Raw genomic sequence first — 144,179 nt, forward strand, 5'->3', positions numbered from 1 at the left:
CTCTGCGACCTTACTGTCGCCCTACCGGGCTGTTGTGGCGCGCTAGGTGCTCGCAAACAAACGACTGTCGGCGCTGACATCTATACTGGCGCGCCGGTGGCGACGGTATGACGGCGGCGCCGCGCCAGCCGGGAAAAAAAGGCGTACGGTGCCGAGCAGACGGCAGCCATTGTTCCGAGGCGCGGATATTTGATATACTGATCGCTCCCGTACATCTCGGGAGCCGCGGCGTGCTAGCTACAGGCTGTAAGTCACCCGCGGAGGCGGCGCAAGAAGTTGTTACGACTGCACCTGGGCGGCGGCCGCGCCGGCCGTCGGCGGTGCCGGGCGCCCGCTGCGCGCCTACAAGCACGCTCTTGCTCCAGCCTGCTGCGTCTGTCCAGCGGCCAGGTCCTTTGCGTTTCTGTTCACACATCTCTATCACGTACTGCCGTACTCTTCCTCACTACTTCTGTGCCTGTGGTTACTGTACACACAGGACACGATGGCTGGTGCACAGTGACCAGTTTTCGTCCAAAGCGCTGGGAGTTCATTTGTTTATTCGGAAGGGGAGGCGAATGTTCTTTACCCGTTTTCAGCTAGTCAGCGAGGCAGAATGAAAAAGCACGCCCTGTAGTCTTCCTGAAACGATTTTTCAGAAATTTTGAGCATAATATTACGTTTTTTCTTTACTTATAGTTTTATATGACATCTTGATTATGAAGTGCCCAACATTTCGTTAATGGTCACTGCTATTGTGATATTTACATTTAAGTAAGACATTGTGCGAAAGGCGAAATGGTTTGCAATGAAAAATAGTGATTGGTGTGCTTTTGTGTTTGATGCTTATTAGATAATATATTTTTGCATATGAAATTTCGCTAACAGAAAAATGGTTCAAATGGCTCTGAGCACTATGGGACTTAACTTCTGAGGTCATCAGTCCCATAGAACTTAGAACTACTTAAACCTAACTAACCTAAGGACATCACACTCATCCATGCCCGAGGCAGGATGCGAACCTGCGACCGTAGTAGTAGCGCGGTTCCAGACTGTAGCGCCTAGAACCGCTCGGCCACTCCGGCCGGCTTAGCTAACAAATTAAAGTTTTCTTCAGACTTGGGTGCAAATATCTATCTGCGCCAATTTCGAGAAAATTGATACGGTCCAGCACACTCATTTGCGAACGCGCACGCCGGCGATGAAGCCAGAACGAACACTTGATAAATCGTTTGAGATATCCAAAGGAGATTTTGGCAAATGATGGCACGTGAAGAGGAAAGTATTTTCCCATAAGGTTATTACGCAAAACTTTATTTCCTGCCGTGTTATGCTGCTGACTGCGGACTTCTTCGGTGAAAAAATGTATGTTCCATTATAGGTAAGTAAATTGCGACCGCAGGCTATGGTGGGCCCTTCGGTCCCGGAAGATCTCCGTGTCATCATCTGTCAGTGGCATCATTGGACCCGGTGTGGATGGGCGTGGCGTCAGCACGCCCGCTTTCCAGACCGTTGTCACCTTTTGTGACCTGGAGCCACAACTACTTGGTCAAAAAGCCTTTGATCTGGTCTCACGAAGCTGAGGGCAGCCTATTCCAGTCCGTCAACCAAGGAAAAATCCCTGGCTGCATCGGAAATGTAACGCAGTTCCTCCATATGGCGGCCAGATTACGGTGGCGGACATTTTGTAAAACATACCATGCTCGAATTCGACAATGCCAAATTTCGTCGTTCTAAAACAAAATCTGTATGTGGCATATGTTGCATGGACTTCGACCACGTGGTACAAGTTTTTTTTTATTTGACGCCACCTTAGCGACTTGGCCGTCGATGATGGTGATATGATGATGAAAACAAAACACACATTCAGTAATGGCCAGAGAGAAATCCCCGATCCAGCCAGGAATCGAACTAGCGGCCCCGTGGTCGAGAGTCGGAAACACCATCCTCAAAACCACCAGCTGCTGACAAATTGTAACATGTGCGGCAGTGAAACGGGAGATTTTGAAACCTCCACCAGCGATACAAATTTACTCACAGCGATATATCAATAAATACAGCCTCTGTTTACAAAGCCTGCAATTTAAAGTGCCCGCCACTTGAAAGTGACACGTATTACAAGTTTTCTACGGAAGCTGGACATCACATCCTGCAGGACTGGCACCGGAATTCGATTAACATCTTCCAGAATTTGATATTTCACTTCCTGGATCTTGTGTGGTGGGTCACAGTGGAAGATCTGCGATTTCAAATGACCCCAATAGCAGAAATCATACGCTGAAGAGTCAGGGGTCTTCGAGGCTAGGAAATGTTCCCATTAGATAACCAGTAAAGATGCTCTGTGGCATGTTAAGGGTATGCCGCAAGGCATGGCATGTGGTTCCGTCTTATTGGATGAATGTGTTTACAGTTACGGGAAGATCAGAAAGCTGCCACACTAGGAAATAGTACAACATTCACAGTAACAGCATTCTCGTGTTCGTCTTCAAAAAAGTAAAGCCCTAGGATTCCAAAAGGTGGTACGCCGTGCCGTGCTACCACGTCCAGACTCTGAAGAACTTCAGGATTTTCGAGTGACAAGTGTGTAACTGCCTGTTAACAAAGAATAAACATAAAAATTCTCCTCGTCACTCATTACAACATTGTCGCACAGGGTTGCGTTGACGTTCACGAGTCCCTACTCCCGCCAAAAGCATAGTCCGTTTTGGATGTCAACTACATTCAGTTTTTGCACTATCTGAATTTTTTAAGAGTGGTATTGCAGTTCCTTGCGTGATTATCACCGTACACTGCAATCCAATACGTGAAGTTGCAGCGCATTCGTGCGAGCTGAACGCCTGGGGCTTCGGCTGAAGGCGTCTTCGATTCCTGCAACGTTCTCGGGTGTGTACACGCGTTTAGCACTGTCCCCGCTCTTTCGCCTCGTATCACCCGTTTCCTCAAAGTTCTGTAGCCACACTCGTGCATGACGTACAAGATCGTAATAAACGCGAAATACACTATGCGTGGGCACTTTGCTGTCGCTGTTTTAGTAAAACACCTTCACTGCAGCAGTGCCCTGTTCGCCGGTCCACGACGCCATCTCGACTGACATCGATATCAGGGTCAATGGGAAAGAGTTGTTGTCCAGATGGCACCACCTCCGTTTTCTGATTCCTAACGCAACGTGCTATATCCATGGTTGGCAAATCACCGTTTTCACTGCCACATCTGCTACAAAATTTCGCGTCACTATTGCTTGTAATTATTGACCTACACTGAAGTCACTAAAATCGTGGGATAGCTCCCAATATGGCGTCGAATCTCCTTTTGCCTGGCTTAGTGCAGCAATTCGACATGGTATTCGACTTCAATCGTTGGAAGTCCCATCTAGACATACTGAACAATTGCTGCCTCTATAGCTGTCCATAATTGGGAAAGCGTTGCCGGTGTAGGATTTTGCGGACGAAATGACCTCTCGATTATGCCGGTATATATATTGGATGGGATTCATGTTGGACGATCTGGATGGAAAAAGCATTAGCTTGAAACGTCCCGAATGTTCTTCAAATCAGTCGCGAACAACTGTGGGTTGGTGAAATGTCGCGTTGTCATCCATAAAAATTCCATTGTCGTCTGGGAACATAAAGTCCATGAATGGTAGCAAATGGTCTAAAAGTAACCCAACAGAAACATTTCCAGTCGACGGTCGGTTCAGTTGGACCAGAGGACCCAGTCAGTTCCATACAAACACAGCGCACACCATTATGGAGCCACCAACAGCTTGCACAGTGCCTTGTTGACAATTTAGATCCATGGCTTCGTGGGGTGTAAGCCACATTGGAACCCAACCATCAGCTGTTACCAACTGAAATCGGGACTGTCAATCTAGTTGCCATAGCCCAGTAACGTCAAATTTCGCCGCAGTGGCCTGACGCATATGTTCCTCGTATGTCCCGCTCTGATTTCTACGATTATTTCACGTATTGTTCCTTGTCTGTTAGCAGTGACAATTCTGTGCAAACTTCGCTGGTCTCGGTGTTCAGTGAAGGCCGTCGGCCACCGTGGTGAGAGGTAATGCCTGAAATTTGCTATTCTCGGCACAGTCTTTACACTGTGGATCTCGGAATATTGAATTCCTAACGATATCCGAAATGGAACGTCCTATGCGTATAGCTCCATATACCATTCCGCGTTCAGAGTCTGTTAATTCCCTTCGCGCGGCTATAAAGTAGTCGATAGCCTCTTCACATCAATCGCAGCTTCGCCAATGCACTGCTCTTTTAGACCCAGTGTAGACGATACCACCGCCATCTGTATACGTGCGTACAGCTATCCCTGTGCGGCAGTTAGGAGCACGAAGCAGTGGTGCTGCGCTTCCGCTCGCCGTTGGTGGCGGACGGTGGCACGAATAGCCTGCTGAGGGCGTCAAGTGGTCACAAGGAGGCACGGGTGGCGGAGCCCCGCGGCGGCCACTTCAAAGGCGTGGCGACCGCAGCTGCGGGACCCGGTGACCTGCGGCGCGGTGCTGCACGGCGCAGCCTTGCCTATTGAATGCCGGCATAAATCTCCGGCCGCAGGTGTTCGCGGTTGCGTTTCCTAGGCCAATTATTTGAGCTGTTCCGGGCCGGGGATGCCCGCCGGCAGCCGCCAGCAGCGGCGGCAGGTCAAGGGCGGCGGTTCCCGGGGCACGGTTTTCGAGTCCCGTTGTGTGTCTTGCGTCACGCAATACTTGCCCATAACCGTCGCAGTGCTAAAATGTTCCAGAAAATAGTCGACCTCGGTTTAGTCAACATTTCTCCAGTTCGAATCAGCTTGTTTCCCGTTCCGTAAGTGTTCCACAGAATTGTTGTACATGAAATTTAAGATCAAAAGTATCTCGATACCCTTATATAATACGCAGTTGACAACAAGGTCAAAAGAGGCGGACCCGCAATTACAAAATAAGTGGGGAGTACTGTGTTCTCAGTGAAGGAGCAGTAACAGCAAAATTGGTCGTTTAGGAGGGCTCCGTGACTTCGAACGTTGACTAGTCATTGGATGTCACCTGAGTAACAAATCCATCAGGGATATTTCAATCCTTCCGAAGCTTTCTAAGTCGACCGTTGATAATGCGACTGTGAAGTGAAAATGCGAAGAAGCGACCACAGGTAAATAAACATTAGACAGACCTCAAGTGCTGACAGACAGGAACAGTCAAGCATTTCGGTGTGTGGTTGTAAACCATCGTATGAGACAGGCGTAGAAGATCACTCGTGCGTTCCAAAGTGCTACCAGAAGTCTAGCTAGCAGGCTGTGTGCAGGGAGCTAAGAAGAGTGAGCCACAACGGTAGAGCAGCTGCTCATAAGCACATATTTCTGTGGGCCGTGATAAGCGACGGTGGAGGTGGTGCAACGGGCAACGCCAATGAGCAGTGGATGAATGCAAACGTGTGATTTGGAATGATGAATCATGCCATACTCTGTGGCAAAACGATAGATACAGTTTGGGTTTGGCGAGTGCCTGCCACAAGGTGCAGTGTCGACAAGGAAGTGCAGAGGAGGGGTTGCTACTGTATGAGGGTGGCTTTCATGGTTAGGGTGCGGTCGCCCAATTGCGCATAAGGTTCGGAAGGAATTTTGCCACTCTGTGTACAGCGTAAGTAAAGGAACAGTTGGAGATGAAGACTGTATCGGGATAACAACGCACCCTGCTATAAGGTAGTGTCTTTGAGGCAATTGTTCGTGGTCAATAACATTCCTGAAAGGGGCTGTCCTGCTCAGAGTCCCAACATAAATGCAATGGAACCCATCTGAGGTGAGTTAGAACGTCGATTTTATTCCATACCCGAGCGTCCAGCGTCACTATGGTTTCGGCTCTTGAGGATGATGTCCCCAACAGAGTCAAGCCACCCTGAAGGCGAAGAGTGGACTCACTCTATTACGCGTCCACTAATTGCTACCCGCATACTCCTGATCAGGTAGTGTACACGTAAGACATTATCACATCATGCACGACATAGTCCATAAAAGTATATAAGATAAATTGATGGACTGACACAAACACCTCTGCAGAAATAATAAGGAATACAGTACACGACGAAAACAGATATTCTCAAAAAGGGCGGCTCAGATTAGGTCTCACGATATTAGCGCGAACATATGCAGTTACTCTGCTAAAACTTCGGACAATACGACACAATCAAACAAACACACATACCTGCAGTAGTTACTGGCTATTATTGCCGTTCAGGATTAGTAAAAATAATGTAGTTATGGATCGTGATGTCTCATTGTAACCTACGATCAAATAAAAATGTGCAAATAGTATTTGCTAATATAGTAACACGACTGACCATTTAATATTAATTAGCAATAACGCAAAACTTGCACACAATTAATAGCAGCATGGGTCCTAGCAGGATGGAGGAGATTCCAAGCCATACGGAAAATGACTATCACTGCAAAAAATCATAAACTTTTCTTTAATGAAGACTATTCTCATAATTTTTACACTCCACTCTGTTGAGTTATTTGAGTTTTGTTTATTTGCTATCGACTCCGAAATAACTGCAGCTTTCTTGTCAGAGAGTAGACCCCAGTTTGATGTCGATAGCAAAAGAACGAAAAGGAAGAAACTTAGCTGAGTGTGGACTAAATGGTATGAGAACGGTCTTTATGCTCCATAATAAAACACTTAACAGCTGACATCCCTGATTTATGATACTATCAAACGAACAACACCCTAAACTTGAAACAGGAATCTGTAAAACGTAACAGCTAGAACTCGATATTTAATTCCGAGGTCTCGAACCACGCTTGGAATTAGTGGTGGGACTATCCAACCTTATTCCATAGCATCCACCCTGTTTTTTTTCCTTACTAAAACAATACTCCCTTCTAAACATACCTGTGTACATAACTTCTATATTGGGTTACCAATTGCAGTGCAGAAAAAAAGATCAAACAAAGCTTAAAACAATTAAACTTAGGCTAGCCCATCTTCACGTGCTGGTAAACGGTCAACGGGTCATCCCGCAGCAAACTCTAATCCGCTAGATGCAACAACAGCTACTAAACCAACATATGCGCACCCAAAATTTGTATCATTCTACCCTACTTACTGACTCTTGTTCATGTACTACATCAGTTGTTGGTATGACTCTGTTTGTTGTACAAAATGAAAACTGTCTTTTTTTAATTAAGGGAGAGTCCATTTTCAGGGAACCACTTAATAAGTCTTTGAAAAAATCATTAATTATCTCTTCTGTAGCTTTCTCTCCAATGTTATTTATCATAATACAAACATCATCTACAAAATATACCAGTCCTGCTTGTTGAATGTTAAGTGGAAGGTCATTCGCTTGTACGACGGACAGGAGTGGAACGAAAATTGAATCCTGCGTGACTCCCTTTGTGATTACTCCCCAGTCACAAAAATTTTCTACCTTTCCAACGTTGTCTGAACTATTCGACACAACATTCTGCGTTATGTTTGTCAAGTATGATTCAAACAAGTTGGGTGTAATGCCATCAGTTCCATAAAGCTTAGATAAATTTAAGAGTCTAGCATGATCTACACAATCAAATGCCTTGTAGATCACAAAAATATATCAGCTGGCAGTATTTTATTGTTTAAGGCTTTTAATATTTGGTGGGTGAGTGTGTAAATAGCTTTTTCAGTCGCATAATCCTTCTAGTATCCTACCTGTGATACGCTAAGTAAATTCTTTCTACTTGCAAGTGAGACTACTTTTGAGTACATAACTTTTTCGGATATTTTGGAAAAAGACGTCAGTAAGAATACTGGGTGATAACTAATTAAATATTTCTTGTCACCTCGCTTATATAGAGGCTTAAAAATTGTAAATTATAATCGATCTGGATAATTTCCCTGTGATAAAACGTATGTCACAAAGGACCTTACTTACCTAGTGAAAACGACTTTCTGGAGTTCTGTTTGAAATGCCAACGTCACATGAGCTTTCGTTTCATAGAGTTTTTATAATTTTGTTAATTTCAGTGAAAGATGTTGGTGCTTCTTTTAGTTACTGAAAGTTCTTTGGAATGGAATTTTTAATATGTTCTCTTGCTTTTTCAGCTGAACCATTTAACTCTGTTTTTGCTTCTGCATTTAGAAAGGGATTGTTTGAAGTATACGCGGCTTATGAGTTATCAGTCACAGCCTTGTCATTTAGTTCTATTGTTATGATATCTTGTACAGGCTGTCCTATCTTCCATTTGACAATATCGCTCATAGATTTTATCTTATTATTGGCATTATAAATTTATGACAGGAAGTTCATACTTCTTGAAGTTTTGATTTTCCTTAAAATATTACAATATTTTTTGTAGTACGCAAGCAGTCCTGGATCTTGACTTATTCTGCTTTTGTAGAAATTCCCTCTTCCTCTTATATGAGTTTTTAATTCCTTTTCTCGTCCATGGATTACTTGTTTTTAATGTATTTTCTGGATAACTTTTTAGGAAAGCTACTTTCAGAACTGACTCAAATTTACTATGGATTAAACTGAATCTGAAATTAGCAACCCTTTCTACATACTCGTCTACCTCACCCTTACCACCTCCCTTAGCTTACTCTTACAACATTAAATACTGTTCACATTAATAATCCTCACTGCTTCGTATAAACCTGCCTCATTGTTATAGTGTGCTAAATTCCTAATTTAAATACACAATTGATTTCAGTTAATTGTGCATCATGATCAGACCGCCCATTAACATTTGGGTGCACATGAATTGTTCGAGCCTGAGCACCATCTATGAAAATGCTAGAAGTGAAGTGTTCTACTACCTTACGGCGCATCGGTTGGGGAACTAACTACTGAAATTAAATTGTTAAACCCAATAATGATTCCAGTTCATTTTCCATGTCCGTATCTTTTAAGAAATCTGCAATGAAATCTCCAAAAACGAGAAACTGTTTCTCTTTATGTGACAGGTAGCTCAGTATAACAGCTATATTTCTCACAAATACCTGAAAGTTTCCTATAGTGAATCTGTAAATTATTACAATGACCAGGAACATATTCTGCAGTAGTAACTCACAAGCACTTGCTTCTAGGTTAAGATTCACACAAAAACTATTTGTTTCAATTTTTTGATTTTGTGTCCCACTTTTACATATGTTGCAACTCTTTCTTTTTCCGTATTAACTGTACCCATAAATGAATAACTATAATAAATTTTTTCGTTTAACGAGGAACTTTCCACATATTTCCGTTTCCAATGAACGCTTGGTTCTACATCTATCGTATGCGGCAACGGTGATGTCCAGCGAAGTCCATTTCGAAGAGCTGCACATAGCCACTGCTTTGGAAAGCGTTATGTTTTCAATAACATTCAAGTGCGTGAAACTTGAAAATCGATCCATTGTTCCAATCTGAACTTCTCGATAACCTTACGACGAAACATGATGACCATGACGAGAAAATTAAACTTTTCGTCAGTCACTATCTGCTGGCATTCTAGCATTGTGGAACTGTGAAGCAAACAATAGGTAATTGCGAGTTCAGGTCCTTCTTGCTTATGTCTGCTTTTGCCTCATGGTCATTTCAGATTAACACCTCGTATCTGATGCGCAATTACAATTCGAAGCTTTGAATATTAAAGCGCAGTTAATGAAGAGATAATCTCGTCCAGAAGACGTAACGTAAGCTGAGACAACAAGCACCCATTTAAAGATCAAAAGGCCGTTTCTCCGATGAACCTTTAACGGCCACAAGATTGGTTAATTACTAGAAATTTAATTTTGTACGTTTGGCTGAATTAGAGAGAAACGTGCTAGATCTATCTCGGCAGGATTTACATTAAAGAAAGGAAAAACGAAACATTGATGACTCAGTTCAGAGGCACTCTGATGCGAGAGATTTTTCGCTATTTGCGTTTTAATTCTTCGATGAAACCAAACGAGATGTTTTGTCTGTTTCCTGTGATTTACCTTCTAAAACTCCATTCAGAAAAATGATACATGGAAAAAGTGTGAAATTTTGAAATGTCATCCCACTGAGAACAACTGTAATTGAAAAGTAACGTACCTTGTCCGGATCGGAAGGAGCCATTGTGAGAGGAAATTTCCTGTAAGAGGTGCCCGTTAGCTAAGAATGGTTCCGTGGAAGGATATGTAGTGTTTTCCCTGTTATTCAGCGATATCCCTCTGAGGTAAACGATGGAATTTTAAGCACTCGACACCTGGATAACAACCTGGTACATATGTGGGATACTCTCTTCTTGGAGTCATTGGTGAGTTGAAATACGTGAAGAATATAGATTAAAAATCTAACCTAAGGTTGCAATGATGATGTGAATAATACAGAAAATTTCAGATAGACTACTGTCATCAGTTAGATTGTATTAAAGAAACTGAGGAGTCTTTAAGGTATTTGATAATTTCAACTGAAAAACGAAAGTACGTCTCTCTGGAATCAAACACTACTTTATGGTCCCATTTAGGAGATAATTTTCGTGTCATCTATTTTGTAATCGGAAGAAAGGAAATTATCCATCTAGCTTGCTTGACGTATTTTTACACTTGTGTGGTCACGAATTTTGTATTTCTTGGTCACATCATGGCGCATCTGTCATCCCTAAGAAAATAACCAGACCATACAGGGGACATCCTGGTCGGAAACGTATGTCTTTGATACCAGAACGTCTGACAATGGTCAGGACCACGTCTGGTTCAGTAAAGAGTAAAGACACGTGGATCATGAATTTTTAACAGGCATAGAAGGTAAGACACATGGGTTAGTGAAGATCAAGTTGTTCATTAATTCACGAAAGTATACTCTTGCCGCACTGTGCGTGCCACTACATAAGATGGCTTACATAGCAAGGTATAAACTTCCGCGTCCACTTATTCTATCCTCCGGTTAGCTTCGGCGCAAACAAAGCGGTTTACTGACTGCTGACGTAAAATCGACGGCGTCATACTGTCGAACACTGTTGACCTCAGCAGTCGGGTCATCAGGCTTTTTGCTGCTTGTGATGTACGGCCACGTATTCACAGCCATGTTTACTGCCCTGCTAACAGCAACCTGATATTCTAGGCTAAGAGGTCTCCTGCGGAACACCTGTTGTTATGAAGGAGAATTACAACGCTTCCTTCGCACGTACTCACACGGCGCTGTATCATTTGCATGCGTCTCAAGAACCATGCGGCTGTAGAAATAAAACAAGTTAACTATAGAATAAGGACGTGTTTCTTGACCACATTCCCGTGCGTAGCCAGCACAAAGACGCGCACTTACGCATGTTGTATCGTAAGCGTGGAGAAATGAGCGTATGGTGCTTTGCGATTAAACCTGTTTAGTGGAAAAAAGCGTTTCCTTTTATCCCATTCTCCTTCTCATAACTACACCAAGATTAATTAACTTCTGTTCACTCTAATATGCTTTCCGCACTGCTAAAATGTGAATTACTGCGGACTGTTCTTGCGTATCTACTGTTCCTTATCTCAGTATTAAGATAATATGTGACAACAACGTACGGCAAAGAATCCAGACCACACAAAATTCTGGCAGCTCTAAGTGATGAATTCGGTTTGAAGGTGTTAATTCTTACTGCATTTCTTTGAGATTTGATGTATGAGAAACTCGGAGGGCTCGACTTGTGCAGCAAGAAAATAAAATGATGAATCAGTAATCGTGTTTGATAAATGATGTTTGAAATTCAACCTGATAAAATGTTATGTGCACTATATGAGGCACTTCTAAAGCTTAGATGTCTTAGATTCACGTTCTTTCGGAATTCCGAAGAACATACAGTGTCTCTGGAATTGAAAACCTCGTATTCTGAAAACATTAATCTGTTATTCCCTATTTCATGATTCCTGGCTATGGATGAGTTTACCAGGGGGCAGCCGTTTCGAATTTAGGTAGTTTTCGACGCATTATGTGGCCAATAATGGAAGTATGGGTAGTGGCACGGAGTTCATATCTCACCAGACAATGCTCGACCAACATATTATGATGCCAAACCATCCCGTGGTGCCTTATGGCGTGAGAGTGCGAGAAAACGTTCATGATAATCCGTTGGGACGTTAGTCTCAGAGGCATACTTCGTCATGTTCACCGAGAGAAAGCTGGATGTCGATAGCTCTTACCTTGTCCCTTCTCCTTCTCATGCCCGTTAACAACAGCAATGAAACTCTCCTCTACAAGCAGCCACCACAGTCACGTGCACTGAATAACTACAGATCAGACACGACACTCACATTTAACGAAGGCCAAGTGCTAAAGTAGGTGAAGTATAACCATTTCGATTAACTGCAACGTGGACAATGTAAAACAGACTACGGAACTATTTGTTGCCCCTTAAAGTTGGCAACCAAACTTACATCATCTGCAACCAGAGTAGATGTAAGTTGACTTGTCTACCGTAAGTTGTATGAAATACATGGTGATTCTGTGATGATGTTATAGGCTTTCGGGCAATGGAGAAGGGTGAAAGTATCAATTTGAGTTTCTGATATGTTCTGGGACCTCTGACAGAGGACGTCTTCTACCGCAAGCTCTTTGCTTTCCTTATTTTGAGATGTGGTTGTATGGACCAAAACAAGGAAATAATTGGCTCTAAAATACATACCTGAAGAGCTATGAGTACTGTTTCACCTTTGCTACTGTGAAGAACATCTGTTGTACTGAACAACTTCAGATATGCATTTTAGAGCCCGCGTTTGCCAGGCAATTAGTTGTTGTTTTGGTCCATACTATCTCCTCCTGAGATTTCGAAAGCAAACAGCCTGCAGAGGTCAACTGCCAGAGGTATCAAAACGATTTTCGCTTATAACTTTCGACTCCGTCGTTTCCAAATCATTGTCCCTTATCTCAAATGATAGGTTTCACCATCATCCCTGAAAGTTTGTAACATCAACATGGAATAACCCAGTATTTTCCAGGCCAATCCTATTTTACCCACAATCTATATCGGCTACATACAGAGTGGACCAAAAGTCACAGAGTTATAACTGTGAATAGCTTTTTTTATTTGTACTTTCTTCTTTCTTTTGTTTCAGATTCTGACAGAGGAAGAACAGGAGATTGACTATTCTTTGTTTTAAGTCTTTGAAATATCGATGGAAAGTAATGATAAATAGAAAATTTATTGACAGTTATAGCCCTTCTTTACTTTTGGTCCACCCTGGATTATGTAAGTCAGTATACACTTCAAAGGTAGCTAGAATACAGTGTTAGTGATTTTCTGTGCTGTTCCATTTGCCTACGAACTGAGCGAAAAAGTTTACATTTCTCTTCAAAATGACTTTATCTCACGCTTATCCTCGTTTAAAGACAGCTGATATTCATTATAGAAAGAGGAATTCGTTCTACATTTCCTCACGCTCATCACAGACGATAATTTACTGTTTACAATAGCACCCTTCACAATCTGATGGTGTTGCCGACTCTCTGATAAATCCACCTCGTATGTTAAGAATGTCAGCCATTCTATTACGCTACTTCCGTTTCTGTTGATCAGTCCACTATAACGTCCTGCTTTTACATGTTACTTAATAAGCTCTTATATATTCATCAGTCGGGATCATAGTACTTTACTGAGAGCCGTAAAGGAATCTAAGGAGACAAAATCTACTTCGTGTACGAACAAATAAGGTAGTTTCACACGAGTGGTTTTTATCCTCCACTGATGATACACTGAGAGAGACTTCTTCTCTCCCATTAATGTGAATGTTCGATCCGAGAATACGCTATCGATCTGCAACAGATTGACTGTAGGTGTTAGATTAACGTAAAATTCATCTCTCTGAAATGGAATAATATCGTTGTAACTATGTACTGGCATTAACAACCTATCTTCTATTAGAACATTTCTGGAACGTCAACCGTTGTATGGTTTTAAAGTTATGACTGATGGCCCCGCATCCGTAGAAAAAGCTGCTTGGTTACTGTTAGGCCACTGTGCGGAATGTAAATAACACGAAGTCGAAAACAGACGGGAGCAGAAAGACATGAGGCACGATGCATAGCTGCAGATGCCACGTATTACGGTACACACAGCAATTACCATAGATGAACCTGAGGCTCCATCTTCGACGCCGGCGGCTGTTTGACAGATGTAAGACTCCGACGGCCTGCAATCTCTCCTACAGCCAGTAATCTCCAGTTTCTCTAGTGCAACCGAGTAGAATCTTCAGGACCGCTTAAAGGGAAACGAGGATAAGAAAATTTTCCGCCCGAGCCTGTAATCTAATACGGAACTCGCCTCATCGGTGGAACGCTCTACAAGTGCCGCCGGCGAGGGATTCCCCAGCCCGGTGCGCAGGTGTGGTGGCGGCAGTGGCTGCTTCAGGGCTGCCACACCTGCCGCTGGAACTAGCGCCGGAGCAGCACCTCTGACCCGCGGATGCTCCCATCCTCTCCTCTCCGCCCGCGATACCATCGCCGCCAGCCAGGCGGTCGGTGATTTATCTGCCTCCCGCCGTCCTGCTTAATTTTTATCCGAGCCTACAGCCCTCCAGGGGGGCTGGCGAAAACGCCTGATTACCATCTACGAGAGCGCGGAGCGAATGGGGTTGTAGAGCTCTGACCAACACGCTGCACGGGAGTCGCTTAAGCACGAATTTTCTCGTCCGGGGGAACCTTGTACAGCCAGCCAGAACAAGGAACCTTCTTCACGCTCTTCTCCTCGGTTCTACAGTGTGTAGAGCTCGATTACTCTACAGACTTGTACCGCTCCTCGTTATAGGCACTTACTTTCAATATAAATGTTTGTGCACATGGCTCTGCTGTGATGCTCGTCATTGTATATTCTGTTGAATATTATGCCCAGACGAGCTGTAATGCAAACTAGATGCAATAATCGTCATTTAAAACTTCCGGGCTGATAGGCCGCAGTCGATGTATAAAACTCTCCTTGACGTTTCGTCTTCGACTGTGGGTGACATCGTCCGCTTTACTTCGGAGGATGTCTCCCACAGTCGGAGACGAAACGTCAGGGAGAGTTTTATACATCGACCACGACCTATCAGCCCGGTGGTTTTAAGTGACGACAAAACCAGCCGTGAAAGCATACATTGTTGCAGTTATCTTCCTGCCACGTTAAAGGCGCTTTTTGTTTTTCATATGCTGCAGAGACAACTTCAGCAAACTAGTTGTAACTTTGTAGGAATCTCCCAAGGCTACAATGGGCAAAGTATTCTAAACGCTCTGTAGCACCTGGTACGAGTACCCAATGTAAACGTGATGCCGTCGACAGTGATATCAAAATACTGAGTGAGTGACGACTGTAATAATGCTGTCCCAACACGAAGATTTGTTCGAGCATTTCTGTGCTTTACCAGGCGTATTACTAGTGTGGATGATATCCTTGCTGCGTTGACACCGGTGAACTGGTCCACCTTGTTAGCTGTATAAGAACATTACAGTTTTACATGAACTGTAAACCCTGCCATACAGAACACTGCCAGAAGTTCAGAAAGAGACAGAAAATCAGACGAGGATCGAATCTCGAGCCTCTCAGGCGTACAAACTATGGAAACAGTTGATTCGGAATTCAGTCATTCGTACATTTTGACTTAGGTGGTTCACTTAACCCCATCAGGCGAACAGAAGCTTGGTAGACAGAATCCTCAAATCAGATTGCGGAGCCAGTGGCTAGCTAGAGGTGTTATTGGTTAAAAGAAATGGTATTGCCAAGGTTTGAGCGAATACAGTACACTTGACGTACGGCATATCTTCTGAACAACTGACTTTGAACTGCATTTCTATTTTGTTGCTGGAGAAATCTTTGTCGGAAGTTGCTTCAATCCACTTGGAGGCGTCAGCGGTTTACAGTTTACATTCCGTTGACAACATCTCCGAATCTTTATGAAAGCAGTCAGATTACTGCAGGGAATTCACTGACGGTATAGGAGTAGTGATAATTTTAACCCTACCTCGCGGACCAAATAGAGGCTTGTAACAGACCGGCTTAATAGTGTAGTACTGCGTAGTATTAATCCAGGTTCACCAATAAATGCTGTCGACTACATTTGCAGCCCAATACGTCGTAGAATCTGTCGCGGGCGCCACTTATCTCGGATTCCACTCAATGCCACAGAAGCTCCGACGACGGACGAAAGGAATGTAGCGGATTGTATCTAAGCCTGCACTTGTTCTGCCTCAAGCAGTGGCGCTCAGAAAAGACTAGTGAGGAAGATGGTCAACAGACGACAGTACATGTTGTACCGGGGACCGATCCTGGAAGTGCGAGCATTCATTGGAAACTGTAGCATCCTGCGGTCTCACCCACGTCCCGAGGACCGGTTCGCGAGAGTCGAAAGAAAGCTGCGGCAGGTTGCGCAACGCAGGCGCTCCTTCCTGCGTGGCTTTCCAATACTCCTCCGGAAGCGCCGAAACAGCCCAATTCCGACCGGTAATTGTCGCGCTGAATCGCCCGCCCTCCAGCGATTCTTGCCGCTTGTGGAAAACTTCTCATCGCTTTCTATGACAGTGGGTAATCATTTATTTTGACAAATTCATGTTATGGATCAGTTACATTTTACTTTACCTCTCCAGAGAGTTAATGTGTCACAGACTTTAGACAGGCATGGATTGACTTGCAGTAGACGTATTATTTTTATACTTTGGTCGGCCTTTAGATCTCCATCCTTACATTTATCTATGTACAACTTATAATCTTTATTTCTAAATTCCTAAAATGTCTTCGCATTTATTTTTAGCTCTTTTAAATGGACCGGATACACCATTCTTCGTTTGGCTATGTGGGAAGATAGAGCTGGATAGAAAAAAAGATTCAGAATTAGACATTGTGTTATATCTCTTTAGAGCACTCGCATTCGGGAGTTCAATCCCGTGTCCGGCCATCCTGATTTAGGTTTTCCGTGATTTCCCTAAATCGCTCCAGGTAAATACCGGGATGGTTCCTTTGAAAGGGCACGGCCGACTTCCTTTCCCGTCCTTCCCTAATCCTATGAGACCGTAGACCTCGCTGTCTGATCTCCTTCCCAAAACAACCCAACCCTCTTTAGAGCAGTTAGTAAATTGCAGAACAAAACAGAGAGAGAGATGATCGGGTGGGGGTGGGGGGACGAGAGAGAGAGAGAGAGAAAGAGAGACAGACAGACAGAGACAGAGACTGCGATAAAACCGTAAAGTACAGCAGAAGTGTTGATGTATAATGTGGACAGAGCTATTGCCGAATACTCGAAATAATAGTGGTTATGAAACAAGTACAAATTCGTTAGTTAAGAGCATACTGTTAACCTTCATACATAAATGTGCAAAGCACGAGTAAAAGCAATCTCTGAAATCAGACCTACCTTACAGGAAACGACGTGTAATGAAATACTTCAGCATAGCGAATAAATTTCTTCGAAATATGTTCTCCGTACAGGTGGGAAATAATCATTGCGTAGCTTGAATGTCAGCATTTAGGTAATTGCATGTCATTATTTCCTAGGAATCCAATTGTAGACACTCTACGGGACTGTTATCTTGCGTCTTTCCAGTCAGGGCCGACGGGATCTCCCAGCCAATAATGTCATACGATCATTTCATTTCATTCATTTAGGAGGCAATAAGCAGAGAAGTGTACACTGAAGCAAACTGCCGTTCTTCCTTTGGGGTCTACAACGACCTCCAGTGTGTTTCTTCCCACATTCTTTCTACAGTTCTGCCGTATTTTTACAAAATTTCAGTCAAATATTAATACTATGAGAAACGTACTTTCAGTGTACATGTACTATAATCATGGCGTCTTTTTTAAGAAGGCATTTCTGTCGGACTTGCAGGTGTATCGTGCTAGCGCTGACAACGAACGGATAATTCAGATCCTACTGTCGGCGCTTATAGGGTATCCATGCAAAAGAACCTTGCCACTGGACAAGTGAAGGCAACAGAATACATGTAATATCCAGACTGCACGTCAAGGTGCGCTATCGCTTTGTCAAGTAGACATCAGAGCAAAATCTCGCCCGTCGGACTGTCACCGTACACATGCCCATTTAAGAGAAAGCTTCTGCAGTGTTCTGATGAACTAGTGAGCTACACACAGTGAGTTATTTCCGAATCTGGATATGTACTCACGGTATTTTTGCCAATTTCGACGAAATTCTATTACTAATACTCGGTGTGTCATGAGCAGTACGAGGACCAACACTCAGACACCAGTAGACTGCAGGGAAGACAGGATAACACATATCCCGAGAACGCGACTTCCTTTACAATGAAAGGAAAAAATTAGTCAGCTGAGACATGAGTCAGTCTTCGCCTGGAACCAAACTTCTTCGACAGATAGGTGTCGAAGGACATCTTCCTGCCTCTTCATTCTCCAACCATATTGATTTTATCCTCCCCTTACAGCAGTACGAGACTGCCGATCTGAAAATTTTGTTAATGTATGTTCTTTGTACGATTATAATGTACCAATTATCACTCCTTCTTTAACGTGAATAATGATCTTTATTCCGTACAGTGATTCTATAACTCTGAAAAATACAGAATTTTACTCTGCCTAAATGTCGCCTAACAACATACACTCCACTAAAGGGTAAAAGCATAAAATTACTTTCTTTTCCTGATGACAAATGTTACTTAGTAGGCTCTAAAACCTGTGTGCCTCCTGAGAATTTATCAGCAGGTACTAAAATTAAACTTTAACTTCTTTCATTTCTGTTTGTGAGTATCAGTACATGACACAAATCCTTCTAGTATATACGTAAAATTATAAGGACGCCAGTGATGGATACACTGTTACTTGCCCATATATAAGCTTTTATGTCCAAAACGGCTGCTAGTGTCACTAGCATTACTAAATTTTGTATCCATAATAGTGTTAATTCTAACATAAGGATCTGGATGAAGAGCATTTAACATTGTTATTTGAATGACGAAACACTTGTAGCTTGGTCATGTCGATTTGATAGATGACGAACTTGAAGGAAAATCGTATCCGAATGGATAGCCGTGGACATTAAAACCCCGCTTTCGGAACTGGAAAGTGGAGTGCCACAAGATCGAATCAGCCCGGCGCATTATCGAAGAGGGCCGAGGTGGTTTTTAAGATGTTTCCCACATCCCACTCGGTGAATGCCGGGCTGTTACCCAAGTCCCGCCTCGTTTACGAGTTTTGCAGATATTTCGAAAACCTCCCTCACTCCCACATTAATAACAGCACTACATGCCGTTGGGATACGCATATTCCGTCTCGGAGGCGGGGGGGGGGGGGGGGGGGGGGGTGACGGGATGGCTATAGGAAAGGCATCCAGCCTTCCGTCCTTACCATACCTTCCCTCCCTCACTGTCGGGCAAAAGCAAACAAAAAAAAGTTAAATGAAAATCGTCTTTTGGCAAAACATTATAGTAGAGAATACTGTACACCATTCTAGGAGTAATTCCATTATATGGCCTTTATTTACTTTAACATCAGTACTGCTTTCACAAACTCTAGGACAATCCTAATTGTCTGCCACCAAATAGCTCCAGCGTGCAGCCTGCGCATTGTTATACTCTAAAAAGAGAAACTATGGTCATCAGCAGTGACTTATTTCGCTCAAGCGATGCTGTTCTAGCACACTTCGCCTGCACCACTTAAGAGGCCTACAGTAGTAAAGAAAACAACAAAAGAGGCAATCAATGCTACTGTGAACATCGCATGCTCACAATGTGTGGCTATAGTACTGGAAGCTGTCCAAGATAGGAGAATTAACTTAAAACTTTTTGTACATGTTAAACTAGTCATTTTTACATTTTCTTGCGTCAGAGTCAAGAAAGGCAATGTTGTAGTTACGAAAGAAAAATGACAAAAGTTTTCTAGAATATCTACATCGACATCGACGCTTTCCTTCCTGCGTCTTGATCGACGGACTTCCGGTGGCCAGACTTCACACGATCAGTTTCTCCACGCAAGAGAGCCAGCAGAGCAGTCCCTGCGTTTTAGCCATTTCGTGCTTCGGTGCGTACTCTGGTTATGCGACACTGCAACAAAATAAACGGTCACAAACCGACTGAGTCAGGACGGTGTGCATACTTAAGGAACAGCAGGCAATGAACAAGGGCAGTCGTCCCCGCTGCAATAATGCAGGAAAGTAACGAGGATCGAACTCGGTGACTCCGAGGTGAAAGCCATTTCCATGTGGAACCGCCTGGCACAAAGCAGAGCCCTTCCGGCTCCACCGGTGCTGGCCAGCTCCTGCTTCTTCGCGCGGGGAAAGTGGCCCCGATCACGGAAAATAAAAGCTATTGACGACAGTGCAACACACTGACTTGTAGGAAAGCGATCCGGCGCGGAAAGAGGTGTGTGAATGGATCTCGGCTCTTTTTGCCGTGGAGCTCCACAAAAGACGTGCCGACACTCTTGAAAGGAGGTGACTTGACAGGTTTCCTGAATGGTTCCTGGCGGACAATTACGCCGCTAGCTATATCGACGCGGAGCAAGTAAAAACAGTTGCGTTCGCCAATTTTTGCTGCCTGACACTTGCTGTACCCTAGCCTCCCTTCCAGGAGAGAAGAGTGCCAGACGAGGTCCTAATGGTAATGGCTACTTGCTAGCGTCTTGAGTAACCACTGCACGCAGTACGTACACAGAAAGTCGAACTCAGCGAAGTATTGCCAGATCTCCACGGGTATCTGAAGTTGTATTGTCTACAATATTTCCCACTGTTGTTGAAGGGTGCTTGGCAAAGAATTCACGTGACGGAGAGTCATGGGTCTTAGGGGGCTTGGATAAATCCCTCGTCGTATACCGTGTGATCAAAAGTATCCGGACACCGCCATAAACACACTTTTCTCATGTTAGGTCCAATGTGCTGCCACATACTGCCAGATACTGCATATATCAGCGACCTCAGTAGTCATTAGACATCGTGAGATAGCAGAATGGGGTGCTCCGCGGAACTCGCGGACTTCGGACGTGGCTAGGTGACTGGGTGTCACTTATGTCATACGTCTTGTACGCGAGATTTCCACACTCCTAGGTCTAATGTTTCCGATGTGATAGCGAAGTGGAAACGTGAAGTGACACGTACAGCACAAAAGCACGTACAGGTCGACCTCGTCTGTTGACTGACAGAAACCGCCGACAGTTGAAGAGGGGCGTAATGTGCAATAGGCAGACATCTATCCACACCATCACACACGAATTCCAAACTACATCAGCATCCACTGCAAGTACTATGATAGTTAGGCGGGAGATGAGAAAACTTTGATTTCATGGTCGAGCGGCTGTCACACATCACACCGATAAATGCCAAACGACGCCTTGCTTGCTGTAAGGAGCGTAAACACTGAATGATTGAACAGTATAAAAACGTTGTTTGCAGTGACGATTCACGGTACACAATGTGGCGATCCGACGTCAGGGTGTGGGTATGGTGAATGCCCGGTGAACTTCATTTGACAGCGTGTGTAGTGCCAACAATCGTATTCGGAGGCGGTGGTGTGATGGTGTGGTCGTGTTTTTCATGGAGGGGGCTTGCGTGGCAGTATCACAGCACAGGCCAACATTGATGTTTTAGGCACATTATTGCTTCCCACTGTTAAGAGCTATTCGGAGCTGGCGGTTACATCTTTCAACGCGATCGAGCACCTGTTCATAACGCACGGCCTGTGGCGGAGTGATCACACGACAACAATAACATCCCTGTAATGGACTGGCCTGCACAGAGTCCTGACCTGAATGCTACAGAACACCTTTGGGATGTTAGTGCAGCACTTCGTGAAGAATGGGCTGCCATTCCCCAAGGAACGTTCCAGCACCTGATTGAACGTATGCCTGCGAGAGCATAAGCTGTCATGAAGTCTAAGTGTGGGCCAACACCATACTGAAATCCGGCATTACCGATGGAGGGCGCCCCGAACGTGTAATTCATTTCAGCCAGGTGTCCAGATACTTTTGATCACATAGTGTATTTTAAACATTCCCAGACGTTTCTAATTACGTCGCATGGACATTATCTTGATAAAAGATGCCACTCTCCGCAGGGAAGGCTTTCATTTTGTGTAGATAAACATTATTTGTGTTAAAATTGCTTTCCATGAATGATCCTCGAAAATGCGAAGAAGTCATTCACCGAATCCTCAGAGAGTCCTCAACGCTTAGGACTCTTCTGGAAGTTATAGCCTTTGTTGTGCGATGTATCTCGTCGGATGAACTGACTTCCATATTTTCAACGAAGTCGTCGCTAATCTCCATAGGCCCAGTTTCGATATGGGCAAGCAAATTCATCTATTCTGCCTATGCTTCGTCGTTATCACGGATGTAGACATCCATCTTCTTTTTCCGAAATCAATATGTAACAACATTCGCTGCGGTGGTATGGTAAACACGAGTCTGGTTGACCCTTGATTCTTTTACATCGTGAGCTGTTAAACTGCGACAACTTCGTTGTCTATGTTCACCTCAGATACAAATTCAAAATGAGAATTACGATTTGGGCGACCGTTATTTTTGTAGAATATTATTTGGTAGAGTCTTTATCTCGTTTATAGGTGGTGAGCGGTTTCGACCCGATGTGGATAATCTTCGGACCATGCTTCAGCGGTGACGTGTGGGTACGATGACACGAAGCAGGAACTATGGATGCCATCCAACGAGTTTCGCTAACAGAGAAGTCATTTTCACTGTTCATCACGTGTTGGGACAGCAATGAAACGACTGTTCAGGCCCTCACTACAATTATTTTTGCCTTACTGTTGACTGTTAAGTAATTTTAGAAAAATCCATAATATGATCCCCTTGTCACTGTAACAGGCAGCCGCAGACTTACTTCCCGCAGATAGTTACTTGCGGTCAAGGCGTTAAACCGAGAGTTTACATCGCCATCGTAGTTTTCTGACTCGAGGGCTTACGACGTCTTTGTTACTTCAGAACGGCTGTCGCACCTCTTCAGCTCCGCAGCCTGGTCTCGTTAACATGTCTGCCCGGGCAGGGCGCAACTCGCGATTGTGTAAGTCTAGAGGACTGATGACCTCAGATGTTAATTCCCACAGTGCGTAGACCCATGTGAACCATTTTTTGAGCAGAATGGTTCAATTGGACAGGCAGTACAACCATTCCAGAGCGTGTTCTTATCTTTTGAAGAATGCATGAATATCCTTATTCGAATTTCCGGTAGATCCTAAATTCATCGAATGATTTCCTCGACGACGTAAAATGCATTGGTGAAATAAGAACTATTTTGTTGGTTTCAATGTACTTCACAGCGTACGTGGTACACGTTAGATAATCAATGAGTTTCTGAAAACAAAGCACTATTGAAAAACTTGAAACGAACGAAGCGAATCGTTTGATGCAAGATGCCGTAGAAGATTAGGTAGACTCAGGAGGTTCTTAGGAAGCAGCCGAGGAAAGAAACACTCATGAGACGAAGAGACAGACTTACAGGATGTGTTGAGACATCAGTGACTAGGTAAAAACTGTAGGAAATGACAGATATTGGAAGATACACAGCAAATTTAAGAACGTCAGGTGTAAGTGCTACTCTGAAAATCTTGGCGTAGAGAGGAAATCGTGGCGGGAAGCAAAATAAAATTAGTCAGAAGATCGTTGATCTGAAGAAAGTAATAAAAAACCAAGAGTTTCCAGGACCTATTATGTAGCCGGCCTTCGCAGCGGCTAAGTCCGTTATCAGCGCTCTTATGTAAACAAGGTCATGCGCTCAGACCAGCGGAATCACTCCGCTGCGAGCTATATCTGCAACAGCATTGAAGCACTATGCCTCGTCGTCGTGTTTATCGTCAACGGCGCCATCGCATGCCAGTCTACAAAGACATAATAAGCCTGGAGAATAAACTTGGCATAAATGGAACGGCACAAAGAGTCATTTTGAATGGACCGATTTTTTTCCGTGGATGTCGAGTTAATTTCAGTCTTGACGTTGCCACAGGGAGTACTCGAAGTGGATGGTTTACTATTCCTAATAGCAGTTTAACCCATCCTTACTTCATACGTTTGCATTGAACGACAGGGAGAAGAACAAGTTCATCGAGTTGTGGACAACGTAAGCAGAAAGAACCAGAGTTCGGCGAAGTGTTAGCCAGACGTTCAGTACGAGCAAATGCAGGCCGTCGTCGGCTCGGCCTGGGCGCGGTCAAGGCCGAGAGCGGCAGATCGCGGACGTGGTGGGTTCGCGCCGGGATGGGCCGCGGGCGGCGGAAGAGAAACGGGCGCCGTGATGAACGCGCGCTGATTAAGAGTGAAACCAGCCGTCACTGCGCGACCGCGGCCCGCGCTCCCGAGTCCCGGCCAACCCCGCGGGCGACGGCCGGCGGCAGGCGGCTGGCGGCTGGCGCACCCTGCTTTCTCCCGGAGGCCGCCCGGTGCGGGGGTGGGGCGTAACAACTGGCCACACTCTCGATACACCGAAAATCAAGCAATAGTCCGCCTCCTAAAGTACGAACTTTTCCTAGCGGGTCTCGATGAGAATACAGGTTGTTGCGAAATGTAATAGCTTGTTCTACAGCTCGGCAGCTCGCCCTTAATCGAAAGAAATATAACGTACTGCATGGAAGTAGGTGGAAACACTCGTTCACAGGACGGGCAAAATAAGACTGGCCTGGAAAAAAATGTCTTTCTTCTTAAGATAAGCACCCCAACTTACGTCATCCTTACCCCGCAGCAGATGAAGTTAGTTGGGTTGCCTATATTAAGGTGTAAGATTTTCTTTTTTTTTTTTCATTGCTGTTTTGTTTTGCCAACGTTTACTTCGCAAGCTACCGGGTGGTGTGCGTGTGTGTGGGAGAGAGGCGGGCGATATATAGCTCTCAGTTTCATCCCCCTCTCTACAGTCCCCACCTACCACTCAAATCCCACAACGTACGCGAAGCAAAATTTGTCGGTACTCCCCCGTAAGGGCCCAAATTTCTCAAAATTTAACGTCGTGATCCTCGTCCGATATTATATATTGTGGAAATAAATAAGTTTCTTCGCTCATTTTGGAAGGAGACGCTTTCTTAATTTTGTGAGCTATGCTCTATGTGATGCACTTCAACAGCCTTTTGACGTCTCCTAATGCAATTTGTTTACCATTTGCGCTACACTCTCAATTGTTCTCTTCTTTGAATATTTCCTGTTTCTTGTGTCAGGGCTGCGAACTTTTAAACAATACACAGGTATTACCGTGATCGTTTCGTGTCTTCAGCATAGCTGAAAATTTATCAACAACACAGTTGTACGCTCGAAAGCACACCATTAATCAGCCACGTTGGGGAAACCTAGGAGATCGTAGTTGTCACGTATCGGTCGAACTACAGTGCTGTAAACGGCCGTTTTCGTTCGCTAATTATACTTCCACAGGCCTCATCCCATAAAGTTTTGGATCCGCCTTTCCCGTTGCTGCATTCATGCGGTCACTAAATCGCTCTTGACAGGAATTGCTAGGTACAACCAGACTGTGTTAGCAATCGCGTAGTCAAATGATATCGAATCCTTCCTTCTGTTTACAATATACCTACTGAACTACGAACATTTACTGACATATATAGGTTGTAGAGGCGACTCAGTAGATAAAGATTTGGTAAGGAAGCTAAGTTCGTAAATGTAGCGTGCGTCGTTGTAAAATCAGTTTGAAGATCTGATCTCTTTCTATATTCTTGCTTCACCCGAGTTCTGTCCTCTGTGGTCCACAGGAGCTGCTCGAAGTGGTGAAACTGCTATTTGTTGCACAAGCTGTACCTGCGACCCTTGGTTTCATAGATATGGTCCTCAAACTCAGGTGCACGCCCGTGGAGCACCACAGTCACCCTCCTACTTGCGAAACTACCTGTTTCTCGCAGCCTCTGGTGTAGTCGAACGAAAATATTATGTGATGGGCTCAACGTCCTCATATCATTTCTTGTGCAGCTCCACCATTACGTAACGTATCCGTGAATTCCGCAATCAGTGTAATGAGAGTCAGCTGAACTATACTACGTGATCAAACGTATCCTTACACCTGGCTGAAAATTACTTGCAAGTTCGTGGCGCCCTCCATCGGTAATGCTGCAATTCAATATGAGGTTGACCCACCCTTATCTTTGATGACAGCTTCCACTCTCGCAGGCATACTTTCAATCAGGTGCTGGAAGCTTTCTTGGGGAATGGCAGCCCATTCTACACGGAGTGTTTCACTAAGGAGAGACATCGATATCGGTCGGTGAGGCCTGGCACGACGTCAGCGATCCAAAACAGCCCAAGGGTGTTCTATAGAATTCAGTTCAGGACTCGGTACAGGCCAGTCCATTACAGGGATGTTATTATCGTGTAACAATTCCGCCACAGGTCGTGCATTATGAACAGGTGCTCGATCGTGTTGAGAGATGCAATCGCCATCCCCGAATTGCTCTTCAACAGTGGGAAGCAAGAAGGCGTTTAAAACATCAATGTAGGCCTGTGCTGTGATAGTGCCACGCGAAACAACAAGGGCTGAAAAACACGACTACACCGTAACACCACCGCCTCCGGATTACACTGTTGGCACTACACACACTGGCAGACGACGTTCACCGGGCATTCGCCATACCCACACCCTGCCATCGGATCGCCGTTGTGTACCGTGATTCGTCACTCCATACAACGTTTTTCCAATGTTCAATCGTCCAATGTTAACGCTCCTTATACCAAGAGAGGCGTCGTTAGGCATTTACCGGCCTGATGTGTATCTTACGAGCAGCCGCTCGACAATGAAATCCAAGTTTTCTCATCCCTCGCCTAACTGTCATAGTACTTGCAGTGGATGGTGATGCAGTTTGGAATTCCCGAGTGATGGTCTGGATAGATGTCTGCCTATTACAATTTACGACCCTCTTCCGCTGTCGGCGGTCTCTGTCAGTCAACAGACGAGGTCGGCCTGTACGCTTTTGTGCTGTACGTGTCACTTCACGTTTCCACTTCGCTATCACATCGGAAACATTGGACCTAGGGATGTTTAGGAGTGCGGAAATCTCGTGTACAAGATGTATGACACAAGTGATATCCAGTCACATGGCCACGTTCGAAGTCCGTGAGTTCCGCGGAGCGCCACTTTCTTTTCTCTCACGATGTCTAACGAACTGAGGCCGCTGGTATGGAGTACCTGGCAGTAGGTGGCAGCACAATGCACCTAAAATGAAAAACGTATGTTTTTGTGCGTGTCCGGATACTTTTGATCACATAGTTTATATATCTGTAGTCTTGGAATACATCACATAGCGACCAGTAGGCTATTGATAAGTAGGGACAGGCAAATTTCGGGGGAAACGTTAATGCGGAAAATCGAATGAAATTAGCGGCTTTTAGTGAATTAACGAGAAATCGACCACTTTTACGAGTTATCCCGAAATTTTTAATTCTCCATTATGAATAAAGTGTCCGTAACTAATAGTTAATGAATGTTAAAATTACACTCGCATCTTCTCAAGGTTGAGGTTCTTGTATGATCTTAAAATTGTAGTTGAGTTCCCACCTAACGGACTTTCGTGTGACAGTAAAAACAGCAGCAAATTCGGCAAACAAAACCATATTTGTTAAAAAAACTCTGAATTTGGTAAAGACACCAAATTTGTCAAAAAGCAACACCGAATTTGACAAAACCAACACAGAATTCGTAAAAAAAACAACAACACTGAATTTGCCAAGGCAACACCGAATTTGAGAAAATAAACAACACAGAATTTGACACTAAATTTGGCAGAAAGTATATGGATACAAAACAGCGAATTCTGCGAAAACGAAACACCGAATTTGGCAAAAAATAAAACCGAATTTTGTCATAAAGCAACAATTTTTCCTGTCTCTACTGCAAACCAAATCCATCTGATTTTCATCGATGCCAGTGGTAATTATGTTCTGAACGAACAGTACACCTTTGATGTACAGCGCGAAGTAAGAAATACCATCACGTGTAACAATAGACGTTGATCTAGCTAGCTACTGGAACCTACCGAATGGTGTATGGGAGAAGGAAATTGAGCTGGTGCATAACTTTACAAATTGCGACGTTAAAAAAGCTGACGTGTCCATAAACTAGCGCGCATAGCGACAGCTGCTGTGAGATTTCACCCGTGTGTCACTTTCGGAAAGACCGGCGGCTTATCTGAGGCTCGTAATGGACGGCGCCAAATTGCTCTTCCCCGGTAAGTGGGCTTTCGCCAAGCAGCATGGGCAGCACCTAATTACTTCCGATGCTCTCTGAGAGCCCCGGGCTGCCGCCCATAAAAATCAGCGGCGGCGGCGAGTAGCGAGCAGCCGGTTCACGGGCCGGCGCGCTCCACTGTCTGAAGGGGGCAACGGCGGCCACCTACCAGCAGAAACAAAACAAAGACACTCGCGAGAGCTAGCCGTCTTCGGTGGTTCATGTGTTACGAGGGCCTCATCTGCTTCTGTTTCTTTTTCTTTCGTCTTTTATATTCACGGTCCCGTCACATTAATGTGACCACCGCCTATGTTCGGCGTCAGCGTGCAATAGGCACTCACAGACGGCAGGTGGCAACACTAGCTTTGGTGGGTATATAAAGCGTTACAGCGGGAGCGTGGAAACAGCACAGTAGTTTTCGTAATATGGAAGCTTAGCGGTTTATCTGACGTCCAAAATGGCACGATCGTTCGCTTTTGGGCCAAGGGTGGCTAAGTTTGTAAGCTTTTCGCTCGCCAGCGTGGTTAAAATATACCGTGTATGCCAAAGTGGCGCTGTCCAAAACCTGCCCCTAGGCAGCTGTGGTCAACAGTGGTGAACGACGGCTGCGGAGATGTGTACGGGAGAATAGACGTGCAACTGAAACTTCCTGGCAGATTAAAACTGTGTGCCGGACCGAGACTCGAACTCGGGACCTTTGCCTTTCGCGGGCAAGTGCTCTACCAACTGAGCTACCCAAGCACGACTCACGCCTCGTCCTCACAGCTTTACTTCTGCCAGTATCTCGTCTCCTACCTTCCAAACTGTGAGGACGGGGCGTGAGTCGTGCTTGGGTAGCTCAGTTGGTAGAGCACTTGCCCGCGAAAGGCAAAGGTCCCGAGTTCGAGTCTCGGTCCGTCACACAGTTTTAATCTGACAGGAAGTTTCATATCAGCGCACACTCCGCTGCAGAGTGAAAATATCATTCTGCAGACGTGCAACTGTTGAGCAACTGACCGACCAGATGAATCAAGGGGCTACCAATGATGTCTCCTCAGCGACCGTTCAGCGAATATTGTTGCGTGTGATCCCCGCAGCAGGCGCATGATTCTTACGAGGGTCACTCCAAAAGAAACGCACACTATTTTTTGTAAAAATACAGTTTTCATTCTGCATGTGTGAAAGTTTTACAGCGTGTAGAAACATCCTTCCTGCTTGTTTTCACACTTAGTTCGACCCGTTCCATTGAGTGGCGTTGTCACAGCATGTCTTCAAGGTGGCTGCTACACTTGACGTTCGTCAGAAGCAACGTGCTGTCACAGAATTCCTGTGCTGTGAAAACGAGACAGTGGGAAACATCCACAAGAGGTTGAAACAGGTGTATGGAGATGCTGCTGTCGATCGCAGTACAGTTAGTCGGTGGGCAAGCAGGTTACGTGATGAAAGCGGGCACGGCAATATTGAGGATTGTCCTCGCAGCGGCAGGCCTCATACTGCACACACTCCAGACAATGTGCAGAGAGTTAACGAATCGGTGACTGCTGACAGACGCATCACAGTGAACAAGTTGTCACGCTAGGCTGGGATAGGGGAAGGAATTGTTTGCAGAATACTGAAAGTGTTGGCGTTAAAAAAGGTTTGTGCCAGTTGGTTTTCCAGGATGATGACAGTGGCTCACAAAGAAACAAGAAAAGCGGTATGTAGTGAACTGTTGGAAGAGTACGAGAATGGTGGAGATACATTTCTTGGAAGAATTGTGACAGGTGATGAGACGTGGCTCCATCATTTTTCACCACAGACGAAGAGGCAATCAATGGAGTGGCATAATGCAAATTCACCCAAGAAAAAAAAATTCAAAACCACGCCTTCTACTGAAAAAGTTATGGCTACGGTGTTTTTCGTTTCCGAAGGACTCTTGCTTGTGGACATCATGCCAAGTGGAACCACCATAAATTCTGATGCATAGGTGACTATACTAGAGAAACTTCAAGCTCTCGCGCGTTGCCCATTTAGGGCTCGGGTAAGCGGCTACTTGACCAGTTTCATCGTTTATTGAGATCAACTCAACTTTACGATGAAGTAAAAAGTACACATTTAATGATTTTTTTTTATATGATACAAATTCAAAACATGGGGTCAGTGTAAAATTGAACTTGGTCATGGACTTGAGTTACCCTAGGTACGTCACTGTCATCGACATTATTGCTAATTGTGCGCATTAATTATTTTGGTCAATAAGGACGAAACATTAAGTCCCAAAGAATCAAAGAAGGACGCATTTACATCTAACTGCGATGCAATATATGTTTTTGTGAAACTGGTCAAACAACAGACTTGCTACTTCCTTACCTGGTGGTAATTATAAAGTTCGATCAGAAATTTTCCGTTCGAAGGCCACACTAACCACTTGCCGATATGTCTATGCTTATACACTCGCATCGAAACCACTCTGTGTTCTGTATTCACTGCAGCAAAGCCATTAAACGGGAACTGTTTGATCGCACCTTGTAATATTCACAAACGATAATTTCTTTAGTCGTATAGTGTGGATACATGTTTACGGTGAATGCATGTTTGCGAGTGTATATGTGTGTGTGGGTGGGTGTATGTTTTGTGTTTCTGCATATGTCGTATTATGATTCTTACACAAACAACTAAGGGACAGAGTTAATTCACTATCGATAAATTATGATGTTGTCCATCCTTGGTTGTGTGACAAAGCTAGTTGTTTACGGTGTGTCTTTGTCTTTTCGCATAAGACGTATTTTTCATTCAAGTAGCTCGTACTACCGAGAGCTTAAATTTCCTTGTTCGGCGATATTTCTCTAGATATCAATCTTGAAAATGATGGGTTGATGACACGTCGAAGATGGTACGTGACTGCATTCCCGTGAGGTGTTAGAATATGGTATTTTTATAGTCATAGGACTAATTCCGTCGTATATGGAAAGGAAGTCCCTAAAGATGCTTAGCGGCCCGACAGAGGCGTAACAGCACCGTCAAGATTCGTAGCGCAGTGGGCGGCATCGGATCTCGGGTGGGTGGAGTGTTGTGGTAGCGGAAGAGAGCCGTTTACGCGAGCCCTAAATGGGCACCGCGCGAGAGCGGACAGGCCAATCTCCCGGGAACGGACAAAAGGAAAAGCGACGCGGAGGCGACGCGCACCTCGCTCCCCGCGCTACGCATTAAGGCACGAGAAAGGCGCGAAATCGAAGAGGCATCGCCCCGCTCCAGATTGCGAGGGGGGTAGTGGGGGGAGCGGACGTGGTACGGCAGGTACAGGTAGGGCTACGCGTGCGGCGACGCGCGCGCCGCGCCGGAGAAAGCGTGCAGCAGCGCAGCGCCGGCGCGCGTCGAGCTGGGCGTCAAGCGGCGGCGGCGGCGGCGGCGGCGGGCGAGGCCCTCATTCATGTGGAGCGGAGCCGCGCGTGTTCCGCGGCCAGCTACGCCGCGCGGCCTCTGGAAAGCGAGCCGGGGGACGCACCGCCGCCGCCGCCATTAATGAGCTGATCCGCCGACCTGGCGAGATGTTATCGCCACGCGAGCTCTTATAAACACTGCCCATCGTCGAACTGCACATGCCGCACTGGCCGAGATTATTAGAGACAAATTGGCCCAATAAAAATGAGACATGTCTTGCGCAGGGGGAAAGCAGCCGCAGCGACCACGCCTTAGTGAAATCGGCGAGCTTAATTAATTTCAAATCGTGCCGCACACGCTCCCGAACAGCGTTGTCAAGCACAGGAATTTGGGTCTTGTTCTTGCGAGAGGGAGTTCTGGGAGGCTGGAAACAGCCTTTATAGCAGCAACACAGGTGTTGTCAGGATAGTTTTCTTTTATTTCTGTTTTTATTTAATATTTGCGAGATGTGTTCAACATTTCATTTTTTACATTTTGTTTCTCGCTACTTGCGACAGGCCGAAACACGGAATTTTGCTCCTCTGGCGACGTGCTACGGTACTGTGGCGGGGGGTTTCAATATATACCAGGACTGCTGACGACCACCTGCAAACAAGCATAAAAATTAACTGCGTACCTGTGTTCTTCCGAGATGACAATTAAAACTTAACGACAGCGTCTGGTAGATAAAGTTGATGATCTGTTAATTCCAAAGTTTCAGTTTTGACATTGATGTATGTCAAAAATCAAATGATACGATGTACAAGAAGCGACCGAAAACTTTCCGTTCGAAGGTCGTACAGTCCAGAATCGGTATGCCAATACGGCAAAATCGCTGTCAGCGTGGAGGCAATCATCAACGCCTTCTTAAGAGACCGAAGCAGAGGTAGTCAGTACTACAGGACGGGTCATTGAGTGTCTTCACTTGGGTGGCGTAATTTCTGCGTTACGATCTTTGCGAAATGGGACGTGCGCTATCGTGAAGCAGCAGCACGCGTCGTGCACCATTCCACAACGGTGGATTTCGACAGACACGCCGCTCCATACACAGTTTTCATTCTCTCATGGTCCGCCTCCATAACTGAGTGGTCAGCGCGGTGGAATGCCATATGAGGGACCAGTGTTCGATCCCGGCAGCGTAGGTGTTTTTCCGCGCTCGGGATCTGGGTGTTATCTACACCATCAATTCGACCTCGTGGACACGCAAGCACCGAAATGGCTTCAATAAAAGGACCTGCACCAGGTGGACGGACTTTCCACAGGTGGAGCTCCCAGCCTAGTCACACGCTTTATCATTATGATTATTCTCCAATAGACGTACATCGGTCTTTGCCCTTCGGCTGCCAGAAACAACACGATGTTCCTGTTTCGGTGTAATATTTTTTTAAATCTCATTTTCTTCTGTAAAGTTCGTTGAATTTGTTCGAGGCGGACGTCCGATGACTCCCATTTAGGTGCTTCGTTGGTCAATTCACTCAGTTTTTTTGTCACAGAGGGTAGCTAACCCTCTGACCGAACACGCTTAGCTACCGTGCCGGCGTGTATTCGGTGATAACGTCGCCAAAATTCATGATTCCGCATTTACCGCACGCACGTCGGAATAATACGAATACCACCCTAGTCCCTTGCATACATGGCGGTGTTTATATACCCGCATCGGAGTCGCGCTGCCTTGGATACGCGTTGCAGCAACGGATTACATGATAAACGTTAGTCCACCATACAGCTGCGGCCGAAGTGGTGACTGATCGTGGGGAGACAACCAAAGAAGATTCTTTTGAAGCGTATCTGGCAACTCATTGATGAGTTTAGACCACTTTCAGTTTGATGACAAACTGATCCAAAGATAAGTGCTAGTAGCACAGCTCAATCACTATCGAACTGAGTGGAGAAAATCATTTCGTCTTTATGGCGTCTGACACTGATTGCCTCGCTTTTGGCTGTAGACAGTGCTCTACCTCCAGATCTTGCAAGTACGCTGTATGTCTCGGGAGGACGTCTCCGTCGGCCGGAATGGCCGAGCGGTTCTAGGGGCTACAGTTTGGAACGGCGCGACCGCTACGGTCGCAGTTTCGAATCCTGCCTCGGGCATGGATGTGTGTGATGTCCTTAGGTTAGTTAGGTTTAAGTAATTCTAAGTTCTAGGGGGCTCATGACCTCAGAAGTTAAGTCCCATACTGCTCAGAGCCGTTTGAACCATTTGAGGACGTCTGCTGAAACTTCCACTGTGCTCGCAGATCTCGTTCTCGCGTCTGACGCTCCGGCCGTGCTGTTTACGGAGAAAGCGAGCTCAGCGGGCAGATGGGCGTCCACGTCCCGTGCGAGTGTCGGCGGCGTCGCGCCATGCTCTCTTCCGCGTCGCGATTCAGGAAAGGGGAGCCGCGGCGCGCAGGGGAGTGCGGCCGCTCTGGTGTCGCCGCACACCCGGAAGGCGCGCGGCGCGTTGCGTTCGGCCTGCCGCAGGCGATCTAATTAGCGTAGCGCTCGCTGTCCACCGTCCGGCCGCTGATTTACGAGGCGGCTGCCAGCCGGCGGCGGCGCCACACCTGCCACTCTTCCCCTCACACCGTGTGCTCTGCTCAGCATGGCGACTGTAGTTCTAATCTTATGCGAAACCCATACGACTGATCAAATGGCTCTGAGCACTATGGGACTTAACATCTGAGGTCATCAGCCCCCATACGACTGTGATTCTCCCCATATGTAGGTTCACCTCACCCCAGTTGCTTTGGAACACTGTACATAGTATAGATCCGATGAACTTGTAACTCTCCACCGCTGGTGTAGATGACAGCAGTGAAGTGGTGTGTATCTGTCAGTCGATTGTACTGATCAGGGCGATAGTATGGGTACGCCGCGACAGGATGGCAGAGAGGAGCTGTTGTGTTTCGACATGACCCTAATCACACCACACTGGACTCGCATTCGGGAGGACGACGGTTCAATCCCGCGGCCGGCCATCCTGATTTAGGTTTTCCGTGATTTTCCTAAATCGTTCCAGGGAAATGCCGAGATGGTTCCTTTGAAAGGGCACGGCCGATTTCCTTCCTCATCCTTCCCTAATCCGATGAGACCGATGACCTCGCAGTTTGGTCTCTTCCGCCGAACAACCTAACCCCTAATCACACCGCGAATGAAGTTTCTCGGTATGTTGATATATGGACGCGCAAGTGTCCACAAAAAATACTGCGCCACTCGTAGCAGTGTGAAAACAATGGTCGTAAAAATGTCCTAAAAGACAGGTGAGAAGACGAGTGTCACACCTTGTCAATAGTAATCTATTTGCAATCCGGCAATAACTGCTCTTGATAGTTAATATATATTCATCTCCACCAGTTTCCGAGTGAACACCTCGCAAAGGCCGGCCGGAGTGGCCGAGCAGTTCTAGGCGCTACAGTCTGGAACCGCGACCTCTACGGTTGCAGGTTCGAATCCTGCCTCAGGCATGGATGTGTGTGATGTCCTTAGGTTAGTTGGGTTTAAGTAACTCTAAGTTCTATGGGACTGATGACCTCAGATGTTAAGTCCCATAGTGCTCAGAGCCATTTGAACCATTTGAACCTCGCAAAGATCCACAGTGTTGAAAATCTACACATAAAACTACACATAAAATGGACAATAGCTGTCTAGAGGTGTGCAGTGTGGACCAAAGAGTTGCAGTATTGCTTATTTTAAAATGGTACTGTCCACTGCACCAACGGTGATGTATGGAGAGTCTTGACAGGCCGGAGATGGTTCTGTGATGGTTTCTGGATGGTTTCCGTGCATTAAAATGCCCCCTCTTCCCTTATTCAGGTTATCGTCAACATAAACCATAAAGTTTATTTCAACATTATCGGTGACCAGGTGTTGCTTTCTACCACATCTTCATGATGAGAATCCTGTGGACACTCCCGTCTTCCTAGAAGGCACAGGGCTGCACGCATTCATTCCTGACGTGACGAGCAGCCAGGTCCCCAAAGCTCCTCGACTGCCCCCCGCTAAATACCCCTGTCTCAGTCCCAGAGAAAACGTCTGGGACTGTTTGGAACGGCGTTGAAACATTGTAATCAACATCGTCGCGTCGCGCGGGACTAGCCGAGCGGTCTAGGGCGCTGCTGTCGTGGACTGTGCAGCTGGTCCCGGCGGAGGTTCGAGTCCTCCCTCGGGCATGGGTGTGTGCTTGTCCTCAGAATAATTAAGGTTAAGTAGTGTGTAAGCTTAGGGACTGATGACCTTAGCAGTTAAATCCCACAAGATTTCACACACATTTTCTGAACATCGTCGCAATATGGTAGCTCTTTTGGAATCTAATAAACAATGAGAGCGTTTACCCAACTGTGGCATACCGAAAGAAATCTGGGAGCCCTCTTTCTCTACGAAATGAGGACTCTTCATAGCTAGCGGTGGTGTTATGCAGTTGTGTTCGTCGCGGTGATTGGTATTTTATGCGGTGTGCTTAATGTGATCAGCTGGGTCATTAAGGGGACCCTCTGCTATTCGTTTTTAGTACACTACCTGATTGTATCCAGACATACGTCACTAACTTAGATGAAGTCTTCACTCCACAAATGAATAAAAGAGCTAAAGCAATGATGGTGTGGAGGACTTTACTAGCCGGCCGGAGTGGCCGTGCGGTTCTACGCGCTACAGTCTGGAACTGAGCGACCGCTGCGGTCGCAGGTTCGAATCCTGCCTCGGGCATGGATGTGTGTGATGTCCTTAGGTTAGTTAGGTTTAATTAGTTCTAAGTTCTAGGCGACTGATGACCTCAGAAGTTAAGTCGCATAGTGCTCAGAACCATTTGAACCATTTTTAGGACTTTACTCGATCTCCATTATTTTGAAGTTCTCAGACACGTAGCACACTTCATCTCTGCTGAACATTTCACAGTCTATTGTCGTTTAGTGGCTGATTCCTGTGGAAAGGGCAAGAGGAGTGCTGGGAGCATGAACGACGGTGTCTTCTTTAACTCGAAATCTTCGACTGGCATAGCCCACAATGTTTTATGTTAATTTTAGTAATAGTTGGGATGAACTCGTCTCCGTATATCGGGCAATGCTTAAAAATGGGATGGCATACGACAGTTAACTGGTATCTGAGGTAGTGAATATGATTTTTAGCTCTTATCTGAATTTTGTTTACAGGAAAAAGCACAAATGCATTTTAGAATATGGGAGCATGATCAGAGAATCTCATTCTGTTAGTTTGTTATTTTGAACCTCTGTGAATCTGCAAAAGTTTCACTAAACCTACCTGAAAAGTCTGGGATATTTTGACCAATTCAATTTCACTGTAGCTACGATCATAGAAAACCCTACTACTAGAGTGCTTTCCAGGTTTCATCGCCTGTCTACTATTCACTGTTCACATTACTATAGAAAATCTATCATTTTATATTAGCCAGCTTCGGACAGTCCGACACCGTGTAACACTTGAAATGCGACGAAAAGATCCGACAGCACAGAAAGATGCGTGCGATTTTTCCTCAATATATTTTGCTACTTAATGTTTCTTATTTTATCCCTTTACGTTTATAGCGTCTTTCACTAAAGCTTCCTTTCATGTATAAATATATGGCACCTATAGACTGAAGCTTCTCTGGTACCGTGTTTGATACAGCCTTAGATACAAATACTGTTCTGTCATGTAATTATCTCATTCTGTTAGTTTGTTATTTTGAACCTCTGTGAATCTGCAAAAGTTTCACTAAACCTATATATATATATATATATATATATATATATATATATATATATTGTGATAGAAATATAGGAAACAATACTTTTAAAGTAAAGGATTTTCCACATAATCTCTATATCGCGACTGGGGACCTTTAGTATTGTGCATGTATCACCGATAAAAGAAAAAAGGTATGTTGCCAGATGGATTGCTCATCGCAAAGCGTATTTGTGAACATACAGTCTGAAATACACTTCGACAACGAAGCACATTACCAGTTAAATTTGTAATCCCACCAAATCAAAACCACAGCAGACACTCCCATCTATTCACACCATATTGCAACACGCGGAGAAGCAGTACTTTTGAGAGATGTTGTGAGACGTAGAATAAAAGAAAGTATTTCCATCGAGCGAGGTGGTGCACTGGTTAACACACTGGACTCGCATTCGGGAGGACGACGGTTAAAACCCGGGTCCGACCATCCTGATTTAGGTTTTCCGTGATTTCCCTAAATCGCTTCAGGCAAATGCCGGGATGGTTCCTTTCAAAGGGCACGCTTGACTTCCTTCTCCATCCTTCCATAATCCGATGGGACCCCTCTCCCAAATCAACCAACCAACCACCCAAAATATTTCTGTTGTTCTGGATCTGATGGTAAAGACTTTCTAATGCAACCAGAGACAAAAATTAAATCAGTTTCTCGAGATAAGATATCGCAATTTGATACTTATCGTTTCCAGTAATGCCTCACTGCCGGCCGAGAAATATTTTCCTTTGCGCTGCGGTTGTAGGGGCACTAAGAAGCCGTTTCATTAGGCTACACATAGTGGGAGACAGCAGCTAATCCTGGCTGGTCTATCTGAGAAAGGGAATTGGGTACGCGCGCAGCCGCTACTCTAAGGTTCTTTTCGGACCAGAGTGAGCGCAGACCGCGAGAGTTCATTAAGTGTGCTGAAGATACGCGGCCTTGTCGTACTTTCTAACGTTGGAACGTTACATGAGGTCGCAGAGGACGAGAGAAACGGTTTCTGAACACAACATTTTCCCATCTGCTAGTGGGCGGGTGGACCCATGTCAAGGACTGCTGCCTTTCGCCGCGAGGTCCACAGATTACCCTGAGATTCATGATAGACACGTCAAATAACTAGTCGCTATCGAACAGAAACACAAACTAAACTTCGAAGATATTTTAGAAGCTGGTACCATGTCAAACATCAGGTAATATTTATCTCGGGCTGTTATTCTGATTACCTATATGGCCATTGTTCGGAAATGCCGCGTGGAGTGGCCGTGCGGTTTCAGGAGCCATGTCGCGGATTGCGCAGCCCCTCCCGCCGGAGGGTCGAGTCCTCCATCGGGCATGGGTGTGTGTGTGTGTGTGTGTGTGTTGTTCTTAGAAAGTTAGTTTAAGTAGTGTGTAAGTCTAGGGACCGATAACCTTAGCGCCGGCCAGTGTGGCCGAGCGGTTCTAGGCGCTACAGTCTGGAACCACGCGACCGCTACGGTCGCAGGTTCGAATCCTGCCTCGGGCATGGATGTGTGTGATGTCCTTAGGTTAGTTAGGTTTAAGTGGTTCTAAGTTCTAGGGGACTGATGACCTCAGAAGTTAAGTCCCATAGCGCTCAGAGCCATTTGAACCATTTTTTTGATAACCTTAGCAGTTTGGTCCCTGAGGAACTCACACACATTTGAACATTTTTGTTCGGAAATATTCGTAGTCTCCTACGGAAGTATCACCGCTGTTTACTTACGTTGCAGCAGTCTGTTGGCTTAAGATTATACAAACAGGAATATCCGCACGAAACGTCTGGACGCATCACAGGTCGATCCTATCACATGTAACGGAACTATCAAATTACTTCGGCAAAGTGGTTTGTACCGTCGGTACGTATCCAAGTAACAGGACACGAGAGGCGACTCAGTGTGTGGCATGCAGGTAAAGTAACCTAAAGTGTCCTAAAGTGTCTTTTAAAACAGGCAACAAACCTTGTCTGAAACACTGCAAACCTACTGTTCACTCCTGCAACCTGTTGCTGCAATATTCAGCATACAGTGGGCCACACAAATTAAGCACTGCATGTAATACTCGTATTCTGACCACTCGCTGTTGCTTCGTACCATCAAATGACAAAATGACAAACTGTGCCTAAATAAGGAGTAGGGAATTACCAGAATCTAGTACAATGCTAATTAATGAATTCGTCAGGCTGTAAGATATGTTTGCGACTGCACACGAAAACCGCTATAATTCTTATCGGCTGCACCCCTGATGAGACGTCTTACACTTCTATTGACCGTAGGCAGTTCACAAAACGGTGACAGTAAGACTAAATATATCGTCTTACGAACACAAAAACTACAGTTTAAATAGGTACAAATACTGCTTCTTGGATTTCAAATCCCTATGAGTGGCGGTAACTCAGTGAGTGGCTGCTATTTTATGCGAAATCCCACTGCAAAGGAAGTATGGAAAGTGCTAACTAAATTCAATATTCCTAGATTGATTTAGCATAATTGTGAATTACGAAACTCACATGAAAGAAGAAAAGAATTTAGCGTCCCGTCAATATGAGGGTCGTTATACATTAGTCAGTTACTGTGAGGTGGAATAAAATAACTATGAAAACCCCGAATAATGATGGCTGAACTACGATGTGAAACCACGTCACGAGACTGCCAATTAATGTCTTTTCTATTGTAGCATCTCGCTCAATAGACTTGTATATGAGAACTCGTGGCGTCCGATCGTCAGCTGGAAGTCTTGATATATAATTTCACAGAATCAAATCAGTTTAGAATCACTCAGCGTAGTTAGTTTTCTCTTTTGGCTACGTGGGTCAGGTGCCCTTCAGCAATGAGGTCGACTATGAAACACTATCCTTATTCTATAAAATTTGCCACTATTGACTAGAAACGTTCAATTACAAGAAAACTGAAATGTACCTTCAGAGCAGCAGCAGGTGGAAGCTACTCTGTTGTGAGTCCCTGTGATGTTAATGAGTCCAAAGTCCGCACCGCCCGCGGCTTAGTGCTTTGGGTTGGGACTCCAACGTGATTACGCGTGTAATGAGCACTGTCGCCTGCTCAATCTCGAGAAATAGCCTGTCGTATGAGACTCCAGACGTCATTACGCCTAAATAACGTCCTAAACACGCAGACAGATTAGTAAGCCCAGTAATACGTAACGCTATTTTTCAGTTGGGATCCGCCAATATGACCTCCTCCCCGTAATAGCGGGAGCGGAGCGGCCAGCTTTAAAACCTACTTCATATGTTATGCCGGATCAAATCGCAAAATGCAATTACCAGCTGCCGAAAGCGACGGAGGACGAGGCTGTTTGACCTCTCCTCCGGCCGAAGCCTTGCTCCATCAAGACAAATTACCAGGTGCGCCAGCCCCGTCTGATTGCTGGAAGGCGCTCCATCGGTTCATCTCTTTAGGAGACCGGGAAAAGAGGACGCCACTGTCCCCTACGACGACTGTTGCCTTGTGCACATAAACGCTCCAATCGGCCTCGCAGATGAATGGCTTCCACTGCGAGCTCTTCATCCAATGGTTTGATTTCTCTGATGACCGGATAATGAAAGTTACAAAGCACACGCGGCTACTAGTTTTAAGGGCGAAGTTTCAACACACGATAGGAAGAAATCGAAGGAAACGGCTGCCAGTCAATCTGTAGCGAGCGAGGCAATTTCGATAAGAAGCAAGGATGCATTTATTCATTCTGAAATGAAACGACGAACCAGAAGCTGAGCATTAAGACGTCCGAGGGGCCTCCAGCGGATCGTCTCTGTTTCTATGCCTCACTAAGTTGCCCACTGAAGCTCCCCACTAAAGTACTTTAAATTTCAGTGCCTTCCTGCTGGAGTCTTTTGTAAATACACCAACCTGTGTTTTGTTATTGAGGTACGTGTACAATCTGTCTCCTGATAAGTACTAGGGTAATTAATGACAGAGTAACCTTAATACGATGTTACAACTTTAAATTGGACGAATAATTTTTGTGATATATACATACATAAATTCAGCCTTTGACTACTGTGATGAAATCCTCCAATTCGTACAATAGTGTTCCAATATTTTATTGCTGCAAAAGAAGTCGTTAGTAACACTTACTACAAAATGTTTTCACTGTGTTAAATGGTTCAAATGGCTCTGAGCACTATGGCACTTAATTCTGAGGTCATCAGTCCCCTAGAACTTAGAACTACTTAAACTTAACCAACCTAAGGGCATCACACACATCCATGCCCGAGGCAGGACTCGAACCTGCGACAGTAGCGGTCGTGCGGTTCCAGACTGTAGCGCCTAGAATCGCTCGGCCACTCCGGCCGGCTTGTTTTCTTAGTTTGTAATTGTTTCCCCTACTGGTCGCTCACGTTGTTAGCAAACTCTTACTGGATATTTTAGTAGAAATTGTACCAATTCTCTCCTCTTAAATGTTCCCATTCATCGAAAGTAAGGAAGCTGTGTTCTGGGCTGTGTAATTCAGAGAGATGCTAACAGAGTTCTTTGCCGACTTACTCATTTTAAGACTTCTCCCTAGTTTGTGTTATCCACTGTCTGAATTTTAACAGCTTTTTGAACTGTCAAATCTCGTACAGTTTAGAAAAGTAGTTGTTTTGATCGGAGCAGTGTCATTCGTTAGCGAATTTCTGTTTCCCGGTGTCTTGCCAGTGTTGAAAACCCTTAGTTACGTACAATTAAATTACACGCATATCATGGTTCCATTAATTATTACCTACTATCTTCCGTAAGTGATTAAGTACAAACTGAGAATTGCGAATCTCATAGCTACAGCTGATCTATGTTTCACACACGAGCAGCGTTCGTTCTTTCGCCACTTGAACGTTTTTGTAGACGGAGCACGAGCTCGGATACGGAAAGGATTTCGGTAAGCTTAAAGAAGCGTCATTCATTAAGTTCTGCAGATGGCAAGATGCATCATCAAAAATCAATAACAACACAGGCCCGAAGAAAGGAAATATGTTCAAAATTGGTGGTCGTGCATATTGTTCAAAACGTGAATTCGAAATTCCATAGTGTAGGTCTTGCGAAATGCTTGAGCTCACCGACATTTTCTCTACGGGTAATCGTTACTTTTGGAAATAAAAGCATTATCCATTTAGCTTATTTAGGATCTTTCCATTCATTGAAGTCATATGGAATAGTTTTCTGGAGCAACTATACACACAGACGAAAGCAACCACCGCACAGAAACTTGTTATAAATATAATATCGTGTGTCCGCTCTCGAACTGAATGCAAGCAATCTCTAAAAATGTAGGACTGCTAATCACAGTTTTCCCATACATTTACTCTCTTGCGGAGTTTGTTGTGAGGAATCAGGCACGATTTGAAAATTATACTTGCTTTAATATATGCAGGAAACGATCCATAAGGCCGCAAGGAAGGTCACACTAACGTATGGCCGGAAATACGTTTTAAGGGAGCAACAGCTAATTGAAGGTGAACAAAACAGATCTTTGACAGTGTGGGCCTCGGTGTCTGACAGCGCACACGGGAACACACCAGACAATTGGGAATGCTCTGTCTGTACTAGTGTTTCAGCTTAACACTCAAGAGGCAATTACTAGTAACGCCTGCTCACTCTCTGAGGCTAAACCAGTGCTCATGGTTCTCTGCCACCATACCATGGGGAATCTGCATATCCCACAGATGGGTGTTAGTGAATGTTGGTGATGGCACCCATCGTAGATATAGCCTCATCTGCGAGCAGGATGGATGACAGAAATCCGAACACCGAGTTGGTCTGTGCGACAAACCACTCTCGAAACCATCGCTGCAGAGGCAAGTCTGTAGCTAATAATCCCTGCACGCATTATGATACGGATGGTGGCAGATGTGGAGAATTTTCCACGCGGTCATCTAACTTACCCCATGCTGGCGGCACACATACCTCATGCTGATTCTGGGTTCGTATTCTAGTGTTCGCCACCTTTCATTTTCAACTTTGAATGGCTATACCTCTATTGGAACGCGTTTCCTGCTAAGTGTGCATATCACGTTTCTGATCCTTATCCTCTCTTGCACATAAAGGAGCGAAGTATTTTGACGTAACAACACCAGCGCAAAAATTCTTATGGGACCACAAAAAGACATGACTGAAAAGCGGGATACCGGCTGCCTCATTCTACCTTCCTCGTTGTCTTTAAAAAAATGCCCGAAAAATGTTGGCAAGCGATATATTCGCTGTCTTTTAAATCCGCTACTCATCTCTCACTCCCACAAGCTCCCCTAACAGTAACTCACTCATACCCACTAGTCCATCGCTGTAAGTCACTCCCATTTGCTCCTTCTCTCACTACTCAGCCCAACTAATTTTCATTATCTCTCTCTCGCTCTCTTTCTGTCACTTCCCGTCTCACAGCCACAGTTTCCTTCGTTCTGTCTTGCTACTACAGTCTCCTCTCACAGTCACTGTCTCCCTCTCGATCTTTGTTACTGCTACTACTTCATTCACCACTTCCCATTGCTGTTTTCTCTTCTCATTCTCACTACCTACCTCTTCTTCGTCGTCATTGTCATCAACAGTCTCTCATTATCACTGGCTCTCACCCACTTCCACTTCCTTCTTCCCTTTATTCCTTTCCCATTGGCGCTGTTTCCTACACTCTCTTCAGCGCACTGTTCTGTCTGTCACTTTCAAGTATGTTCTTCTGTCACTATATCTTTCTCTTTCTCTCATACTCCCATTTTATACCACAGTCTGCTATCTTCCAGTGTTAATTACTTTTCCGTCTCTTTCCCATTGCCAATGTCTCCTTGTCTATCAGCATGAAAAAGCGCGTGCATGTTCGCAAGCCAAAAATTTTGAAGTTTTTAAAGGCGCTAACGAATGTAAAATGAGGCAGCTGGCAACCGACTTTTCAGTCAGATTCTTTTAATAAACAGTCGCGTACTCGCCTTTTATGTGCTCCGCTTGGAACTTTTTTCCGCTTGTTCACTTCTTTTCCGTGTTACAGCAGGGCATACCACTCATATAAAAAGAACTTTATGGGTCAGTAAAATTAAAATAACGCAAAACTATATAATTTTACACCTCAAACCAAACTTCTAGCGCACAAAACTTTTGCATGTGCCTCAGTACTGCAGCAAACTGGATCTCCCAGAACCGTTCTGATGAAAATGGAGATCACTGCGTCCCGTGTTCGATTCCCGGCCGGGTTGGGGATTCTCTCCGCCTGGGGGCTGGGTGTTTCTGTTGTCCTCATAATTTCATCATCATTGGCGAAATTGGACTGTATAAAGATTGGGAATTTGTCCGGGCGCTGATAACCGCGCAGTTGAGCGCCCCCCAAACCAAACATCATCATTACATCATCACGACAACGGAGATGCTTTACAGCATATTCGTGCACTTTATAAACTACGTTTTCACTCATATCGGATTTTACGTGTGTATTTTACGTATACAACTGGGGTACCTTGAACCTCTTTATCTCGGAGACAGATAAAGACATCAAGAAAAATTTCAATGTTGATCGAAATCAGGGGTCTTACAAATATATCGTAAAAACTACAGGCATTTGCTGCTATCACCAGTGGAGGTATGATCCCCGTTTCTTTTGCATGGCGTTTTGGAACATATTACGGAGTACATTCTGTTGCATGCCTTCTACTTTACCCATCTTTCATGTGAATTAAAGGACATGCCAGATATTGGATGTCTTCCATTCCGTAGATGGATTTCTGAGTACATGTAAACATAAACTAAACACAATCAGCTACTACGATTTTGACGCATTTCCGTAAAAAGTATAAATGATGTCGCTCCGCTCATGCCTGGCTACTGCGCACCGTCGGTAGCTGCGCAGGATACCGCTGAATTGTCGCTCAGGACAACGCGCCGCATCCTTCTCGTGAAGAACTGCTTCGCGCGCTGACAGGCAGAGCTCACTGCCGCGGCCTGGCTGAGGAATGCCGACCACATTCCCTGACGACCCTCCTTTGGGCCACAGCGGCGGCAGCTCGCGATAGGTCACAGGATCACCTTGCGCTGCGCCTGGCCGCCTCCCGAGTTATGCCGGCCGGGCTGGGCCGGGCCTCGTTAGCTAGCCGGCTGCGCCCCTGTCTCCTCACGGATTTACAAACTGCCGCGCTCGTGAATCGGTCGCCGTTATTGGTGCGCCGGTCACCGGCTCGTATAGCAGCCTCGGGAGCCCTGAGCTGCGCGGCGCTGCGTGTGGGTGGCAGCCGGGGATGCGCCCTCCGCTCCTACACCTTGCGCCTGCTGATCGGATCACTAGCTTCCAGCTATTAGTTTGTGAGGTCAAAATTGATTAAAGACACCAAACCGTGTAAGCCGTTCTCGCAGGTTGCGAATTATTTTAATAGAAAGCAGTGCTAATCACAATAAATAACTTATTTATAATTCTGGCAGTGGCCGTGGCAGGTACCATTCGATACTACACAACGATTCCGTGGACCAGCTTCTCTCGTCATTTGCAGCCTTTGGTCTAAAGATGGCCGTATAAACCGAAACTGGTTTGTAGGATTAAAAATAAATTATTTGTTGCGATTTGGTGCGCTGTTTGTTGAAATACTAAGTGCAGTCGCTCTGCCTCCACAATGATGTCTAAATTATGAAACTTATGTGCAGACAATGAATATCCTAATGCAGTGAAAAATGATCCGAGGCTCGTCTGATTGCTGTAAACAAACGGGTTTTCGAGTGCTGGCTTGTTGGGCCTATCGTAGCTTCACCAGAACCCCGCCGGCCGCCACTTTCCGGGGTTCTTGCAGGATCTGTACAGCTATCGTAGCGATCCCCGGACACTCGTACGGTCTTCACTGCACTTCACCCGTACAGGCTGTCTCCTACTTCATGCCATTGCCCGTCTCCCACTAAGAAAATGGGACCAGAAAAACTTACGAGAAGAGCCCTAGAATGGACAGAATCTGGACGAAGACCAATTGTAGGGCCACGAAAAAGATGGAGAGACCAAGTGAGGAAGATCTGAACCGAAAAAGATCACAGTAGCAGGAAATTCTAAATGATACACGGTGGGAGAAAAAGAAGCTTGGAAGAGGCTATGTGAAAAACTTGCATCAGCAGAAACGTTTCAGGAAGAAGAAGGTGTGAAAAATGCTCAACACGAAACCGGAAGGCCCGAATTAGTTTCACGTTGTTTGCCGACGTAGTCAGACTGGAAGTCTATAAATGTTAAACGTTTTGGATTATTATAATCCTTTATCAGCGAAGATCGCTTAAATATTTCATAATCAAGGTACTTAGTTTCGGCGAAGACAGCTACCCACCTTCAGATCAAATATGGCAAACATTGCTGTATCTAATCCGCTATCGGTCTCGTGATAGTAATCCAAACTAATAATATTTTTCTAGTTACAGAAATTCATGTTAAAATATTTCGAGTAAAACTATACATGTGGAGAACAGAAACTACTGTATTATCAACCTCTTTAAATTTCATTACAGTGGAGTAACTACATTTACAACTAGAAGTTGCTCTTTTTGTTACACAATGAAAGCTGAGAGTATTTCTTCAGGTCTCGCAGATGATCTGTTGATATTTTGAGGTGTCTTGTACTCTGCCGGCTATCAGTGCCTCTCGTCCTTATTATGCATGAACAAAGCTGATATCAGGCAAAATACCCTACACCTCAAGATGTCAACATTGAGAGTCTTTATAAAGCATATTATGACTTTTTCGAAAAAAAATAACTTTTCCAGTTGTCAAATGGGGGTATTTCTTCGGATCCATACAAATACCATCCTCTCATCACCATAAATCTGCGATCAGAGATTTTCTCCTCTGAAGACGATTGTTCCTACAACGGAAAAGTCTTACTAGATAGGCAGTGGTAAAATAAGACAGTCTTGTCAGCTCTGAAGACTTTTTTCGCGTCATATATCTCAAGATCGAAGTCCAAGCATGCAAACAATCCACAGTCGAAGTTGGTAAAATGTGGTCAGCTTTGTGGTAAACATTTCTTAACATCATGCCTTTCCTTTTCTTCAAACGCTTCAGCCAATCTAGATTTGCAGAAAATCCACACCCATTTTCCTTGAATGGTCAACACTTCTTTCCATCAGTTAATGTTCTGATGTGCATACACGGCAAGACGTAGCTTGTTTAAACCTTTGTTCATCTTAAGTAGTTCTCATAGGCTTTATCGCTGAGTCGAATGTACTTGATTGAAACAGTACCGTAATTTTATGTCTCCTTTCAATGATCGTTAATAGTATTTAATTAGCAAAGCCGAACTACTCGTATTTGCGTTTTCGATCACGGTTTTTCATCAGATGCCTTTAACAGTTACATCATAATTTAAAGCGAAATACCGCTTTGGTTTTGGTCCTGATTTCTTTGATACTGCGCTTAAAAAATAAACAGTACGTGAATTAAAAAACAAAAAGGCACGAAAAGATTCTGGCACAAGTTTATTGATATCGGCACACAGTTTACCGATTCCGACAAAACTAGGACCAAACTTGTGTACTGATTGAAGATTTTAACTATAGCAGTAGGAACAGTTGTCTGCTGTTATAGATGAAACAAAAGTATCAACTAATAAAACTGGGCAACGCTGCAAGTGCAGAAAGGAAATGTTTCGTGTCAAAAGAAATCAAATGAAATTAATGAAATTTCAGAGTATTTGATTGGGACCGCAGTACCGTTTCGTGTTAACCGATTTTTCGTGTTAAGCATTTCCATGTTAAACTTTATTCTTTGTATTCCGAATCCGTTTCCGGTATGCATCTTTATCTCTCACAATCGTCTTCCACCAATAAGGCCCTTACCATCTGCTCTACTAATCACTTGTTAGCAACGAAACTATTGGAATCTAAATGCAGCCAGACGTGAGTATGCTGAGTTTCTGTGAAAGAATCGTGAGCTTCGTCTGGTATGTGCAGATCTTCGTGATTTCATAATCATATTCAGAACAGTGGACAAGTAAAGATGAGAGAGATTGCGTGTTAACATTCATAACCGATCATAAACGCGCTCTTCCACGGCGCGTACATACTAGGAAGGAAATTCGAATATTTTTGCCGTTAAGATGACATTGACTAACAAAGTGAAAATTGGAAATATCTCGGTATCTCTATTAAGCTTTATGAATTTTACTTTGTTGGTTTCTACTGACTTGCTGTTTGCCGATCCTCCTAACGTAAATAAGTGGTCACATCCTGTCTTCATTTTTCAAATTCTTGTCGATATTGCAGATTACTGATTTATAAATCGCGCCATATCGGGACGATCTGGAAGGTCTGAGGTTCAGTTGAAATTCTTTGAAATTATGACCCGTAATAGTAACACTAGTAAACCTCCAACGCAAATGACATATTGAGGAAAATGTCCTGTGAACATCGCACTAAGACTGAACTGGTATTGGTATCCTATTGTCAGTTTCTCTTCTTCCGAAGTACATTTCTTTTGGTTTATTTCTGTTTACTCTACTAGAGCTATCCTATGCTCACTGGAAGTGTCTCTCTAGGCTGTATCTCCATACAATGTCAAGATTTGAGATACACAATGACGACTAATTTTTTAAGGCTGTATCTACATGATTAAACGAAATATTAACCTGGACAGAATGTTTCTATACGACATCAAAAATACGACTCTCGCCACTTGCGACACTATCAAATAGGTAGTTAAAGGTAGTCGTGCTGATCCGCTGATAAGTTTCTCGGCTGCCTTCACTGAATGATTGTGATTTGTACAGTAGTCTTGGCAAAGTTATGTAGCCAGTTATGTAGGTGGGTAGCACACGTGTGAGCCTAATTGACAAGGTGATGGGTGTACGGCGAGGGGCCTTGAGAGCGAAAAGCGTAGAACAACAGTTGTAATCGACCTGCGCGCCTATTGCTGCAAACTCTGTACCGAGTATCTTCTCGCTCTTACATCGGTACGTCGAACAGAGACTAGCGCTTCTTTTGCAAGGCTATCCTCCAAGCTCACGTAACAGCGAACCAGATTTTTCTCACACATACGGAAACTTTCGTACAGTCTCTTGACAGATGTTTCGGACATTCTAAGGACGAGAAAACTCATTTGTATGGGTGTTGCTGGTCGAACTACTGATCTTGAACTGAACCCTGTGTCCCCTCACTTTGGTATTAGGTGTGCTGGACTTCAGTGAATATTTTAAATTACAAACACTGGAACTAAAGTGCGCACTCGGCTAAAGTAGATAGCCATCTGGAAGGACTGAAACGAGCTGAAAACAAGGATTAATATCTGTGAGGCATGGAGTGATTCCAAAACTGGAAGAGTTCGAGCCACGAGAGGTAACTGACCGTGCTTAAAACCTCGTTCACTGTTTCAGAATAGCAGTAATTTCTCAATGATAAAACCATTGTAAATATCCACCATAGGCTGTCAAATTTTTTTATACAAGGTGACCTTTAGTGCATTATGTTTTACAGTGCATTACCGGTCAGTTTCGACCTGTGACCATTTTCAAATGCAACGCATCGGGGACGTGTGCGTCTTATTTAAAAACTATTTAGTGCTACGTGGGAACAGACACAGTTTTTAAATATGACGTACTAATTACCAACGCAACTGCATTTGAAAATGCTTCAGTCCGAAACTGGCCAATAATGCACTAAAGTTCATCTTGCATAAAGATTTTGACAGCCTATGGTGGATACTTAAAATGGTTTTATCATTCCGAAATTAAGTCGAGACTGCGGATCCACACATGAAGCAATTAATCGTAGTAATAGCCTCTACTGAATTAGCTGAGTAATCAAATGTGGGACTTTTCAATCTACCCATCTACCCTTCAACATTCTTCTGTAGCACTACATTTCGAAAGCTTCTATTCTCTTCTTGTCCAAACTATTTATCGTCCATGTTTCACTTCCATACATGGCTACACTCCATACAAATACTTTCAGAAACGACTTCGAGACACTTAAACCTGTACTCGATGTTAACAAACTTCTCTTCTTCAGAAACGCTTTCCTTGCCATTGCCAGTCTACATTTTATATCCTCTCTACTTCGACAATTATCAGTTATTTTGCTCTCCAAATAGCAAAACTCTCTACTACTAGTGTGTAATTTCCTAATCTAATTCCCTCAGCATCACCTGACTTAATTCGTCTGTATTTCATTATCCTCCTTTTGCTGTTGTTGATGTTCATCTTATATCCTCCTTTCAAGACACTATCCATTCCGTTCAACTGCTCTTCCAAGTCCTTTGCTATCTGACAGAATTACAATGTCATCGGCGAACCTCAAAGTTTTTATTTCTTCTCCATGGATTTGAATAGCTACTCAGAGTTTTTCTTTTTTTTTTCCTTTACTGTCGGCCGGGGTGGTCGAGGAGTTCTAGGCGCTACAGTCTCGAACCGCGCAACTGCTACGATCGCAGGTTCGAATTCTGCCTTGGGCATGGATGTGTGTGATGTCCTTAGGTTTTTTACGTTTAAGTAGTTCTAGGGGACTGATGACCTCAAAAGTTAAGTCCCATAGTGCTCAGTGCCATTTGAACCATTTCGTTTACTGCTTGCTTAATATACAGATTGAATAACATCGGGGAGAAGCTACAACCCTGTCTCACTCCTTTCCCAACCACTGCTTCCCTTTCATGCCCCTCGACTCTTCATAACTGCCATCTGGTTTCTGTACAAATTGTAAATAGCCTTTCGCTCCTGTATTTTACCCCTGCCACCTTCAGAATATGAAAGAGAGTATTCCAGTCAACATTGTCAAAAGCTTTCTCTGAGTATACAACTGCTAGAAACCTAGGTTTGCCTTTCCTTAATCTTTCTTCTGAGATAGTCGTAGGATCAGTATTGCCTCGCGTGTTCCAATATTTCTACGGAACCCAAACTGATCTTCCCCGAGGTCAGCTTCTACAAGTTTTTCCATTCGTCTGTAAAGAATTCGCGTGTTTTGCAGCTGTTACTTATTAAACTGATAGTACGGTAATTTTCACATCTGTGAACACCTGCTTTCTTTGGGATTTAATCGCGGGCAATTCAGACTTTTAACTTGCGGCTATACGCGCGAAGGCAGCAACTTCGGTGGAGGTTGGGCAAGAGAACGCAGCGGCGCGCGTCCCTGTCGCCCGGGGGCAGAGCGTGAGCCGGCGGTGCGGTTTGCGCTGGGCGGCCGCCGCGCGGCCAGCGGCGGAGGCACGCAGACGCAGCTGGCCGCTCCGCTCGTGACCCGCGAACCAGGAAGCCGGCGGGCGGAGCCGCGCGGTGGCAGGTGCGACCCCGCCCAGGCCGCGGCCACGCCGTGCCACGCCGCGGGCCGCGGGCCGCCGGCCGGTGAAAGGCGGCGGCGCGGGATGCGCAGGGCGGGTCAGCGCGCGCCGCCCGGACCCTCCCCGTCACTACCGCAGCGCGCCCAGCCGCCGGTTCCCGTTGTGCACAATCCAGCTTGCTACGCCTTTCGTCCGTGCCGTGCCGTGGCTCTCGGAAGGAAAAGTCTGCCTTGCGCGATTTTTCGCCGCTTGTTTTGTTATACACTGAAGTGCCAAAGAAACTGGTATAGGCATGCGTGTTCAAATACAGATATGTAAACAGGTGGAATACGGCGCTCCGGTCGGCAACATCATTATAAGACAACAAGTGTCTGGCACAGTTGTTACACTACTGGCCATTAAAATTGCTGCACCAAGATGAAATCCAGATGATAAACGGGTATTCATTGCACAAATATACTATACTAGAACTGACATGTGATTACATTTTCACGCAATTTGGGTGCATAGATCCTGACAAATCAGTACCCAGAACAACCACCTCTAGCTGTAATAACGGCCTTGATACGCCTGGGCGTTGAGTCAAACAGAGCGTGGATGGCGTGTACAGGTACAGCTCCCCATGCGGCTACAACACGATACCACACTTCATCAGGAGTAGTGACTGGCGTATTGTGACGAGCCAGTTGCTCGGCCACCATTGACCAGACTTTTTCAATTGGTGAGAGATCTGAAGAATGTGCTGGCCAGGGCAGCAGTCGAACATTTCCTGTATCCAGAAAGGCCCGTACAGGACCTGCAACGTGTGGTCGTGCATTATCATGCTGAAATGTAGGGTTTCGCAGGGATCGAATGAAGCATAGAGCCACGGGTCGTAACACATCTGAAAGGTAACGTCTACTGTTCAAAGTGCCGTCAATGCGAACAAGAGGTGTCCGAGACGTGTAACCAATGGCACCCCATACCATCACGCCTGGTGATGCGCCAGTATGGCGATGACAAATATACGCTTCCCATGTGCGTTCACCGCGATGTCTCCAAACACGGATGCGACCATCGTGATGCTTTAAACAGAACCAGGATTCATCCGAAATAATGACGTTTTGCCATTCGTGCACCCAGGTTCGTCGTCGAGTACACCATCGCAGGCGCTCCTGTCTGTGATGCAGCGTCAAGGGTAACTCCAGCCATGGTCTCCGAACTGACAATCCATGCTGCTGCAAACGTCATCGAACTGTTCGTACAGATGGTTGTTGTCTTGCAAATGACTCAGGGATCGAGACGTGGCTGCACGATCCGTTACAGCAATGCTGGTATGATGCCTGTCATCTCGACTGCTAGTGACACGAGACCTTTGGCGTTCACATGCGTGGTTGTACTGTGACACATTGTTAGTAGGTTACCTACGTGCCGTATGGTAAGCGCTACTGAATTATTTTCGCTTTGTTACCTGCATACTTTCTGATCACAGGCAAAGTGATGCAAATTGATTATGTAACTTAAAATTAAAGCTGGCGGTAGTTCATGGCTACGGTCGCAGGTTCGAATCCTGCCTCGGGCAGGGATGTGTGTGATGTCCTTAGATTAGTTAGGTTTAAGTAGTTCTAAGTTCTAGGGGACTGATGACCTCAGAAGTTACGTCCCGTAGTGCTCAGAGCCATTTGATTTTTTTTTTTTTTTTTTTTTTTTTTTACCAATGAACTCAGATGTTAAGTCCCATAGTGCTTAGAGCCATTTGAACCATCTTCAGTGTAGTTCGTCTTTGTGGACGCCGGTACCCCTCATCTAATAGTTGCATCACTCCGTTCGCTACAATAGAAGATGGGCTGAGATCGTCTTCTGGCCACCCTGATTTATATTTTTCGTTGCTGTTTCTGGTTGGAGCCTCCAGTCTAAATATGATTTCGCGTGCTGTAGTGGAGGTTGAGCTCCGTGAATATGGTAAAGCTATTTGAAGAGATTCGGTCATGGAAGAACCGCAGCTAAGAGGCGTGATAATTTAGAGAGATCCGCTTCAGTTGTACTAAAATTTTAAACCGTGACCGGGTTCGAGATTTTAAGATCCCATCTTCAGCTGTATGAATTTATAGCATGTGGTAATACATAACATGCGGTCTGGCCAGTCAGTGCAGGAGTTCCAATCACTGCATGCTGACGGAGACTGTGTGTGGTTTCGCGTTCCTACTGTACGTCATCCGTGACCGCTACGGTCTCAGGTTCGAATCCTGCTTTGGGCATGGATGTGTGTGATGTCGTTAGGTTAGTTAGGTTTGTTTTAAGTTCTAGGGGACTGATGACCACAACAGTTAAGTCCCATAGTGCTCAGAGCCATTTTTTTGTACGGCTCCCAGCGGCTGACGGTCTTCTCCAATGTGCAGTGATGGGTCCCGACCTCAGATACTATGATTTCATACATCTGAAGATGGGATTTTAAAATCTCGAAACCGGTCATGGGTTAAATAAATATTAGTACAACTGAAGCGGATCTCTCTAAATTAATTATCATGTTCGGAGGGATACACCTACCAGACACATTTCATGTAGATTTGTACACGGTGTTTCGAAGTCTTTGCAACAGACATATAGCGGTGAAAAATAACGTAATGGGAAACAACTTCTGATGGAGATAATATTTTCGGTGACACTTCCCGGCGACTCCAGGCGTCCTTTTGTATTTGTTATGGCCTGAGAGGCGGCAGGGCATAGGTACCGTGCAGCGTGTGTACGACGTGCATGTTACCTGCAGTCCAGTAACGAATGGGAGAAGGAGATGGGAGGCGGGCAATGCCTAGAAAAAATTAAAATTCCTAATTCGCTTCTAAAATATAAGCGCCAGTGTAATGAAAACGAAACAGATGGGGATAAAATTAAGTAAATTATTGCTCAATTAAAAATCTATCCGCATAACTGTTAATAAATGCTGTTAACAAATTTATCCATCAGACAAGCCGGTCAACCCCTTCATGGAAAAATGTTTGCGGTTGCGTCCGCCCGCATGTTGCCAAGGTTGTTTCGCTGGGAAGCCCTTACACATCTTTTATAGTCCCGACATTTCCCTACGACATTTCTGTATTTTATGAATCCTGAAGAAAGGCACTGACGATTTCCTTCGAACGGAGCTGTCAAGCCTAGATACATTCATCGCAAACGCAAATATTTTTTCGTGAAGGCACTGACCGTATTGACTCACAGTGAGGTAAATGTATTACCAGCAATGACGATTAGTTGCGAAAAATAAACAATACACTCACTTTTTTCCATCTGTCTCGTTTTCACTTGACTGACCCTTACTGCTTCCTTCACCCGCTCTTAGGTTCATTTTATACAAATCAAGGAATCAGATTGGGTGACTGTAATAGGAGTTACGCAGCACACCTGACTAATAGATCCTACTAGTTTGGTGAAATCTCGTCGTCCGAGGGTCGACGAATAGTAAAGGACACCTAACGTCACCGGGAAGCGAACATTTCCTCTCTAAGAAAAGTTGTTTCTCATGACGTCGTCTATCACCCCTGCAGGTTTGATGCAAACATTTTTAAACAGGTGCCAAGACTTTTTTCAGCTTTTCACCCGTCTTCAAGTGGCGTAATTTATTTATATCTTCTTCAATACACAGTTCTTCCTCCAACATTTTGAACGCTGGAGCAGTCATGTGCCAATAGTTATCACGTTTTTCCAGTAGTGTATTTGCGTTTAATTGACAGATATGTGCACTTTTTTTAATTTTCTAACCTGCAGTTCCTTTTAAATGTATATTCATGGCACACACAGTTTCAACTTCAGTAACGCACTGATACAGCCAAGCATTCGGAAAGTGGTGGATTCATGGTTTTGCCTGTGTTTCTAATTTTCTTATTCATTCCGAAATTCATTTTGAAGGCAGTCGTGTTTAGAGGCCTAATAATTCTGGCCTTAAAAGTTGCTAGATGAAGAGTGAAAACTTGGCATGAATAAAGCCATACAACAAGTCTTTGCTGCATTTCTTCAGATAATTGATTTAATGGAGCTCTTCACGCTAGTCTGTCTTATGAGATACCTTTCATACCTGCATAAGTACTGTATCTTAAATCCAACTGAAACTGATTACCGCATTTAGGTTTTGGTCTACAAATTTTTATCCCAAACACTAACGTCGCTCCACTCCCTCCCGCGTCCCTCACATACGCCTCCCTGTTTTACTAACTCAGTAATTTATTGGAGCCTCAGGGTGTGTCATGACTTGAATCAGGTACAATCCATCATTACTGTTCTACTGTTGTTTGTGTGAATTTTGTAACCTTAAGATATTGTCCATTTCGTTCGACATGTTCCAAAACCTTTGCGCATAAGTTCGTAATTTCCTTAAACCACTTCAGGCGAATGCAAGAATGCTTCCTGTAACAAAACCACCACCATTCATCTCCTCAATCCACTTTCATATGAGTGCTCCGTCTGTAGTTACATCGACACCGAGGTGATATTCCTGTTATTTCTCCTTCTCCTTTCTTCAGTGTCAGTAAAGATACTGCCACCGTCAGTTTCTTTTATAGTATGAATCGAACAGCGAGCTTGCCGCTTCTTACGATATATATGTGAAAGGACACGAGAGGTTCAGATTTCGTAAAGACGTAATATTTAAATACAGAGAGAGATGGAAACAGAGCGTGAACAGAATGAGGGATGAAAGAGTATCCAAGAAAACTCTTAGTTAAAGTACCGACGTGTACACTTAGGCAAACGAAGAAAGCAATGGTCATAAAGTTTGTGACGACCCAAAAGCCGACGACAACGACGACAACTTCAACGGGCGGTACAGCGATGTGCTACCCAAGAATATTTTCTTTACTGCTCCCGGTGACATCTAGAGCAGAAACATAAGCAGAGGTCGATGACCAGCATTGTATAGTCCCCTGGATCTGGTTATATTATTACACTACTTTGCACTCCGGCGTATTTACTCCGAATTCTTTTTTTCCAGCTGTATCGAAATAGTAGTTTCAGCATCTAATATGTTGATCTAACTCGCAGAATATGAGTTGAATTGTAGACGAGTTAATTTTCCGTTTTTATCTTCTGGTCTTCTAATGTTATCCGACAAGTCTCCGTAGAAATTCAGGTAGCTCTTTTCTGTGATAGCTACATGTAATATTTAGTGTTGCCTGCCAATTATAACGTTAAATGTCTTCATCAACATCACCATACTGCCACCAACGAGTGTCATACAGAATGTATTTCTGCAGTTATCGTACCACGTGGTATGAGGGTATTGCAAAAGAACGGTCAAATAGCTTTAAGTGCTGTATCTTTAAGGTGCTAAATGCGAATTGCTTGTTCGTCTGCTATCTTTTATTACTTCGCTTGTTAAATACTCTGGTGGTTCTTTTATTGCGCAGTGGTTTGACGTCAACAGTAATACGGAATTACTTCCATCGGACGTTTAAATGCGCGGTAGTGAATTCAAGAAAAGCTAGAGAATGCGCACTTCATCAAGTAATTCACTTTTCTTGCCAGACATAATAACTGCTCACGGCTAAAATCATACTGCTGTTTGATTGTTAATCAGCATATACTTACACCCGCAATTGCTGCGTAAAGGATAATGTATTTACCTTTATAAGACGTTGGCATTCCAATAAGCGACACAGAGCTAAATCTACGGTTGTCATCGACTTTCCTCTGTGAAATCAAGATATTCGAAAGCAGCTGTACGAACTGCAGTGCATGTAACACGCTACATTCTTCATTTCGTCTCTGCTGGTGCTCAATAAGCGTTAACAAATCGTTTTTATGTTGTGATCATGCGCAAATGATCACTGCGCAGATTTGGCTGTGCTAGTGACCTCAGGTACTAATTTACACTGCCTGTTATCTACGAAATGAGCACGTGGAGAAAACATTAACAAAGCGAATTTTTCAAGCCAACGCATTAGAATGGAGGCTCACACATTGAATGGGAGTTCATACTTTAAAAATGAGGGCTCATATTCGCATTATAGCAGCAGAAATGCTTTTTTTTATATTTCAGAAAATTATCGTTGTAAAACGTGGAAGTTGTAATAAGGGTCATTTCTGTCACCGGTAATAGCTTTGAAGTCTGTAATGGGGGATTCATCAATGTAATTACTTCGGAATATTTGTGGCATGGTTCAGCATTGTCCATTTGGGAACAACATTCATCAGCTATTTATCTAGGATATTAATCTGTCATATGCCAATCTTTTACTCGTTCATCGTTGTTTTGAATTAGGCAGTCCTCGTGAAATAATATCCTAAGCATCTGGCAGACGTTTTTTACCATGACAGTAACATGTAAATCATTTGAACGTATTCGTAACGAGTTATTATCGGGAAACTCCTTACCCTGCTTACTTTGTGTCACAAATGAGTTTTCAAAACAAAATGGCGTAGGCCTGCATCATAGACAAAGATACTGCCGCTGCTATTGTTTGCTTCGTTATCTACAGTATTATCTTATTTGGTTACACAGCCCTATGATATCTTCTGTGCCTAACTGATACTCGCTATCGTCCGGCCATTCGGCTTCTAGAAAATTTTGTTGCATCTGCATCAGTGGGCAGCGTGCAGCGATCAGTGAAGAGAAAAGCTATGTTTTATACTGTAAGTTACATGAAACAACTTGTGTGTAATTGAAGAAACATTATTCATTAAGAATTAACGTATGAGGCTGTGCAGTTGTTAGGATACCGACCTCGTAATCGGGAGGATGGAGCTGCTCTGTACGGCAATCCTGATTTGAGTTTTCCGCTGTTTTCCTGGATCGCTAAGGCAAATGACCCGTTGGTTTCTTAATCAAGGCCATCTGTTCTATCCCCGTATACTACCAGTCCTATCCTCTTAAAGCTTGTTATGCATTCTGTGTGTTATATTTTGGCCCATGGATTGGTACTGTGTTACCTCTGCCGATCTTATATCATTGTGAGATGATCCTTCGATGAATGAATAAACAAATAAACAAAATAAATGATTCACGTCTATCACACATCTGCTACTGTAGTGATGCTACTCAGTAGACAGTAAAAGAATCTCCTGTTATGGGGAACAACGGTTATTCTCTTATCACCTGTCCACTCATCAGCATTTATTGTTTTTATATATTTGCAGTAGATTTGGGGCCAACTACGGCGTCATCTTCAGTTACTTATACACTGGTATCGATGTGATATACCACCGCAAATGTGTCCTGCTACTGTGCCCGATCGTCCTCTAGAGTGATACCTATAAGGCTGTCAAGTTCATCTAAAATGATAGTTTGTTCACTCACCACCACCACCGTCTAGTGTGATAACGGTAAGGCTGTCGAGTACGTCTGAAACGTCAGGTCATTCACTCAATAGCTGTTGTTGAGGAATTACTCTCCTGAGCGGCTATCAAAGAGCGATTTTTTGTATCGTGTATAAGGCACTCGAAATGCTGGCACCTCGGTAAGAGTTCAGTTAGCAGGTGGTCACATAGTAGTGGTGAAATTAACGAAAGTCGACCGCAGCAAGGAGGACGGAAGTGTGGAGGAAAGCGTTGAGGTCGGCTCTGCTTTACGGCGGCTGTTGCGGCAGGAAACTGCACCAGCGTCGCCGCCGTTAATCTCCGGCCTCCCTCCGCGAGGCTCCTTGCGTAGTCGACTCTGCGCGCCGCACTGGAAGGCTGCGTCCCACGGATCTTGACAGTCAGATTATCTCATGCGTGGAAAAACTGCAAATCAGACACGTTATTCACTATAGACTGTAATGTGTTGGACAGTTAGCACGAAAGCGCGTGCATGGAAAATAATTGGCCAAATGCGAGTAGGGCTCGCACTGTCAGGGTTCCGTACAAACTTAATTATGTTCGAGTATCCATAGAGTTCATCCATCCGGGTAACAGAGAATCTAGGTGATATCTGCCTGTTATCGATATCGATACTGGCCAATTATCGGCCCCAAGAATTCCGAGACTTTTGAGAAAGCTTTAATTTTAAGATATAGGTTTAAATTTTTTGTTTGATTTCATGCTTGCTATTATAATTTCTGAGAAAAAAGGTGTCTTAACAGGTAGGCAGGTAGAAAGTCGGATAATGAATTACATAAAAATAACTACAAATTAACGATTTTCGGACCTTTTCCGTTATTTGCACTGTGAAACAAAGGGGAAGAACCCACCAGGTTATGATGAGTGGGTTTGTGAGTCGCAACATACGTGACATAAATGGCTGTATCTCTTCATTACATTGACTTAGAAGTTAAAATTTTTACACCGCCAAGGGTCCGTTGAAGTTAGTACTTAACGTAAATTCCAAATTGATATGTCTACCTGTTCCTGAGAAAAGGGGTTCACAACAGTTGGACAGACAGACAGTCAAACGGACGGAGAACAAAGTGACCCTGTAAGGATTTCGTTTTCACCGACCGTGGTACAGGACCCTAAAAACCAGACGAATCAACGCTGACGTTACGTAGTATTTAATATCAGATGTTCCCTCGTTCGCTCAGAGAAGCAGGATCTATGTGAAAAGTCTTTAAACACCGCGATTTGTCCAGCGATAAAGAAAAAATCGCTTTTAAATATGTAAACAGAAGACAACATAAAAATCAAGAAAGAAAAATATTAGCGTTTAACGTAGTTTATCATTATGGTCAATGTAGACGGACCATGAGTGCAGATTGGTCGAGGATGGGGCAGAAAATTGACCACTGCTTGTTTTATCGAAGGTATCACCCACATACACATTTACCAGGAAAACTTACATGAGTGTGAACAGACGGAGAATTTGAACCGAAGTCCTCGCAAATACGAGGCATCTTAACCACAGCGCCATCTGTTTCCACAATGAGGAAGAAAGTCGTAACACTGTGAAACTTATGCAGCCCTAACTCAAACTTGAAACCAAAAGTGGCCTCATTTTCCTAGGTACACACATATGAGCCACTGCGTTAGGGACAGATACCCAGCAAAATTAAGCGCTTTTATTCGCTCTAATGATGGCGTTGACTTGTCGGAAAGTGGACTTGGACAATGAAAGAGCTGTAGAACCAGACTGGTCCACGATCATTCAACTGTTGCCCACAATACACATGGACCAAGGCGGGTAGAACCTCGTTCGGTAATATTCAATATTTGCTCAACAGCGTTGATGCCAGGTAACATGGGAGAGACACACAAGCTTCCTCACATCCATCGGCTCTTCTCTCCACCGCTGTGATACAGTGAAAGCATGGGGCGATGCATTGTGTTGTTGAAAGTTCCATAGATGAGGAAACGAACGTACGTAATCGAATGACAGTTTCTTGTTACGTTTGCGGTAAGACCCGACTCATGACCATCAGGGTGTTTCGTTTTACCCCATGTGAATATCTCCCACTCGAGATTATCTCATCATGTAGATTTCGGTGCACATACACGCTGCCATCAGCTTGCGCCAGCACCTACTGCGACTCATCGGCCCACATGTTTATATGATTTGTGCGTTCACTGGAGGAGCCCCTGAGTCCAAGCTATGTTTTCGTGCAGCAAAGAGTAGATACACCTCATGGCGAATACAGTTCGCAGCATGTTTCTGTGGAAGTGTATTAGTAAATGATCACATAGACGTAGCAAAATAGAAATGTAGCATCCATTACAACCGCTAGCCAAACCAGGTTGTCTTCGGAAAGCAGATGTTTTATTTGCTGCTGATTTGAATTTCGTGGATGAGCTTCAAGTATGTCTAAGTATGACAACTGAAACAGATTAAGCTTTTCTTGTTACGACCTCAGTGTGTCAGTTCATTAATAAAACTGCAGTACTTGTGAGTGAGCTGTGACACACGCTGGTTTGAAAAGCATTTCATGTGTGCCATTTATACTTAAATAAGATCTCCAATCAGAATTAACTCACTTACATCCTTAATACATATCAGTGTAAAAGCTAGAAAACGCAATAGACAACAGGAAATGCCTTAAATCTGACGTTGTATTATAAAAAAGAAACAACAGAATGCATGGAAATAATGAAAGTTATTTACATCTACATACACCGTACGTACCTCGCAAGCCATTGTCCAATGGATGGAGGAGGGTATATCGTACTCATATTATCTACCATATTTCGTATTTAGTCGCGTATTGTGTATGTACTGTATATATGCCCGTTTGTACGTAACCTAATCTCCTATGCTACTTACGTAACACATGTGTTGGTAACAGCATAATGATCGCACAGTCTTCTACGAATAAAGGTTCCCTAAATTTCCACACAAACCCGAAAACTACGTCTTCTTCCAGTGATTCTCGCAAGTTCCCAGAGCATTTCCGTTTCACTTGCGCGTGCGCTCTACCGACCCGTTATTTTACTAGTACCGAGTCCCTGGAATCGTTTCTAGTTGCCATGCCTATCTGATAAGAAGCCCGAACACTGGAACAGTAATCTAGAATTGGTCGCACTAGCGTGTTGTATGCGATGTCCTATATAGGTGGGTTGTATTGTTCCAAGAAACTACCAACAAGCTCTGTCATTCGCCTTCCCTAGTGCTGACTTTATGTGATCTTCCACCGCATATCTGCATATAATACGTTTTCCAGGAGTTCCACCCGTCCGTACAGAACACCGTAATTGATTTGATGTCGTAAGCTGTGGATTCAAAATACGGGAGGTTTTGAATATCTTTTAAGAGGCTGGTGCCCCACAGCTCTTAAATTTTCGAAGAATGTCGTGATTTACCACCAAGGGCATCTGATAAAATTTTTCTACCGAACAATCAGTTTCGGTGCACAGCCATCTTCAGGTTCATAAAAGCATTTAGAACATCACTCCAGGATATGGACCGAAAATTGTTATTCAATAAAGAAATGTTATCAGCAGCTCTTGTTGGTAAATCGTGACGTTCCTTATGTATGGATATGTTGTTATAGGAGCATTCTGGACGAACTTTTTCGATCTGCTCTTACTTATTGTGGTCCGTGGAACGACCATTATTTTTCTTGTTTACCTGAATAAGCTATTTATCGATGAAACAACATACACACATTGAGAAATTATGTTCAGTCTGCCACCGAATTTCTCTTCCTTGATGTCAGAACTGCGGTTATTCCGGGCGACCTTTACGCGCTCCGGTAGGTCATTCGAAGGTGACGGTCATGCCGCATACTTGGGTCGAAAGCTCCTGAACTGCTCCCGGTGGCCACTTTGCGCAAGCTGCCGGTGGGCTCGGAGAAGAGCTTTCCTCTGTGTAAATGCAAATCTGATCACCCTGCGGCAGCCGCGGGGAATGTGGTCGAAGATGTCGGCTGTGGGCGCGGCGCGCATTGGTCAGCCCAGGTGCCGGAGCGCTACTTGCTCCAGCCGCTTCCCTGCGGCTGAATGCGAGGCATCGCCTTGTTACGGAAAGCATGCTGGAGCAAGTGAAGAAGTTTGTGGGCGAGGCAAGTGAATTAACCAAGCATCTTACACCTGCGCCACTTTACACTAAGGCGAGCTCAGCTGCGAGCGTTACCATGCTGACTTGAATTTAACTGTGGGTCTGTCTTCATAAACCGCGTTACCTCTAGACGGAAGAACGTGGAGTACCACGCTAAAATTAAATTATTTTTCTGGTTCAATGGCGCTTAATTGTGCTTACGTCTTCATAAAGCGCCTTTAATTACTTATTGACGGTAGGCCGCGGAGTGCAACATAAAATAAAGATATTTTGTTCGTGTCTCCGAAAGTACTGGCTGTACTACGTAGTTTATTATGGCAATTAAAGTAAAGCCTACTCCAACTATCCTATTCTTGCATAGCGGAACGGTTTATCTGTTACTGTCAGAAACATCTTTGTCCTCCAAGAAATCAGAAAAAGTTGACAAACTGAGAAAGAAACCAAGTGCAATAAAAAAACATAAAAAACAATAAAAACCTTAGGTATGTGGTAACGGGATGGAAAATAAAAGCCCACTGATGATGCTGGAACTTCAGCGAAACATTTCTGGGAAATATAAGAACAGAGCCGAAGTGGCCGTCGCTTCTATGCGCTTCAGTCTGGAACTGCGTGACCGCTACGGACGCAGGTTCGAATCCTGCCTCGGACATGGATGTGTGTGATGTCCTTAGGTTAGTTAGGTTTAAGTAGTTCTAAGTTCTAGGGGACTGATGACCATAGATGTTAAGTCCCATAGTGCTCAGAGCCATTTGAACCATTTTTTATAAGAACAGACTAATTTTGCTTTGCTCAAGTTGGAGGCCCTCCAAAAGCAAATATACACCACTACAGTTTAATACAATATACATTAACACGAGGGGTATTTCACAAAACAAAACTGGAGAATGAACAAATGATTGAATGTACTGATCAATGCAGTCATGTTAAGAAAAAAAAACCTCCGATTCAAACTCTAGAATTAAATGATGCATTTTTTTCGGATGAGTGTATCTTCTGACATGTCCATTAAATCAATCTCATTTTTATGAACAATATTTATATGGCCCTAACCATCATCATAGGTGCTGCGAATAGTAGTGATCGATTCGTTGCCGCTGCCTGATCTATAAGCGACTGTGAGGTACTGGTTCGAGCATGTGCAGCGACTGGACGTAACATCATCGTTCGCAGAGTCAAGTCAATCGCCGAAGTGTCGTGCACAACACTCGAATTGGTAACCTGATGGTCACCTGAAGAATATGTTCAAATGTTCAAATGTGTGTGAGTTCCTAAGGAACCAAACTGCTGATGTCATCGGCCCCTAGACTTACACACTACATAACACTAAGGACAACACTCACACCCATGCCCGAGGGAGGACTCGAACCTCCGGCGGGAGGGGCCGCACGATTAGCGACATGGCGCCTCTAACAGCACGGCCACTCCGCGTGGCTCACCCGAAGAAATATTGCTTATAACGCCGGGAAAAACTCAGAAATCAGATATAATTTACCAATGTTTAACTTGAAGAGCAGCAAAGAGCAATAAAATCGTATTAAATTTTACTTAAAGATTATCTACAAACACACTCTGACAACTGGTGCGAATTGTGTAGCGCTTCTGCTGGTCTGGTACCCACGTCCCGCCTTATGCGAGCATATGGGATTTACTCTAGACGCAGACAGGTGGGGTACATAGATTCCGTCATGGGAGGTAAATAAGAGACTGGTGGCCATAGATGTTTGGTCTTTTTAAAACCATAGTCGTGATCTTCATCGAAGTCTATACTTTCATTTAAGGCTGGAGCGTTGGAAGAACGAGAGCTTGTAATCGCACTCCTCTGTGAAAGCTGTCGTTCTCCTAGTTGTATCTGTGTCATCACTACGTGATAGATACAAAGAGAGCTGAAGGATATTCGCAGCATCTGTCCGGAAAGACGGTTCTCCAGTTATTCTTAGCAGGTGCTCGCGAGGTGTACAACGCCTTTCGAGTCTCTGTCAGTTATACTATCACGTTTATTAGGTATTTCCATTCAGTTTCTTCAATTATTACGACGTTTAATTATGCTTGGATGAAATGTCTCCGCTTTAAAGAGGCTTCTTCGGAATTACGAACTGACTAAGCACAGCACACATTAGTTTAAGTCGTACGTTGGTACGAATCTACATAGACTTAACAAAGGACAGATTCCGATACAAAACAAATTTGACATTCACAGTATATTGAAAGGAGTAAACAAGACAGAAATTTAACACAGGACAAACTGCTGACGAACTTCGCTGCAGTTTGCCACCTTGTTGGAAGTTTCCCCAGCGCCGAGGGTGTCTCACGAATTCTCGACATGGTGACGCTTACTAGTATACACTCGGTGAAACAGACTATTCGGCAATTCGCAGTATACTAAATTTTAAACCACTTCATTGATGCCGACAGGAATATGGCGCAAGAACTAAAGTTCTCTGTTATATCCCCGACATAACTAAATAGTTAGAAAATTTTAGTGTGTACAACCGATCGACTGTGCTTCTAATTATTTTTTAGAAGTAATTTGCTGCAGCTTAACTTGACGTTTTGTATATTAACTCGAAACAAAACTTGGGCTTTGAATACCATTATATCGAGCACCCTTAACTACCATCTTCAATAATAAACTTTTAAACCAAAAACTATGTTCTAATTTTAAATTACGTCTTCTCTAGAGAGCCGGATTTATTGACAGAGAGAGAGAGAGAGAGAGAGACAAAGAGAGAGAGAGAGAGAGAGAGAGGGCGATACTCCTTCAATTCTAAAGAATACGTTGCTTCTAACTTCAGAGAACTGCAGGACAATAACGAACAAGTGAAAAGAATTCTTTGAACTCAGCCATAGTACCCCACAATGATCATGTTTCTTCTCTTTCTCTCTCTCTGTCTTTTAACGCTGTGTTTCTCTGTTTCCACAATGACTCTTAAAGTTAACTACTGAATTAACGTTGGCATACTTTCTATAGGTCTGATCTAACTCGGGATAGGTGTCAGTTGCAAGTGCTCCACTTTCGGTGCGGTATCCTAGTAAAGAAACGATGCCGCTATAAGAAGTCGACCCACATAACAGAACCGCTTGTGAAGTAATCGTTTTACAGCATCCCCGCAAGCGATGTTCGAACTTTCAACGGGGGAGACACGCGATGTGCCGGGGCCTTTAAGCACGCAATGTCTGCTCCAAGTTCAGAGATACTCTAGACCCTTGTGGCAAACAACGACTCATAAATATCTCGCGTCCTATCTTACTACGTATGGTTCATTGCCACCGCACGCATGACACGCTAATTCAAGTGCAGCAAGTAGGATGCTAAAGCGTGTACCGATGTCTCAGTTCCCATCATCAGATCATCTTCCCTCCCCCTGCCAACATTCTCAAGCTGTTGACATAGAGGACATCCTGTTTATATACGGTCCAAAACTATCAACTGAAAGCACATCCAAACTACAGAAAATATCTGCCAATCACAGAGAGTAGAATTTGACTCAGTAACTTTACTGCTCCCTCGCGACAGCTATACAGAGTCTTCAACAGCATCTATGCCACAATAATATCAACACTGTTGATCAAATGACAAAGTGAACTTCGTGACAAGTAAAGAAATATATCTGAATTGAAATGTTAACTTATAGGTCCATGCTCTCCTTTCGTCAAATAATGGAGGAGATGATGAGTAGAGTTTGAAAGGAGAGGAGAGCGAGACATGATACAGGGTAAAAAATGTTTTTGTCTGTCTTCTAATGGTTGGGGTAGAACGTAAACAATAGACATAGCAGATCTAGTAATTAGGTTGAACCCGACCATTCAGAACTATTTCGTATGTCAGTATATGACATAAACAATACTGAAAAAGGGCCTTCTTCATTCCTTAGTCAAGTATGTCTATGTAATGTGTGGACGAATGTAACGAGTGTTTGTATACAGTAGTATCGTTTTCGTCTTATTAACGGCGACCATTTCAAGAGGACTAGGGCAATACAATTTGGCTACGTACATAATCGACACATCAACAGAGATCAGGAAGTCCGTCAAACTCAGCGTCCACATTCGAGAAACGGATCAGCGTCCGTATATTCTAGTTTACTCACTTCACACGCCACAGCAAATAAGGTTAAGGTTTAACATGCTGTATTGCTCTACACTTCGGTGATTTGTGAGTTTCCATTACCCTATTTGCATTGCAATAATGGCAACGAAATATTTTATGGATGTCGTGCTCCATAGCTGTTACATAATCTATAAATGACGTATTGGATTTCACAGCTGCTGTTGAAACCTATTCATTTCGCAAGTAGCTACGTTCTACGATGCTTTACAGACGATATCTTGCACATGCAGCAAGCAGGTGCGAAACCTCTGGCTCACTGGATGAACAAGGTACCATCGGAAGCTCATCAGAAGATTTTATCTATTATCGAAGTAAAGGACTTTCAGTAAGAGGACCTACATACTTTATATGATAGTTAAAAATAATAAATGCCTTTATCAATAACCGTTGTGAAAATAAGTTCACACCATTGAGTTGGTATGTACAATGTATTTCGCAGCATAAGGCTCATCATCATGCAGTCATGACACATGAAAATCATTTTTCTTAGTTATAAGCTGTAATTTTTTCAATAAAATTTTAGTTGTGTCGCGTGCTGAGGAAGACCTAGTAAGCAAATGAAGAAAAAACATCTCTATCTATCTTATTGAAACAGAAAAAGCAAAGAGTCACTGTTGTTACATCGTCTGGTACCAGTACAGCCAGTGTCTGTTTACAATCTTCACTTTGATCTTCAAGTAGCCGTGAACATTTTATTGTATGGACTTTACATGATAACTATTAGACGAATAATTTCCTACTGGAAAAAAAATCATAGTCTATCTCTACTCGATTCGTATGTAGCTCGGAACTAGCCCAAGATGCTTATCGCAATGGCAACCTGTCGCCACTGGTAGTTGAGTAGTCAGCGCGACGGAATCTAACAGACCGAGTTCGATTCCAGTCTGAATCGGAGATTTTCTCCGCTCAGGGACTGGGTGTTGTGTTGTCCTAATCATAATCATTTCATCCCCATCGAAACGCAAGTCGTCTAAGTGGCGTCATCTCGAAAGACTTGCACCAGGCGAATGGTCTACCCGCCGGGAGGCCCTAGCCACACGGCATTTATTTATTTAACCTGTAGCTATATCTTTGCTAACACAATTTAAAAGGCCAAAGATTAAGTATGTACATGTTAAGCTGTCTTTGGGAGTTTTTCGTTGGTTTTGAAGTGAACGACAGAAACAGAAATCTCCTTCCAAATATTCCCAGTTGGGATTCCCTTTGTAACATCCTCAGCCTACTAATATATATTGTCTTATAACAAAGTTCTACAGTGGCCGGTCCCGAAGCGCAGATGTAAAAAAGTAAGAGTTCTCTTGTATTAATATTCGTACTAAAAACGAAGCAGTAAATAAAATAATTCTTTAATGACTTCTTTATGTGTCTCTTTAATCCCCTGTGCTTCCTCAGCACATACAACGAATACAAAACGGCTGAAAATAAGAATATAGGCGCAGGCAAAACTATTTTTATATAGAAGCGATAGCTTCGTGTTGAGGCTTGAAGTCTATCTCAATTCATGTAGCACCAACAAAATTTAAACAAGGAGTAGACTAGTGTAGATATTACCTCAACTGGAGAATATTTTTCCCTTTCTTGATTTGAGCGCCTACGGTGTCTGTACTTGCTTTAAGGAATATCGCAACTATTAAAATGTGTATTTATTTTACACATGTGTTTATTTTATTTATTTCAAATTTAGAATTTTTACTTTACTTCCACTTACATCTGAATGTGTCGTCTCCAGGTATTCCTGCATTTGGTACTGATGTTATTGGGCTAAAATCGCCTTTTCTTTGAGTACTACGCATATCTCGACGTCAAGCACGACAAAATATTGCATGAAAAGTATATATTTACGTAATCCTCGCTAAACACACGAACACAGATGTGTACTCTACGTTTCTTGGCGTAAAACACAACAACATTTTCCATCAGTAGCGTGTTCGCCCTGATAGCTGAGTGGTCAGCATGACGGATTGCCATCCTACGTGCCCGGGTTCGATTCCCGGCTGCGTCGGGGATTTCCTCCGCTCAGGGACTGGGTGTTGTGCTGTCTTCATCATCGTTTCTTCCCCATCCGGCTCGCAGGTTGCCCAATGTGGCGTCGAATGTAATAAGACCTGGACCAAGGCGGCCGGACCTGCCCCGGAAGGGGCCTCCCGGCCAATGACGCCAAACGCTCATTTCCATAGCAGTAGCGTAATCTATATTTACGTTCTCCTCGTTAAATCTACAAAACATACAAACATATACTATTGGACTGCTAGTATATAATCAGGCTCTCCTCGCTAAACACACAAAATAGACATATACCACACGATTCTTGACCTAAAAAGCGACAAAATATTGCACTACAGTCTCCTGAGTAAGCACATAACTATACAGCGTTTTATCCAGGAGTGGTGCAATATTTCAATGTGTTTTACGCAACGAAATGTGAAGTACTGGAAGCCAGAAAATCAGGAACACTTGAAAAACGTGGTACCGCAACGATGTTTTAAACAGTTGAAATGACAGGAAAAAGTGCAATAAATACGTATCTTTTAGTAGTTACAAAGGCGGAATTCAAATCTCTTTAAAATTCCGGAATGCATTTTAACCCTGCAGCGGACTACGCGTCGATTTTAAACATCCTCGCAGACTAAAACTGTATGCCACACCAGAACTCTGACCTGGGGGCCTTGTACTTCGCATGAAAATGTTCGTTAGGGTGAGCTATCCACGCGCAACTCTCAACCGTCACCCTACCCCTCCTCCCCCCGTCGTCGGCCATCCCCCACTCATAGCTTCAAGCTTCGAAAGTACGAAAGAGGTGCTGGCAGAAGTAACGAAGTTCGTAACTCGTGCCTGGATAGGTAGGAGCGTCAGCCTGTGACAGGCAAGGTTTTCTGGCTTCATGTCCCAATCGGGCACATAGTTTTAATCTGCCAAGAAGTTTCATATTTCCACTCTTTTCTTCACAAGTCGCATGTGGTAGATAAATTACTATTAAGTAGTTTCGACTCTAAGGAGTCATCATCAGAAGTACAGCTCCCGTGTGTTGTTAGGAAAATAACATGTCAGGTCAGCATCAAGCACTTTTTATGGTTATTTCTTTTAACTGACCACAATGATGACCTGACGTGTCACTTTCTTAGATACTGGAGCTTTAGTTCTGACGATGACTCATTGGAGCCGAAACGGTTCGAGGAGTATATCTAACAAAAGCGACCTAGACGTTTGTGAATAGAATGGTATTTGTAAAATAGATCGCGTGCTCCAATTTGGCAGTCAAATATCATTTAGTATTTTCCCTTTGTTTATGCAGTAGACGGCCACTAGGAAAATGTGTGACGGATTGTCGTTTCTGTCTATGATAGATACCGGTGGCGGAGAGGTGTGCGTTGCGGATGATGCCGCTGGCGAGCGCGCCTAACGGAGCGGCGTGGTGTGCTGTTGCAGAGAGCGAGGGGCAGCCGCGCCGGCCGGCCGCCTGCCCTATGAGCCTGGTGGCCGCGACGTGGGCCAGCGGCTGCAGCAGCGCGCTCCTTGGCGTCGGCGTCGGCGTGGGGCTCCTGCAGCACGGGCCCGCCGCACATGCCATGCGCGAGAAGGACTCGTCGCCGCGCAAGATGCTGCTCGCGTCGGGCGGGCACAGCTCGCCCAAGCAGGCGGCCGTCTACCCGCTGTCGGTGCGCGTGCCCGAGGAGGGCCGCCAGGCTGCAGCTGCCGCGGGCCCGCCCGACCACCACGACCTGCCCTTCGACCTGTCGCGCCACAACGCGGGCGCGGGGGCGGCGGCCGCGGGTGCCGGCGCTGCGGGGGCGGGCCCGGGCGCCCAGCAGATGGCGGGCGCGCCGCACATGTCGCCCGCGGGCCACCCGCCACCGCAGCACGACGACCAGCCACTCGACCTGCGCCTCGACCACAAGAAGGGCGCCATCGCCGCGGGGCGTCGCCACCAGGTCGAGGACGAGAACCGCAACGTCATCGTGGGCTCCCCGTCGCCGTCGCCACCCGCCGGACGCGCCTCTTCCGCCTCGTCCGGAGGCAGCGGTGACGAGAACAGAGAACAGAGACAGTCCAGTCCTTCCGCATCCTCCGTGGCGAACAGCCTCAAATCCCCCGTGGGCTCTCCCGGCATAGGCCACTACCCTGTCTTCCTTTCGCACCAGCCCATTCACCCTCTAATGCTGGAGGCGATGTGCCGCGCCAACAAGGAAGGAGCCGGCGCACGGTTACCTCTCGCCTATCCAGTCAGCCCCCCTGGCTATCACTCCCCACGAACTCCCTACGCTTTCCTGAGTCCCAATTCACTGCTCAACGGCCACTCTTCGCCCACCGGTGTCTCGCCAGCGGCCGGGTTCGAAATGCTGCGCCACCCACTGGCTCAGCAGCAGCAACAGCAACAACAACAGCAAACCCAACAGCAACAACACGCCCAAACCACCAAGCAGGTAACTGTGCCCGCTTCGCCAGTGGGGAACTTCGCCGAAGCTGCCACTGGCGCCCAGACCAACGGAGGAAGTGGCGTCGCAGCATCAGCGGGCGGAAAAATTAAGGACCGCTACGCTTGCAAGTTCTGCGGCAAGGTGTTCCCTCGATCTGCCAATCTGACACGCCACCTACGCACACATACGGGGGAGCAGCCGTACAAGTGCAAGTACTGCGAGCGCTCCTTCAGCATCTCGTCCAACCTGCAGCGGCACGTGCGCAACATCCACAACAAGGAGAAGCCGTTCAAGTGCCCGCTCTGTGACCGCTGCTTCGGCCAGCAGACGAACCTAGACCGCCATCTGAAGAAGCACGAGGCGGACGGACCCACGATCTTGGACGACCCCCGGCGCAGTCCGTCGGCACTGCTGGCGCACCATCACCAGCGACAGCAGCTGCAGCTCCAGCAGCAGCAGCAACAGCAGCAGCAGCAGCAGCACGCGCGTGTGTTGGGCCCTCTGGCGGAGGACGCTTGCTTCGAGGAGATCCGCTCGTTCATGGGCAAGGTGACGGCCGACGGCCGGCTGGTGGCTCCGCCCGCGCTGGCCGCCGCGCAGCTGCGACACGCCGCCGCCGCCGCTGCCGCCGCGGCTGCAGCTGCGGGGGCGTCGGGCGGCGCTCACTTCTCGCCGCTGGCGCCGTTGCACCGCCTGCACGCCGACCAGCTGGGCCGGCGCTGCATCACGCCGCCGCCCTTCGACGCGTCGGCTGCCGCGCGCTGCGCCAACACCGACGCGGCCAAGCTGGGCCGTTCCTTCTCCAGTAGTGACAAGGACAATATGTCTTCCAGATCGTCGTCGTCCTCGCTGGCCGGGTCATCACTGTCTCCTCCACGAGTCCCTTCGCCGAAGGACGATGTCCCTCACAAGTCCCCCGCCAACGACACGACTACCTCTGCACAGGAGGACCGTCCGTCCTCTAACCCACCGTCCAACAATGGCAGCAGTCATGCTGAAAACATTACAGAACCGTCGCCACCACCAGCTTCGCCCAACAACAATACGTGATACACAATTCTCCACCACATAACCAACCACAGAATATCCTATATATCTTTCAGGGTATACTATGTCAGGCTCCTGGCCACTGTAGACATTGGAACAGGCACCTTAATGCAGCCTATCACACTAGAACTCTTACCGTATGTGAAAATGTAAACCATCAGATGTTACGAGAGCCTCAACAAGAACGACAGGGGATTGGCACCAGTTGTACCAGATTCCGCCAAAACTGAAGGACAAGGCATCAGTAATGCGGTACACTGTATCACCCACAAAACTGACCGTGTTTCTGATTGATTTATCAGGCTGCAAATAGGACCAGTAGTTCCAAGCATCAACTGAAAACAATACAGAAAGCATTCATCTAAATAGGAAGGCGCTAGGGAAGAGGGAAATGATACGAAGTTTCGAGTTCAGAAGATTGCTGCAAGTTTAAGAGCTTCACGGTCCTTTATTCCTGGAAGTGTTTCGCGTCAAGTGAGCTAGCTTTTGGCGTAGGCACAGCATTGATGTTTCTTCGATACAAATGGGCAAGTACCGGCCTATGTCACCATACTACCGATGTCACAAGAAGACTTTTGCTCTTTACCTGCAGGGGAAGAACTCTTCCTACGTTGACTAAGCAGTGGCAGAGAAGAGTTCACCTTCAGTCGGCTGCTGGTCCAAAGCAGAGGTGCTAGAGCAATTATCGCAGATTGAGCACCGTTTAGCCTCGCCGAGAAGAAATAATTTGCTGTGGTGTGGCCTTGGGGATATTTTGCAGCCGTCGTGTGCGCAGTGCTGGCGGCGGGGCACTTTCCTTTTCTCCGGAGGAAGGAGCCGGTAGCCACTTTCCAGCCGAGTGGCCCTGTGCGGCAACAAGATGGGGAAAGAGAGCGGCGGCGGCAGCGGCGGCGGGCGTCGCCAGAGGCGCAGGGCGTGGCCGCGCGGTGCGCATGCTCCGTGCGGACCTTGGCAGCCGCGCCGACACCCGGCCGCTCTGCGCATGTGCGAACGCAGCGCCGCATGGCTTCCACACACGTTACATTCCTGCAGGCAGTGAGCAAACCAAGATGTCTCTACAAAAGTCAGTCACTATATAAATCAGCTCACGGGCCAAGATTCGCGTCCTTTTGCCTGCTCTGTGAAGGCTGTTCGGTAACAACTATCTACAAACATTGGCTAACCGAATATACCTGAATGATGAACTGTTATCTGTTTTAGGTTGGATGAAACTTATAAACTGTGTTGTGACTGCTAAAAGAAGTGGTTGTAACTGTCGAAGGATATGTAAGGCTAATCTCTGTGAACAAGAATACTGTATATAAGAAATACCTCTTGAAAACAAGAAGCATTCTGTTTTATATGGCAGGAAGGAATACTACATATTATGCCAACAGCCACTGCTTTTCCTGAGCTATAATTCACGGAAGAAAAGTAACGTATTATTAATTCGGAATGAGGTAAAAATTACGTTTCGAGATACCAAATTTTTAAATCATTCCACTTGCTTGGCATTTCAAAAATATTGTAGTCATCCATGAAATATGTATCTTCCACGATGTTATGATTGGTTCCTATCAACGGCATCTTACGGTAAATTAATATTCCAAATACGTGAAGACTGATTGTACCAAATCTGGACTGCTGCAAAATAATACTTGAGTCTCCTCCACCACACGTTCACCAACCCCTGACTGCCAACCTCCATCTATACTACACTGAGCTTTGTGTTTTGCGCTCTGCTTCCCACACTAGCCAACTTACTGGTGAAAATATATCTCAAGCCATAAAGTGAGCTGGTACATGCACGTAAATGCTCAACGATCTTATTTACTTGTATCTACGTTTCGGTTGCTAGCTTTTATTTCTCCCACTATTTATCTTATAATCCCAGCACAACATTCATGGTAATTAATATGCAGATGTAAAAAAAGCGAGACCTGTGACTAAAATGAACTATCAGTGTACCCTGTTTTTAACAAAACTTCCGAATCTAACACTTAATAATACCAAACTGTCCAAGTGGTCTGCTAATATTTGTCTCCGCTTTTGCGCTGCATTTGAAAGCAGATGTTCATGTTTAATTTTAAACGGTTCTAGTTTTTTCCTTTATAGCTATTTATAAAGAAGATCATTTCCACTCTAACCAAATAATATCTGTTTCTTTGGTACATTTCTCAAGTTCGTTGTGTGTAAACAGATCGTGTCTGTCATTAAAAAAAACATCTATCCCCTTATTTCCGTATTGGTGAAAATATTTTCCTGTCCACTTTTCCGACATAGTTGTCTTCTTCAGGTGCTGAAATTAATTTTCGACGTAGTCAGTGCTTGGAGCTATGAGGGTGGAATTCAGGGAGCCAGCACTTCCCAAAACGGTAGTTGTGTAGCAAGAGTGAACATGTCGTGGGCATACTGCGTAAGAAAATAAAATCCTCAATTCAACTGCAGACGAGCAAACATATTTTGTTCCTTTAATTAAACTTTAGCGCGAGAAGCGGCGGAAAAACGGTGATTATTATGTATTTACTGTTTAGATCCTACAAGCACGGAGAAAAAAATAAAATGTTGTTAGCCAAAAGAAGGCTTTCCAAATTTTAAGCCGCACGGTGCTAAAACGACAGGACGTTCTCGGCAAATGTGAAAGTGGGGCGCGAGGCAACTCCAGCCGAGTGCTAGGCTGTGTTAGCAGAGCTTTGTGCCGCTGTCGTCGTGGCTGTCTAATGAAGCGACCAGCGTGTGCGGCGGAACAAAGCCACAGCCAGCCACTGTGCGTGCCTAAACAATGGTCACGGCGTCGAGCTATCGCTTGTTAAGTCGCTACTGGTGGCTGGGTCAACGGCAAAGAAGCGAGCACGTCCGATGTCGCAACTCTGCGTTCTCCTCCTTACCGGTAAGACACGATTCACCCACATCCTCCAGCCGATATCCAGAGACTTTAACCACTCCGAAAAGCTGTAGTTACTCTTTTCTTTTGCACACCTGATGAAATAACGTACAACAGGCGATGCGAATCAGATTCAGACAGAACAGTTTCCGTAGAATTTCTTGATAGCTTCGTTCGTCAGACATACTGAAGGGGGAAAAAAGTTTCTAGTAACTTCAGTGTTGGGAAGAATGCCGCAAGTTTCAATGAAATTGCGGCACTATCGTTAAGTGGTTGCCCTTTCGCAGCTTCACGTGGTTCCACCTCATCTGTCTTACATGCTGTATCCGTACATCACAGGGAATTCCAGTAAAATTATCAACTGAGACCTTGCGTATATCTCGTATCTTCATCAGTTTCTTAACCATTAATATTTTTTGCTGTTTATCTGGCTTTTAGAAGTTATGCACTCTTCATCTCACTTGTTAGCTCCTCGCAAAACTAACGCAAATATTTTTGTATTAAGTATTTCATGTGTATAACAGGGTTGTTCAGTAAAGGCATTTCTTACATGTTACAGTTTCACTTTCTTCCTATCGCTGCTCTTGCCCGGTACGTCGTTTGTGTTGCACTAACAAACAGATCGTGTTTGGTGCTACTACACATACGGCATAGTCTGTCTACGAACGTTCTGTTGCCTGGAGTGAAAGAGGAATACTTAACTTTTGATAGTTACCATCCATTCTTAGCAATGTTGCCAACAACCGCTTAGGTAACATACACAAACGGATGTTATTCGTTCGTTTGTACAGAACATTTTCTGTTTCTTGTAAGATTTTTGTGACTTATTATGATATAACAACTTCTGCAAGGAAGGTATTTATCTTAAGAAATCACGCTACTGGAGACACTTTTATAAAAGTGGTAACAAGATTTCGATAATGTCCTAGTTTTGCATAATGTCTATGCATTTTTCTTTTCTATAGTAACACAGTCACCAATAAATCAATGTATTTCACTTACTACGCTCTGGTATCACTGCTTACTGAGAGATGACTGACTCCATACGGCTCAGACCACTCTATCAACGTAACTGAACTGACCGTGGAAATCGGAGCACCAGCGTCGCCTACACAAAAAAAACAACAATCTTATAAAACATTACATAGTGTAAAGAGTATAATGTCATTCCTACGATGCTCTTTTCACAACTAGTGTTTAAGTACTTGCTTATATCTCGCTCTGAGGTTTAGCGTGCAAGTTATGTGCGTTTCTCCTTACCTACCGCTTCCTGTCCTGTCACAAATATTATCAGAGGCTACTCACACGGCGTTCACATTATCCAAGCAAGTTTGCTCTAACTGTAAACAGACTACAGTGAATTAACTGTTTACTAGTATTCTAGAAACGTTGTTTGCATCGAAGAAACATAAATCTTACGGTCAAGGTGTTCTTGCCTTCTATAGGAATGTAACATCTATTTGAACCTGCTTACTACTGCCAGGCATTTGTCTCCTACTTTGTCACCTCCAACCCTCTCCCACTTCCGTCTAATGCTAAACTGACGATTGCACGACGCTTTAGGGTGTGTCTTGTCACACGAGCCCTTCAGCGTTGTGCTATAAAATGCTTTTCTTCCAAATTCAATTCAGTACGTCATCACTTGTCTGATCTATCGATTTAGTCTGCAGCATTCACCTGTAGCACAACATTTCAGAAGTTTCCATTATCGCCTTGTCGTCCACATATCACCTCGGTACGAGGCTACACTCTAGACAGATGCCTTCAGATAAGACTCCCTACCGTTGAAATTCACATTCGAGGTGAAGAAGTTTGTCTTTTTCAGATATGCTCATTCTGCTATTGCCAGTCTGCATATTACACCACCAGTTCTACTTCTTAACTGTCGGTTTGGCCTGGCAGACCATACGCGTTCTCTACATTCTTCTACCTATGACACTGTTCTTGACTTTCGTGGTCCATTCTCTATTTCTCTGTCCCATCGCCTGCCATCCCTGACGGTGGCATCTTGTCTGTGACCTTTCCTGCCGCTTCTGCCTTCCAAGGATCTTGACAACGCTAGTCGTGGTAGTTTCTGCTTCCGTTCTAATTAGGTGTCGAGCCCACATCACTCTTCTTTTCTTTATCGTTCGGATTATATCAGGTCTATCAATTCCCAGCTTCTTAATATCTTCCATTCGTTACATCACGACTGTTTTTGTAAATATTCATCTTATAAACTCTTTTCGTGACACTGTCCGTTCCCTCACGCTCACAGCCCCCGACAATGTTTCCGTAACAGGAGACAAAATGCTGGGTAAATATTTTTTTTTTATTTTTCTTAAGACTGCTACGTGTATCCCAGTTGTCAGATGCCGCCAAGGACGCTGTGTCAGCGTCCAGTACGAAACCGGTGCGGTGCTCTCGTAGGCAGTTCTGCAATCCAGCTCAGCATCTTGACCATCTAGTGGTTTTCGTCACGGTCAGGGGGTCTGAATAGCCGCACAACTGAAAGTCGCTTCGTTGTGGTTCTCGTGTTCCGACATGGCGGCGCGTTTCCTTTCCGCAAAAAGCCGGAGACCTTGCGGCCGGGAGGCAGGCAGCTACGGTTTCTCCCGGCGGGTCCGGCAGCTGGCGCAAGCCGAAGCTACGTGCAGCCTCCAGCGCTCTCCGAGATATTCGGGGCCGCGCCGCGCCGCGCCACGCCGCGCTCACAATAGTGAGCCGGGCGCGAACGTGGCAGCCCGCGCAAAAACCGGCACACAATGGCACCGCAATAGTGGCCACCTCTCTCGCAACAGCGCTGCCCGCGCCCGGTCGGTTTTTAGCGCGTCCCGCTTTCCACTTCCACTGCCCAGTAGAAGCTCCCTCCTGACGGTCAACAGCGCAGCATATATAGCATATCGGCAGAAGCTTTCCATTCTCCACGGCCGCCAGACAATGGCGAATCACAGGTGAGAGGGCTCCTCCGTGGCCTGCTCTCTCCGATAAGCAATGAACACGAGCAGTGGGGTGCACTCTTCGTGCCAGCCAACAGCTGCGCTCTGTCGAAGAAGAGGTCCTTGCACAGCATCCCATCTCTACATTTAAGTTCCGACTCACTGAAGGGCTTCCTGCAACACTTTTTCAACCCTTGCGTTATGGAGAAACTCAGATATAGAAGCATGTGACTCTCAACGTTTCTCACAACTAGTACCTGAAAGTCTCTACAAGTAAACATATCCAAGTTGTTACTCAGGAAGACAAACCATATAAGAAATCTGTCGCTATGTTAGAAATTAATGTTAAAGAACTTTTAGTTTAATGGAAGACAAGGAGGTACTACAGAATCTATATGGAAACACTCCGTAAAAACAAAAGTGGGCTGTTGTCATCTTGTCAATAAATGACAAGGTGTATAACGCAGTATCTATGACAAAGTTTCTCCAGGATGTATTCCTCACTGCTGTGTAGTAAATCGAAAGTATTCTTTCCGGTTGAGGACTGCCTTCAGCTATTTAATTCAGTTCAGTCCCATATTTTCATTCCATATGTTGATACTGCCTGCCCATCTTATACAGGGCCTCCCTCACTTTGTGCAGTTATGATCTGTCTCCTGATCAGCTCTGGTGTGCTGACCACACGCCCCTCCTATCCGCATCCTCAGTGAGGATGACACGGCGGTCGGATGGTCCCCATGGACCACTTGTGGCCTGACGACAGAGTGCTTTCCTGATTAGCTCTAGTGGCATTCTACTTTTTTGCCAGACCACGTACTGACTTCCTACCGAATCTTGAAAACAGCTGCAACCAACGATAAGCTCTCAGTTACCCGTCTGACATCCTAGAACTACTCTCGCAAATTGTTATCAGTGTTAATCACTTGTCGCATTTTATCCATATTATTTGCTGCTCTCAACTGAGCGTTGACTTCTTCCTGCTCACATTATCCAGAATATTCCCTTTAGAAACCATTGGTCGACCGCAGTCTGGAGCGTGCGACGTAATTAATCCTTGTCGCTTACCTTGATATTTCGTTAGCGCCTTCCCGTCATATAGGCCATATTGTTCAAACATCCTTACCATTTGTCTTTCACGTCTTCCGAATTTTCAGAATATTTCTTTCTTTCGGAAGACATACGCTCCCCGTTCTCAGGCATTGAGCTTCGGCATGTTGCTTACGTGGCGTGATTCTTAAATAACGGTGACGTGGTCGACTTCTGTGATTCTACGGTCATTCACCACATAAGAAGGCCCCGAGAAAGAATATGGGTTATTCTCTTATTACCACACTACGACCATTTGATTAAACGTTTTTTTAGTATTTCCACTGCCGCGATTTCGTTTCTTGAACCATTATTGAGTCCATCAGGGAGAGACATGAGTACATGTCAGATATGTCTGCATAACATGCTATGATACTTACTTATCACGCACGTTATGTCTGACATGTACTGATATCTCTGTCTGTCGCACTTCATAAAGGCCCAAAAGCCTAGATTTCAATAGTGGAAATAATAATAATCATGCAATCAAACGGTGGCAGTGTAAAAATCTTGTTACAATTGCGGTCCCCAAAAAAGATTATATTAATTGTTTTCTCGCTGTCTCTTTCATATTAACACTATGCAGTTTCTCGTATGTTCTCATGAACATTGTGTTAGGATTCTTGTATGTTAGTAACAAGCATCTGTTGAAAGCTTCCTACTTAGGTACCCATAACGTTAGATACTGGTTATGATAGTATCGGTAGAGATTCACTCGTGACGGAACAAGGGTTGTAAATAGACCGGCAGGTTGTGGAAATGACGACGCTTTATACGCGGTCTATGCTGAGCACAGTAGGAAGGCAAACGTAACGGAAGTTGGGTGCTGCGGCGGGAGTCAATTAGCGGGTGTCGCGTGGGGAGGCGCGGAATGCCGCCGCGTATCTCCGTCCGGCGTGATGGACGGCCGGGAAGTGGCTGCCTCGCCAACGACAAGCCGGCGAGGCCGGTCGCAGCTAAGTGCTGCTAGCGGCGGCAACAGCCTGCGGGCGCGTCCGGACCAACAGGTAGCGGCCGGGGTTGGAGTGCTCACACACTTCTGAGTACCAGGAACCTACAGTCTACAGCACCGGAGTCTGTTCTGTTGCTAGAAGGCCTTAAAAATTCGAGCTCAATCCACCCAGTTTCGGGACGTCTCGCTCATTTACAATACAACTTTCCAAGAAGGAGAAGTCTAGCAGCTGTCGTCGTCTCAGCTCATGCAAGTGACGATTTATTCTACGCAAATTGAAAATGGAGTCGAACTATTTAGATCTTGCATAGCGTGTAGCTCATAGAAACTTGTAGAAGACGAATTGCACGGATGTTGGGATTTTTAATGAGACCGGGAACGAAGGAACTGTCCGTTAACAAGAGAAATGGCTGTAACTAACTTGCCAAACGCACATTTCAAAAACTGATCTCATTTCATTGTCTTTCCGCCTTGTTTTACTGTCGGCATCTTAAATTTTCTTATTGCCCTGCTGCTTTTACTTAGAAGTTTGTGTACAAAGGTAATAGAAGCACGCAGCAATACACTTTTCACTACGTAGTGCGTTAGATGACACTTAGACAAGTGAAAGAAAAAGTTTCGCACGGAAAAAATGAACCTCATTAGTTCGAACGTTGGACTGCTTTTCGAAGTGAGTCGACTACTTCACTCTTTTAGCCATACACAGGTACAAAAGGCTAACTGGACTCATATTTTTTGGCTAAAAGCGGAGAGTCCTAGGAATAAAAAGATATGCGTGCGATGTCCAGATTCTGAAAAAACCTTTTTCTGCAAGTTTTTCGCAACTGGAAGCCCCCTCCAAAATTCCAGTTCTGGGAATCCCCTCGTTCCACTCCCAGCTCCGTAGAATCTCGTTGAAGATAGTTCGGATGGCGCTAAGTACAATGGAGAAAGAGAAAAATAACTCCAGACCGATTTAGAAAATTCGTTATTCTGCCCCATGTTTCAGAAGAAAAGTAAAATTATCAACTAGCCAACGAGATTTTTAAACTGATCGTTCTATTTGGTTGGAGGCTATTTTCCTACATTAGTGTGGCATTTACCTAGAGCGTGGGCTAACACCTTGATTGGAAAAAAATAAAGTAACATACTCTCAACTTCTGCCCGAGTTTGATTTCTAATACTGGTAACAGCCGAGACGCAACAGGAGAGAAAAAAACGGAGGAAGAAATAAAAAACTCTGCTATATTTGCCAACAGAATGAGTGTAAGAAAAGAATCTTATGGGATCAGAAATATTCCTTTTGCCGTTCGGAGTGATGTGGACGTATGTGAAACTAGTCGCGTTAGTGCAGTCCCTTTAACATTCCGTACGACTCTCATATTTCCAGTCCGTAAACGAGAACAACCGGATGCCTCGATGCATCGGTGTGCTCTATACAAGGAGACGGGGTGCCTAGTATGGCAGGAGCACTCCAGTTGCTTTTAAAAGAGGCGCTCTGCCTGATCCCATAAGTTACAAGGTTGATTCCTAGCCTTGCTCTGCAGTAGTCTGGTCGCCTTCCGCGGTTCAGACTCCAAGACAGCCTGTCTGTGCGCTGCACGTGGCCCGCAAACAGACGAGGACGAATCGTCAGCAAGTGATATATTGCCCTGGATTATTCAACCTGTTCCAGTACAAATTTACACAAATATTACGCGTTTGACGGTTTTCAATAATAATAACACTGCGTCCTGCTTCCATACATTGATCTGACGTTCAGTCTCGTGATAGCGGCTAAAATTTCGTTGTAAAACGAATAACGTCTTTTTTACTGAAATAAGATGAAGTTACCGACAGTATTTTCAGTTCTTTTAGGAGTTTCAAATGCAGTGTTCATCAGCAGTTGTCTTAGTATCACTAGCTCGAAGGACGTTGTAATCGCTGTTTCACACCATCTATAACATAATCTTGTACTATCTTTGCTTTCTGCATGCATCTTGAGAGAGCACTAGTTCAGAAATCCCACAACATTTTCAACGTTCGCTACTTTGATAATTCTGCCATACAGTTTGTTTTTTTGGGTGAACAAATACATCTTCTGCGAAAATGATATTTCATCGTGGAGATAATGACTGATTCTTGATTATATATTTAATATTTTGGTTTGATACAAATAAAGAAAACGTTAACTTGATGTCCATCTGGAGTTGATTGTTATCGTTGTGATGATAACTCGTGCTGGTTGATACAAGTTAACGAAATAAAACGTTATCTGTGATTATTTCAAAAAAAGTTCAGAAATGTACAAAGAAACATATATTAATTATCTAGTAAAAGTAAAAAGTTAGCTGGGTTCGAAAATGTTAGGGTTGTGTTCGGGTGTGCGCAGAGACTAATATCAACCGCATAGATGTCAGTGGTCAATTCGAGAGGATAGAGGTCCTCTTTGGTGAAACGTACTCAAGTCATTTCTATTTTATTCCGGATTTCTTCACAAGATAACCTCCAACACAAGGCGCTCCAAGTCACTAAGCGGCTGCGCTGCGCCTAAATTGACCTCCATTCAGCTCTTCGGGATAACTAAATTGTAGTGTTCGAGCCACCACGTTTATTCACTTCCATTCCTTTCGCTTGCCTATCTCATCTTGTTTGGGAATTAGTACCTGGCAACATGAAAATTTCCGTGTTAGCAGAGAGTACAGCTTCGGATATGCTTAATGCAAGCCTGTTACGCGTAGGTGGACGGTAGGAAGTTGTCTACCACCACCTCTTCTATGTTCTTCCGGCAAGGAAAGTACTGCCTTGATTCTATCCCTGCAGTTCTTACGTTTCGACGTCGGACGCACGCACATTTTTCTTCACTTCGTTAACAAGTTCCAGTTTTCTACATAAGCAAGCGGGCGTGAAATGTTCACACTCTTTGTCCCGTATAGGTGGGGATTCGGTGAGGTAGTTATTATTCAATCGGAAAAACCACATCTGTAAAACAACCACTCTCGGTAACGTTCACTTATCTTTGTAACACGAGTAACACTCTGAAAGACTAGTATATCAAGAATTTCTTTATGTTTTCTCATATTTCTTCCAAAGCGAATACTCACTTATATTTCTTCAAAATAGAGTACTCAGGGAAATCACGGAGCTATGAAAGTGGTCCAAAGTTGATTTCATTTTGTAGCATGCTTCCTTTGACCGAGAACGGCCACTTTTCCTTTCCTGCTCTGTTTTTTATGTTCTCCTTGCTTCGTATCTGTTGCTAAATTGAAACTGATGCTTTCTTTAATTTGCAGACATGGTAAACTACAAGTATTTTCCCTGCCAGTGGTGTAGTCTTTAGGAAAAAAGTAGTTAAAGACTCAGGAGGAAGGTAAAGTTTTTACAGCAGTTCGAATTTCCTGATATATATTCCGCCTGAAAAGACACTTTGGCACCATTTCCTTCAAGCAATAGCTCTTGTGACAGTGGTGATTAGTTTCCGAGAACTTACAGTCGACAGATATGGGAGTTGCCCTTTAGTTTATGGTAGTCGTACGAAAGGAAAGTGAAAAATCGTGCTACTGCAGTTGTTGCAGCCCATCTGGTTGAAATCCGAAGAAATGTATGATTTTGCGAAGGCAAAGATCAAGTTCCATCGTTTGCTTTGGTTACATATTTTACTTAGCAGCTAATAAAATGTATCTACAAAAAGTTCCTTAGTATTGTCGAACCCACAATGAACATTAAGACCTTCGCCCCACTATCCAGCTTACTCATTTTCTTTCCATAAGCCTTCTGCGTTGCCTTGGAGCTTAGTAAGGATCACATCCTGAACCTGACCAGATGTGTACACAGTATATATGTCTTTTGTGAAGCAACACTTTCAGATTTTTCTATACCACAAACTGTGGTCGACTGAAGACTCTACGGCTCCCCCTTCGGAGTCGACAATGATTCAAAAACTGCTGTTAGCAACATAAGGATAGTATGCGGGAAATGATTGTAAAAAATTGGCGACATTTCGAAGGATAGCGCGTACATGCATCATCGCTGTAAATGGAACACAAAAAGATCTGTATTACAAGTTACATGATACAAGGAGATATGCAACATAAGCAGCCTCGTAACTCAATATTTCTCAGGTTTTTCTGAGTTAATGATCAGATCACAATTTCAAAGATTGATGAATCTCTTTGTTGTTGCTTTTCTTCTTTCCCCATCATTAAATACCCGACATTACACAACTGTGGAAAAAGGTAACACCTTAGTAGTCGCAGTAGTCCGTCTGGTTTACCGCTCCGGCATACCGCAGAGGGCGAATAAAGAGCGTGGAGGACGGGGTTCGCGACCCGGTGCGGAGCGCGTTACGCACGCCGGCCACGCCCAACTGCCCCTGCGGCTGGTCGAGCCGGTTGCGTGAGCACCGCTCTCCCAGTTTCACTTTCGAAAGAGATCCACGACCGTCGCAGCTTCTTCTGCGTTATTTTTCCTTTGTCGATTTCAGTTCGCACAGCTGCTGGAAATTGCCGAAAAGAGATCATTAGAGAAATTAAAAGGGGCGGAAAGGACGAGAAGCGAAAATCGTTAGCGGTGTAAGCCGACGTTTCCCCTAATTAGTTGCCTGACAGATGTCGCTCTGCGACGTGCGATCTGCAGAGCGAGGCATCGTCGGCGAAAGAAATAAATAAATGATTGCGGGCGAGCTGCACGGGCAGAGGGAGGGGACGCGAACAAAAAAGTATAAGGGCCGCTCGCGTTCGCTGGACCGGGAGAAAGTGGCTGGCCGCAGCCGGCCAGATCGCTTGCCCGTAGATGGCATGCGGACAAACCGCTTCGCGGGGAAAAATGGAGCGGGAATGTTGGCCGGACTGACCGGCGGCCCCTCCTCGCCCGTCAGCGGCGGCGGCGGAGTGCGGAATCTCGTCTCGGGAAGCTGCCGCGAGGATGCGCTGGGCAAGGCGTGCCCAGCACAGAAGGCTGCGATCCACGCTTTTCATTGTGGCGGAGCCAGTCTACTGCCGGGGTGACGGTGAAGCGCCGGCGCGTGGTGTGAAGTGGTGCATAGCTTTCGAGCGGTTACATTGTCACTAATAAACAGCAGGCGCGTACTGTAGGGATACCTGTTGTTCCGCACTGCAAAACTGTTAAAGTCAATCAACACAGAAAGTATGACTCATCTACCCTATTCAAGCATAGGGGATGAAGTGGAGCATAACAATCAACTGATTACATTTTGGGATACCCAGTGTTCTGCGCTGTAAAACTCTACAATACAATCAACAGAGAAAGTACACTTCGTCTACTCTACACACACGTCGGTTTTAAAGTCGAACACAGCGATCGACCGGTCACATTGTCACAAATAAACAACAGGCCCGTGATTTTTGGATATCTGGTGCGCCGCATCGTAAAAATATAAAATTCAATCAACGGAGTCAGTCTGATTCACCTACCCTCTGGCGCAAACAGGAGGCACACCGAGCTAGCCCTAGAAACTATTTGTTTTTAATTTTTCAATATAAACTTTTCTTTAACTGCGTAGATTCTTCTGTCACCAGTGACTTCAGAAGCCATTCGGCATTTTCGTGGTCCTCCGTCTCGCGAATTGCTCGTATGTCCACTTCTTCTGAGTAATAATTCCATGCATACGTTTGTTGTAGCCAGAATGTATCTGTCAAAAACAATAATTATTTCTGTAATCTTAGTAGGTTATTTGCCGTAGTTGGGTTCTCAACAACAGCATTTGCCAATAAAAGACAGAAAGAACTCTAGCTAAAATTTATCAAGCGAAATAGTCATTCGTATGGTTCAATTTCCCTTTACCCCCCCCCCCCTTTCTTTGCTTTCGCAACTTCTGATGTAATTCTTCCCTTGTTCTTCCAATTACACTTGCTAATTTACTTCTCAGATTGCTGCACACATTCTGTCAATACTGGTTTCTGTTAAGACACCTGTTGAGCTTATAAACTGTCATTTTTCGAATGCAGTCTTTCGATAGGAAAAGAACGTTATTTAGCAACTGTCTCGTATGCATTCGTCACAATACTCCGACGGCTTTCATTGATAATTAATTAGGTTGACAGTAAATGTCAATTCCTAGAGTGACTATAAACATAACCACAGCGTTGTGCAATTTATAGACGTCTCTTCTACGCAGTTTTAAATTTACACGTGTTAAGTCATATTTGTTATTTAAAAATTATTTGTATGTATGTGATCTCCCAGGTTTTCAGCCGCTGTTGATTAAGAGTGTGCTTCTGGCTGTTCTTCCGAGTTGTTGTTTCCACTTCATGCACATTACTTGGATGACCCAGCCGTCTTCTTGACTTTTGGGAGCTTTGCTGTTATGCGTCCTAGCTTGTTGGATTCCCACCAGGCAGCAATTACTCATAACAATATAACCTGACGAAGACAACTCCAGATAATGTGTATGAAGTGGAAACAACAACTCGGAAGAACACCTGGAAGCTGTTTATTATTTCTGTATAAATTCTAAATTTTTGGGTTGTTACTTGTAGCTGTCTATAAACTGCGAAGCTGGTTGTCACAGAATAGTGAGATAACGAAATGCTCTCACTCCGTTTCTGTGAATAACTGTACAGTAATGAGCTTCCAAACAACCAACTGTTGACATGAAAGCAGTTTCACTTGGTTTTTATTACAAACTGACGTAATTAGAGAACTCACTTCTTGACTATACAGGTAATGTGACTCTTCCTCTGATTCTGAGTATCCTTCGTAATGTATGGAAATGGCCGGAAGCCTCTGCTTAACTTTTCAAATCTCACATAGATTAATAATTCAGCCACATAATTTTTATTTTTATTTTCGTTGAGCATTTGTAACAGTACCGGGAGTTTAAACACATCTGCTTTGTTTGGGTAGTTATACCGTGTCGTTGTTCTTGTTGCTGTCGTCAACCGTAAGTATACTATCGGTGGGTGAAGGCCCCTCCCAACTTTTTCCATTACTCTCTGCCACGTGCTACTGTTGGCCATTAAGATTCTCCATATGGTCAGAGCTCATTTTGCGTTCATCTTGTTCTTCTTTTTCTGCTTTGTTTTTCGCTTCACCTCACTCCTCGTAGAGGCAGCAATCTGTTCACAGCCACATAAAACGCGAAGTGCAAATAAAACGCCGCACGTGGCATATTATTTGCTTTATTACTAGTTCCTCTCTGCAAGGAGAGCATCTTCATTGCCTTGATGGCAACAAGTTAAAGGTTCAAAGCACCGCCCAGCACAAGCCGGGGGTTGAGTTCTGTACCTTCGACATGTTACTATAGGGGTAAGAAACATCCAAATATACCCTCGTTGGTCGAGTGAAGCTGCTAATAAAGCAAGTAGCAAGCCATGTGTGGCAGTTTACGCGTACATTAAAACCTAACGGTGACTGCGCCGCTTGCAGGGGATGCCAGCGGTCGCTAAAGAAGGTAGTAAAATGTGGTGCGAAGGTACAGAACGCAAACCAGGTGTTACGGGACTAACGCAAACCTCCGCTGATACGAAAACAAGTGACGATCAAAAAACTTTGCAGTGTGCGAGTCATACGAAAATCACAGTCACCGGATTTGGGTCACCACTGTTACGGAGGCAGCCATCCCGTCGCATCTGTCTCGCCACGTCTTGGCGTGTCCTCTGGAGAGCGTCTGGAAGCGAGCTCGGACGTGTGCCGCTGCGGGCAGAAGACGTTCTCCAGGCGACCTTTCCGCTCACGCCCGTAATTAGTGCTAACCGTAGCCTGCCGGCCGCTGTTTCGACACTCTGCTCTGCTCGGACCTTTCCTAAGGCCAGGTAGCGCGTTTCGTATCCCTGAGACTGCCTTACCGTTCCATCATTCTTTTTGGCCCGTTTAATTTCCCGTAATGACCAGTCTCTCGCCTACTGTCACACGCAACGATTTCTTTCAGCCCACGTAACCTTATACTGCTTGCTCGTCGGACGTTTGAGGCAATTGTGACATCTTCGTGCGAACTGTAGCTACATTTGCTAGCAAAGTAGCCACTATAGCAATTCTCCATCGCCGATCTATCTCCGTATAAGGCTTCAAGCCTGAAGACGATGCTAGACACCAGCAACCATTATGGCTTACAGATTTTACAACATTCCTTCTTTTCATGAACCGCTTTTCTTTCTGCGCTCTGGACAAAGAGCTTGATCATATCGACAAACTTTAACTGCTAGAATTGAGCGCCATACCTTTCTGAGAAGTACAGCCATTCTTTAAAAACCCATTCAAAAATCTTCTCAGGCTCTAAAGATCTCCATCATCTGACAGGCACTTAGAGAGATGGCAGCAGCCTACTGGGTCTTCGTCAAGGATCTTCAAAAGTTGCACGTCTTACTCTAACATAAATATGCACCTGCGTGCTCTACGTCCGTATACAACTCTATTTCTTCACTTGGAGTACAATTAATATTTCAGTATTGTCTTTTGACCATTTCTTTAAGGGGCTATTGAAGAGTCCTTACCGCAACTAGTTAGTACGGAATCTCTTGTGGATCACCAAAATTTAAGTTTTGCTTTAAATGGTAGTTGTAGAGATGTAGTATTCATTCCATTGGTTTCTAGCCTCGTAAAGTGTGTACACTTCAGCACAGAAATGCTTCAGGTCCAAAGAAAGGGAAGTCTTATCCATGGCAAAGATTAGATTGGATCGTTTACATCTGTAGCGAAAAAGACTTTCCAGATAGTAAAAATGTGTCTATACCGCGTGCTAATTTTTTTCTTGATTTTGTAAAAATCCACAACGAACAGCTCTCTAAGATCATCACGCTAGGGCTCAATACGGTAACCTATAGAGAAACTATATTTCCATAAACCTTCGACGCTGCGTTGCAGCTAAGTAATATTCGCATTTTTGGATCTGGAGAGATCTGCACGTAGCATGGGTATTATTCTTCAAGCATCCTTTTTCCATATTTTTCTGCCTGACAGAGTGCAGTCAACTGTAGATAACCCGACTCTTCCAATCAAAGAAGTGGCCGTTAGTAACATGAGGATCGTACATAAGAAATGACCTCAGGAATATCGCGGAAGGTGGAAGGATGGCTCCTAGGTCCATCACTAAAGAGGCGATATAAAAAAATCTTTTTCCGTGTTACATTAGACCAGGAGATTCGCGAAATAAGTAACCTAGTTAAGTGGTATTACTGAGGTTTTTTTGAAGTTGACTGTCATTACAGAATTTCCAAATGTTTATGTCTCGGTAAGAGTTAAACTTGATCAGTTCTATCAGCTTTATTTAGTAACTCTTTCTTCGTCTCTTTCTTCTTTGTCGTCCTTCAAGCAGGTGGTATCGTGGTTTGTTGCAGCTTCAGTTGTGCGTCTGATGTACCCATCTTATATTTGGTTTGATAACATTTCGTCTTCTTCCTGTGTATTTCATGTACTCCTTCATTCAGTCACGTGATTCCACGATTCTTTTCGGTAAGCTACAAAATTTCTCAGCTCCAGATATCTAGCTGATGCCGCTAAATCAATCTCTTCATGTAAAAAGCTGTAAATAACCCCAGAAAAGTCATATCTGCGGTCTTTATATTTTCACTTTCTATTTGAATATCCATTGCTGGATGCCTTTTGAGCAGTTCGTAACAGTCTGTTTTGAAAACAACGTTACTGTAACTTCCCTAGCCGTACCGATAACTCGCGACTGCCAAACAAAACTGCACTCTTATAACGTTTTTGTGACTTGAGTCAGTTTCCTTTGAACTTATTTAAATGTTGCCCCGAACCTAGCACACCATTTTTGAGGACATACGAAGTTATTAATAAATAGGTATCCGCGACTGCCTTCAAATCGTTCAGGGTGTACTGCCGTGTCATCTTACGAAATACTTCAAATGCTAAAAGACTGAAACAACCAACGTTTCGGCCGTGTTGCAGCGGGCTTCCTCGGGGTATAGACTGAAATTCTATGCACTGAGCAAAGACGCTGCAACACGGCCGAAAAGTATTTCAGCATTTTGTAATATGATACAGCAGTAGACCCGGAACGATTTTAATTAGTTGTAGCGCTGAGCAAGTGAAACGGTAGGCCTCGTTCCTCTTACGTGATAAGCGAAATAATTTCTATGCACTGAGCAAGGACGCTCCAACACGGCCGAAAAGTATTTCAGCATTTTATAATATGATACAGCAGTAGACCCGGAACGATTTTAATTAGTTGTAGCGCTGAGCAAGTGAAACGGTAGGCGTCGTTCCTCTTACGTGATAAGCGAAATAATTTGACGAGTCGTGTCGTCCCTGAGTCGGTGTTATTCCAGTGACGGAATCGGGAGGACAATTAGCACAGGTGTTGGAAAGGGGGCGGCATCCGCCGAGCCAGAGGATTCCCGCCGGCTCGATGACGCCCAGTCGCGAAAACGGCCAGCAGAGGCGCACGCATTATGAAACGTCCATGCGCAATCGGTTATCGGCGATCGCGGAGTCGGACCGGTGCACTTTCCGCTCCAGTAAGCAACGTGGGCGCCCGGCCGGCGGCTCCGGAGAGCGGCGCGGCCGACTTACGACGTCGCGTCGGCGGCGCAACGCGACTCCGGGCTGCGGCCGCGTTCATTAGGCGTGCCTCTTTTGCACATATATCCTCGCGTGCGTGTGTGCGCACGTGTGTAGCGCTGCGGGCTGATTTGTCTCCCCATTAGCTGCTCGGTCTCGATTTCAGATCTCGTGCAGTGCAGCCGCGGGGGGAACAGGAAATGAAAGTAAATTAAAAAAAACTACCAGTAAGCGCATAATTCAGTGGCAGCTAGCGGCGGCGGGTGGCGCTCCCTATATGGAGCGTGACACTTGCTCTCCCCCGTGATACCAAGTTGTGCGACTAGCGGCCAGTCGGAGCGTACCGCGACGTTACCGTTTGAAATATGCGGGGAGAGAAAGACGACGAACAAAAGGAACTATGAAAAATGGAGGAGGCGGTGAAAATCCTTGTCTGTTAACAAAAGAGTGTGCTGATCTCGCGTTGGGACGATGTAGCGGGCGAATGCGAGGCACCAGGTGGGGTTACACAAGTGCGTGTGGGCGGCCTGGCTTTGCACCGGATAGTCTACTGCGCACAGTGTAATTGCGACAACTTTCCTCTTATATCTAAGGCAACCTAGAAAGCTAATAAACCTTCCCTCACTCCACACGGAAAGCCCACAACATCTGCCCCTACGTGCAGTATCTTATATGACCTCTAGTATAAAAACGGACATATGTGTGAGAGTTTTCAAATTTCTTTACTTTAAGTCGTAAAATTGGGTGAATTCGTGCTGTACGTGAGTACAGTGACCAAAGACCTCTGGCTTTTGAACTTCAGCACTGCACAGCTTCAAACACCCACTCTTGACCACTTCGCTGCAGAAACAAACCTACCTGTCTCGTAGAAGTTCGCGTTGTTATTAAGAAATATGGATTACACATCACTTTCGGTGTGGCAAAACCATACAGCAGCGGTTCTGTAACATTACGTGCCTCCATATTATAAAATTCTTCTGCCACTCAGATTTCTGAAAATTCCTGTATCGCTGTCTAAAGCTACCACCCTTATTCTCCATTTTTCTAAACCTTTCACCATTTTTCTACACAGTTCTTGGACTACATGCTTTCTCTTTCTCGCAACTCCACAACAGTCGCTGATGTTAGGCATCATAATCGGTATGCACTATCACTGTCGCTCCCGTTTGAGGCAGGATTTCCTTGGTTCTGTGCTTGTGAGGTGTCAGCGCTTTCTGGATCGATGTTGTGATGTGCGTTTCTTCATGACTTTTTTTTCTGGGGTTGTTTTTCTTCTTCGTTTCACCATTCAATTGGAGCACCCTCAATGCGTTCTTGTGAACTGTAGCCTTTTTCTCTACAGCACTCCGTCTTCAGGCCCCAAGTGTCCCATCGGGACCATCCGACAGCCCTGTCATCCTCAGCTGAGGATGTGGATAGGATGGGCGTGTGTCAGCACACCGCTCTCCCAGTCGTTATGATGGTTTTCTTTGACAGGTTTTTCTCTATAGCGTCATTTCTAATCCGTTCTTCAAGTTCTGCTCCATTTACTCAAGCGGGGGTTTTGTTGTCTAATTATAACGCTTCATTGAGATGCTTTACTTGCATCCAAGAACTTCTCAGAAACATGCTCGAATAATCAGTGCTCACTCTGGATCACAAAGTTTATTCGACGACTGATGTATCTTTCTCGCGAATTGCGGAATTTTGTGGTAGAAGTCTTATCTATTTGTTGTGGTCTGTTCCTTGTTAGTGAAGAGAAGCGGAGTATTTGGTTGCCTTATTTCTCCGTTATCTACGTTTTGTTTCCGTATTCGTCTGTCCGATTTCGACGAAACAGCTCAGTTCCTCACGATGAATGAATAAAATGCAGAATTAGTGATTACAGTTCTCTGCTAAAACTCTTCCGAAAGGAGGCTGGAAATAATGGTAGTGGGAAACACTGCAATCACACAGACTAAAGGTTTTTTTACCTATGCAACGCACAAGAGAGGTTTGAGGTACTTTCTTGCCCTTCTATTTTCCAGTTTAGTTTCATTCCGTCTCGCTGTAGACGAAGCCAGAATAGCTGAGAGACGCGTATCGAAGATTAGTATGGTAGTCGTGACAAAGCAGTGTAGGGTGGTTTCGTCTGCAGGCGGGCGGGCGTTGCGCAAGTGAGGCGGCGGGCGGACGATGCGGCAGATGTGGGGCAGCCACAGCCGGCGCCGCCACGCCCACCGGCCGCGCCCAGCCCGCGGGGGATCCCCGCCCGCGCTATGGCCGCGCTTGCGCAGATCCGCGAGCTGCACCGGCAGGGCTCGGTTAACTATATCGTTGCCGTCGGGGTGTCACTCCGATCTTTCCTCATATGTAAGAACACAACGATGGCATTCTGCCTCGAAGGAGTTTAAGCAATCAGATACATAAAGCAGTGTGAGTACCCGTATTTTTGAAGGATTGTACCGTAATCAGTAGTTTCACTTGCTAGAGTGGATGATACCCAGTTCTCATATAAAAGATATCCTTAAAATCTATCAACTAGAGTGGCTCGACATTGAGATGAGCAGCAATCAGTATTATAAAAGAAAAGGTAGTAAGATAAACAATGCTCACATATATCCTTAACAGCAAATGCGCGGCTGTTGTCGGTTTCGTCTAGTATCAATGGGATGCTCAGTAAAGGCAGAAACTATTTGTAACGGGATATTAATGTCTAGCAGACTACTTGCGCTTCAGAGATCTCTTTCACTCTCTAGGTTACCATGTGCCCATTACGGCCGTCTCCGTTACGTTGCATCCACCTAAAGAAACTGTTATGTCCTACAGCATTATTTAATAACAAACCTACGGAAGGGCACGGCCAATAGCAAACTTACAGACAGAAGTATTAAGTACTTCAGAATACTTTGAAACAATAGAACACTTACGATAGTAAAACTAAATTTCGCATATCCATCGCTTTAACCTTTTTGTTGGTTCCAGAATTCTATATGAAAAACGAGATAGGGATTTCCCCCTTAAGGTCATACAGTTAATTTTACGTATTTTTATACTTCCCAAGTAGGAATCAGCTACTGAAGTTGTGACTGAAAGAAAAGCTTTAGTAAAATGGAGCTCACCGAGGGAAGAAGATACTAACTTATCGCTCAGATAGAACTGTCACATGTAGGATAAAATTTGATTTGTCATCACGGCTTTCGTCTGTCAGAGGCGAGCATCTTCTGGTGGCAACACGTTAGGGGTGTCTGATTCTGTCACTAAGCGGCGCTTTTACGTGAGCACTAATTACAACGGACGTTGTGTCATCGGCTGTCGATGCTTATGTTTACTAACATCTGAAATGCGTTTTACTCTGAAGAAAAGAAGTCGTTCCTGAGGCAATGTGCTGCCAGAGCGACAGACAGCTGTAGTTTGAGGAAGACAGCGGAACTAAACCCGGAGGAATAGAATTTCTATGGCCATTTTCCTGTCACAGCATTCATAGTGGCATGGGGAGTGAAAATTACCTTCAGTAATTCTGAAGGACGCTACAGACCATTTCACCCGTGCCAGCTCTGCGGTCTGAAAAACAACCACTTTCATTCATAATCTGAAATAGGCCGTTACCTAATCTAGGTGCTCGCAAATCGATTCGGCACGCCGCGCGCAGAGGCGCTAGACCGTAACCGATTATGTGACGTAAGAGATAATCACAACACCTGCCCCTGGTGCCTCTTCTGACTACTCGCCAACATCAGCTGTCCGTGCTAGGTACGCCCCTATTTACAGTCATGAAGCAGAGGCGAGTCCGCGACCTTTACGTTTGTCGGATTTCGAGCTGCTGCCGCACCCATAAATTTTGTAACGCGGCATTATGAGAGTAAAATAGTTTGCAAATTTTCCGTACAAAAAATTCACTAAACAGTAGTAAGGCTTTTCGCTAGCATACCCGCTTATTGCGAAGAAGTAACCTGTGTCAACCTGTTTTGATTTCATAGATTCACAGAAGAAAACTGGCATTTAATTTCATTGATATACACCGATATCACTTTTGGGATCTATGTGGATTTTGAATGAAGTCGAAAGTACGTGAATTCTGGAGAGGGAACCACATGCAGTGTTCCGTTATTAGTGTAGGTGAAGCAGAAGCCAAAGCCATATATATATATATATATATATATATATATATATATATATATATATATATATATATATATATATATATATGAAGGGACTGGATGATACGATGTGTGTTAAGACTTCGGGGAATAAGCTCGCTTCGATAAACGTAACAGAAATAAACGTTTGTACAACGTATAGTATATGACCGGTTTAATAGTCAGATTTCTGTAGAAATGGCAGAACCCGTATACTATTCAAATGGTAGTTACTTTCGTTTCTCATCGGTTGAATAACTTCCCGTTGCCTTTCTATTCGAGGCGCACTTATGTATTTGGGAAGTTACTGAAATGATGAGAAGAAACGTAACTACCAATTAGCTAGTATGTGGGTTCTGCCATTTCTACAGAAATCTGACTATTAAACCGGTCATATACTACACGTTGTATAGACGATTATTTCTGTTACCATTATCGAAGCCAATGTATTCCCCCAACCCTTAACACACATCTAATCATTCTGTTCCTTCTTCTTCTGGTTGTTTTCAATATCTTCCTTTACCTCCCGATTCTGCGAAACCCCTCCTCATATCTTACTTTATTAGTCGATGTCATTATCAACATCCTTCTACTGCATAACATTCCAAAGGCTTCGATCCTCAGTTTTTCTGGTTTTCGTCAGTATATGTTTCACTACCATATAGTACTGTACTCGAAACGTACATTCTCAGAATTTTCCTCTTAAAATTAAGGATTATGTTCGATGTTAGTAGAGTTCTTGCATGCGCTAGTCTGCTTTCATCCGTCCTCCTTCCTTCGTCCATCGTGTGTTATTCTGCTTCAAGGTAGCAGCGTTCTTTCGCTTTGTCTACATGTTAGTCAACAATTCTAACATTAAGTTTAGCTCTAATCTCATTTCTGCTGTTGCCATTAGTCGCATTTCTTCGGTTTGTCCTCACTACGTGTTCTGTACTCATTCGATTGTTCAATCCATGCAGTCCTTCAGTTTCACTGATAGTAGCAATGTCATCATCGTATCTTTCCAGTGACATTCGTTCACCCTGAATTTCAATGCCATTCCTGAACTTTTATTTCCGTGAGACTACGCAGCGACGGACTTCGGATTCCTCGGTAGTGAAGGAGTGATCGGAGAAGCGCCGACTGCTACTCGCCGCCGGAGGCCCGGTTTCCCCAGAAGCGGGCAGCCACTGTGCCGGAGCGCCGGTGGCCGCTGGCGCAGCTGCGCTCTCGTGCAGAGAATCCGGAGATTAAAGCGGCAGCTCACGCCGCGCCAACTGGAACAATTACGGCCGGCCATCTCGGCCGATAATCTGGCCCTCGCGGCGCATCCTGGTGCCGGCCGAACGCGGCTCACGGCTCACGGCCCACGGCTCACGCCGCGCCGGGTGCAGCGAGCGAGAAGCGAGATGCGCAACAGTCTCCGGAGCGCTTCCCAAGTTCGCTACCTGTCTAGTTAGCAGGCCGGCGTCTCTTTCAGGTGTCTAGTCACCTGGGTGAGGAGCTCTCCCGCTGAGGTTGACATCGACCACCTCCATCTTACACTAGTGAAATTTTCGACATTTTACATCTTATTATTTTACCCGTACTGCCCTACGACTGTCTCAAACATGGAGATCACTTGCACTTTCTTCACGCTCGTATATCTACTCACAAACCTTTCTTAATCCCATAAATATTTTATTAATTGTTCCCTCAACCAAAATCTGCAGTTCCATTGCAAGTATTACTCCGGAACATCTAGTAAATGAAATAAATCTTCGTTCGCCTTACTCTCTTCTCCCTTCTGTAGAGTTCAACCCTGAGGTTGGCTTGCAGCAGTAAGCCATTCCGCTCTTCTGTTTGCTTTATTTCCCCATACGTAACACATCCTACATCACTCATAATCTGCTGCCTGTGAGACATCATAATTCGTGCCTTCAACAATTCCTTCCCCACATATCTTCTGTTATTGTATTTAAACTTTTAGTGAAGTTTCTCTCTTCTTGTCCGGATGTGAATCCCTGAATTCTTCTTAGCACCTCTTTGATAACTCTTTCTCTACCTGAACTTCGACATCCTTCTCTAACATCAAATCTCTAAGGCCTCTGTCTATCTTCTGTCTTGTTTTCTTTTCTCCAAGTTTCACACCCGCTTAGGATCCGTTTCCTTATTTCCAGAGTCATATTATTGTTAGTAAGTAAGTACTTCCTCAAATTAAATACAATTTTGCCCTGGTCTGTGGTCTTCACAATATCTATCCGTCTTCTGCAACCCTTGTGATCATGCTTCCAAAATAGGTATTTCTGTATTTCTTACTCCTGTCTAATACTTCTTCAGTACTGCATCATCAATTTGGTCTTTTTCTTATTTATTCACTACATTATTACACTGATTACAGGTTTCAACCCGATGCACTGATCGTCTTCAGATCTAAAACTAGTGCCGCCAAGCGCAGTTTGTCCAAAGTAAAACGTTTACTGTAGCATATACATGAGCTGCACTCTGCAGTTGGAGTTTACGATGTGAAGGCAACCGGTTGTCAAACTAATAAATATTGTGAGTCACACAGCCCTGGGTTTCTTTCAGTATTCCAAGTGTGGGCACAGTTGCCTAAGTCGTCACGTTTTCACTTACCAGACATGGTAAATATTTCAACTCGAACTGTCTGTCTTCACAGATTAAGCTCAATTAAAAATTTCTCTTGTAATATTTGACGCACACAGTTTGGTGAACAGTAACTAAAAGAATGCTGTAACGAGTCTTTTCTAGTTCCTTTCACAATGTACTCTGCCATCCTATCATAACTTGTCTAGAATTTTGCTTACACAAGGCTAACTCCCTACAGTGCCTGGACGACCGCGAGGGTCTGTCTTCGACGTCACACGTGCATTTTTGGTAAACATTATTGATGTTAATAACAACAGAAAGCGGCAGCGTCATTGGTGCAAGCTTCACGTGATGCCTTAAAGTGTCCAGAGGTTCGTTGCATACAACTGTAGTATAAGAGGTGGATTATCAACACTTACCCAAAACAATCCCCAACACAAAGACTTTGAGTCCCATTTTACACCCTATTCATTTGTTTTAAATGAGAAGGAGATCTGGCTGGAATACAGGAAGAGGGGCGCTAAAATTGTCGTTCATCTAACCAGATTTAGGTTCCCCGTCGTTTAATAAAATTTTACTTTGTCCAATAGGAGCACATGTTCTGTAATAAAGAATTTTTTCGGTTCATAATTGTCTTGACTGCATTTTGTGGATTTATGAGATTCCAACGAGTCATCATCAGTATAAGTGACTTGCTACGAAAGTAACTCTTGAACTTATCTAGCGGCCATAGTTGTCACTGAGCAGATTTTAAGTGACTATTATGGGCGCTGGGTGACGTTTTATCTTCATAATAAGGTGATGGAATTAGAGCTGGAACAGTTTAACTATCATAAACTCATCAAATGCAATATATATATATATATATATATATATATATATCTATATCTATATATATATATATATATATATATATATATATATATATTTCTGTGGTTTTTCCGAATCACTTCAGGCGGACCTCGGGATTTCAGGACGCCACACTCGATTTCCCGCACCTTCCTTGTAAAGTTGAAGCTACAGCTAGTATTCTAAACGTAATATTTTTCCCCAGTGCTGCTACTGGTGAGTCGGGGTGCTCCTACACTAATCTCCTGAGTGCGCCATCCGCACGCAATCCCTTGTCCTGACTGAGGTCGTGCCTCCCGGTGCTCAGATCGTTAGAATTTACGCTACTCCTACTACTGTCGAGCGCGCGAGAAATGCTCTGGCAACTGATTTCGTGTACAGCGTAGAAGAAGAAGAAGAAATTAGAGGAAGAAAAGCGACAGTATTTTTTGCCGGCTTTTATTGACCTGGTCCTGGCATCGCGGTCGCGTGCTGCAGGGGGCTTAACTTCTCAATCCGGTCGCAGTGGGCAAAATAAAGAACGGAAGTTCATTGAGGCGCCGGTGCGGAATGCTCGCAGCACGGCAGGGTCATGAATATTTAATGCGCGCTGCCGTGGCGGTGGCGGCAGCTGCCGGCCCACGCGGGGTCTCCGCCACGAGCCATCGCTGCCGGGATGGCGTGGCGCAGCGCGGTGCGCGCAACCGCGATAAAATGCCGCCAGCAAACTATCCGGCCGTGCGGATACTTATTCTTCGCATCTTACAACCCAGCACCGCTCGTAACGCGACCACGAAAGCTTCTGCATGTCCCACGTGCCATTCAACTGTGGAATCAGTTTGTTTGAAAACTAACCGTTGAATTTCTCATCTTGCAGCGGAGTGTGTGGTATTCAGAAAACTCCCAGGAAGATATAAACTGCGCATTGAATCAGTACTCGAACCCGGAACTTTGCGATTCACGGGTAGTGCTTTCACCAATACAGCTGTGCAGGCCGGTTTTGAGTGGTCTGGATAGCTCTACCATACAAGCATTATCCGTAAAAGGCCTTCGAATCCCGATCAGGCTCACAATTACATTTGCTATAACCTTTCTCCACGAAGTACTGGTCTCAGGCGTGCAAGAAAATTTCAGTGAAGTTTGGCAAATGGGACGACGGAGGTACTGCCAGAAGTGAACCTACCAGGAGGAGGGGGCGGGGGAAGGGTCGTAGGAACTACCTAGATAATTCCAACTGTAATAACATTGCCCAAGAACGGCCAGATTCTGGGTTTGAGTCCCGATCCAGCAAAAGTTTTAGACTGCCGCACAGTTTGTTATTTCGACAAGTCTGCGAGCTTTTAGCGCACGAAACGTAACGGACTAGGAAGGAGTTTCATCTGGTTAGAGAATTGCCGAAAGTACCTGACAGAACACCTATTTTCCCGCTATTATAAGTGGTACAGTGCTGGTGCCGCGTGCAGTGGCAAGGGTCAGTGTACCCCACTCCAGCCAGTAGCGTCATCAGGTCGCGTTCGCATTCAGACAAAATAAGTGTTACGTTAATAAGGGACAGGGACATGTTTCTGAACATATACGTTGTGCTAGGATGAGCCAGAGGCGCAAACAATGCCCTAATATAGCGCTTCCCCAGTGTTGCCCTTTACCAGCAGTTACCGGTAGGAGCGGGTGGCGTGGGACAGACGACAACACACTGATGATGGCCCAAAAGAATTCCCTTCATTGTCTGTGCAGAACACATCACGTACCGGATTCTTACTTGCCCATCAGAACAGTACTAATGCTTTTAGCACGAGATTTGTAGAACAGACAGCCCTCTTTCACTCATGTAGTACTACAGGAACACTGAATCTTGGCACCTCGTGGTGTGATCAAGACGAGGAAATGTAATGGATTCTCCATTCCTCTGAACCCCCCCCCACTCCTCACAAGATGTGTCAAGCTAAAATGCGCGTATAGTATCTGTATTCCCTAGGTTTCTTTCCTGCTGTGGCACATACTGGTCACCGATACTGATTTTCAAACCGAGATCTACCAACAGTTTATTAATGTTCCTCGTATTGAGGATCTCTTTCCATGAATTATAGGTACAGTGGAGGGAGCAGTGGCTGTTGACACTAATGTTAAATATCTTGCCTTGGAATAGAATAAACTGTGTTTAAACCTGAGATGTTCAACATTAAACGGTAGTTAGTGTAATTAAATTGTGTTCCTATTGTGCTTAGTGCAATCTACAGAGTTACCTTCGGCTACAGAATTAGTCGATGCATTTTACTTGGTTGCTAATTATACTGCATTGGTTATTGATGCTAAGTAAGTGGAGGAAGAAATCAAAACAACCAAACTGTAACAGAATATGTGTTGTAGTGAATATGGTAACGTATAAAAGACATATATGCTAGTTAATATATTTTTACAAAGCTTCCATTTGTTAATGTACAACTCATACGTAATTTTATTTTTGTTGCATTTTTTCCGTAGATATTAATATAATTTTTTTCTCTAAAGAGAAATAATATGACACTTTCAGCTGTTGAAATGATTGTTATTTATGGTTTGTTCTGAATGAGAATTGTAATTACAATACAATGTTTAAATAGGAGGAATTCTCAGTTTTTTAAGCTTTTCAGCATTGCGCGAAGAATGGTGCGAGTTAGGGACTACGAAATGCATGTACAAATAAGAAGCATGATCATGTTGTACTATCACACTTAGATTTTTATGTCACTCTTGACATATTCATCCAGGCCACGAGCGTGGCCCTTTATAGTTTTAAGCAAACTTCATACTCTGTCCACCCATCTAATTTCTGCCCTTTCCTACATTCTGTTGTTTTAGTTGACTGTCTTCAGTAAGACAATGCTATAATGTAATTTCACTGTGTTTAAATCCTTTAACGTTGCAAAATTTAAACGTGTGTTCCAAATGCCACCAATAGTGGCTTGCAGGATGCGTCCCCAGCTCAGGGAATCCAGATACGAACTCCAGACGATGGAGGACGCTGCTATGAATATTGTGAATTAAGGTTACCTAGCAGTGAACACCAATAGGTTTCACTGAGGAAGTGCTAATCATTGCACTAGTCAATGTAGAAGAAGTATAAGTGCTTTGTAAATTACTATTTTTACATTACATGTGAGAGGTGTACAGATTTTATAAAGTGCTAAAGGATGTATTTCATATGTATATAAGGAAAATTTGATGTACTTAATTTATCAGTAAACTTGTATTTAATTTGGCACAGTGACCTTTTCTGCCACTCTTGTAATATCTTTTGTAGATAGTGTAATTTTGGTGAAATGAAAGTTCCGTTAATAGATGTACAGAAGTCCTGTAATAAAAATGCAGTTCTGCCAGACGTAAATTAATTTAGTCTTTGTATCCCTAAATTCTTCTCCCACACAATTTCTCCTCACGATACCTTACAGGGTAAAAAGATGAGAAAGGTACTGTCAATATACAACATGCATCCATATAACCGAAATTTACAGTTACAGTGGCAACTGATGATTCAAATCACGTGGAAAAAAAGAAAATGTATATTTATATTTGGACTGGCACTGACATTCGAGAGGTTTGGTCATCAGTTTACAGTGGATTTCTCATCGCAGTCAAACTGCACACAACAACAAAGAAACAAACAGTAAGGGCTTTATGAAAATCTCAGTACTTTTTTACAAATTGCCAGTTCAACAGAACCTTTTGGACTGTAACATAAAGCAGTCAGAGAAACGACATCCAGACAGTTACAGCCTCATAGCCAAAACACATATGGTAATACTTTTATCATTTTTACACTATATTTATCACACGAAATATAAAGATGAATGGTAAAAGGGATTTGGCTCTCTATTTATTACTGAAATATCGTGTATGGGTTTGTAAAACACCATCCAGAATTATGCTGATGGTACACATTCTGCAGTGCTTTCCACTAAGAAGTAACCCTGAAGATGACGCTGTAACTATCTGAACGTACAGCGGATAAATAAAACTGTTGTTACTGATAAGAAAATAGTGTAAGGAGTTTGTCAGAACTCTTCATTACATAAAACAATGTATCCAACTTAACGCTATTCTTTGCATTCTGTAAGCACTCAGATATCGATAGTAACAATCTGAGGGCGAAACATGGGACCGCGATTCTACGCATTGTTGTGAGACGATGTCTGTCTGCGAGAGTGGAAGAGTAGTGTCAGTCGAGAGCTCGGAGACAGAAGACGTGTCACGCTGCCCCCACGTCGGTGATGGCAGATCTTACCGCGCTCAAGGCCCGATTTCATTTGTACAGCCAGGAGAGATTTAGATGGCTTAACTACGCTTGAAAATGGAATCCAAGGTAAAATTCGCAAGCATAGCGCAAAAGCAATAGCAAGGTTAGGCCCGTGATTGTTAGTCCGAGTTTGCAATAATCCCATGTTTTGCTTGTCAGTTAATGAAGTATCTTTATCCTCCTGATAATAATTATTCTCCACATCTAAATAATATGCTGTGGTTACTGAATGCCAGTGTAACTTTGAAATGGAACTAATCTATTAATCTGACACTCAGCCGTTATTGACACCTACGTCATTCGTTGTAGTCATTATTATTACTTGTTGATGATGGTTCTAAAGTTTTGAATAGACTTAATTCATCAAAACCCTTCTAAAAAGTTATTTAGTAGTTAACAGGGCCCAAGCAAACTCCTTTTTACTAAATTCATTCTTAGTAACAATAAGCTTTAGTCGCGGCTGCTGCATGCTGCTACGAATTGCTGTAAACCACATGAAAAAAGCGGTCATCTAAAGAGGTGAGTGCAAAACTTAGGGCCAAATCAGAGACACTGACACACCACAACCCGTCATGTACTCTGATCCAATAAATTCCGTTGCACAAGTCAGGTTCTATATCAATTGAAAATTCTTGTTCAAAAACGAAGTCAGATAGGTTAGGTATTCATTGTCACAGGCTCATTTGCTCCTGTAGTTTTCCATATTTAGATACGTACTCAGACAACTTATCCAAATGGTAGTTTCAATTTTTTCATATAACAATCTGTTGAGGACTTAAATGACAGTGAAATTGACACTCATACAACATGCACACAGAGTTATGCAGGTTGATTCCATTTAATGATAGCTCATGTTGCTTATTGAGTCCACTTTCGCAGACAAACATAGGTAATATTAGTTGCATTTACGTTACATAATAGTCGCAGATACGTTACAATAGTAATATGCTTAAAAATTAGAACTCTATACAGAATGGATTAAATAATTGTATCCAAAGGCGCAAACTATTTTTAGCTGACTCGTCAATAATTTATTAATTATGCTGTTCTATAAAAGTAGCTCATTTCATTTCAAAAAAATGGTTCAAATGGCTCTGAGCACTATGGGACTCAACTGCTGAGGTCATTAGTCCCCTAGAACTTAGAACTAGTTAAACCTAACTAACCTATGGACATCACAAACATCCATGCCCGAGGCAGGATTCGAACCTGCGACCGTAGCGGTCTTGCGGTTCCAGACTGCAGCGCCTTTAACCGCACAGCCACTTCGGCCGGCATATTTCATTTCAAACCCAAAAATAGACACTGTAACAATAATATACTGCGAGCAGTCGAAGCCAGACACCCGTTTGTATGTTATGAAGTATTCACGGATAAAGCTTGACTTAAAAAGATTGAGACGAAAATGCAGTACTCTCTTTTCGTTACACCAGATTAGGCAAATTTTTTATCAGATATTATCGTGTAAATCTGCAGAAAAAAATCTGTCGAAGACAGAACAAACTGTTAAGTGGCAACTATATCTTTTCTCGTAGTTCATCAGCCGTTAACCTATTGGTACTAGCAATAAAGGAATAACAGCGAGGATAATCGTCGGTAGGGTAAGAGAGAATTTTCTGCTTCGTTAACTAATCTTCCTACGAAATATTCATGCAGGTAAAGACTTAAGACACTGAATGACGTGAGTAACAGATAAATAATGAAGAAATGGAGCCTTATATTTGCACTTTATTCTATGGAAATAACATAAATGACTCTTCTATGAACTAAACCGCACTGAATCGTGGCGCAAAGGAAAATAACACTAACGAGATCGTAGATCTTGCTGTTTTAAATGGCTGAACATTTTATTTTAATTTTTTTAGAACACAAAGAAAACAAAATCGCTTATTAGCCGCACAGAGGGATGGATCTGGCCTAAGCTAGAAAGCAACATTTTCGTCCAAGTATCAGCGCCTCGCACACCCTCAGCATGATGGTCCAGATTCACTCCTGTCTTAAACATTACTTCGATTTCCATTTCAGAACACTGACTTTTCTGGTAATGATGATTGTATATGCTACTTTTAAGTTGTTTTCACCTTATGAAGTCAGTGTTATTGGGACGGAGAATGTAAATCCAACTCAGCAACTAAAACACTTATCTACAAGTCAGCGAGCACAATAAGAAAGTAAAATTATTCGTGCAAAGGATTCGTCTTATGTACCTTTAGAAGTCCAGTTTATATTCAGAGTAAGTGATTCGAGATAAAATATTTCTACACTGGTTGAAGTATTGCAGAGGGTTGCCGACTTAAGAATTCAGTACTTGAACGAAACTGAATTAGGATAACGCATTTACATTAGTACACCAAAACTTCACTCACGAATTCCGAAACAGGGATGAAATCACCCACTGACATTTTGAGAAGCTAGTAGCCATTACAGTTAAGTCATCATATATTTCAGGTGACTTTGTGCTTTTAATTAGATTGTGTTTGTTGATTCCTATATTTCGATGTCGCTGATCTTCGCTGAACAGAGAAAGAAAGATGCAGTGTGAGAGATCTATGATGGCTAACTGAATTATGGACCCGGACAGCTCCCCCAGTTAAGAGTGCAGCCTACAGAGCTCTCTCTGATCAGTTCATCTCCAGGCCCCATGACCAAGTCTTCCTTTTCAAGTCCGCAGAAAGTTACTCGCTCCCCTCATACCGCCAATAAAACACGACCACCAATCCTCTCTAAAATTACTACAGCCCACCAAAGGCGTAATTGTTTCTTTAATGAAGTATCCAGCCAAGGAAAGGCACTGAATTTCCTTTTCTCTATTATCAGAACATTCTCCTCCTGACGTCTCTTCTACCACACCAATCGGAGCTTTCATAACAACCAGCTAGTCTAACTTTACAGGTCCTGATAATGCTACAAAACTTTCCACAGTGGACCGACGCAATAGAAAGCACAATAGCCTATGTGACACTACACTGCTCGCCGAAGAGACTTTCTCGCTGACAAGGCAAGGTAGATCTACCTACAGCTCTCCTCCACTACAGTTCGGAATCCTGCCTTGGGCATGGATGTGTGTGATGTCCTTAGGTTGGTTAGGTTTAAGTAGATCTAAGTTCTACGGGACTGCCGGCCGAAGTGGCCGAGCGGTTAAAGGCGCTACAGTCTGGAACCGCACGACCGCTACGGTCGCAGGTTCGAATCCTGCCTCGGGCACGGATGTGTGTGATGTCCTTAGGTTAGTTAGGTTTAAGTAGTTCTCAGTTCTAGGGGACTTATGACCACAGCAGTTGAGTCCCATAGTGCTCAGAGCCATTTGAACCATTTTTTCTACGGGACTGATGACCTCACAAGTTGAGTCCCTTAGCGCTCAGAGCCATTTGAACCATTTGAACTACAGTTCGGCAAAGACCTGCATACTCCTGGCTTCCCGGTGATCGTTTCACAGAGCCTCACTAAAAGTCACCTGTGTCTTATTCACGGCACTCCTCACTTCCAAAGCTGATCCGTAAAACCAGACTGGCATAGCCAGTACCATCGTAGACTGCACAGTGTTAAAAAGAGGAAATGAAATCAACGTATACGAACCTGTAATCTCATTTATGTCAGTAAACTAACTCAACTCTGTTCCAGTCGCATGTTAATGGTAAATAAATGAAAAGAATCAAGGGAAAGGGCTTACGAAGTTTCAGCGTACTGCTAAAAAGTGCTACAGTTCATGTATATACCATCATAGAACGTAAGGAACATACTTTTCCTGATCTCATAACTTCGCCTGCACATACACATAGATCCTGTAGAGCTGGAGGTCAGCACCTGGAAAAGCATCTGTTAATCTCTCCTCTTTCTTAGAGGCACTGGCTTCTCTAAAATTCTAGGACTGGTTCGGATCATGTATGACAATTAATGCTCACAACAAATCCACTGATATGATATTATTACAATCGCAACATATAGCACAACCTGTCCGCAACTACTGCTGCTATTAACATGACTGGATCAAATACTGCATCGCTCGCCTGTTGCTCCTATAGATACATTCACTGCAATGTTCCAGGATACCGTACTTCAGTACAACACAGTGTTGCTATTCAACCTTAAATTTACAGCAAACCAATATTACTAATTTTCTGAAGTTAGCAAATACGTATTTCCAGTTTTCAGCTTGTCAGAAAATGAGGGCCATGTATGGCCACGAGGTTTCACTTACTACCTGCTTTCCGTCCCATACAAACTTAGCTTTCTTCAAGGGGCGTTCAAAAAGAAACAAGCCGGAGACATAATTACCGAAACCAGTACCTGTATGTTACAGGTATAGACCCTGGCTGTTGAGACACGATGACACAAGGCGGTGATTGGTTGTCTGATAAAATTTCCGGGTCTGCGATGTTAACCAGTTTCGCACGTACGGCTGGACGTCGGCGTCCACACGAGTGCAGGAAAGGTTATGCTAACGTTCTTCTTTCACCAAGATGGCCTCCTTCTGGTTCACTTCCTGCAGCACGGGACAGAAGTGAATGCCCAGCGTGACGTGTAAACCTCGACCACCCTTTGGCAAGCTATCAAATCAAAACGACCAGACAGTCTCACCGGTGGGGTCATTCTGCTCCACGACAACGCAAAGCCTCATACGGCCAACAAAGTCGCGGCACTCATGCAGAAATTAAAATGGGATGTTTTCGGCCACCTTCCATGCAGTAACTGTAATGACACTATTTTTGGTCCCCTTTAAAAGGCTCTGAGGAGCAAACGATTCACCTTGGGCAAAGACGTCCAGCTGTACGTGCGGAATTGGTTCACATCACAGCCCCAGGAATTTTATGAGACAGCCATTCACCGCCTTGTGTCACAATGGGACAAGTGTCTCAACAGCCAGGGTCAATACTTATAGTATACAGGTTCTGGTTTCTTTAATTTTGCCTCAGGCCTGATCCTTTTGAATGCCCCTTATACTACCCACAAACGTACGCATGACGCACTAACACGACATCTACGATCGAAGGAAACAAGATGGACCTATTAGATCCTGCCACACGGATCACGCATTGGTGAAATCAAAGACTCAGAATATAGGGTTTTAGATGAGATGCATTTAAATTAGGAAGTAGTAAGGAATTAACAGTTTTGTAGCTCACACATATTACAATGTTTATTGCTATCTCTGAGCATGTTAGTGGAAGCATTTGGGTTTCATAAGTTATAATATATTAGGCACGAAATGGTCTACTCCTAAGTAGAGACAGCAAAGTGGATCTTATCAATAGGTCACAAGGAGAGTTATACACGACATGCTCTGCTTCATTCATATGTGCCTTAACCTTCCATGTCATTATAAGCAAAGCAATGACTGATGAAAAGCTCTTGGTTTTGTATTTCATGCTATTTTTTATCACCAGAGGAGAAATTATCATAAGACATACGAAAACAAGTAGCTTCGTAAAAGTTTTGGCAGTACCTACACGTGTCACCATCTCCACCTCTCTTATTTCCGAAACACTGGATTGTTGTCTCGATTAACATAATGCAACAAAAAATTTAATAATGAAATGGATTTCTGACTACTATGGCTATAATTTCAATTATATCGAAAAAAACAGAAGTCAATCAATTCTAAGCATGGACATGCGCATAGACTGATGAAAAGGTAGAGGACCTAATGCAGAGTTAATGCAACTTATATCAGATGGAGTAATTTAATTCCACACGATAATTGGGGATTTTAATTGGAAAGTAGGACCAACATCCAAGAACGATTCTTCAGTGGGGAAAATCATATATTACACCGGATGTTACAGATTTCGTAATGGAGAATAAATGTGTCTCACTAGTTTGCTTCCACGCATCTGTTTACATTGTTCTAATTTATTGAAATCATATTCAAAGCAACTAACTTTTCATCTGTGGACTTCTTCTTCATACACTTTAGAGCTGTGATCTATGTGATATATCCTTGCAAATGTATCCTGTGACCGAACTCCAGCATCTTCTAATGTGTTAACTATGGATTATGGTTACCCCTGAACAGAATGTGGGGATTCAATAACAAATTTTTGTTGTGGGGCTATATCACATAAATGTACATCACAGTATTAAAGTGTCTGAAGGTGAAGCCGCATTTGCGTCAAATAAATTAAAGTAATATTAACAGACGTATGGAAGAAAAGTATAAGATAATAGCCTTTGTTCTCCATAACAAAACATTTCGCACCTGAATGCCGACAGCTCCCAGCCCCGCGACATATTATAGAGGTAATACGTAACTAGTGACTGCATTATCTATTTGTCAATAACACTTTTTTCCAGAAGAAAACACATGGACATGGTAAGGACCAAACTGAACTAAAGATTAAATTCACTATAGCAAAGAATAATGAAATTGTGCAGGATGTGACGTCCTAAAGCACTTTTGAATTGCAAATGTTCATAGACTCGTAAGTTGTAGATAAAAAAAATAAATGCAAAGGTATATGGAAAATGACTTTTCAGGAAAGAAGTCAAAATTTGGGTTATGAGGATTTATTTAAGTTTACCTAGGTATACCCCATTAAATTAAGCATCACGCTAAGCGTCTCTCAAAATTGAGATCATACTGACATAGACGAAACGGACAAATTTTTACCGAAGGTACTTATTCAAACAGCAAAGGATGTAGAAGATAAAGAAAACTCGAATGGGAGCTAATGCAGATAAGCTAAGACGTTCAAGCAAATGTGATAGCAACGTGATAGGATATGCTGAATTAAATGAACTAATCTAAAACTTATTCTAGAGGATGTGAAGAAAGACAGCGAAATTTTGCTAAGAGAACCAACTGAAAACAGTAACGGTCTGAAGAAAATTCAGAAATTTGTGCCAATAGACGGACAGATAGATGATGATTAATGGCAGTCAAGAAACAATGTCATATTATAACGGTTACGATACGTAGTTAGAAGATATTTTTCGTACAATTTGCTAATGTTGCACAATACGGCATCAAAGGTCCGAAGATACACGCCTTAATAGCTTTGGCTTGGTGAACCAAGGCGGGGAGTGGTGAGCTCTCCCGACAACAAGCAAGAAGTGTGTAACTGGTAGATAGGAAGCAAGGGAGATTAAAGAAGCACTTTTTGTAATAAATCATGAGTCCTCATAATATTAAACTTAAAACCGAAAAAGAGGCAAGGAGTAGATGTTAATCACAGACTGTGAATACCAGCTGACATAATGTTCTGAACGGTGCTGGCGATAAAAATATTAATGTAACAAGGAGACCGAAAATCGATCAATGGGAGCGCCCATTATTGAGGGAAGATGTGTAGGAAGCCACGTTTCAGTCATCTCTAAGGAGAGAGATGGAATCGGAATGTTGCCAGAGACAGCTTTATGTACGAGGCAAGAGACTTCGTGCGCCAGTAGACACTTCAACATGCTGCTACAACACATCTCGGCCCTCGACAATGTGATCTAACACACCATGTCCAACTGCCGTCGTCGGCGATACTTCAGCTGCCTTGTTTGGTGACTCTGGTCGAAAACACGAGACAAATCTAGGCAGTATGGGGAAAGGTCCCAACAGTTTGGGCGGTCAGATGTTAGACGCGTTATGGGGCCTTTACGGACACGGCTGTCAAGAAGGGGAAGAAAGCGAATGTGCACTCTGTGTGCATACCGGGTGGAGTCAATCCAGCCGTGGAACGGGACTTTCTGAATGCCATGAAGAGCACAGGGTGCAGCAAACTGCAGGGGGTGGCTCACGTTGGTACCAATGATGTGTGTCGCTTTGGATCGGAAGAGATTCAAAAATGGTTCAAATGGCTCTGAGCACTATGGGACTTAACATCTACGGTCATCAGTCCCCTAGAACTTAGAACTACTTAAACCTAACTAACTTAAGGACAGCACACAACACCCAGTCATCACGAGGCAGAGAAAATCCCTGACCCCGCCGGGAATCGAACCCGGGAACCCGGGGGAAGAGATTCTCTCTGGTTTCAAGCGGCTAACAGAAGTGGTAAGGACGGCCAGTCTTGTTTTCTCACCATTTGCAGCATAGTCGACAGGACCGATTAAGGACTACTGGAACAGATACGAGTGGAGGGTCTGAATCAGGGCCTCAGGCGGTTCTGCGACCTTGTAGGCTGCAGATTCCTCGATTTGCGCCATAGGGTGGTTGGGTTTCGAGTTCCGCTGAATACATCAGGAGTCCACTACACGGAGGAGGCGACTACAGGGATAGCAGGGGCTGTGTGGCGTGGAATGGGCGGTTTTTTAGGTTAGAGGGTCTTGGGAAAACGCAAACAGGGCTTCAGTCACAAAGGATGCAGGCCGATCACAGAAAGAACGTAGATTCAGGAACCGACGATATAACACTTGTAAATTGTCGTAGCTGTGTTGGGAAAATACCAGACCTTCAAGCCCTAATAGAAAGCACTGATGCTCAAATCGTTAAGTTCAGCCAACATTTTTGGGAAAAAACCGACAGTGTTCCGAAAGGGTAGGCTAAACATAGTTGGCGGTGGCGTGTTTGTTGCTGTTAGAAGGAGTTTATCCTGTCTCGAAATCGAAGTAGATAGTTCCTGTGAGTTAGTATACGCTGAGGTCACTCTTGACAACCGGAATAAAGTATTAACTGGATCTTTTTACCGACCTCCTAATTCAGATGATACAATTGCTGAAAGGTTCAAGGAAAACTCGAGTTTAATTTCAAACACGTACAAGACTCATACGATTATAGTTGGCGGTGACTTTAACGTACCCTCGATATGCTGGCGAAAACACACGTTTAAATCCGGAGGTACGCATAAAACATCAATAGAAATTGTCTTAAATGCATTCTCTGATAATTATTCCGAGCAGTCACTTCATGAGCCCAAGCGATTAGTAAACGTTTGTGAAAACACACTTGATCTCTTAGCAACAAATAATCCTGAGCTAATAACAAGCATGAAAACGGAGACAGGGATTAGTGAACACAGGGGTGTCGCCGCGAGAGTGAACACGGTAACTCTCAAATCCTCCAAAAATAAACGAAAAATTTATCTATTAAAAAAAAAGAAAAGAAAAGATGAAAATTCACTTGACGCTTTCCTGAGAGAAAATCTCCACTCCTTCCAAATTAACAATGTATCTGTAGATCAGATGTGGCTTGAATTCGAAGAAATAGTATCGGCAACAGTTGAGATATTAATACCAAATAAATTAACAAACGACGGAGCTGATCCTTGTTGGTACATAAAACGGATCAGAACACCGTTGCAGCAACAACAAAAAAAAAAAAACCTTGCTAAATTTACACGGACGCAAAATCTCCAATACTGGCGATCTTTTACAGAAGCTCGAAATTTAGCGCTGACTTAAATGCGAGATGCTTATAATACACTCCTGGAAATGGAAAATGGAACACATTGACACCGGTGTGTCAGACCCACCATACTTGCTCCGGACACTGCGAGAGGGCTGTACAAGCAATGATCACACGCACGGCACAGCGGACACACCAGGAACCGCGGTGTTGGCCGTCGAATGGCGCTAGCTGCGCAGCATTTGTGCACCATCGCCGTCAGTGTCAGCCAGTTTGCCGTGGCATACGGAGCTCCATCGCAGTCTTTAACACTGGTACCATGCCGCGACAGCGTGGACGTGAACCGTATGTGCAGTTGACGGACTTTGAGCGAGGGCGTATAGTGGGCATGCGGGAGGCCGGGTGGACGTACCGCCGAATTGCTCAACACGTGGGGCGTGAGGCCTCCACAGTACATCGATGTTGTCGCCAGTGGTCGGCGGAAGGTGCACGTGCCCGTCGACCTGGGACCGGACCGCAGCGACGCACGGATGCACGCCAAGACCGTAGGATCCTACACAGTGCCGTAGGGGACCGCACCGCCGCTTCCCAGCAAATTAGGGACACTGTTGCTCCTGGGGTATCGGCGAGGACCATTCGCAACTGTCTCCATGAAGCTGGGCTACGGTCCCGCACACCGTTAGGCCGTCTTCCGCTCACGCCCCAACATCGTGCAGCCCGCCTCCAGTGGTGTCGCGACAGGCGTGAATGGAGGGACGAATGGAGACGTGTCGTCTTCAGCGATGAGAGTCGCTTCTGCTTTGGTGCCAATGATGGTCGTATGCGTGTTTGGCGCCGTGCAGGTGAGCGCCACAATCAGGACTGCATACGACCGAGGCACACAGGGCCAACACCCGGCATCATGGGGTGGGGAGCGATCTCCTACACTGGCCGTACACCACTGGTGATCGTCGAGGGGACACTGAATAGTGCACGGTACATCCAAACCGTCATCGAACCCATCGTTCTACCATTCCTAGACCGGCAAGGGAACTTGCTGTTCCAACAGGACAATGCACGTCCGCATGTATCCCGTGCCACCCAACGTGCTCTAGAAGGTGTAAGTCAACTACCCTGGCCAGCAAGATCTCCGGATCTGTCCCCCATTGAGCATGTTTGGGACTGGATGAAGCGTCGTCTCACGCGGTCTGCGCGTCCAGCACGAACGCTGGTCCAACTGAGGCGCCAGGTGGAAATGGCATGGCAAGCCGTTCCACAGGACTACATCCAGCATCTCTACGATCGTCTCCATGGGAGAATAGCAGCCTGCATTGCTGCGAAAGGTGGATATACACTGTACTAGTGCCGACATTGTACATGCTCTGTTGCCTGTGTCTATGTGCCTGTGGTTCTGTCAGTGTGATCATGTGATGTATCTGACCCCAGGAATGTGTCAATAAAGTTTCCCCTTCCTGGGACAATGAATTCATGGTGTTCTTATTTCAATTTCCAGGAGTGTAGTTTCCACAATGAAACTTTGTCCCGAAACCTGGCAAAAAATCCAGACGTTCTGGACCTACGTGAACTATTCTAGCGGCAAGACAAAATTAATGTCTTCTCTGTGCGAAGCATTGGGAATACCATAGACGACAGTGCTGTCAAAGCAGAATTACTAAACACACCCTTCCGAAATTCCTTCACGAAAGAGGACGAAGTAAACATTCCAGAATTCGAATCAAGAACAAAATGGGTCAAATGGCTCTGAGCACTATGGGACTTAACTTCTGAGGTCATCAGTCCCCTAGTACTTTGAACTACTTAAACCTAACTAAGGACATCACACACATCCATACCCGAGGCAGGATTCGAACCTGTGACCGTAGCGTTCGCGCGGTTCGAGACTGTAGCGCCTAGAACTCCTCATCCACCCCTGCCGGCAATCAAGAATAGCTGCCAGCATGAGTAACATAGAAGTAACATGGAGTAGTAAAGCAACTTAAATCACTTAACAGAAGGAAGTCTTGCGGTTCATACTGTATACCAGTTAGGTACTTTCAGAGTATGCTGATACAATAGCTCCATATTTAAGACTAAGTTCCGTACAGAAAGACTGGAAAGTTTCACAGGTCACACCAATATTCAAGAAAGGTAGTAGGAGTAATCCACTAAATTACGGGCTCATATCATTAACGTCGATATGCAGCAGTATTTTGGAACTGTTATTGTGTTCAAACACTGTGAATTACCTCGAAGAGAACGGTCTATTGACACACAGTCAACACGGATTTAGAAAACATCATTCTTGTGAAACACAATTAGCTCTTTACCCACATGAAGTATTGAGTGCTGTTGACAAGGGATTTCAAACTGATTATGTATTTCTGGATTTCCGGAAGGCTTCTGATACTGTACTACACAAGCGGGTTGTAGTGAAATTGCGTATTTATGGAATATCGTCCCAGTCATGTAACTGGATCCGTAATTTCCTGTCAGATACGTCGCAATTTGTAGTAATTGATGGAAAGTCATCGAGTGAAACAGTTCTGATTTCTGGCGTTGCCCAAGGTAGTCTTATATACTCTTTGCTGTTTCTCATCTATATAAATGATTTAGGAGACAATCTGAGCAGCCGTCTTCAGTTGTTTGCAGATGATGCTGTCGTTTATCGACTAATTAAGTCATCAGAAGATCAAAACAAATTGCTAAACGGTTTATAAAAGATATCTGTACGGTGCGAAAATTAGAAACTGATCCTAAATAACGAAAAGTGTGAGGTCATCTACATGAGTGCCAAAAGGAATCCGTTAAGCTTCTGTTACACGATAAATCTGTCAAATCTAAAGGTCGTAAATTCAACTAAATATCTAGGTATTACAATTACGAACAACTTAAACTGAAGGGAGCACACAGAAAATATTGTGGGGAAGGCTAACCATAGACTGCGTTTTATTGGCGGGACACTTAGAAGATGTAACAGCTCTACTAAAGAGACTACCTACGCTATGCTTTTTCGTCCTCTTTTAGAACACTGTTGCGCGGTGTGGGATCCTTACCAGACAGGATTGACGGAATTCATCGACAAAGTTCAAAGAAAGGCAGTACGTTTTCTGTTATCGTGAAATAGGGGAGAGAGTGTCAGTGAAATGATACATGATTTTGAGTGGACATCATTAAAACAAAGGCGTTTTTCGTTGCTGCAGAATCTTCTCACGTAATTTCAGTAACCAGTTTTCTCCTCAGAAAGCGAAAATATTTTGTTGAGTCGACCTGCATAGGGAGAAACGATCGTTCTAATAAAAAAAGAGGAATAAGAGCATCTACGGAAAGATATGCGTGTTCGTTTTTCTCGCACGCTTTAAGAAATTGAAACAGAAGAGAATTATTGTGAAGGTGGTTCCATGAACCTTCTGCCAGACACTTAAATGTGATTTGCAGAGTTTCCATGTAGATACAGAGTAAAGCTGTTGGAAATTTGATGTGACTGTCTACGATATTGGAGAAGAGACAGTTACGAATACTTCTGATTGGTCACCAGGAATTAGTGACCATTAACGACGTAATGCAGGAACACAAATTTTTGATGATTTACGGAAATACAGTTTTCGGAATAGATTTCTTGTGCTACTGACTTTACTTTCACCGTAGTGTTAAACACTCCAGATTCCAAGCATTACTGCTTTTCTTGTTAAACTCTGAGTCCAGCGCAAGACAACAGCATGTATGGCATCGTCTTATGCCACTGCCTCGGGAATTGCATCCTGGAGTCTTCAAGCATGTGGACAATATCAGTACCTATCACTGTAGTCATAGATGTTAACTTAATAGTGTTCCTTCTGGTGTGGCTTGTTGCTGGAACCATTATTACTCTCACTTGTATTTTTGTAACGATATCAGGAATGAACTGGGGTCGAGAGCTTTGCGTAACAGTTCCATCACAATTTAACACTTATTTATTTCCTTAAAACAATCCTTAACACAGGTTCTCTACCAGGAGGAGTGACCTCCTGATTAACCTTATACTTTATTAACAATAAACAAAGCAAAAATCAGAACCGTTAAATTGTACCAAAGGGCCATCTTAAAGGTAACCAACCGTGACATAGACATCTAATAAATCTTACTAAAAATAACATCTTTAACCAAGACTCGGTCTGGACAATATTAATTGAACACAGCGAACAGGAAATGAGGAAACAATGTGCCGTAGCAAGCGATGATATTCCTAAACACCGAGAGATGCTCTGAATACCAGATAAAGCTTTCTTAGACTAAACTCTGAATATCGGCCACTAATACCGACCTCATCGGTTGGATTACAAAATGTTCTAACTTCAATGGCTCATAAATCACAAAACATGGAAATTAATACAGTCACCTTCTGATTCAAAACAATTTTTGTAAGTCAGAATGTTACAGTGAAACTGCTGCCAAGCTATGTAAGAACAACTTCATCTCGATACACTTTTCAATAACAAGTGAACTGTGCACTCAATAAACGGGTCCACTCGTCATGAGAACCCGACGCATAGTCAGTGTGATTGCACCGCCGTCCTCGTTCGAGTGATTTGGGTAAGTTGGTCAGTCCACAGAAAAAATTCTTCTGCTCCGAGAGTGCAACGCTGCTCGTCCTGCCCATGAAGCACCCTCCGAGCACTTGCGGCAGCCGCGTGCCGAGAATTAAAATACATGGATACTGGTGACAGAAACGAATAGTCACAGTTTTCCAGCAGGATTTGTAGCGGTAAACCCAGAAAAAGCTGTTACTAAAAAGCGGTTATTAAAACAGCTGTTAACAAAAAAGCTATTATTAATTTTGGTAATTATTTCACTCTGACGAAAATGAAAATGCTACGTCCTCAAGGGCAAGCTCATGTTGTTGGCAAGTAAGGTGACAGGTGCTTCATCACTGTAAGACTATGTGATAACACATTCATATGGATGTGTGAGATGTCCTTGGGTTAGTTAGGATTCGAACCTGCGACTGGCCACACTGGCCGGCAAAACAAGTAAGATCCTGCTTCATCATCTCTCATATATACGCAGTTGGCGAGAGATATGCTAACTTCCTGGCCAGAGCGGTTACTGCACAGCAAGAAGTGCACGTTGTATGGCAGCAATAGTATGAGGGCGTGCATCACCTTCATGTCAAAGAAATGGTAGCACGGTGATGACAGCCTGTGAAAGGCGCGAGCAATTATTTATTTATTTCCTATGACTTTAAATACAGCATCAGATTACATAAGTAATACAGCATCAGGTTACATCTGGTACATTTTGAGATAAAAGATATATGTACAGGACATATTGATTATAAGATAAAATACTGATGATGACAAATGTACACATCAAGTCACATAGAATAAAATAATAAGTGATGTGTAATTCCATAAAGTGACCATGTAGTTGGCTTTACGGAACTGCTCAAGGATGGATCTCCAGTCCTTTCAGCCAGGATGCAGCTTCTCTCTTAAGCAAATGAAGGTCCTGGAAGGTGCCTTGGAATTTCCTTAAAAGGCGTTCAGTGGCGATGTGCTGTAGTGTCTGTTTGTTGTGTCCACAGTCGTAGTCAGGTCTATCAACCACGGCCCATTTATGCCTCCAGTAGTGACATTTTCCATGGCCTGTTTGGGACTGGTTGAGTGAACCTGGGACTCCTTGGTAGCTCATATCCGAGAGGGCGTTGGCTCGGATGTTTGATTAGATTATTTGAGTCTGGGTTGGGGGAAGACCATTCTTGGCGCCAAACATCATCAATGTTAAAATTGTCTCTTATCAAACCCTCTCCCAACTTGCATGATGGTTCACGAGACCTTAGTTGAGATTGGGAGCTGCAGTCTTGATGAATAGGAAGTTGTCAGTTGTGTAGGAATTTTGGCCACTCTTTTTTCAGTGCTAGCTGTCTTCGTAAATGTGGAGGATAGATGATGGACACAACAGGGAGCCACTAGGTTGGTGCTGACTTGATGGTTCCCAGTATCAACCCCATAGTATTATTGGGTATCTACTGCTCTTTTCTGAGTGCCATTGAACCATGTAGAGCCACTGTATTATGCTGCTGAATTGACAAGAGCACGGGCCAATGTCCTGAGCGTTATCGCATTCATTCCCCAGACATTTCCTGTTAGTTTTTGGATTATGTTATTTATAGTTTTTATTTTGCAGGCTGCCTTCTCCACGTGGGCTCAGCAGGTGAGAGTGTGGTCTAGCATTACTCCCAGATATTTTGGATGAGTGTTGTATCTCAACATTTGGTTTCTAAAAGCGATTCTGAGTGCGTAGTGTGCCTGCTTGTTGTTCAGGTGAAAGCAGGCTGTCTATGTCTTTATGGCGTTGGGTTTCAGTCGCCATACATGGAAATATTCATCCATCTTTTTCAGGTCGTTTTCAAGAATAATTTCTGATGCCTCAAAGTTGACAGTTTGGCTAGTTAAATACATGTTGTCGGTGTAACTGAACTTTTTAGAGTGGTCGGACAGATATGTATATATTGAAGAGCAGAGGCAAAAGAATTTATCCCTGGGGAAGGCTTTCATTGAGTTGCCAGTTGTGGCTTTTCTTTCCATTAAGGTGTACTTCGATGTGTCTGTTTGCCAGCATGTTGCAAGCAGTGTGGCCAGTTTTTTACAAGGTAAGATGCACAGCAATTTTAGCAGCGTTCCTTGTCTCCATACTGTGTCATACACAGACAGTAGATCAATAAATACAGCTGTGGATTTTTTCTTTTCTTCAAAGCCCATTTCGATATGTGTCGTTACTGTTAGTACCTGGTCGTTGCAGCTTCTTTTAGGTCTAAAGCCAGCCTGTTCAGCTGGTATCTTCTCGCCAACAGGGGATTTTATTGAATGAGCCTCTCAAGCAGTTCATAGCAGACACTCAGGAGGGATATGGGTCTGTAGTCTTCAAAGTGCTTTCCAGTTTTCCGGTTTTAGGATTGCTATGGTTTTGGTTTGCTTAGAAAGGGCTGGCAGCCTTCTAGTCTGTAATATGTTGCTGAAGAATTCTGTCATCCATTGTAGTGCATTGGGGCTGCAATGGTTCAAAATTTCTGGGTATACGCCAGTAGTATGGTAGGAGGGTCACGAGCGCAGAGTGCATTGTTGCCAGATGTATCATAGATGGCGGCGATGATGTCACCCAAGATGGCGGGCTGTAGACTTGGCAACAGTGCACGACATCATTCAAGATGGGGGCTATGACGTCAGCTAATGACGGGAGTACCATTATCCAAGATGGTGGCTTTTGGTGGGAAAGTGCCATGACTCCCTGCCACAAACCCCTGGCAGGAAATTTGAATTTTGGCGGAAAGTTTGAATTTTGGCAGGAAATTTAATTATGTGCTTCTACCTGGCGGTCCCCCATCCCTTTTTCCGACTTTTTCCATGACGCCACGTTATCCTCTTGGAAAATGGGTGCAAAAATTTGAATTTTGGAGGAAATTTTGCTCTAAGAGCTTACTCCTGCAGCTGAGGGGAGTTATTATGGTGTTTCCCAAACTAGAGACTGCTCATGATGTCATTCAATTCGAATACATGTTGTTTAAATTTGTTTGAATTTGTTGAAATTTGTTTAAATTTATTATCTACCTACAGCATTAGTGGCTTAGTGTGGTGGTACCACGACAAGAGGCTGAGATATCAGTGCCTGTTGAGTTGTCAGTGTGGAAGGAGCATGTGTTCAGTTAGTGAGATGTTAGTGCCAGACAGGGGGAGTTTTAATAGCTGTATTACATGCACTCATTCAGCCGACGAGTGCATCCACAGCTCACTGCATGAAGAATGTAAGTGAGCATTAATGCTTGAACATATGAAGAGGAAGAATACAGTCCTGCAAATAAATGCTTGGAATCGAGATGCATTAAAGATGCATTACACAATGCATGGAAACATCTGTCTCTGCTGGAACTGTCTGTCATTTCTAAAACTTATGTATATGCTCCCACCACATGAGAGACAAATGCCTCCATTTCAGCAGACCAGATAACCGAGCTAGTTTGCGAGTTCACCACTAGAAGTCGCTCTGATAGGTCACATCATCGTGAGGTTTAGTCAATAGGATGACATCATGTGTTTTTCTTAGGTGCACGTGTGCCCCAGCCTCCTCATCGCCCCGGCGGTCTGGAGGGGAAAATGGCGGGAAACAGACTCAGGCTGTTCTGTGCTGTTGGAGAGAGGGAGGAGTGTACTTTATTTATTTTTGGAACAATTTATTTGGGGACAGATTTCACGTAGTTTATGTATTACGCTGATACAAAATACTCGCCCTGAAATGCTTGATGTCACAATATACAGTTTACAGATCTGGAAACTACTCGTAAATAATGCAGTACACTGCTGTGCAGAGACACAAACAACTAGTAAATTACCGAAATAATCCAGTACACAGCTTACAGATGTGCAACTACTAGTAGATCACCGAAATAATGCATGTGTAACGCTATGCCAACATGCTCACAACGCTTAAACACCCAAAAGTAATGCAGAGCACAAACACTCAGTGCACGTATAAAACGCAACATATCAGTGACTCAAACCCTGATTTTTCTGAATGGAAAGCCTAACTGCACACCCTAACACGGAAAATGTCCAGATACGGTTTCGATCCTAATTACGTAATTAATCACAAAGATTGGTCATAATTATATAACTATATGCAAAGCTCTGCACAAGGACGGCATAAAATTGCGATACAGCGCAAAAATAACGATACCATACAACCGGTGTTATCCTGCTGGGAAAAATTTTCACAATACCACTCGAAACCGTCACATATAATGATCCTAATAACGTAATTAAACACAAAGATCTGACCTAATTACACAACTATATGCATAGCGCTACACAAGGACAGCAAAAAAAGTGCAACATGCCGCAAAAACTGACAGTACCATACAACTGGTGCCATCTTGCTGGGAAAATATTTCGCAATACCACGCAAAACTATAGACAGAAACACTCAAACTCTATCCTACACCTACAAGCCGGTGGGAAAAAGGCTGGGGTGTAAGGTGCTATCTTTATTCTTTTTGGTGGGAAATATGTTCAACTGACGAGATGCTGGTGTTGGACAGAGAGACACTTAAAAAGTATATTACCTCTAAGCATACAAAATCTATCGTTCTTTGACATCGGAGTTCGCTACAGACGCCTACTAAAAATCACACTGCAACCCAGCTAACCAAAGCCAATACACGCAATACAGCTGATGGAAAAAATGCATCACAGTTCTAATTACACTTCGAAACTGTCACGAAAAATTAAGCACTTGTAACGAACGGGTCATAATGCAACACATGTACTGGGGAAAACCGTCGTCCTAAAAGACAGCAGAGTGGGTGGAAGTTGAATGTTCACTGTCCTCCATGCACAATCAAAAACTCCTGAAAATCAAGGCCCTCTACTCTCCAACCACCTACAGGATGGATGGATGGAGGGAGGGAAGGAGGGAGCTACTCCACCGCAGCCTCGTGACACGTGCTAGCCGCTGTCTGCCTTAAGACGAAGGTCCTCTGGCAACACAAAAGCAGGTACAGTTAACTAAACATTAGAAGATAAAAGAACAGCTGTCCCGAATGCATCTTGGTTGTCTATAGTATACTGACACAGACGCCCCTAATGGTTAGGGGGTGCAGCTGTGGTGATGAGTTGTTACAGACTTGACAATCTCAACCCCCTCAATAGGCCTTTCGTTCTGGGATGGAAAACACTTGTTTAACGTCACGTAGGACGCTCCGGCTGGGATTGGGGGTGAGCGGCGGTCTCGTAGAGAACTCGCCTGCCATTCTGTGCTGGACTATATAACATCAACTCGACTCCTATAATAAAGCAACTATTAGAGAAACGAAAATAGACAAAGTTCGTTTTCATTTAGTTTTATGAGAAAAATCGTTATAGTTTTTTACATTTGACTGCACTCGTATCTATTTTGTGACGTCCAGCAAGGTGTAACACCAGCCATCACAAATGTTCAGCAGAGACATGCTACCCTGCTTAGAATCACGAAAAAAGAAACTTCGACTGTTTTGATGCAAAAACTACCGATCACTGCAGAATGTCTTCGTTATTTCGAAATGAAATTGATCTTGAAAGTCACTTTACAAGGCGAGTAATTTTTCTGGTTTGCTTTTTCTGTAATCAGATTACACTCACCAGGTAGGTCAAATGGGAATCCGTGGAGGGAACACTATGTTCTTTTCGAGGAACACTTTTGAGAAATGATACCTGAAGCTGACCACAGAGGGATTCTACAGCCCACAACATACATTTCGCGTAAGGACCATGCTATTAAAAACACGATCGTCGCGACTATGTTACCGTCACCATGCATAAAAAGTGGTCTTGAGTCTACAGGTACATACACGAGCCGCTGATAGTGTTACGTTTTCTGGTAGAAATGCTGTCATTGATTTGGAATCAAGTCTATCCATTCAACCACTTACTTGCGTTGGATCCTGTAGAGGCATCTCTTAAATATTACAGCCACTCGTGAATCATATTCGTGGCATTCTCATAAATGAATCACATTTTGTCTCTCAGGGTGCATTCTTGGCTATCACCCAAACATATGTGGTGATCCTATTAAATATACAGGTACTGTTTCATTGGAGCACGTCGTTCGAGCTCGAAGCCGCTTCCACAGACTGGTGTAATGTTTCATCACCTGTACTGTATGATGACCTTATCCAACAGATTATCAATCATACGAGAGGGTTCCTGTTTTGCTGCTTCATGAGCAGTTTAATACATTGTATTTTCTTCAGTTGTAACACATCCAATCAGTGTACACTGCTATACACTTTGCTTTTTCTGCCATGACTTAGAGACCCATATCAGCTGCTGCTAAACCCACATTAACACACTTCGATCCTATGTCTCTCACAGAAAACTGAACATAATATGGCATAAACTGTACAGCTACCACAACACAGGCTGGTAGAAATAAACACAGACGCAATGTTTCTCATCGACAAAACATGGAAGACACCGCAACATATGGAAACTGGCAGAGTCTAGGTTATTGTAAAGCACTTCCAACCACTATTCGAAGACAATTACCTGTACAGTTAATTTCATCTTCCCGTCAAAAGGGTAGCGGATGTCTTGGTGTTCCATTTCGAAAAGCTTTGTTTCTCCATTTTGCAGTCATGTACATGATTACTGTTCCGGTGTTGACCATCGCCAGAAGAAACTGTTCACAACACGTGTGAGGTAACACAAGTAAAAAAAGGTTGTATTATCTTGTTAGTGAAAAAAAACTAAAAACATGTGTGCAGTATCACAGCATATGTAAATAGGACGAGTCTGTAGGTATGAGGAATGCTTCCAAACAACTGTTTTAGAATGATGACCTCTACACTTAATCCCATGTGCAAATTGTGTGAGGTGAGTTAATGCTATAGGAGCATGTTTTGACCATTCGGCGGAAGTGGGAATATGTTATCATAGCTCTACCACCTGTGTACGAAGTGTGAAGTCAGCGCCAAATAAGGCTTGCTCCAGCAACACGACAGCACGAACAGTGATGGTTCCTTGCTGGGAAATTTAGGGAGAATCAATATCGGAGCAGATCCATGTCCCTCAGAATCCATTCACTTCTGTCACACAAACATTCTATCAATGTTACTGTGTACCATCCAGCAGAGAAAAATTACGAACTATCTGCATGCCAGCGTCGAGCACATGTTACGAGCCTATTAAATATACAGTTATTGATCTATTGCACAGACCAGTGTAAAGTTGCGTTGCCTGTACTGTAGGAGGATGACAGGGGGACCACATGGAGCCCACCATTCATTCGACAGTGGTATCGTCAGTTTTTGTGGCGTATTGCGTTTTTTATGTGGCCTTTGTGTAGCACTGTGCACATAGTTGTGTAATTAGGCCCAATCTTTGTGATTAATTACATAATGAGGATCGATAATTGCGTCAGTTTCCCGAGAAAAATAAATAAAGTACATTAAACTATCCTTCTCTGATATCTCAGCCTCTTGTGGCGGTAACACCACACTAAGCTACTAATGCTATATGTAGGTAAAAAAATTTAAACAAATTTCAGCAAATTCAAACAAATTTAAAGAAATTTATACAAATTTAAACAAATGACATCATGAGCAGTCTCTAGTAGAGAAACACCATAATAATTCCCCTCGGCTGCAACAGTAAACTCTTAGAGCAAAATTCTGTCCAAAATTCAAATTTTCCTACCCATTTTCCAAGAGGATAATGCGCCATCATGTAAAAAGTCAGAAAGGGGGGCAGGGGCCTGCCAGGTGACCCGTAGGAGCACATAATTCAATTTCCCGCCAAAATTGAAACTTCCCACCTAAATACAAACTTCCTGCCAGGGGGGCATGGCACTTTCTCACTAAATGCACCCATCCTGGATAACAGTAATCGCGTTATCAGCTGACGTCACAGCCGCCATCTTGCATGACTTCATGCACTATTGGCAAGTGTACAGGCTGCCATCCTGGATGATGTCATCGCCACCGCCTTTAATACATCTGGCAACAATGCACTCTGAGTTCGTGAACCCCTACCCTGCTACTTACGCCATAGATGCTTGCAGTTTTCCCTGTTTTTGTGTTTTTAATGGCCTTGCAGATCTCGTATGTCTCGAAATTCTTTGAGGCGTCAGTTTCACTTGTTCTTCCTTTGATGCTGTTCATTTCTGCTCTGATTTCTGTGGTAACATCAGTAGGACTTATATCATCACTATTGTGCACTGTTTTCATTGAAGTTGCACCTAGTCTTGACAGTAAGTAGCATGCCTTTCTACTGGATTGTTAGAAACTCTTTGCATTCATTAACGTGTGCCATTTTTCTCGGAGAGCTGTCCAAACGCTGCAAAAGCTCGTCAGCGACGTCAGTGTTGGCATTCTACAGTTATTCGTTAGAGAGGTCAGTGCATTCCTGGCTCAATCCAGGAATGTACGTTCTCCGATAGCCCATGGGGACATGCTTTCTGGCGGTGGACAACAGCAGACCCACAAACCTCCCCTAATTTTCTGCTTTAGGAGGAATCCATTGAATGTCACACTCTAGCTCAGAAGTATAGTTGCCCCAGTTACATTTACCAAAGCTCCACCAGGGTTTAGGAATCGACAGGAATTTGTGTCCCCACATTGATCAGAGCAGGTCTATGTTGACTGCGAGGGAAATCTGAGAGGACTTTCTTGTTGCAACGTAAAGGTGTATTTTGTACATATTTTGTGACGAAGCACAAATCTGGACAGTAGTCTCCACCCCCATCCAACAGAAAGGAATGTGCCCCTGACTTTGAGTTCATATATTAGAAAACTATTCTGTGTCCTCTACCCATTTGGATACTTCTTCGTCGTCTTGGTTGATGTAGTTGTATCCCCACTGAGTGCTGTGACAGTTGACGTCTCCCATGATGACTGCAGGGTGTTGGATATCTCGGATTGTGTTGTCATTCCAAGCCTGGGCTGGAGGCTTGTAGGGTTTTATAATTTCCATATTATAAACTTTAATGCATGTGACATACAATTGCAATGTTACTCTAACCTGCAGAATCAACATTTTTTACCGCGAACTGTAACTAAATTCCCCATCATGAGGCCTCGGGTGGGACCTGTGTGTCATGGGCGAACGTACTTTGGAACAGGTAGCTCACCAGGTCTCCGCTATACACGTGTACTTCCATCAGTGCCACACAGACAGAACCTACTGTCATCACTCAATAGAGCACCACTCCGCTCTCGGCTCGACTCTTTGATGATAGCAGAGTGCCCGTGCTTGGCAGTGTCGTGGTGTCAGATGGTTGCCTGGCCAGAGGCACATATGATCTTAAGCCTACTGCTGGCTAATGGTTCCCAATTGCGCCTGATGACACAGCAGGTGCAAAAGTGCCCGGATTTTTTGCTATATGATGTTCGTTCGGCCACCGCTGCGCACGCAGTGTATCGATCTTGAAGCGCGTTCGTTGTACACGGACGTCCAGAATCTGGTCTACAGGTGTGGGAATGTTCCACAGTCCACTGGTGAAAGCAGCGTCACACCATCGGTACAATATGAGCAACATTTTATTTTTCTGTTTTATTTATACGTCTAGTTCCGTAGGACCAAATTGAGGAGCAAATCTCCAAGGTCATGGGTCGTGTCACTGCACGAAATTATAATATAAAAGTAGTAACCAATAAAAAATAAAATGTTTATGAACTCAAAAAAAAAAAAAAACGTTAAGTCATAAGTTTAAGTAAACGTAATCAGCAATATAACACAAATATAAGCTTGATTTTTCAAGGAACCCCTCAACAGAATATAAGGAGTGACCCATGAGTAAACTTTTCGGTTTCGATTTGAAAGCGCGTGGATTTCTGCTAAGATTTTTGGATTCTTGTGGTAGCTTACTGAAAGCGGTTGCAGTTGTATCTCGTACTTTACATCTTTCTGCCAAGCAGTTAAGGGAGTTCGATCCAAATGCAGACTGGATATCTCCCGAATATTCACTGAGTGAAAGCTACTAATTCTTGAGAATAAGCTGATACTATTAATAAGAAACGACAGTAAAGAATATATATATCGAGAGGCCAGCCTCAAAATACCCAAACTAGTGAACAGGGATCGACAAGAAGTTCGTGAACTTACACCACTTATTGCCCGAACTGCGCGTTTCTGAGCCAAAAACATCCTTTTAGAATGGGAAGAGTTACCCGAAAATATAATACCATACGACATAGCGAATGAAAATAAGCAAAGTAGATTACTTTTCGTGTGGAACGATCACTTACTTCACATGCCGTTAGAATAATAAAAGTGACAGCAATAAGTCTTTCAACAAGATCCTGAACGTGAACTATCCACTACAGTTTGCTACCTATCTGAACACCTAGAAATTTGAACTGTCCAGTTTCACTAATCATAAGCCCATTCTGTGAAATTAAAATGTCGGTTTTATTGAATTGTGTGTTAGAAACTGTAAAAACTGAGTCTTACTGTGATTTAGCGTTAGTTTATTTTCTACAATCCACGAACTTACGTCATGAACTGGACTATTTGAGACCGAGCCAGTGTTGCACACGACATCCCTTACTACCAAGCTAGTGTCATCAGCAAACAGAAATATTTTAGAATTACCCTTAATACTAGAGGTCATAACACTTATATAAACAAGAGTGGACCCAACTCTAATCCCAACACTGATGTGCAATAACTCGTCAATACGTCCTTCCAATTTCCCGCAGGACCACAATGCGATCCCGTTCAAATGGCCGAAGCTGTTCAACAGCAATACGTACCCGTCGGTGTGGCATAGTTGTACTCTAGAATGAATGTTGCAAAGACTGTTTATCTCTAAACTCAGCACAGATCCTTCCTGCAGAGTCAAAACAGAGGGTGCACAGACAGGCCTCCTAAACACCATCTGGTCGCCCATGACAGTGGCAGGTGAACCACTAATACTACATCCCAGTATGCACATATTGCACCATGGTGTCACTGAACCAATATGGGCTTGTCTCCTAAGAGTAGCAAAGCCCAAAAAAAAAAAAAAATTCTTTCGACGTTGCTCTTCCGCCAGCTGCGCACAGAATTTTGCTTCAAAGGGGAAATTGGCTGCAATGTACATAAATTGTTGCGTTGCGAATAGTAGCCGTGGAACGGGGATCGACTTGCTGTCTCCATGAAAAGGGAGAGTCGTCCGTCTTACCTTCTTTTAGCCCCCGAGGGGTAGCTAGTTTCTTTGTACGCTTTATAACTCTCGGCGAAGCGACAAAGGGTTTGGATCAGCTGACGCTTTAATGTGCGTCTGCTAGGAATCGCAAAATCGAAAAATTGACTGGGAATATGTGAGTGTAGGTATCATGATACTTGCCGAAGGCAGAAGCTAATGCGATATTTGATAGCCTTAGCATGACTGCAGCCAACAGAAAGCGAGAGACTGCTGTTTGTGGTCAGTGGCGTTTGGTGCAGCAAAGTGGGGCGTGAAAGCAAGTTCAGGTGACAGATAGGGAACGCTAAAGAACGTTTCATTGTATTAAAACTTTCAGATAAAGTATCTATGAAGGTAGTAACTGTTCTAGAAAGAACAGATACCATTTATGACCGTGCAGCTTCTCTAGACTATATGATAATTAATTGAAACCCTCAACAACCGACTGATGTTGTTCATACACCTCGATGGAGGCAGCTGAAAATGTGTGCCTCGATCGGGTCTCGAACACGGGCTCTCCTGCTTACATGGCAGACGCTCTATCCATCTGAGCCACCGAGGACACAGATGAATAGTGCAACTGCAGGGACTTATCCCCTGCACGCTTCCCGTGAGACCCACATTTCCAACTGTCCACAAGCTACATATGTAATGTTCCTAATAGATATTTGCCCATCCACTCATTACTCGCGCACACAAAGGTGACGATTCCCGTAAGAGTTCAGGCAACATGTGCGCATTCACACAGACAAAGGTCAATTGCTGGGCAATCTTTAACTATATGTATGAAGATAGTAACTGTTCTCGGAAGAACAGATAAACATATATGACCGTGCAGCTTCTCTAGACTAAATGATAATTACAAGGGTCACTCTAAAAGAAATAAACACTATTTTTTTTAAAATCCATCTTTTATTCTACATATTTGAAAGTCTTACAGTGTGTAGATACATCCTTTAGGAACAATATTTTCATTTCTCCACATAAATTCCATCCCTCTCAACTGCCTTACGCCATCTTGGAACCAGCGCCTGTATACCCGCAGGTAAAATTCTGGACCAACCTGTTGGAGCCACTGTTTGGCAGCGTGCACAAGGAAGTCATCATTTGCAGACCTTGTTCCACGAAGAGAGTCTTTCAGTTTCCCAAAGAGATGATAGTCACATGGAGCCATGTCAGGATTGTAAGGCGGGTGTTTCAGTGTTGTCCATCCGAGTTTTGTGATCGCTTCCATGGTTTTTTGACTGATATGTGGCCGTGCATTGTCATGCAACAGCAAAACATCCTGCTTTTGGCGATGTGGTTGAACACGACTCAGTCGAGCTTGAAGTTTCTTCAGTGTCGTCACTTATGCATCAGAATTTTTGGTGGTTCCACTTGGCACGATGTCCACAAGCAAAAGTCCTTCGGAATCGAAAAACACTGTAGCCATAACTTTTCCAGCAGAGGGTGTGTTTTTGAATTTTTTTACCTTGGGTGAATTTGCATGATGCCACTCAATTGATTGCCTCTTCGCCTCTGGTGAAAAACGATGGAGCCATGTTTCATCACCTGTCACAATTCTTCCAAGAAATTCATCTCCACCATTCTCGTACTGTTCCAAAAGTTCGCTGCATACCGTTTTTCTTGTTTCTTTGTGAGCCACTGTCAACATTCTGGGAACCCACCTGGTACAAACCTTTTTTAACGCCAACACTTTCTGTATCCTGCACTTACTTCCCCTATCCCAACGTAGCGTGACAATTCGTTTAGTGTGGTGCGTCTGTCAACAGTCACCAATTCGTTAAATCTCTGCACACTGTCTGGAGTGTGTGCAGTATGAGGCCTGCCGCTGCGAGGACGATCCTCAATATTGCCGTGCCCGCTTTCATCACGTAATCTGCTTGCCCACCGACTAACTGTACTGCGATCGACAGCACCGTCTCTGTACACCTTTTTCAAACTCTTTTGTATGTTCCCACTGTCTCGTTTCCACATCACAGGAATTCTATGACAGCACGTTGCTTCTGACGAACGTCAAATGTAGCAGCCACCTTGAAAACATGTTGTGACGGCGCCACTCACGGGATCTGGTTGAACTAAGTTTGAAACAAGCGGGAAGGATGTATCTACACACTGTAAAAGTTTCACACATACAGAATGAAAACTGTATTTTTACAAAGATAGTGTGCATTTCTTTTGAAATGACCCTCGTAATTGAAACCCTCAGCTGCCGACAGGTGTTGTTGATACACCTTGAAGGGGGCAGCTGAAAATGTGTACCTCGACCGGTACTTAAACACGGGATTTCCTGCTTACTTTGCAGACGCTCTATCCATCTGAACCACCGAGGACACAGACGAATAACGTGACTGCAGGGACTTATCCCTTGCACAGTTCCCCTGAGACCCACATTCCCAACTGTCCACAATCTACATATGTAATGTACCTAATAGATATTTGCCCATCCACTCACTACTCGGGCACACTAAGGTGACGATTCCCGTAAGAGTTCGGGCAACCTGTGGGCATTGTGGACAGTTGGGAATGTGGGTCTCACGGGAAGCGTGCAAGGGATAAGTCCCTGCAGTCGCGCTATTCATCTATGTCCTCGGTGGCTCAGATGGACAGAGCGTCTGCCATGTGAGCAGGAGATCCCAGGTCCAAGTCCCGGTCGAGGCACACATTTTCAGCTGTCCCCATCGAGGTATATCAACAACGCCTGTCAGCAGCTGGAGCTTTCAATTAATTATCATTTACTTCAGATAAAGACTCAGATCGCTTAGAGAAACTGATTGGATTCTTGTTGACACGCGATACAAGTCGAAAAAAAAAACATATACAACGTGTCAGTGGATAAAGTGTTGGAACCTTGAATTTATTACCAATTAGATTGCTTTCGGAGTAGGCTGGCGTGATATCTTCGTTCTTAACAATGATTACAACCGCTCGCTCAGCGGAAGGTCCGTACCTATAGGCTGAAAAGTTACAGACGTCACATCAGCTGTCAAAAAAGGAAGTAGGAAAAATCCGATGAATTATACATCCATAATACTGTAGTCGATTTGCATTAGGATTTTGGGATGTAAGGTGTGTTTGAAGAAAACTATTTGTTGACAAACAAGCTCGTTATTCACGCGAAGTAATGAGTGCTATCGACAGGGCATCTCAAACTGATTTCATGTTTCCATATTTTCAAATGGTTTTTTTTATACCGTTCCTCACAAACAGCTTCTAAACAAATTGTGTACCTATGGAATATCGTCTCAGTGTGCGACTGGATTCCTGATTCCTTGTCAGTAAGGTCACAGTTCGTAGTAACTGACTAAAAGTCATCGAGTAAATCGGAAATAGTATCTGTCGTCCCTCAAAGAGGCATTATAGGCCTTCTGCTGTTCCTAAATCTACATAAACGTAACAGATCTTTTAGAGTGTTTGCAGATTATGCTGTCAGTTACCGTCTAGGAAAGTCACCAGAAGATCAAAACCAATAGCAAAATGAGTCAGAAACGATATCTCTATCGTGCGAAGAGTGGCAGTTGTCTCTCAGTAAGGAAAAGTCTGATGTCATTGACAAGAGTATAAAAGAAACGCGATAATTTTGATTACACGATAAATCCTACTATTTTAAAAGCAGCCAATTCTACTAAATAACTAGGAATTACAATTACTAACCTGTTATGTGGGGAAACCCAAAGGCTATGATCTATTGGCAGAACACTTAGAAGATGCAGTAACTCTACCAAAGAGACTGCGTACACAACGGTTGTTCGTCGTCTGCCAGAATACTGCTATGCTGTAGGGGATACTTACAATGTAGAATTGAAGGAAGACATCGAAAAAGTTCAAAGAAGATCAGCTCGTTTTGTATTATCGCCAACAAGGGGAGAGAGTGTAACGGATATGATACACGAATTGCGGTGGCGATCGTTAAAACGAAGGCGTTTTTCGTTGCTGCCAAACTTCCCGCGAAATTTAAATTTCCAACATTCCCTCCGAATGTGAAATTCTTTTGTTGGCCCCTAACTACAAAGGAAGAAATGATAGTTGTAATAATCTAAGAGAAATCAGAGCTCGCACGAAAAGATTCAAGTTTTCTTTTTCCCGCGCCCGGTTAGAGAGCCCAACGTTAGAGAAATACACTGAGATTGACAAAACAAATCTTGGCATACCCCTTAATATAGTGTAGGATTTCCTTTTTTCCTGCGTAATGTCGCCACTCGGAGTGGCATGGACTCAACAAGTCATTGGAATACCCCTGTAGAGATTTTGAGTTATACTGTGTCTATGGCCGTCTGTAACTGAAAAAGTGTTGCCGGTGCAGGATATTGTGCACGAGCTGATCTTTCAATTACATCCCAAAAAGGTTCGATGGAATTAATGTCGGTGCGGCTGGTCCCGTCGGAGGTTCGAGTCCTCCCTCGGGCATGGGTATGTGTATGTTTGTCCTTAGGATAATTTAGATTAAGTAGTGTATAAGCTAAGGGACCGATGACCTTAGCAGTAAAGTCCCATAACATTTCACAGACACATTTGAACGTTTTTTTTTTTTAATTCATGTCGGGAGATTCGGATAGACAAATCATTCGCTCGAATTGCTCAAAATGTTCTTCAAACCAATCGTGAACACACGTGGCCGGTTGACATGGCGCCTTGTAGTCCATAAAAATTCCATCATCGTTGTTTGGAAACAATTAGCCAAACATAACCACTTTAAGTCCACGATCGTTTCAGATTGAGCAGAGGACCCAGTCCATTCCAGGTAAACGCAGCCCATACCATTATACAGACGCCACAGTCGTCTCTACCGTCAGCTCTTACAACCCGCAATCGGGTCTCATCTGATGAGGCCACGGTTTTCCAATTGTCTAGGGTCCAAACAACTTCGTCACCAGCCAAAGAGAGGCACTGAAAGCGATGACTTGATGTTAGGTAAGGCACTTGCGTCGGTCGTCTGCTCCCATAGCCCATTAATGCCAAATTTAGCCGCTCTGTCTTAACGGATAATTTCACGCAGTGGTCCTTGTCTGTTAGCACTGACAACTCTACCTAAACGCTTCTGCTCTCGGTCGTTAAGTGAAAGAAGTCAGGCACTGCACTGTCCATGCCGATGGGTAATGCCTGAAATTTGGTACCCTTGGGACACTCCTCAAACTGTAGTTCTCGGAATGTTGAATTCTTTAATGATTCCTAAATTGGAATGTGCTATGCGTCTAGCTCCAGCTATCATTCCTCGTTAATTCCCAGTGAACGACCATAACCGGGTCGGAAACCTTCTCACACGAATCACTTGAGTGGAAATGTCAGCTCCACCAATGCACTGCCCTTTTATATCTTCTGTATGCGGTTCTACCGTCATGTGTGTTAGTGCACATCGCTATCCCATGGCTTTTGTCACCACAGTGTGATGGGAAAATGGTTTGATGAGCCGTTTGTCAGGCTTTGAGTGCGAGTTGTACAGTAGTATTGTAGATGTAGTTGTAATTAACCGTAAATAAACAAAATAACGAATCTGATAGCAAGAATGCGAGGAGACCCGTTACAGAGAAAGGTAGAGAGAAAGTTAGAGAGACAAGATATCTGGAGATGATGATAGTGTAATAAAAATGGTTAAACCTGTAAGAAAAGTACTGCAAAAAACTTGCAAATTTTTTCTTAAACTTATTCATGATAAACTTGAAGTGGAGACAACTGTGATGACCGGAAAGTAAGCATTGATGTACGTACTGTTTCTCTTCCGCCACTGCGAATTTATTACTTCGACTCTCTACATGTTACAGGAGGCTACCTTCGAACAAGTGTGTGCTGTCCTTATTGCACGTGTTGTGTTTCTGTTGGCGGCGAACAGACGTCAGTGTAGCACTTGATATAATGGTCTGGCCATACAGAGATCACAACGCTCCCCAAATGTGGTCCAGCATGATTTGCGGTTATTGTGCTGCTGCTGGTATGTGTCCCGCTGGAAGTCAGGCGTGCTCTGTGGGAGGAATGTTGTTGCAGCAGTCCTTGTGAAATGGGTGCTGCAGACCAGTGACATGGTGGATGCCAAGGATGTTTAATAACAATTAAACCCACGTTGAGAGTTAGCAATTCGAAGGATTTTACGACCTCGTGCTGCAAGTATTCATCCACCAGTCCACAACGAAAATCTCGGAGTACCTTAGAAAGATGTCTTCCCTCTGCAGTCAGCTACTGTCCCTAGGAAACACGTTCAGTTGCTTTAGTTCCCCTAAACTCACGATGGTCCAGATGGGGTTTTGGTGCCATTCTGAAAACAGGAAAACGTGTGTTAAACGCACTCATTACACACTCTGAACCACTATGTCCATCGTTCGGGGTGGCTGAGCGGTTCTAGGCGCTACAGTCTGTAACCGCGGGACCGAACCGGTCGCAGGTTTGAATCCTGCCTCGGGCATGGATGTGTGTGATGTCTTTAGGTTAGTTAGGTTTAAGTAATTCTAAGTCCTAGGGGACTGATGACCTCAGAAGTTCCATACTGCTCAGAGCCATTTGAACCAATATGTCCAAGACATCTGCCCAAGGAGACTGTTGAAAGTACCCTAAGTAATTTCGCACTAGAGTACTATGTTTGTGCATTATCCGCCACGGTCTAGTCGGCACAACGTCACAATGACGTAATATTCGGTCGTGTATCTCGAATATCTCGTAACTTGTAGAAGTAGCATACATGGGGTTAGCATTGCAGTATATTGTATTTTGTAGCTACAGTTACGCTGATTATATATTTTCCAGACGATAAATTAGTAAACATCTTTCATGTTGAGGAATTCAGCCTCTGAAGGAAATATGCAAGTGAAAATTAATATCTTATCGACATTGGATTGTTAGAGACAAGCCATTCATTTGGACGTGGACGTGTGAGGAAATGAGCCATGAGTTTGCTAAAGGAATTATACTGATATCGCTTGAACTGTATTTGAGAAAGCAAGGAAGAATTAATTCAATGTGGCAGCACAGAACTTGAATCCTACTAACCATGAATATGAGTCAATGTCTGAAATTCCGCGCCACCTCTCTTGGTTGACCTACCGAAGTCTGAAAGAGGGAATACTTGGAAACAGTGATAGGATAAGATTGATTAAAATTATGTTATGAAATGTGTTTGTGAAAAATAAACCGAGCGACGTGGCACAGTACTAAGAACACTAGACTCTCATTCTGCACGACGACTGTTAAAATCCATGTCCAACCATCCAAATGTAGATTTTCCGTGATTTCCCTAAATCGCTTCAAGTAGCTTCATCAGTGCACTACCGTGATGATTCTTTGAAGACCATAGCCGATTTTCTTTCTCATCCTTGGTACCGTCCGGGCTTACGCTCCGTCTCTTATGACTTTGATACCGAGGGGACCTTCAGCTCTAATCTTCCAGCTTCTTCGTTTCTTCGTGAGAAATAAGTCATGTGATTACAGCGAAACAACACTCCCCGACAGCCGAGGGCATTAACGCACTGCTAGCGCGACCAGGAGTGGTGAGCAAGGGAGTGTGGATGTGTTTTTAAGGCTGTTTCCAATATTCAGCTAGATAAATACAAGCTTGTACCAAAGTTCTTACACTTGCAGACGATATTTACTCCAAATGCATACAGATGGAGCACATCCACTCCGCACCGGGGGAAGGGACAGTGGTGGCATCAAGAAAGGCGCATCCGGCGACCAATTTTCACTAACATTGTCAAAATCCTTATAACAATTCGGGCCACGCGGCCAGTTTTTACTAACATTGTCAAAATCCTTATAACAATTCGGGCCACGAAGAAAAACGTGTTTTACGCTATAACTTACTAAACGAAAGAATATTTCAGGCTACCACAGTATTTGTTCAGCAGTTTGATGCGTTCATCCTAATGGAAATTCGACAACATTTACTCTTAAATAAGGTAAGTATCCATAAAAGATTCATACTCTTCCAGAAATTCTTGTAAGCTGGCAGGAGAAGTACATAAAATACAGCCATATTCTACCTTTCTTGGTGGCGTCGACAGGTAAAAGATTACCATCATACAATAAAATAAATAAAGCGGTTATTTCAATTTATCTATTCCATTCTTTTTAATAATTGCATTAAAAATGCTAAGGACCGCATTCTTTTCACTATTAATCAAGGAGACAGAATATCATATTTAATTTCATTAAAGGATATTTTATCTTATTCCTCTGACAGTGCATTAAGCATGGGATAAGGTTTGCAATGCAGAAGTCGTGATTCGCTTTTGAACATACGGTATGAACTGAAGAACTGGACCAAACATGGACTGAACACAGAAAGTAAACCTGGCATTTAAGAATACAATGCATGGACGTGGACTCTACTACATACAACAACTGAATGAAGTTTTATCATTGTACCAAACTGAATAATGATGGTCAGTAACTGCGATAACAAAAGGGTGCATGAATTAGGAAAACAATTTTGCATTTGTACAAACATTTCTACCATGACAAATCGAAATAAACATTTCATTACTACTGTCAATGCCACCACAAAGCTCAGTGCTTACTCATAGAAGAAAATCTTTACTAGAGAAGTAAAATATAACGTACAGTGAACAACATGTGGTTGCATAGGTCACTATACATTACAACCTCGATAAAAACGCAGCATTTTGTCACATACACATATAATCCATGAACGCTGAAGGCGTATGTGCATGTCAGAGGATTAATAAGAAATGTACTGAATTTGACCATGACCCAGAAACCGTGAAAATCCACTAAGTTACACGATTCCAGAAACTTGAAAATAATTTCACCACGTAACTATTCATTCCACTCTACAGACGGAGGTCTATTCGCTGTTTAATAATGAATTACTACATGCTTTTCTGAGAACGCATACTGTTGACAACCATCAGACTCACACAATGGAAAACTGTCTGTTTATGACAGAAAAATTTAATATCTATATGGAATATATAATGGATAACACACACAGTCTAATCACTCATATCTTTGCTGAAACTAACAAGGAATAGACTTCAGCCCTACCACTGTTGATGTGGCATTATTTTTATAGAAAGCCACCAACTTCCAAGTTCCAGAAACACGTGAATAATCCAAAATTCTGTCTTGAACCTCTCGCAAATACACTTAATGAACTTATCCTACACATAGAGAACAACTCAACTGAAGTATCTAGCTCTGAAAACAAAATCCCTTTGTCCTACCCCACACAAGGAACCTGACTCAGTCAAATGCAAAGTATTCCCTATCAAAAATTAAAGCATAATACTAAGTCCCCACACGAAATTACTCTTTCAATGAACTGCATGATTACCCTCTGTTACAAAAAGTGCTGAAATAGAAATGAATAAAAGTCACATGCTAAATAATTCAAAAACCCTCCTCCATGGACTGTTCTCAGACACATCCATATTCATCCAATCCTAGGAGAACAGTAACGGGTCCTGGTAGACAAATAGGAGGAAATTGTAGGTTCATGCTAATTTTTTAAAAAGTAAGCTCAATCAAAGATTTTGTCTTTGAAAAAGGTTTTTGTGAACCTACAGTTTCCACCAATTATCCCAAATTTTAATTTCTAGCTACTTTTTTGTATAAAATTATAAAAAACAAAGTTTTAAATAAAATTACAAATATACAAATTTTATCATAAAATATGTGTAAATGTAAGAGAAAAGAAATGAGGATGCTTTCTCCCTTATTTCTCACAAAAAGTCAAGTTTAAAAAAATAAGGTAAATGATTTCTATTTATTATTTTTTTTATGGTACTACACATTACATAATTCCTTGGTTATTATGACCTGTTTTTTTTTCATTTTAAAAATATATATGTATTATGATATCCATCCTTTTGTCACTTATTTTCATGAAATTGTTGAATATTTTTATTAAGGAAAAATAAATTTCAAATTCGAAATTCTAAATCATGGCAGGCCTTATCATTAGTCTTCAACTTTTTGGTTCCTCTGTATCTTAGCTTAATATTTCAATCTTCAAAAAAGTGAAATTCACAACTGTTAATTAATATTAAGTATCTGGCTGGTAAAAACAATCTTAAATTTATTGTCAACCTCCATATGCATTGCTTGTCTGTGTACGGTATTCAAATATTCACAGCCAGTAACACAGCACAAATTATTTACTTCTAGCTCACTAATCTTTTTAAACAAATTAGAATTGCCAGTGTAACTGAGCTTCTTCAACAAGACATCATTCATGCCATAAAAAGTTTTATTCATAAAATTTAAACCACACACTTAATAATACTTTTTCATGACCAAATTATTTGATTAGATGATGTTCACATGGCAATAAACCTATTTTATTTTCTAAATAATATCTTTATTGTGTTTAGTGCTAAGTGCATTATTATTTACTTCATTAGAATAAATTCCATGTTTTATGCTTCTTATTACATTCAGTATTGTGTATTTTTCTCTGTTGTCGAACAAACAGTCCTTATAATATAGTAAACATATTTATTTTTAACAACACATCTCTTAACTCCTTTAGAATTTTTCCTCTGTTTTGTCTCCAACCTGTGTAGGCTTATATTTTTGCTCTTTAACCATGAAGTTCTTCACTATTTGCCAGTTAAATTGACCTTTAATTTTTTGTAAAACTTTCTATCTTTCTTGGGGAATATGGTGTATATTACTTGTTGGCTAGTCAGTAGTTTCATTTAATTCATATCTTCATAAAAATCTTCAGTTGTATATCATGTATATAGCTATGGTAGCAAATATATAAAAGCTTGGTAGCAAAGTTCTGTATTATCTCCCTATTACGGTTTCATAAAATTCAGTTCTTTAGATAAATTAAATATGCTCATCCCAATATAAACTGGCTTACTAATATGATTTTTGTTTTAACATATGGACAGCAGCAAGATTTTTGTCAAATATTGTTCTTTCTTTGAATTTTGGCTTTTCTACAAGATCACCACATTTATCTCCAACTGAAACTAATTTTATATCTACCCTATTTCGTACTTTTTCAGTGTCTTATCAAAAAAATGTCTCAAAATCATTCTTTGCTTTGTTTCTCATTTCTGTCTTCTAATCTATATATTTCTTCATTTAGGTGAATTATTTCTATTTTAAAAATCCTTGTATTTTTGTTATCTTCATTTCTAGAGACAGAGAAGGATACTGTTTAAGATTTTTGTAGTGAAGTACATAATTCTAATTGTCTTCCAGAATAGTCAATATCTTTTCTTTCTTTAGTTCCTGTTACAACTTTATTATCAGGAGCAAGTGGTAAATCTTTATGTAAATCATGCATTTCCTTTTGATATCATAGCTCTATCCCACTGTAGAAGTACTTGACATCTCAGTTATTTTTGTAAAGTCGAAATTATTCGTTCATCCCACTCAGATTCACCATATGGTAAATATTGACTCATAGCATAAACATTTAAATTACTTACATCTGTGTTTGCTAAATAATGTGATATCTTTTTTACATCATAATCATTCATATATTGATGGTTGGCTTTAACATATCTCTTACAACATTGGGATATACCAGCACTTACACTTTTTTCCACCAAAAAATCATACCATAACCATGTAAAAATTCAAGAGGTTGGTCAGTCATTTTTAACAGCACATCAAAAGGTCAATTAGGTTCTGTATAACACCAAGATCACTCTAAATCATACATGTTTTTTCTAAAATTTTTAAATACATCAGCCATAACAAAACATCAATTTTAAGATGCAGATGACGATTTTCACAAAGATTTTTGACATAAAATTTTTTCCCAAACTAATTTGGCATGCTTATAATCTTCATCACTTACTTCACAGTCATTGAGTTTGTTGCAAAATTCTTTTCTCAATGGAATCCATATTTCTTCATATTCCTTCTACCTACTTTTAGAACTGTATGGATAGACACCTTCGTTGATCACTAGATTCAATACATTTTCTGGAAAACAAATTTTAACACTTTCTTCCTAGCGGTTTTGCTCGAGCTTTCAATTCACTTAATTTTAGGCTCTCTATTTATAAGATACATTTTTATAAGGAAACGTAAAACCATCTATTTCTAGAAAAGAGATATTTGGTTCATTTGAGAAAATTAAGAAGATTCAATAAAAATGTTTTCTTTAAATGGAATACAATTAATACAATAGTTATTAATGAATGAGGTTTATATTAATTGATAGTGAAATCAAAAACAGATCTAGGTGAGGAATTCTAAGCTTGGGTAACAGAAGACGTTTTACCACCAATCAGAAATCATATAAGCAGTAATCAACAATTGAAAACTTAGAACAAATAAAAATTTAAAAAACTGATACAGAAATGGCTGGGTGTTTGCTGAACCATAGGAAAAATGAAATTGAAAAGTGAAGAAGATGAGAGGAAGTGCTTGTAGAACAAATAAGAGGAATGCCTCCACCTATAGTTATAGCAACTGAAGATATGAGTCAAAGAATTGCGTTTGGCATGGTATGATAATGTGATAATCAATTTGAGTATGATTCCTCCGTGACTAGACGTCAAAGAAGAAAACTTCAAACACAGTTATGTGTACATGAAGACAGACATCCAAACTGTCAAGAGTAATAACTGTCAAATATAATCATAGCTCAGTAAACGTTTACAATGAAATGAAAGAATTTAATTACAATATTAATTTACAGATGTAATTTTTTGTTAGTTTATAGATATACACAACAACTTTTACAAGTTGTAATAAATCTTCAGCACATTATAAAGACTGCTTTAGGTGTCACTTTTATAAAATAACATTGTCCATACTAACTAAACTACTGTGCAAATTATCAAATCCCAACTATTTAACATATACCTTATTACCTGTCTTCCTCAAAACTTTCTCAGCAAGTTATACGTCGGGATATTTTGTTTCCTATAATTCATAAAAATTCCCTATGATACCTTTTGATTTGTACGAAACTGGATTAGAAAGAATTACAACTTCATTGTCAAAAATTTGTATTGACCAATTGGCTGTGTATCCTTTTTCATAAACTCCTTTACATTTGCTAACTTTAACTGTATCTCATATTTTATATTTTGCTTTATCCTTAGATACAGTGTCAGCTGTATTAAATTTTTTTGATTAACCTCTATTGGCTTCATTTTTATTCTTGAACATTTTTATCACTATATTAGTCAATTAATTTAGAAACCAAATCAGAGTCTGCTGAAGTAGACTTTGGACTGAGATGTATCCATTTATAATTACCTTGAAGACTGGAATTTTTCCACTTTTTTCCTTTGATGTTCTATTAAATCTTTGTATAACAGATGCTTTTAATTCTGTAAAATTCGAATAATGGTCGATATTATAGTATTTATAAGTTCTTGAAATTTTTTTAATTATCTCTTGGTATTTCTCTTGGTGTTCATTTTTAAATATTTTTTCAAAAGCATTTGCTATGCCCATACCTGTTTTATCTTCAACTGGGACAGCCCAAGAATGTTTTGGAAAAACATCAGTTACAGTTACTAAATATGTTGACTCTTTATTTATTTTTAAAATACCTTTTAAATTAGCTTAACCCACTTCTACTAAATCAGCTTGCCATGAATCATTTCTACCAAGTGAAACAATATTTCTTTTTTTAAATTTTTCTCTTCAGTAATTGATTAATAGTTTCTCCACCGATATTCAGACTGTCACCTACAAAATTTTTAAACAAATTTACTCATTTTAGTTTTACATATTGTCAAATTGATTCCATTCTTTGTCATTCATTTTTGTTGGTGTTACTTTGAATGATGTGTGTCTGTAAATATTTTACATTTTGGATACAAAATACGTTTGTCTGAAAGGCGATTGAGATTATTCATTTATATAAGATTAAATGTCACCAAATAAAGTTATTTTTGCATGTGCTGGGAAGTTTTAACTCTATCTTTCAATTTTATAGTTAGAAAATTTGATTTATGCAATACCTTTTTGGCAGTTTAGCAGTAGAATAGAATATCAAAATCATTACATGATGAGTCTTTTTATATGTTTATACTAATAAAAATAACTTTCTAAGGGTAAATACACACTCAAAATACTTGCATAAAAGTAAAATCAGTCATTTATTAGTCAAAAACTTTTGTTTTCAATCTAATGTGTAATTAATAGTTGTAATTATGTTATTTATCTTTTTATGATAATCTTCTACAGTACTATCAAAATTGTATCTCTTTTTATGTTAGGATATTTTGGTATTCAGCTTATGTAGGAAAAACTTTTAGTTCTTCATTGCTGACATAGTTCCTGAGCTGTTTTAGAATATTTGTGTATTCAGGTTTTGTAACTAGATTGTTTAACTCATTTTTAAATACTGTTTGGTAACTGCATCACAACTGTTTACAGGATTTTTTTTATAGCTACTACTCTTCCAACTGTAAAATCATATGAGTCATGTGTGGCTTGTGTTTGTGCCATCTCTTATTTAACACCCTGTTTTTACCATATTGCCCCCTCGTTATGTTAATTTTCAGTTACTGGTGTCACTGAGTTGCTGCCTTGCCTGCCCATGAGTGGCAGCAGCAGTGCTTATCAGTATAGGCCCTGCCTTATTATCTTTGCTGGACTGCTATTATTTCCTGGTCGTCGCGTGTCGTCCAACGAGTTGTAACGCGCAAACAGTGCAGTTCGGAACAGGCAATGAAATCAGTTGGAACGCACCAGCAGTGCAGTTCAGACATGACAGTCAGACAGTTGGAACACGGCAGAAGTTGAGTCGGGTTGGAGCGGCAGTGAGGTTCGGATAGCCAGGACTCGCCCGACCGTCGCCAGTACAAATGGCTTCAGTGGGGACGGTCTTGGTTGATCGATGGTTGGTCGCCTTACCGACTTGTATTTGCTCGCCGATCGGTTATGGGTTAAGGCTTTGTGTCTCAACTCGCGGTTTGTCCTTATGATTTCACAGCCACAGTTTTTAGCATTGGTCGCGTTCTTCGTCCAAGTGTTTGTGAACTTGTGTGTAGCCTGTGATGTCGACTGCCCAGTTATTTTAGTGCTGTCTCCATGCTGACATGTGGCAGTTGGTCGGGTGGTGCAGTCGCGTCATAGGAACAGCCATCACTCGCTGATGACTGCTGACACACATGATTGAGTGGGGACGACTTTTGTTGATCGTAGGTCGGTGGTCTTCTCGGACGACGTGTATTTGGCGAGCGATCGCTTATGGGTTGGCTGTGTGCCGACTCGAGATTCGTCCTTGTTATTGCACAGTCACTGCCGTTAGCATTGTCTAGTTCTTCATGCAAGTGTTTGTGAAACTGTGTGTGGTTTATGTGAATTTGACTGACAAGTTAATTTAAATGTTGTCGGTGTACTGGCTCTGAATTGGGTAGTTGACTTGGAATAGCGAGGAAGGGCAGGACGGCCATCATTCGCCCGACGATTGCCGATACACACGTTTGAGTGGCAACGACCTTGATTAGCCCTTTGGTCGGTCGTCTGACTAGATGACGTGTATTTGGGTTGTCCATTGATTATGGGTTCTGTGTGATCCGTTCTTCTTGTTGTTCTACAGTCTCCACCGTTAGCATTGTTTGAGTTTTGGTGCAACTGTGGAGCAGAACTGATCTTGATCATTGGTCTGTCGGTTGGGTTACCTTCGGATTGAGAATGGTTGGCCTGACGGCCTGTCTCACCTAAGTGAGCATTAGTATTTGAATACCAGGCCGACCCTCGAACATTATAGTGTTATGGAGTTTTAAGTGTTAGGCCTTCAGCCAATCTGAATTTTACTTGTTTGCCCTTGAAGTGTCTGACTCTGTGGGCCTTCAGCCTAACTAAAGAACTGTATTAAGAAAATATGTTGCCTTTTAAATTTAAGTTTTGGTTGAGTTTTGCCTAATTAAGGCTTGTTTTATGTAAGTCCTTTGTTTTTTTTAAATTAATGTTGTTTAGCCTTAAGTGTTGGGCTTTTAGCCGATTTTGAATTCAAATTGTTTGCTCTGATAATCTCAGATTCCTTGGGCCTTCAGCCTGAATAAAGAACTGTTGTAAGATAAGGCATGCCTTTCAAATTACTGATTATGCTTGTGTTGTAAGTTATTTGTCTTCAACCATTTTTAAATTAAAGTGGCTTTCAGCTGGTAATTAAGTCCCAAAGATTAAAGCTGTGCATTAAAAAAATTTTTTTTGGGGCTCTTGTAATGTTTGATGAAATAATAAAGATGTATGTCAAGTGTAACTGACAGCCGCTTATTTTGGCCCCTTTCCAAAAATTTAACTTCCTGTCCTGTCCTGTGCATTAAGCTAGGCATATTATCATTATAACTTTTAGATTCTTTGTAAAAGGTATGTCATTCATTTCGAAATTTCTGAACTAAATTTTCTATTCTTGCATCTACCAATTTTCACTTTTTGACCTTAATTGTACATATATATATTATAATCATCACTCAGATTGTTGTTGGAGTGCTTGATGCGGTTATTTGCTACTGAATTTATTTCTTTTCTGTATTTGACTGAATATTTTCAAATTTTGATTCAGTTTCCTTTTTTATTTTTTCTAAGTAAATTTTATCAGTGTTTTTCATATTTATCTTATTTTCAAAAATTTCCATTTACTTAAGTCCAAATTTCATTAATCTTATAATTACCTGACATCACTTTTGAAACAAATATGTACAAATGATCATGCATTACTTAATTAGAATTTTGAATTTATTGTCTACTAGAGTGCAACTCACTTGAGCCAAGATATTTAACCAGTTCTCTAGGAATATTTCCCCCAAATGAATCAAACACAATTTTTAATTTTTTTCTAATAATAAAAGATTGAATGTGTGCCAGCACAATCAGATGTATCAGAATTTATGATCCATAATTCGTATGTTCAAGGATGATTAGGTAATTCATCAACCATAAAATCAGCTTGAAAATTTTTATATTATAACCTTTAGCAAGTTTTTCTATATCAAAATTATTTAATGCATTAGAATACATATCGACTACATTTTGAAACTTTTTATCAGTACCTTTCCTCTCCAGTTCTAAATAATTCCCTCTTTGTTTTCTAATTATTCATCACACTCTTTCTTGTCCATTACTGCTTCAGCAATACCAGTGGCTTCTCCAGCTAATGAACCAATA

General features: G+C 43.3%; 1 protein-coding gene across 1 annotated transcript; it reads left to right on the forward strand.

The window, feature by feature from the left end:
* The first annotated feature begins 27,976 nt into the window (after positions 1-27,976).
* On the forward strand, positions 27,977-72,195 carry LOC126456297 (PR domain zinc finger protein 13). The gene is made up of 4 exons (XM_050092049.1): positions 27,977-28,004; positions 51,061-51,410; positions 70,075-71,530; positions 71,609-72,195. Exons 1-4 carry the CDS (start codon positions 27,977-27,979, stop codon positions 72,193-72,195), a joined length of 2,421 nt encoding a protein of 806 aa, XP_049948006.1.
* Positions 72,196-144,179: the final 71,984 nt, after the last annotated feature.

This window comes from Schistocerca serialis, chromosome 2 (genome assembly GCF_023864345.2).
Source record: "Schistocerca serialis cubense isolate TAMUIC-IGC-003099 chromosome 2, iqSchSeri2.2, whole genome shotgun sequence".
In the NCBI taxonomy this organism is placed as follows: domain Eukaryota; kingdom Metazoa; phylum Arthropoda; class Insecta; order Orthoptera; family Acrididae; genus Schistocerca; species Schistocerca serialis.

What these genes read in the sequence shown, in the direction of transcription:
- LOC126456297 (XM_050092049.1), top strand. Translation starts at nt 27,977, where the DNA reads ATGGACGGCGCCAAATTGCTCTTCCCCG. An exon ending in CGCAGCGCGCCCAGCCGCCG is followed by an intron (nt 51,411 to 70,074) that starts GTTCCCGTTGTG and finishes TGTCTATGATAG; the next exon opens with ATACCGGTGGCGGAGAGGTG. An exon ending in CGGACCCACGATCTTGGACG is followed by an intron (nt 71,531 to 71,608) that starts ACCCCCGGCGCA and finishes AGCAGCAGCAAC; the next exon opens with AGCAGCAGCAGCAGCAGCAC.